The sequence below is a fragment of the Oryx dammah genome, unplaced genomic scaffold, assembly GCF_014754425.2.
Source record: "Oryx dammah isolate SB20612 unplaced genomic scaffold, SCBI_Odam_1.1 HiC_scaffold_6, whole genome shotgun sequence".
NCBI classification, from domain to species: domain Eukaryota; kingdom Metazoa; phylum Chordata; class Mammalia; order Artiodactyla; family Bovidae; genus Oryx; species Oryx dammah.
In genome coordinates, this window is record NW_024070190.1 from 28717350 (window position 1) to 28834334 (window position 116985).

The following is a 116985-nucleotide window of genomic DNA, read 5'->3' on the forward strand; positions in this document are numbered from 1 at the left end:
CATCTAGAGCCAGACATCTTGGAATGTGAAGTCAAGTGGGCCTTAGAAAGCATCACTACCAACAAAGCTAGTGGAGGTGATGGAATTCCAGTTGAGCTGTTTCAAATCCTGAAAGATGATGCTGTGAAAGTGCTGCACTCAATATGCCAGCAAATTTGGAAAACTCAGCAGTGGCCACAGGACTGGAAAAGGTCAGTTTTCATTCCAATCCCAAAGAAAGGCAATGTCAAAGAATGCTCAAACTACCACACAATTGCACTCATCTCTCACGCTAGTAAAGTAATGCTCAAAATTCTCCAAGCCAGGCTTCAGCAATATGTGAACCGTGAACTTCCTGATGTTCAAGCTGGTTTTAGAAAAGGCAGAGGAACCAGAGATCAAATTGCGAACATCCACTGGATCATGGAAAAAGCAAGAGAGTTCCAGAAAAACATCTGTTTCTGCCTTATTGACTATGCCAAAGCCTTTGACTGTGTGGATCACATTAAACTGTGGAAAATTCTGAAAGAGATGGGAATACCAGACCACCTGACCTGCCTCTTGAGAAATCTGTATGCAGGTCAGGAAGCAACAGTTAGAACTGCACATGGAACAACAGACTAGTTCCAAATAGGAAAAGGAGTACGTCAAGGCTGTATATTGTCAGCCTGCTTATTTGACTTATATGCAGAGTGCATCATGAGAAATACTGGACTGGAAGAAACACAAGCTGGAATCAAGAATGCCAGGAGAAATATCAATAACCTCATATATGCAGATGACACCACCCTTATGGCAGAAAGTGAAGAGGAGCTAAAAAGCCTCTTGATGAAAGTGAAAGAGGAGAATGAAAAAGTTGGCTTAAAGCTCAACATTCAGAAAACGAAGATCATGGCATCTGGTCCCATCACTTCATGGGAAATAGATGGGGAAACAGTGGAAACAGTGTCAGACTTTATTTTTTGGGCTCCAAAATCACTGCAGATGGTGACTGCAGCCATGAAATCAAAAGACGCTTACTCCTTGGAAGAAAAGTTATGACCAACCTAGACAGTATATTCAAAAGCAGAGACATTACTTTGCCGACTAAGGTCCATCTAGTCAAGGCTATGGTTTTTCCAGTAGTCATGTACGGATGTGAGAGTTGGACTGTGAAGAAGGCTGAGTGCCGAAGAATTGATGCTTTTGAACTGTGGTGTTGGAGAAGACTTTTGAGAGTCCCTTGGACTGCAAGGAGATCCAACCAGTCCATTCTAAAGGAGATCAACCCTGGGATTTCTTTGGAAGGAATGATGCTAAAGCTGAAGCTCCAGTACTTTGGCCACCTCCTGCGAAGAGTTGACTCATTGGAAAAGACTCTGATGCTGGGAGGGATTGGGGGCAGGAGAAGAAGGGGACAACAGAGGATGAGATGGCTGGATGGCATCACTGACTCGATGGACGCGACTCTGAGTGAACTCTGGGAGTTGGTGATGGACAGGGAGGCCTGGCATGCTGCGATTCATGGGGTCGTAAAGAGTCGGACACGACTGAGCGACTGAACTGATGGTTAATTACACTGATTGATTTTTAAAAACCTTTTATTGGAGTATAGTTGATTTACAGTGTTAGTTTGAAGTTAGAGAAAGACAAACAGTTTGTATGCGGAATCTTAAAAAAGGATACAAATGAACTTACCTACTAAGCAGAAATAGTCACAGATGTAGGAAACAAACTTATGGCTGCTGCTGCTGCTGCTGCTGCTAAGTCGCTTCAGTCGTGTCCGACTCTGTGCGACCCCATAGACAGCAGCCCACCAGGCTTCCCCATCCCTGGGATTCTCTGGGCAAGAATACTGGAGTGGGTTGCCATTCCCTTCTCCAATGCAGGAAAGTGAAAAGTGAAAGTGAAGTCGTTCAGTCATGTCTGACTCTTAGCGACCCCATGGACTGCAGACTACCAGGCTCCTCCATCCATGGGATTTTCCAGGCAAGAGTCCTGGAGTGGGGTGCCATTGAACTTATGGCTACTGGAGGCTAAGGGTGGAGGGAAGGACAAACTGGAAGATTGAGATTGACATATACACACTGCTATATATAAGAGAGAGAACTGGGAGACCTGGGTTTGATCCCTAGGTTGGGAAGATCCCTTGGAGAAGGGAACAGTTACCCACTTCAGTATTCTGGCTTATAGAATTCCATGAACTATCCATCCATGGGGTCACAAAGAGTCAGACATGACTGAGCAACTTTCACTTTCATATATAAGACATATTAACTAATAAGGACCTACTGTATAGCACAGGAAACCCTACTCAATACTCTAATGGTCTATATGGGAAAATAATCTAAAAAAGAGTCGATGTATATATATGTGTATATATATATATATATGATTGATTCACTTTGCTGCACCCCTGAAACTCTTCTTTAAAAGCTCTTGACCCCTGATCAGTAATGGGGTATTGGCCTTTGGACAAAAATCTACCTTCTCCCCAGGTTGCCAGCCTCCTTAAAAAAGCAAACTTTCCTTTCTTATGAACTCTAGTCTCTTGAGTGTTGGCTTTCAAGTGGTGAGCAGTTGAGTTTGGTAACAATTCCATTATGTCCATTTTATGGGCGATAAAACTGAGGCACAGGGAGGTTAGGTAACTTGCCTAAGGTCACCCAGCTACTCAACGATGGAGCCAGGATGTGAACTCAGGCAGTCTGAGTCCTAGAGCTTCAGTGACGACATCAACTGCATTAGGAATTCCGGACACCCTCTGCACTCCCACCGAGTTCTGTCTCATGCTTCCCCTGAACTGAAATACCCACCAAAAAAAACCCTCTTTCTAAAGACTCAGACTGTGTGTGACCTAACCACTTCTCTTTTTGTTCTTTTCTGTTTAAAAAATGGAAGTGGATTGTTGCATCCATTCAGGGGACACCTAGAAATAACTGGAGACTCAGCATTGCCTCCTTTTTTCCAGGGCCCAGGTTCATTGTCTACCTCGGGTGAGGACGCCAGGACACGGCTTACCCCCAGAGGAGCCAAGCTCCCCTTAATCACCCTTGACGACCCTGTCATCCATTAACTTATCTAAACCCTGTCTCTGTGCTTGACCAATCTTCCCATCTACAAAGGAAGCCGCTTTACCTGCATAAGTCGCTTTGAAGCTATCTCACTATGTCAGATATTTTTTTCAAGTCCTCAACATGTCCAGTCTTTGAACTTCTGATACATTGTTTTCCAGTGGTCCTAGAACTGGGGTGGCTTGTTTGTTTTTTCAGTGATTTCACACTAATTCTTTTTTCCCCTAATCAACCTTTGGTGGTGTTAGTCATAAAGAACCTGCCTTCCAATGCAGGTGACATAAGAGACATGGGTTTGATCCCTGGGTCAGGAAGATCCCCTGTAGGAGGAAAGGGGAACCCAGTTCAGTATTCTTGCCTGGAGAATCTCACGAACAGAGGAATCCGCAGGCTACAGCACACAGGCTTGCAAAGAGTCGGACACGACTGAAGCGACTTGGCATGCACGCAAAGTCAGTCTTTACACTGACGAGACTTGCGACCTTTCTATTCTAGAGTCAAGGGTCTCTCTCACGCTGCGTGATGGGTTTTCTGGATTTTGCGTTACTTCCAGTGGATGCCCCTTTCTTGTGTTGACCCACAGGTGCCTCATCACCACCTGAGTTGAGCACTTCAGTCAGCAAGGCTCTTCTCTTCAGAGCCTGGATAGGGCCATAAAGAGTGATCCCTTCAAGGTTGCATCTGGGAAGCTTACATGTTTATAGGAACACAGTTGACAAGATTGTTCAGGAGATGACAATCATGGAAAGAAGTGGAAAATAGATCTAACAAAGAACTTCATTTAGGAAGGCAGAAAAGCAGGCTTCAGTGGGACTGTGGGATTAAAGTGGCCAGACAGACTTCTTGGAGAAGTTGTCAAGGCTAGAATTCTCCCAACTGTAGCTCTCAGCCGATCAGACCCACAGCCTCCTTTTATTATCAGGTTTGCCACGCCTCATTTACTATCCCAGGATGGAGAGCAGAGATAATACAACCAATCCAGCCACATAATTTCAAAAAAATCAAGATATTGACCCAACTGTAATATAAAGGAGAAATCAAAGTAACCTACAATAAAAGAATACATATTTCCATATGTAAATGCTCAGCAACAATCAGGAAGTCAAACACTTACACCTAAACATGAAACCACATGAGGAGATCGCTATCAGTGCCTCTGGCCATGGAGAGGGGTGTGCTGGTGACTGAAGGGCCATGAGTACTGTGCACATGAACAGCAGTTTCTGGAATGGTGACCAACTCTTGGTAAAGTTCAGCACAGAGATTCAGAACAGAAGACAGTTGTCCCCTCAGTTGTCATGAGAGTTCCATTCCCAGAAAATTCAGAGTATATTAAAACCATGCAAAGATATTCTGTGTATATATGTAAAACAAAGCTGGATTTAGACTCACGTCCTTGTAAACAAATTTTTCCACCAGGATCAATGTCACACCTAGGACCAACTGGCAGTTGCACAGGTTGCTCACTACACAATCATTTACTTCATCACACAAGTGAATATAGTTAATCCCCTACATATGAATGAATTCTGTTCCAAGGGCACATTGGTAAGTCTAGTTTGTCTGTAAGTCCAACAAAATTAGCCTAGGTACCCTAACTAACACAATGGTCTATATATTACTATACTAGAAATAGGTTTATGATACTTTTCACACAAATGTTTTTAAAAAGCACAAAAAATAAAAATATGTTTAATCTTACAGTCCAGTATCTGGAAAGGTATGGTAGGAAGGTACAACAGCCGGCATACAGGGGCTAGCATCAAGTGAACAAGCAAGAAGAGCTACCGACTGGAGGAGGGAAATCGGTGGGAGATGGTAGAGCTGAAGGACCATCAACAGCAGGAGACGGAGAAATCTGCAATTTCACTCGTGCCCGACATTAGTGGCACAGGTTCTGGTTCCTTACTGGATCCAATTCTATCTGCCCGCTTGAGAAAATGATCCAGTGATGTCTGGGTAGTTTTTTTTTTTTTTCCTCCCCATTGATGATTCAGTAGCAGTGGACTGCATTCGGAATGCCTGCTGCATTTTCATGTACCATTCCACGTCTGGGTCCTGTGCCTGAAAAACTGATAGTGCCTCCTCAAGTACAGAAAACCCCCTTGCCATTTCCTGCACTGTGAACCTCTTTGGTTCTTCAGTGACTTCTTCCTCCTCTTGTCTCTCTTTGTCCTTTCTCTGGTCCTCCAATTCTATCAGGTCTTCACCAGTAAGCTCCTTGTGATGCACGGCCACGGTACCGTAAAGTACCGAAAGCGCAGCCACTTATAGAGGAGGCACGCCTGTGACCATGTACGCCAGAACTAACTACATGAACTAACTTGCGGAATTGTTCATGCAAATACAGGTTCACGTATTTGAAAGTCCGCAACTTGAAAGTTGGTAAGTTGGGGACTTACGGTAGTGCCCCCTAGGATTGCAGGGTCCACAGGTACTTGCTTGGAATTTTTTCTTTTTTTTTAACAGAAAAATCTGATATTTATTTACTCTAATGATAATGTTTAGTTCTCATGAATTCTCTCTTTTTTAAATTTATTTATTTTAACTGGAGGCTAATTACTTTACAATACTGTACTGGTTTTTGCCATACATTGACATGAATCAGCCATGGGTGTACATGTGTCCCCCATCCTGACCCTTCCTCCCACCTCCCTCCCCATCCCATCCCTCAGGGCCGTCCCAGCGCACCAGCCCTGAGCGCCCTGTCTCATGCATCAAACCTGGACTGGCGATCTATTTCACATGTGGTAATATCCATGATTCAATGCTATTCTCTTAAAACTCATCCCACCCTCGCCTTCTCTCCCATAGTCCAAAAGTCTGTTCTTTATATCTGTGTCTCTTCTGCTGTCTCGTATATAGGGTCATCACTACCATCTTTCTACATTCCATATATATGCATTAATACACTATATTGGTGTTTTTCTTTCTGGCTCACTTCACTCTGTATAACAGGCTCCAGTTTCATCCACCTCATTAGAACTGATTCAGATGTATTCTTTTTAATGGCTGAGTAATACTCCATTGTATATATGTATCACAGCTTTCTTATCCATTCATCTGCTGATGGACATCTAGGTTGTTTCCATGTCCTGGCTATTATAAACAGTGCTGTGATGAACACTGGGGTACACGTGTCTCTTTCAGTTCTGGTTTCCTCGGTGTGTATGCCCAGCAGTGGGATTGCTGGGTCATATGGCAGTTTTTTAAGGAATCTCCACACTGTTCTCCATAGTGGCTGTACTAGTTTGCATTCCCAACAAGAGTGTAAGAGGGTTCCCTTTTCTCCGCATCCTCTCCAGCATTTATTGTTTGTAGACTTTTAGATCACAGCCGTTCTGACTGGTGTGAGATGGTACCTCATTGTGGTTTTGATTTGCATTTCTCTGATAATGAGTGATGTTGAGCATCTTTTCATGTGCTTGTTAGCCATCTGTATGTTTTCTTTGGAGAAACGTCTGTTTAGTTCTTTGGCCCATTTTTTGATTGAGTCGTTTATTCTTCTGGTATTGAGCTGCATGAGTTGCTTATATATTTTTGAGATTAATTCTGTCAGTTGCTTCATTTGCTATTATTTTCTCCCATCCTGAAGGCTGTCTTTTCCCCTTGCTTATAGTTTCCTTTGTTGTGCAAAAGGAATTTTTGAAGTTACATGGGATGAGGGAGAATTCTTCACTGTGTGAGACTGTCCTGCACATTGTGGTATACAGAAAGCACTCCTGGTTCCCTCCCCACATACTAAATGCCAACATTATTATCACAAATAACCCCCACAAATGCCCAAACTAGCCCCTGGGCAGCACTGCCCCACTAAGAACCACTACCTTAGAGGCATCGGTGGCTGCAGACTCTCCCACTGCTGGTGGTTCCCAGGCTCCTCTTGATTTCTCTTTACTGCGTCCTTCCTTCATCCCTTTCTTCCCACTCCTGCCCTAGTCCAGCCTTTATGGCCTCACTTCTGGACCAGCAGAGACATCCGCCTGGGCTCCCTGCTTCTGAGCTCAGCCACTCCAGCTAGGGAACCTGCCCAGCACTACAGTACAAAGTCCCTTCTCTCTCTCGCCCCCCTGCCCTCAGGGTCCAGCCCCAGAGTGACCGTGCTTCTTGCTCTGATTCCATCTTTTCATAGTCATCTTTCCTCTACCGCCTCCCATTCTCCAAGCATTCTCCCCTCCATACTTTGCTCCCACCATTCCCCTTCTTGGGCAACCCCATCCTCCATATCACCTCCTCTCCATCTCTGCCCTTAGGCACCAACTTATTCATTAGCCTTCCCAGAAGTGCCGAATCAGAAGCAATGTGCTCTCACGGTGTTTCATCTGTGACTTTTGCAGACCCATCACACCCTTGTAGAGTGTTTCTCGCCCTCTGTCACAACCAGAATCTCCCCCAGGGCATGGGCTTATCTCTCTTGGGACCTCTAGAGATCCAAGGGACTTGAGGTAGGTTGGGTGTAGGGTAGGGCCAGCCTAGGAGGGACATAGATTTAACCAGCAGGCTGCTGGGGGCCTTTGGTCTCCCAAGTGGCAGCTGACTTGAAGAATGGTGGTTTCAATGAATTTTTCAATGATGAGGTGGGCCACACAGTATTGGGGCAGAGTGAAGACTGCTGTCACTACATCAAGGAAGAATGATGAAAAAAAAAAAATAAAAAAAAGAATGATGGTGTGGTCTCCTGGGAGGAAGAGGAAATGATAGGAGGCCTTGAATTCACTCCATCTAATCCCATGGATGGAGGAGCCTGGTGGGCTGCAGTCCATGGGGTCGCTAAGAGTCAGACACGACTGAGCGACTTCACTTTGACTTTTCACTTTCATGCATTGGAGAAGGAAATGGCAACCCACTCCAGTATTCTTGCCTGGAGAATCCCAGGGATGGGGGAGCCCGGTGGGCTGCCGTCTATGGGGTCACACAGAGTCGGACACGACTGAATTGACTTAGCAGAAGCAGCAGCAGCAGCAGGGTGATTTCAAGGGTGAACTCCATCATTCCCTAGGGTGAAGGAAAGGCATCCATGGGTTTGTATGAGTGAGTGTGTGTGTGGTGAGTGTGTGGTGTGTGCACTCGCTGCTGCTGCTGTTGCTGCTGCTGTGTCTGGCAGGAAAGCAAACATTTAAACCCTCATTGTAGCTTCATCGAACCCTGGGGTGGGGACTTGCCCATGGCATAGGGGTGGAAAGTGGGGGGATTGTACAGGGAGTGCTCTGAGATTTTATTCTGGTCATTTTGAATAAGACCAGATTGCACGGGGCAGGAAAAAGGAGCCCCAACTCCCAGTTAAAGCTGAACAGTGGTCCCCAACAATCCCTGCACAGGACCTGACTCTAATGTCTTCTGATGGGACAAATTGGTGAGCACGACTATTAGCTGGGTGACATCAAAAGGCATTAATCTCTGGTTCCCGAGCAGGACCAGAGCCACATTAGTGCCTCGCACCCAGTCATTATTAAGACTTTAGCCCAAGGGTGTAATAAATGTTTTATGGCATGCAAACCAAGGTAATGGAATGCAAATCCCATAATATAGCCATACATTTATTTTCTAATGGAGCAAATGATGATGTATTTTATCTGAGAAGAGCTGCTGATAGGGTCTGCTTGGGAAATGTAAAGTTACCGACCCAAAGGGTGAGTGGGTGGCCCTGCTGGGGTGGGGGCTCGGGCCGAGCGAGGGTAGGAGCCGTGCTGGGACTTCCCAACAGTGGTCAAGCTTTTGTGCACACAAACCACCTAGACAAGCCCATTGCTCTTACACTTGCACCCCCAGACACCTTCCTTGTGAGGAATACATCAAACATTCTGAGGCTTAATTACCTCCCCTCTGCAGTGAGACCCCCACCTCCCTGGAGCCCCCACCCCCACCCGGAGCTGCATACCAATAAGCTATTCAGCTCATATTGGCTTTCCAAAAATATGGCCGCATTAAGGTGTGAAATGTTCATGGGATCGAGGGGTCTGGGGCTATTTCTCCAGTGGAGTTAGGACTCAGCACTGGTAGTGTGTTTATTAGGAGGCCAACACTATTCAGCTACATCCCTGGGGTTGGTGGGGAGGCCAGGCTGGCTACCCAGGGTAGCTGTGGCCTTGGGCAGGGCTTCAGGCGAGTGAGTCCCCAGGTCTTTCTGACTGCTACTGTTTCAGAAAGAACATTCTGAATAGTCAGCTTGACCAGAAAGAATATAGCATCCCTTCTGCAGTCGGGCAGAGGGCCTCTTCACTCCTAAGAATCTGCTTAGTGTTCTCTCTTGTCCAGTCTGGACGCAAACTGTACACACAGTCCCCACTGGACAAGGGCTCCTGGGCTTAATACTGATAAGTAAGGGCCTGCTCTGTACCTAGATTTATGGGACACCAAGAAGTTTAAGACCTGTCCCTGCCTTCAAGGTACTGATGATCTAACTAGGGAAAAGGAGACACATCTGAAAAGAAATTAGCAGTCAGGATGCATAAGGTTTAAGAGTCCCCTGGGTGACATATGTGAGGGATACAAGTTCCCTTATAAGTTTTCTCAGGAAAAGGAAAAGATACCACCATTAAGAAGGGAAGGGGAGTGAAAACCACTGCCCGAGAGGAGTCCTGATGGAGATTTGCTGTGCGCTATAGGTGGTAATTGATGGACAGGGGAGCCTGGCGGGCTACAGTCCGTGGGGTCAGACACAACTGAGCAACTTCCACTTTCAGAAGTGGTAAGGACCTCTCGAAGTGGAAAAAACAGGACTTGGCTCTTTCCCGCAAAAAAAGCGTGTGTGCGTGCGTGTGTGCACGTGCGTGCGTGTGTGCTTACTCAGTCATGTCTTTGCGACCCCATGGACTATAGGCCAGCAGGCTCCTCTGCACATAGGATTTTTTAGGCAAGAGCACTGGAGCAGGTTGCCATTTCCTATTACAGGGGATCTTCCCAACCCAGGGATCGCACCTGCTTCTCTTAGATCTCCTGCACCAGCAGGGGGGTTCTTTACCACTGTGCCACCTGGGAAGCCCAAAGAGCTCATAGTAGGTGTTCCATTCACATTGCAAGCCCAAAGAGCTCATAGTAGGTGTTCAATTCACATTGCAAGCCCAAAGAGCTCATAGTAGGTGTTCAATTCACATTGGCTTTTGAATGCCCTGAAAACAACAATTGTTCTCATTAGCGCTTCAATTCTTGGCAAGTACTTTTGATCTTCTAATATGCCCTTTGTTTTATAGAAAATATTAACACTAATAACAATTGAGAAATTATATCAGGCCCTGTGCTAAGCACTTAATTATCTCACTGAATCTTAAAATGACTCGAAAAGGGAAGTACCTTTATGATTCCTTTCGAGGAATAATAATGAGGAAGCGAGTCTCAGAGTGGGACTTGCCCGAGGGAGTGAGGGCTGGGATGTAACCAGATCTCTCTGCCTCCATAGCTCATCCTGTACAATCTGCCCCTCCAGATCTAGGAAACAGAGATCCGAGGAATTAGGAGCTATACTGAAGGACACACAGCATTGGTGTGATCAAGGGAGGGCCTCTGGCTTCAGGCCACGCTGCCTTCTGCACCCCAGTGAGCAGCTCTTGGTTTCCGTGTGTGTGTTTTATCCCAGGAATCGTCTCCCCAGGTCTACTGCCCAACCCTCTGTCTACCTCCAATCAGTCTGTGTTCCCTTGGGATGCACTGTCTCATCCTAGGATAAGTCAAATCATGGATGAACATGACAGAATAAAGATAAGAGTAAATCAGGTGTCCATGAGGATCTGAGCCCACCCATGATTTGAAAATTCTCCATCGACTTCTCTGTGCCTGAGCCTCTTCTCAAAGGATGCTATTCCTTTGGCAGGATACTCAGGCTGGGATGAGTCTGCTCTTGGTCCTGTCCTGGTCTGGCCTACCAACGCCCCAGAACAGGCCTTTGTGGAATATTATCCTCCAAGGCCTAGAAAAGGGCCATGCCCACCTCTGGCGGGGGAGGACAGTAGTATTCAGCTCTGAATTCTTCAGGTTGGGTCTCGAGATAGGTGTGGATGCTCAGCAACCTCAACAGGGCCAGGACTAGTGGGGAGATGAGAGGAGTCCAGGGTGCCAAATGAAGGAAGCATTCACTTTCAGAGTCACGGTAGTGCAGGCCTTTTTTTTTTGGCCATGCCACACGGCTGGTGGGATCTCATTTCCCTGACCAAGGATCACACCTGGGCCCTCAGCAGTGACCATGCAGAGTCCTAACCACTGGCCCACCAGGGAATTCCCGAGTGCAGGCCTTTCAAAAAGTGCCCTGTGGTCATCTGCTCCATCTACTCTATTGCCGGGCTTGGCACTGTAGTGCTATCACAAATGCAGACATGGAAAGGAGCCTAGGTCCCCTAACCACTGAGCTGGGGGACAGACAGGCTGACTTCCAATTGGCCCCAGTATCTAAAAAGCCTGGGACTCGAGGACTAAACCAGCAATGGAAATTCTAAGGAAACTGACTTACACAAAATGTAAGCAGAGATAGAAATTCAGCCACTCACAGGCTCACTTAACTGAAAGTTCAAGGGTTAAGCCTTAGATGAGGCTGGATCCAGTTACCCATCAACAATCTTTTTCTTTCTATCTCTCAGCTCTGCTTTCCTTGAATTTCTTCCTGGGCACAATCTAGTTGGAGGCAGATGGAGGGTCACTTGGACCGAGGATAATACACACACATAAGAACTGAAGCTGCTCATGGTGGTGCAGGGGGCAGCATGACCTGAAGCTAAACACACTCCTACAGGAAGGAGTAAAGGGATGGCTTCACTCTGAGGCTCAGGAAGCATCTACTGTGCAAGAGCAAGGTGACAGCTGGCCAACCCAACAGAAAAAAAGAATTTCTCCTTCCTGGTAGTTGCACCAAGAGATTAGCACGGCTCCTGTACCACATCCATAACTGAACTAACCACTGTGGCCAGGGGGTTGATCTTCTCTGACGATCTAGTTCTACTCGTGGGCTGAGCCCAGAGGACCCCAGACATCCAACCCCATTTGAAACCATGGAGACTTAGTAGAAGTGATATGGGTTCCCCAAAGGAGAATCTGGCTGCTCTCAGAGGAGGGATGGATGCTAAGCAGACAGACTTAAGAGCCATCAACTCAAAAGCTGGAGACTCTTCTAAAACCCCGGCCACACCCAGGCCTTCTCTGGGCAGCCCGGAACACCTGCTGCCCAAATCAGTGTCATTTGTGAGTATCTTCTAGAAGCTTTCTTTAGGCATGAAATGCTTCTTGCTCATCTTCGGCCACCTAACCCTCTCCCTGAAGGGACTGGTCAATGACATGTGCATTACAGTCACTCAGTAGGAATGTACTGACGTTATGAAAGAATGAATAAGGAACTGTGCTGGGGCTGGGCCCCAAACTTTTATTAACTGCGAGGTTAAAAGCTATCGAGGGTCAGGGGCACCACAAAGGTGCAGAGGGAGTGAGTCAATTAACACCTGCCTTTTTATTTCCAAATCGAATTGTTGCATGAGGTTTGGGATGATGTAACCACTCGGCAGCGTCAGGGCAGGATTTATGAGCTATGGTATGTGGAGCGATGGTTGGAGCAGGCAGCTGCTGAGAGGCTCTTACCCTGACTGCCCTTTCTTGGAAACCTCCCTAAAATAATGGTTGGAAGGCATGAAGCTACCTTTGCTGTTATAAACCCATGTCCCTGTGCCCAGAGAGGATCTGAGTTGAGTCACTTTTTCCTGGGCTGGTTTAGGAGGGTATCCGGCTCAGGGATGGCTTTGGGCTAGGAGGGGAAAGAAGCGGGAATGTTGAGAAGGGGAGCGGGGTGGGGGTAGAGGGGCAGTAGAGAGGATAGGAGATTGACTCAGGCTCCCTGAAATGAGGACACGACCCCACAGAGCCTTCTTAGGTTGGTATGCATTTGAGTAGGGAGTGGTAGTGGCCAGCTAGCGAGTCCGCGTGTTAATGTCCATTCATCATCTCCTATCTGAGATGAGCTGAGCTGGCCACTGCTGGAAGTTTCTGGGAATGAGGCTGGTGTAGCCAGATTCACTGACCATTCCATGGCCTGCTGCAGGGCTTGGGATGGAAGGAAGAGGGCAGGCTTCCCCTCCAGCCCTTCCCACCAGTGCCTGGGTCCGAATGATGGATTTTCAACTGGGCCATTAAATGCTGATTAAAGTACTGGAGAAAAGAACAGGAAAGAAAAAAAAAAAAAAACAATATCGAGTGTTGTACATACATACACGCTCCCACCCCGGCCCCCCTTCCCTTTTCTCAAGCTGCCTCGAAGTTCGTTCCAACCCTCCATTGGAAATGCTATAAAAGGCCAGGTTAATTAAGTCCTATATATTACCAGTGCAAACACTTCCAACTTTATTCCAGCAGCTCAGTGAGTGAGGAGGAGGCCAGGCAAGGTCCAGGCAGCTCAGGGTAATAAAATAGAAGACTCAATTACCTTGTACATTTGCAGTTTTTATAAAAATCATTTCAAGTTCTCCCAATGAAAAGCACAGTGAGAGGGATCGAAATCTCGAAATCCAGAAGGAGCTCAGGGAACCAGGGATTTTAGAACAGTCAAGGGTAAGTCATCTTGTCCATCCCTCTACTTCTGGGCAGGGAGGCCCTCCTTAAGGAGCAGCTCAAGTAAATTACAGAGGAAGGAGGGAGGGAAGGGGATGCCCCAGTCAGGAACTGAATGGCCACTGGGTCTGGAGGGCAATATTGGTGCTTTATGTAACTCACTCAGGTAGGTATTATCCCCATTTACAGACAAGCAGACTGAGGCATCAAAGTAACCCCTTGGTACCCAAGAGAGGTCCAACACCCAGCCTATGGTGCTCTGATTCCTGACTCTCCCTGTAAGCTACCAGGACTTCTATCTGCACTGCATGGCGCAATGTTAAGAGAACAGTCTCTGCAGTTTGTGGGTCTAGATTCAAATCTCAGTCCAACCACTGCCTAGCTGTGTGTCCTTGGGCAAATCACTTAACTTCCCTGAACCTTAGTAAGGAATTTCCTCATCTGTGAAAACAATTTTAGTACCTTCTTTACAGCATTATTAAGAGTATTAAATGAACAGTGTATAAAATGTTCAACCCAGAGCTTGGAGTATGACACATATTGGTTATTATTGTGATTATCATTATATGAGCTAAGCCCGAACTTGTCTTGACCAGCTCATTATATTTTCCAGAGTGATAGTTAGTGAACTAGTTATACTAGCCACACTCACATGCTAAAGAAAAGGGTTAACGAGCTCTCTTAGCTCCTTCCTTTACATCACAGGGACCAAAAAGATTCTCCTACTTCTGAGTCTCACCAAAGGGCAGGAACCTCTTTCCTATTAAGAAACCACTTGTTTCACAGGGGCCACAAAATAAAAGCTATATATATAAGTAAAAAACAACTTATTATTTTCTTCAGAAAACAGAAACTGTTCAATATGTCTGCTGTTTCAGAAACAGGAGTATAAAATCTCAATTCAACAGCAGTCCCCAGAGGGAGAAATTATTCTCTGGGCTGTAGCCACTGTGACCCAGAGCAACGTTTCCCGGAAGGCTGGAGAAAATTAAGCCCAAAGTTCCCTCCGCTTGATCAAATCCCTTGGGGCCTTACGGGATGCACCTGGGCGGGGGTGGGCTGGGGCTGAACAGCTGGGCAGCCGGGGAGCAGTCGGGGAGGCAATGCCCAGTGTGTGGTGAACAGCATGTGTGTACTGAATGAGTGAAGTTGTAAATCACGCTCACCTCTTAGCTCCTCCTGTGTGGAGACTTTCCTCTTAAGCTGGGCCGGTGAAGCACAGTATATTTTCCCAAAATGGCCATAGTAACATTTCCAGTCCCACCTGCCCTTCTAGAACCTTGACATTCTCTTATCAAGAAGTGGAGTCTATTTCTCCTCCCCTTGAAATTGGGCTGGGCTTCATGGTAACTTAACAAAATGTTGCAGTCATGATATTGTATAACTAGCTAGTCAAAAAAGGCAATATGCTTACACTTGGTTGTCTCATGGGAATCTAGCTACCATAATGTGAGGAAGCCAAAGCTATCTGCAGAGGCCTCATGTAGATATTCTGGCTGAGAGTCTCAGCTAAGGTCCCAGACAACAGCCAGCACCAGCCACCAGACACATGTATGAACAAGCCTTCAGATGACTCCAGCCCCGGTGCCTGAGTCACCTTCGGCCTTTTAAACTCCCACCTGAGGATCCCACATCGCTGAGCAGAGATCAAGCACCCTTGCTGTATGCTATCTGAACTTCTGCTCCACAGAGTCTAAAAGCATAATCAACAGTTGTTTCACACCACTAAGTTTGGAGTAATTTTTAACCTAGCAATAGATAACCAGAATATCCATCTATGGATGGGAGGGACTTGGAACTCTAACCTAGATGTTGAAAGCTGGAGATGGGAGCTGGTATGTGGGGTGGGGATAGGACTTAGTCATGACCTTCCTTTCCCTGAGGAAGGGCAGGCTTGTTCTGGCAGCATGGCAGTCCAGTAGGAAAGGAGGAGACTTTGGAGTCAGATGGCCCCTCACTAACTCTATGGCTTGGACAGGTCACTCCACTTCTCTGAACCTCAGATGAAGATGATAATGTCTCTTTTGCAGTGTGCTAGTGTGGATTAAATAAGATCAATAGAGCTGACTTGCTTGGCACATAGACCCTTAATAAATATTCCCATGAAATGTCCTTTGCTGCTGCTAAGTCGCTTCAGTCATGTTCGACTCTGTGCGACCCCACAAATGGCAGCCCACCAGGCTCCCCCGTCCCTGGGATTCTCCAGGCAAGAACACTGGAGTGGGTTGCCATTTCCTTCTCCAATGCATGAAAGTGAAAAGTGAAAGGGAAGTCACTCAGTTCTGTCCAACTCTTAGTGACCCCATAGACTGCAGCCTACCAGACTCCTCCGTCCATGGGGTTCTCCAGGCAAGGGTACTGGAGTGGGCTGCCATTTCCTTCTCTGCAAAGGATCTTTGGTTGCCCTCAAATCTTCAAATAAATAGGAGGTGCTTATGAAAAATGCTGCAGGAAATTTCTTCTGGGTTGAGTGAGGATTAAAACATAACTCACTTCTCTTGGGGTTTTAATGTATAGAAAATAGGTATAGGAAAGTGAATGTGGATTGAAGTCCCAGCTTTATTAATAGCAGCAAATGCCCAATAATTGCCACAGGAAGGGCTGCAGTTGGAGCCTGGCATTCTCTCTGTGAGGAAATCTTCAATTAAGAATTCAGATTCTTTGCAAAAAAAAGTCCAAAACCAGATGGCTTCACTGGGGAATTCTACCAAACAAACAAATCCTTCCCAAACTCTTCCAAAAGACTGAAGAGGAGAGAATATTCCCAAAGTCATTCTATGAAGCCACCCTCATCCTGTCACCAAAACCAAAGACACTACCAAAAAAGAAAACCACAGACCAATAACTCTGATGAACACAGATGCAAACATTCTCGACAAAATGTTAGCAAACCAAATCTAATGACACATGAAAAAGATCACACACCATAATCAAGCTGGTCTCATCCCAGGATCTCAGGGATGGTTTAACATACACCAATCACTCAATGCAATACATCATACCAACAAGAGAAAAGAAAAGAACACGTGATCATCTCAATAGAAGCATAAAAGGCATTTGATAAAATTCAACATCTGTTCATGATAAAAACTCTTACCAAAGTGGATATAGAGGGAACATCTCTCAACATAATCAATGCTATTTATGACAAACCCACAGCCAATAACGTACTCAACAGTGAAAATTGAATATGATTCAAAGAAATGAAAAGATACTCCATCCTCTTGGATTGGAAGAATTATTACTGTTAAAATGACCACACCACCCAAAGCAATCTGAAGATTTATTGTGACCCCTATCAAATTACCCGTGACATTTTTCATAGGACTAGGACAAATAATAATAAATAATCCTAAATTTTATATGGAACCATAAAAGACCCAGAATTATCAAAGCAATCCTGAGGGAAAAGAACAAAGCTGGAGGCATAACCCTCTCAGCTTCAGATAATACTACAAACCTACAGTAATCAAAACAGTGTGGTAGGTAATTCCCTGATGGCCCAGTGGTTAGGACTCAGAGCTTTCACTGCCATGGCCTGGGGTTCAATGCCTGTTCAGGGAACTAAGATCCCAGAAGCCACAATGCATGGCCAAAACAAATAAAATTTTTTTTTAGAAAAACTAAACAAAAAGCCCAGAATGGTACTGGCACAAAAACAAACACACAGATCAGTGGAACAGAATACAGAGGCCCCCAAATAAATAAACACCTACAGTCAATTTATCTTCAACAAAGGAGGCAAGAATATACAATGGAAAAAAAGACAGTCTCTTCAGCATATGGTGTTGGGAAAGTTGGACAGCAGCATGTAGGACCATGAAATTAGAACATACCCTCACATTGTACAAAAAAATAAACTCAAAATGGCTTAAAGACTTAAATATAAGATGTGACATCATAAAACGCCTAGAAGAAAACACAGGCAAAACATGCTCTGACATAAACGATACTCATCTTTTCTTAGGTTAATCTCCCAAAGCAATATAAATAAAAGCAAAAACAAACAAATGGGACCTAATCAAACGTATAAGCCTTTGCACAATAAGGAAACACACACAAAGACACACAAAAAGACAACCTACAGACTGGGAGCAAATATTTGCAAATGATGCCCTGACGAGGGTTTAATTTCCAAAATATATAAACAGCTCATACAAGTCAACAACAACAACATCAACAACAAACCCAGTCAAAATAAGGGCAGGAGACCTAAACAGACATTTCTCCAAATAAGACACACAAATGGCCAACAGGCACATGAAAAGATGCCCAGTAACACTAATTACTAGAGAAACGCAACTCAAAACTACAACAAGGTACTGCCTCACACCAGTCAGAATTTTAAAAATCTATAAATATCAAATACTGGAGAGGGTGGAGAAAAGGGAACTCTCCTACACTATGGTAGGAATGTAAATTGGTGCAGCACTGTAGAAAAGAGCGGGGGTTCCTTAAAACACTCAGGATAGAGCTACAACATGATCCAGCATTTCCACTCCTGGGCAACCATTCAGCGAAAGCTGTCATTCAGAAAGATGCATGCACCCCAAGCTACAGAGCAGTACTGTGTACAACAGCCAAGACAGGAAAGCAACTAAAGGGCCAACAAAAGATGAATGGATAAAAAAGACAAGGTATATGTGTATACATATAATGGAATATCATTTAGCCATAAGAAAGAATGAAATGATAACATTCGCAACAACATGAGCAAACCTAGAGATTATCATACTAAGTAAGCCAAAAAGAGAAAGACAAATAACATACGATGTCACGTACATACAGAATCCAGAATATGACACAAACGAATCCATTTAGGAAACAGATGCACAGACAGAGAAAACAAACATACGGTTACCAAAGGGGAGAGGAGGTGAGGGAGGGAGTAAATAGGAGTATGGGATTAAGATACACACTGCTATGTATAAAACAGGCCAACAAGGTCCCACTGTAGAGCACGGGGAACTCTATTCAATATCTTGTGATAAAACATACTGGAAAAGCATATGAAAAAGAAAATATATATGTGTGTGTGTGTGTGTGTAACTGAATCATTTTGCTATGTACCAGAAACTAACACATTGCTGCTGCTGCTAAGTCACTTCAGTCGTGTCTGACTCTGTGCGACCCCAGAGACGGCAGCCCACCAGGCTCTGCTGTCCCCGGGATTCTCCAGGCAAGAACACTGGAGTGGGTTGCCATTTCCTTCTCCAACATGTGAAAGTGAAGTCGCTCAGTTGTGTCTGACTCTTTTCGACCCCATGGACTGCAGCCTACCAGGCTCCTCCATCCATGGGATTTTCCAGGCAAGAGTACTGGAGTGGGGTGCCATTGCCTTGTCTGAACTAACACATTGTAATACTGTAAAGCAACTATACTTCAATTTTTTTAAAAGGGTTCATATTATTTAATTTAGTCCTTCTATTGACAGTTTGAGGCTTCCCTGGTGGCTCAGATGGTAAAGAATCTGCTTGCAATCCAGGAGACCTGGGTTTGATCCCCCTGGAGGAGGAAATGGCAACCCACTCCAGTATTCTTGCCTGGAGAATTCCATGGACAGAGGAGCCTGGTGGGCTACAGTCCACGGGGGTTGCAAAGAGTCAGAAACAACTGAGCAACTAACACACAACAACATCGTCAGCTTTGGCCATTTGTGTTTTCCTAGGACTTTGTCCATTTTATCTAAATTTTCAAATGTATTATCAAACAGAAGTTGTTCAGCTGCCTATTTGCATCAGCCACTGAGTCCTCCCTTCTATCAAGCCCTCAGAATTGTGTTGTGGGGTCACTGCATGTGCTCCTGTCCAGGGGTCATGGAGATAGAGTTTTTGCCTCCAGTGTAACAGCCTGTGAGTAAACTTGAGCCACACTTTCCTGGACCTCTCTCACCTCCCCAACTTTCCCCCTCCCCACACCCTACTGCCAGAGTGGTGAAGGCACTCTGAGCATCAACAAGTTAGAACTCCTACCTGTAACCCATCCAGAAAGTTCAAGGGAAAACCACATCCCCTCCCAGCCTAGGCTCCAGAAGACAGCTCAAGTGTGCCCCTGATGGTAAGGGCTTGGGGCTCACCGAGCCACCTCCCCCACCGCCTTCCAGTGCATCACTCCTTCAGCTTCCTCTCTCCTCACTGATGTCCTCAGCTGGGCAGGGACATCAGTGACCTCACCTTGGCAATAGTCACACATGTCCCAACTCCCATCTCAGTTGCTAGTTTATTTCCCCACAGAGGACAAGCAGCAGGTAGCAGGCTGGGGTAAGGGCTGCTTAGAGAGGGGAGGAAAGAGGAGCTTATGGGGCAGCGAGGGGTTATCTGTTTATCCCAGAGTGACCTCATGTGTGCTTCTGCTAAAGTAGGAAATGGACGGGTGTCACCTCAGCCATGGCTTCAGGGAGGTGCCCGTGTGGGAGGGACCCTGTATTCACCTTTCCCAGTGGGGCCCCCTTCCCTCTTGACAGTTTCAGAGAACCCACAAAGGATGGGACTGCTGGGGAGTGCTCCTGAGCCCTTGCTTCCTGGGGATTCCCCAGCTTGCAGCCCCCAGCCTCCATCTGTCCTCTCCGTTAGGTCCTGCCTGCTACCCTGCAGCCCCCTCCCCCAGAAAAACAGCTATTCCTGAGCTATGCCTCCCTCCAAGGGTGCTGCCCTGACGGCCTTGGCAGCATTGTCCTCTGAGCAGAGGAGACGATACAAGCTGGGAGTCTCAGGGTCAAAGGTCCTGCAGACTCACCCAGGAGCTGGCTACTCAGGCCGCACAGGAAGCTGATGCTTTGAGGGATGAGTAGGTGCCCAGCTGGACACTGAAGAGGTTAAAGGAACATGATGGAAGACAGGAGAGTGGGGGCACACGGGGCTGCTGGAGAAAAGCTGGCCCTGTGCGTGGATAATTAGATTTGAACGTCAGTAAACAATGCCTTTTCCCCTCATTAAGGACAAATCTGTATGTATAATGTGCCTATTTTCTCTTTCATTAATTCATAAATGGCCACTACTACAAAGCCGTTTAACCAGAAGCTTTGACTTGCCCATCAGCCCCGGGTCTGATGTGTCTTCTCTCCTACGCAGATGGAGGGGCCCACCTCAGCCCCCAGCTCCCGTGAGGGGAGAGACTGCAGGGGCGCTCCTGTGAGATGCCACAGACGGAGCTACGGCGGCTTCCAGAAGGGAGCAGAGAGAGGCCGTGAGGGCAGACTCTAGGCCACCCCTCGCTGTCCCCTCTGAGGCCTCACTCTCATTCTCTCGATTGATTTGTCTGCCCTTGCGTAGCTTGAGAACACTGACTCTTGGGAGCCCCTGAGAATGGGGCCAATCTTCAAGCACTCCTTAGGATGCTCAACAACAGGCTGGGACCAGAAATCCCAAAGATGAGATATCAATTCTGCCCTCATGAAACTCACAGTGCTATAGACAGAGCAGCCAGCACACATGCATATGTCAAGGAGCGGACGCTGGAAGGAAGGTTCACACAAAATGGAAAGTTAGGGAGACACCCCACATGTATGTCTCCTCCATCAGTCTGGAAAGTTCCCTGGGAATTGATAACATGTCTCCATCAACAGACAAGGTACTTCAGGGTATACTGACCACTCCCCTCCCATCAGGGGAGTAGAAATCCTCTGGAGGCAGAAACGGTCTCTTCCACCAAACAGCAGATCCTAGAATTAGGAACCATTGCCCCATCAGATTAAAAACTCCCATGAGCAACGGATCTGTCCCAGAGCAGGGTATTGTCCCCCTGTCATTCTCATTCTAGCCTCCCAGGACTGTGAATAAATACAGCCTCCTTATATCACTCCCTCCCTCCTGGGACCCCCAAGTGTGTCCTGAACTTATGCCTGGACTTGAGGGGGTGGGGATGGTGCCAAAGTGAGAGATGACACAATCTCTATCCTCAGGAGCACCCACTAGCTTTTCCGTTTGTGTGGACACTAATCCATACAAACGGGTAGACAGGGGAAGGGGACAGAAGTGACCACCTACGGAGCACCCTCATGGTAGGGATGGGGCACACGCGTGTCCTATTCTGTTATCCCACATAAGAGCTCACAAGCCCAGGAGGTGGGCACCATTTTCCCCATCCCACAAATGAAGAACTGAAGACCCAGAAAGGGAAAGGGGTTCACTCAAGGTCACACAGTCCATCAGTGGTAGAACTGGGAATCAAACACACTGTCTCTTTCCACCACAGCCAACATCACAGATGAGTGCAAGCACCTAGATGAGGACAAGAACCTCGTGAGCAGGAGAGGCAAGAGGAGAAGAGGGAGAGCAGCGGGACTGGAGGAGCCAGGCCTGGGGAGAGGAGCTTCTGGTGGACCTCAACTGCAGGAACGGCCTGGAGGCCAAGGCCACTGGGAGAGTCTCTGAGGGTCAACCTGGGGGCAGTCCCATCTCTGAAACTCCTGCCTTCCCTGAAGAGGGCATGTGGAGGAGCCTTAAGCCTGATAAGGAACCTTGCTCATAAGTCCAGTTATTCCTCAAAAATGTCATCTCCTGAGACTATTTTAACGTTAGACTGACCTCTGATGGACATGAGGTGGTTCCGCTGTCGGGACAGTATCACACTCGGCATAATCATCAGTGTGGTTAGTCATTCTAAGGAGCTGGAAAGAACTCAAATATCCAGCCACTAGAGAATGGAAAAATGTCCATGTATGGAACACTCAGCAACAGTTAAAAGGAATGAAGCAGACCCCCCAGATGGGCTTGACATGGCCAAATCTCCAAGACATATATTGTTGAGTGAGAAAAAAAAAAAAACCTCACATGTTGATATATTTAGTGTGAGATCACTGGCATAAAAAGAGAAGTCTCAAACAAGGTGCCTTCAGTGGCTACATACCATACTAAAGGGTCTGTAAAATACACTTCAGGCTGGTAAATTGGTTATCGCGGATTAAGAGGGTGGCTGTAACCAGGAGGGTAGGTGATCTAAGGGGATGCTGGCCTGGGCAGGGGACCGCATGCCCAGATTTGCCCAGAATGACCTGTTTCCTCTATTGCTGGTTTAACTTATAAACAGTGCTTCCTTTCACTCTCAAAGGTGTTCAGTTTGGATGATAAGTTAATTAATCTACTTATCTGTAGGGCTTAATTTTTTCCAAAAAGAATGTACCAAGTAATCACTTATGTCATTTCTAACGGTGCCTCTGGAGAAGGTCAAGTCTTCCTCTCCTTCTCCAGGGCCCCAGCCCTACTCCTCAGAGGTAAATACTATCAACAGTTCTCACATCCTTCTCGAAAGTGTAACTCTATATCTAACCACATAACCTTGGGAGCCAGTGGTAAAGAATCCACCCGCCAATGCAGGAGATTCAAGAGACAAGAGTTTGATTCCTGGGTCGGGAAAATCCCCTAGAGGAGGAAATGGCAACCCACTCTAGTATTCTTGCCTGGAAAATCTTAGGGATGGAGGAGCCTGGTGGGCTAAAATCCACAGGGTTACAAAGAGTCGGACATGACTGAGGCCTCAGGCACAAGCTTAAACCACAGAGAAAAAGACACACAGAATTAAGCAGCACACTCTGTTCTGAAACATGCTTTTTTCACTCAATCATCAGGATATTGGGAAAAACTATCATTAGATCCTCAGGTCCCACCAACAGAGATTCAGGTTCCGTGGGTTGACAGTGATGGTCATGGATGTGTATTTGACAAACATTCTGCACGATTTTGCTGCCAATGGTCCATGGACTCCAGGCTTATCTTTGTCCATGAAACAATCATTCATCCATTTATTCAATAAACAATCATGGAACCTCACTCTGGATTTGGCCCTGGCTGAGCTTGGAATTCAGCAGAGAATGTAACACAGTCCTTGCCCTCCAGGATGCAGCCTCAGGCCTCCTTCCAGTGAGATTAGTCGTCACCAACAGTGGGTTGAACTGGCTATGAACATGGGCCGTGGGGTCAGACAAACCTAATCCTAATACTTCCTCTTTCTGACCATGCGACCTTGGGAAAACTACTTAAGCCACTCTTTGCCCCAGTCATCTGGTCTGTAAAATGGACATCATAATCCCCAAACCACATGACGGGCACTTGATAAGTTGAAGCTACTATCATTCATAATAAATTAATTATACAGAATATATATCTATATCTAATAAAATTCCTACAGCATTCTTGCCAAGAATATTTAAACTAAATTATGAGGAAACAATCTGATAATCTGAACTCAGAAATATTCTAGAAAACTTGCCTATACTCTCCAAAACTGTCAGTGAAAAAAAAAAGAGAGAGTGAGAATCTGTTTTAAAGACGACGAAAGAGACATACAACTAAACGCAAACTGTGATCCATGCTTGGGTTATATACACACATGTGTCTGTAATATCATTGGGATAATTGGAAGATATGAAAACCAACTGTATACTATACAATGATATTGTAGGAGAAGGCAATGGCACCCCACTCCAGTACTCTTGCCTGGAAAATCCCATGGGCGGAGGAGCCTGGTAGGCTGCAGTCCACGGGGTCACTAAGAGTCGGACACGACTGAGCGACTTCACTTTCACTTTTCACTTTCATGCATGGGAGAAGGAAATGGCAACCCACTCCAGTGTTCTTGCCTGGAGAATCCCAGGGACGGGGGAGCCTGGTGGGCTGCCGTCTATGGGGTCACACAGAGTCGGACACGACTGAAGTGACTTAGCAGCAGCAGCAGCAATGTTAAATTTCTGTATTGTGATAATTGCACCATGTAAATGATCTCATTCTCAGGATGTATACTGAAATATGTTGTGCCATCTGCAGATAACTCTCAAATGGTTCAGAAAATCTTATGTGTAGAGATGGGGGAGAAAAAACAAGACACAGAAAGGAAGACAGAGAGAGAAAGTGGAGAATATGTAGCAAAATGTTAACAAACTGGTGTATCTAGATGAGTATATGGGTGATCCTATTCTATTATTCCAACTTACTTTGGAATGTACATTTTACATTTTCCAAAGTAAACAGTTTGGAAAAGTGAAATCTAATGGTTTTAGGAAATGATACTCTGGCTAGTGGCTGACTGGGGAAGGAGGGAGGGGCTAGTTGGGGAGCATGGCTGGGAGCTTCCTGACTTCTGTGAATGTCCTATTTCTTGAACTGAGTGAGTTCACATTTAGAGGATTCATTGGGCTGGGCACCTACGATTTCTCCTCTTTTTTGCGAGTAGGTAACATGCCAATAGATACATGGCATGCCAATTATTTAGAATCATCATCCTAATAGAGCGTCCTTCCCAGCATCCTATCCTCTGATCTGGGTCTGTAAATGCAAGATGGGTCCAGGCTGGAGGGAGGGCTGGGGCGGGGCCATTCTTCCCTGAGAGGAAGGACGTGAGTCCAGTGACAGCCTGAACCCTCGGGGAGGGGGCAGGCTGCTTCCGGAGGTGCCCCAGCCTGCCCCTCTGGGCCATGCCCACTTCTGCTGCCAGCCCCTGCGGCAGGAAGGTGGCCTTGACTCCACACTTCTCAGGCCCCGTGTTCCCCTCTCTCGTCAGCCCTGTGGGCCCAGAAGGATGTGGGCTTAATGAGGCGTCTCATCTTGTGTGAGAAGCGAGTCCAGGGGTCACATTTTCCTCTCCTTGCATTGTTCCCCATGTGCCTGACATGCTCTGCTTCACTAGCTGGAGACGCAAACGTAGTCATGTCTCTGTGCTTTGCAGATTAATTGCTGGAGTCTTCATCGGCCTAAACGAACAGAAACAAGAACAGTGGCTAACACTTTCGTGGAGCTCACTACATGCCGGATCCTGTTCTAAGTACTTTATGTATAGAACTCATTTAATCTTACAACAACTCTCTGATAGGCAGAGTCATTGTTGTTTTCTCTTAATCCATCTTCAGTTCAGTTCAGTCGCTCAGTCGTGTCCGACTCTTTGCGACCCCATGAATCGCAGCTTATAGATGGGGAAATTGTGGCACAGAGCAGACATTTGCCAAGAAGGACTGACTGCATAATTAGCTGCTGCTGCTAAGTCGCCTCAGTCGCGTCCGACTCTGTGCAACCCCAGAGATGGCAGCCCACCAGACTCCCCGCCCCTGGGATTCTCCGGGCAAGAACACTGGAGTGGGTTGCCATTTCCTTCTCCAATGCATGAAAGTGAAAAGTGAAAGGGAAGTCGCTCAGTCGTGTCCGACCCTGAGCGACCCCATGGACTGCAGCCCACCAGGCTCCTCCTCCATGGGATTCTCCAGGCAAGAGTACTGGAGTGGGGTGCCACTGCCCTCTCCTCATAATTAGCAGGGCCAAGTGCAAAATGAAAATGGAGGAGGGTACTTGTTCAAAAATTATTTAATATAAAAAAAGAATGAAACAATGCATAATATGGATGGACCTATACATTATCATCAGAGAAGGCAATGGCAGCTCACTCCAGTGTCCTTGCCTGGAGAATCGCGGGGACAGCGGAGCCTGGTGGGCTGCCGTCTATGGGGTCGCACAGAGTCGGACACGACTGAAGTGACTTAGCAGCAGCAGCAGCAGCATACATTATCATACTAAGGGAAGTAGACCAGATAAAGACAAATATCATATGATATGTGGAATCTTGAAAAAATGATACAAATGAACTTATTTACAAAACAGAAATAGACTCAAAGATACAGAAAAAAAACCTTACATTACTAAAGTAGGGCGAAGTTTGGGATTAACATATACACAGCACTATATATAAAGCAATAGGACCTACTGTATACCGCAAGAAACTATAATCAATATTTTGTAATAATTTACAGGAGAAAAGAACCTAAAAACGAATGTGTATATATAGGAAATAGCAACTCACTCCAGTATTCTTGCCTGGGAAATTCCATGGACAGAGGGACCCAGCAGGTGACAGTCCATGAGATCCCAAAGAGTCAGAAACAACTTAGCAATTAAACAACAACAAATATATATATATATATATGTAACTGAATCACTTTGCTATACATTTGAAACTAACACAACATTGTAAATCAACTATACTTCAGTTTAAAAAAAGAAGCCAAAAACTAAAATACGGTTCATAGATTTTTTAAAATTTATTAAGACATTCAAGACAGCAAGCATTAAGCCCAGCACGGGGCCTGTTTAAGGAAGGCCCCTATGAGACCGTACAGGTCTGCAACCCATGAGGTCAGGCCAGGGAAGTAGCAGAGTAGGAACTCGAACCCAGTCTGACTCCAGAGTCCATCCTCCTAACCACTGTGCTACACTACCCCTCTACCGTTAGGGTCCTTCTCCCCTTACCTTCCACAAGCTGCCCAGGAACTGGAGCCATGCACCAGGATGTGTCCAATGTCTAAAAGCCAGGCTTAGACAGAACCGAACGAAGAAGGCAATGGCACCCCACTCCAGTACTCTTGCCTGGAAAATCCCATAGACGAAGGAGCCTGGTAGGCTGCAGTCCATGGGGTCGCTGAGAGTTGGACATGACTCAGTGACTTTACTTTCACTGTTCACTTTCATGCATTGGAGAAGGAAATGGCAACCCACTCCAGTGTTCTTGCCTGGAGAATCCCAGGGACAGCGGAGCCTGGTGGGCTTCTGTATATGGGGTCGCACAGAGTCGGACACGACTGAAGCGACTTAGCAGCAGCAGCAGCAGCAGACAGAACGGAACAGTCTGACCGGCCTGCTGCCACAAGGGGTCGCTGTTGAAAACTGGTCCCGCGCAGTTTGCCACCTCGACATCCACAGCTCAGTCCTGACCCAACCCTGGACACAGCAGTGCTCCACATTTGAACTTCAGGCTATAGCTCTTTTATTTCACACTCTTAAGTGCATCCACTGCTCCCACAGCACGACCTCTACCAGAATGCCTGGGAGTCTCTGCCTTGTCAGCTGCTGGGTGGGCACCAGCCTCCCTAACAAGCACCTAAGCCTGCTATTAGCTTGGTTCACCTATCCAGATTTTCCATTTCCTGATCCCGAGGTTCTCCTGTGGGACCCCTTCCATCCTTTCTTGCCAAAGGATCTCAGAGAGGCCCAATTCCGTTTGTCAGAAAGGCTCCAGTAATCTTAAACCTCAAAAGGGAAAGGTCAGTCAGGGTCTCGACCTCAGTCCTGCCAAATGCAAATATCCTGCCTCTGTAATCAGCTCAACAAAACCTTCTCAGAATCACATAATTCCTTTCTTCAGCCTTTTCCCAGAGCAATGTGCTTGCCCACTTTACAAAGCACTGCATAACAAGCAAAGAGGCACTACTCGTTTGCCATAAAATCTAGTTTTGTCTTCCTAGGCACTCCACTCCACAGAGTTTAACATGACAGCCCATCGGTGTCACACCCACACACTTTCTTAATAACATAGGTGGCTAAAAACCATTGGAAAATGAGACTTGAAAGGCTGAAGGATAGGAGGAGAGGGCAGAGCAGGTGGCATGTGAGTACTGTAACCTCCCTCATGAACACCGGCTAGTGAGTCCAGGAATGTCTGGATTACTCTGGGTACCATGGGTATCTCTGTAGTTAAGCCTGCACCATCCAGAGTTCCCCTCTGTATTAGAAGCATATTCTGCTACAGGTGACAGAATATCAACCAGTAGTGGACTAAACTGAGATTATTTTCATCTGACAGAAATCTGGAGGTAGGCAAGTTACTGGCACTGGTTATCAGCTCATGGTGGTGTCATAACGCTTCTCTTGATCCTTCCCTCACAGAGGCTGATGGCTGCTGCAGCTCCAGCCTTTAAGTCTGCATTCAAGGCAAAAAAGGAGAAAGGGCAAGAAGGGGCAGCACCAGCAGCATCCGATGCTTTTACCAAGAAAGGGATAGCCTTCCTAAGAGCCCACAGCAGGTTTCAGCTCAATGCCCCATTGATCTGAGTTGTGTCCCATGCCTTTCCTGGCTACAAGGGAGTCTGGGAAAGTGAGCCATTTGTCTGGGGCTCACCTCATGCAAAGAGCTGACTCATTGGAAAAGACTGATGCTGGGAGGGATTGAGGGCAGGAGGAGAAGGGGGCAACAGAGGATGAGATGGCTGGATGGCATCATGGACTCGATGGACGTGAGTCTGAGTGAACTCTGGGACTTGGTGATGGACAGGGAGGCCTGGTGTGCTGCGATTCATGGGGTCGCAAAGAGTCGGACACAACTGAGTGACTGAACTGAACTGAAGCCACTGTCACCATAAGCAAAACTGGAATGTCGAAGCAAAGAGGAATATGCCACACCCTTCCCCCTACAGTCATTCTAGGTGGCACAGGGCTCCACAGCACCTTCTCAAAAGCCCCAAATTCCTACCAAAGGAGCTCCTGCATCCAGGGTCCTCTCAATGCCCCGGGCAAGAAGGGCCCACCCAAGGAGCTGGGATTCTCCTGAGCAGGAGGCCTGCAGACTTCAGCCTTCTCCTTGGTGATTAATGGTGTTCAGCTCAGTGCCAGCAGAGTGGAGAGTGGGGTGGGGGAGGCGGCTAATTAGCTGTAGACTGATTAAGGACAAGGCAGGCAAAGTCCCAGACATGATAAACAGGAACTTTCCATCTTCCTCCCTCCCTTCCTTGTTGCCACCACTATCAATAGCAGAAGCCAGGCCCACGGTACCCCTCATGGCACACCTGGGTGGGAGGCCACCAGATATCCAGCCACTGCTCACACTGCCCAGTGCCAACCAGGCAACACTGGGTCTTTCCTTCAGGCCTCCTGCTCACCTCCAGCTTTTCCCCACCTCCTTGCTCTCAACCAGGTATGGTACCAGGCCGAGGATTTCTAAACCAGCCTCCGTTCTAAAGCATCCACAACTGAGGGCTGTAGAGAGGCAGAAAGGGTGAGTTCACTATGACCTGGAGTCATGGGTCAGGGCTCCATGGAGGGGCTTTGGATAGGTTTTCTGAGTGGAGCCGTGGTCCTGGAGAAAGGGGGGGACACATGCACAGGAGTGGAGGTAAAATGAGCAAAACGCACCCCTGGGGCCGCGAGGAATCTGGAGACAGGCCCGGAGCAGCACAAAGCCAGAGGCAGGAGGGAAACGAGTACAAGGAGAAAGGGAGAGATCAGATACAGTGCAGCCCAGCTCCTCCACAACACGTGATATCCACATGCCTGATGCCCGGGAGGAGGCCCCAGGGGATCTGCATCCCCACCTCTGGTTGTGATCCTGATCCTGGCCTGCATCTCTCACTTCAGAAAGCACCTGCAGGCAACCTTCATGCCACCATGGCCCAGCCAAACCACAGCGGAAAAGCTCTCTGACATGTGAGTCTTCTACCGGATAAGGCTGTGATAAGAACAAAGGATGCATTTCACCAACAGATAACAAGAGAAATTCAGTGAGTGTGATTTCTCAAGTCCCTTCTGTTTCCCCAGGTGGAGACATCCTTCAAGAGGTGGCCAAGGCAAACCCCTATCTTCAGAGGCTTGGGAAGCACCCCACTCCCACCCTACTCTGTCCGGCTCACTCTTACCCATTCTTTGAGTCTCAACTCAAGTTCATTTCTTCCCCTGACCCCTCCAGGATCAGATTCTATGTATTTCCCATCATCAAGTGTAATACAGGATATTAATGCATTTGGGTGACTGTCTTTACTACTATAGATTCAATCAGCAAATATTCACTGAGTCATGAACTGTGCTAAGTTCTGGGGATACGATGAGATACAGACCTGCCCTCGCGGAACTTGTGATCTTGGCGTACGTCTCAGCTGGTACCTAAATCGGGATCCTAACTCCAGAAGTAAGATTCCTCCCAACCCAAATAAGACAAGGCAACAACTCAAGCTCATTCTACTCGTGGCCTCAGGCCCCTCCCATGAGGACCTTCATGTGCGGTTGCTCAGGCTGTCCATGACACAAGGGGGTGGATGCTGGTATGTGAATGTGAAAGTTGCTCAGTCGTGTCCGGCTCTTTGCGACTCCATGGACTATGCAGTCCATGAAATTCTCCAAGCCTGAATACTGCAGTGGGTAGCCTTTCCCTTCTCCAGGGGATCTTCCTAACCCAGGGATCAAACCCAGGTCTCTCTGCAATGTATGCTGCCCATATTCCTCCTTCAGAGCCAAAGCACTCACTCCTCCAGCTGCTGAGAATGTTGCCCAGTAACGGCTGGCAACTGAGCCTCTCTCCAGGATTTGTCCTCAGCCAAAGAGAGACACATCCTTCCCCAGAGTGACATCTGCTCTGCTGTCTGCTCATTTGAAATAACAAAGGCCTGTCCCCTTCCTTGCCTCAATCCAGGAGCTTCCAGTGGGGCTGTAGTTCTTACTAACCAATCCTACTTCCCTCACCACTCACTCAGGGACTGTTCCTGAGACCATGCCTCAGGAAGATGCCTGCATGCAAATCTCAAGTCTCAGAGTCTGTTCCATGGGAATGTGAGAAAGAAACATGTTTGGGCAAAAATCCACCTTCATGTATGACTGCGTCTGGTGGAAAGGACTCCTTTTTTCTCACCTGCACGAAGATGCTCCTGGCATGACTTAGCAGCAGCCCGGCCCAGCCTGAGAGCTGAACCAGGAGTGCAAACCAGTGCCGGAGGGCCTTGGCACAGTCCTGGGGAGGGAATCGGGCCTTGCAGCCAAGTGATTTAGAAGACTCTGGAGAAGAGTATATCTGTGGTAAGAAGCCCACCAGCTCCTGGAGTCTGATTCCAGCTGATTAAGAGGCACCCAGGGCGAGTATTTCTGCAAGACAGCTGGGAAATAAGCTGAGGGAAACTGTTAACCCAGGATTTTCAACAATGTGGAAGATGTCAGACCAGTCCCAAGCACCCTAACTCAGGCCCAGTGTGTGGGAACTCACCCAGGTGGGTGTGGGAGGAGGGCGGGAGAAGCGGGAAGGAATTAGACTTGCACAAACTTCATAATTGAAATCATTAATAGCAGTCAAATAAGTTGTCCACCCTACATGTAATTTGTAGTAATGTTTGGTTACTGAGATTAATTTCTGGTAATGAAATACTAATTAAACCATTTATTGAGTAATGTATTTGCTTGGCGGTGTTTTATGGGTGTTCGCTTATAAATATTTTAATTACTTTTGCTAAGTAATTAGAATTTACTAAATAATTTCCAAACTATTTATTAATTTCTAGCAATTCTCAGCCAACCAACAAATTATTGTTTTACTTTATATCAGTAATTAAAGTCTGGGGTTTTTTCTTTTTTAGGACTTTGAGTGAAGAGAAAGAGTAATAAATACAGTTTGTTCTATCAAGGAAGTTGGGCATATTAAAGCAAGAAAAGGGGGGAGACATAAAAATCACTTATAATCCCACATTACTCAAACACCATTAATAAGATAAGCATATCTTTGCAGACTTTCCTTAGCACACGTTCCGTGCTTTTCAAAATTGAGGCTGTACCAACGACATGATTTTTTTGCCACCAAACTTCACCAATTTTTGTATCCTACTTACTATTCAACTAAAGTACTAAACCATTCTAAAGAGTTAAAGTCTCTAACAATTAAAAAGACTTTTTGAAAATGATATTTACTTTTTCTACCTCTACACACCTGCTATATGTCAGACACTGTGCAAAGTAATTTATACATTACTGGTAGTAATAAACTACTCTGTGGCAGTAGTCAGTGTAAAACTGGGCTACCCACGTGATACAGTCTTAGCATGAAGTCATCCTTAATAAAATAATGGTCTGAGAGGAAAAAAAGAAAAAAACAAAATAAGTGAAACAAGGTCATGGCGAGTGTAGTTCTGGGATCTGCTTTTCTTGCTTGATTATCATAAACAGTTTTCCACTTCAATAAATACGGAGGAGCAGTAATATCTGTTTTCCTAGTTGTATAGTATTCCATGTCCCCAGCTATTATTTAATGCCTAATGGCTGGAAATTTTGGCTATTTTCAGTTTACCACTGTAAAGTGTTAGCCACTTAGTCGTGTCTGACTCTCTGCCACCCATGGACTGTAGCCTGCTTCTGTCCATGGAGTTCTCTAGGCAAGAGTACTGGGGTGGGTAGCCATTCCCTTCTCCAGGGGATCTTCTTGACCCAGGGATTGAACCTGGGTCTCCTGCATTACAGGCAGATTCTTTACCACCTGAGCCACCAGGGAAGACCCAGCATAGATTCACAAACACACAAATCTGTACTTAATAAAATATACTACTTTAAGACTATAGTTAAAAATCACTACACTCGATTCAGTATAACTCAGGTGACCTAGTTTAGTTCAAACTGTGTATATCCTGGGACTCCTGCATTGCAAGCAGATTCTTTACTGTCTGAGCCACCAGGGAAGTCCACTACTATTGTAAGGAAGTTTATAAATGAATGACAATATACACAGATCTGTGTGCACTTGTCAACTATTTCTTTAGAACCATATTCCTAGGAGTGGAATTGATGGGTCAAATTGTAGGAACATCTTTAAGGCTTTTGATTCATGCTGCCCACATGCTTCAAGAAAAACTGAACAATTTATACTCCCATCAGTACAGCTGAAAGACCTTTCCCTGCACTATATGCAATTATTATTATTCTAAATCTCATGTCACTTCTTCTTGCCCTAAGCAGAGAGGTAGCCCAAGAAAGCATTCTGAATCTCAGCACCTCACAAACTACCGTTCCATTGGCTCAGGAGAAACACAGTTGGTTGGCTCACGAAGACCTACACGCTATGTCATCATAGCTTAAGTAGCACCAAAATGTTTAAAATTACTCCCTACCACACCATCCCCCTCTCCCCCAGTCTCGTCCTTTCCACCCAGGACTTCCCTTCCCTGCAGGCATCAGCAGAGGTGGCACAAAGGGCTTGCCGCACTGCTGGCAGATGCTCACAGAATAGGACTTCTCCCTTTATCTCTTGAAAAAATATCTGCCCACCAAAGTCACAGTGCCTAAAACTCTACCATCAGTGGTACACACTAAGCAGCTCCCCAACATTCAGAGGTTATCCTCGGCAGCAATTTATGTTCTGATAAGTTTTCCAGAGGCTCTCCCATCTCTTTTCCAATGCTCCTCTCTCACTTGCTGCCAAGTCACACAGTGCCTCTGGCCATCCCAAGTTCCCATCCTTAACCCTATCTCCCTCCTCAGACAGTACCACCTTGAAAATTTTTTTTTAATATGTGTGAGATGCAACCTCCTTCAAATAAACCCAAAAGTCTTCTTTTGGAGATATTTCAACAACTCTTTGAATAAAGGAGGGAGGCAAATTCAGGAGGGAAAGGTGAGCATGAACTGAGAAAAGAATCGATACAGAGATAAAAGGGGGGGTCACCAACATTGCCCCCCCCAAAACCAAACCACAAAATGGAGCATGCAGTTGGTGCTTGCCGTTTCTCCAGAGTGGAGAGTTCCCATAGGCATATCACCATGGTGCCACTATGACTTATTTCCCTCCATTTTTTGCATCTGTATCCTCTCTCTCCTTAGAACATATTGCGTCCCAGGTACTTCTCCAGGCCCTCAAAAGTTGCTCAAAGGAAGGGAAGCGAAGGTGTGAAGAGCCCCCAGCATTGGCTGAACACTGCAATCACCCAGGACTCTTGCAAAAATACTGATTAATATCTGTATCCCACCTCAAAAATTCTGATGCAATTGGCCTGGTTTGATTTGGGCCTCAGAGTTTTAAATATATCACAGGTCGGGGCTTCCCTGGTGTCTAGTGGTTTAAGATTTCACCTTCCAATACAGAGAATGTGGGTTTACTCTCTGGTCGGGGAGCTAAGATCCCACATGACTCACGGTCAAAAAAACCAAAACATAAAACAGAAACAATATTGTAACAAATTCAATAAAGACTTAAATAAAGGTGAGTTTGGACTTCATCTACTAGCCAGTGGAGCCTATTAAAGATCTGTAAATCACAGCACAGTGGGAAACAACACTGATTGGAAAGAAGACCATGTCAAGTAAAAATAATAAGAGTGAATAACAATAGAGCAGTTTTTGGATCCCAGGCACTTTTCTTAGACATATACTGTATATTTCAAAAGTATATATGATATAAGAAATGCTAAGAAGCTCAGACAGGATAAATAAATAAATAAAACCATACTCACACCTCCAGCATATCAGAGTAAAGCTGCCAAAAGACAAAGGCAAAGAAAAACCTTAAAAAACAGAGGGAAAAAGAAACATTACCTTCAAAGTAGTAATAATAACAATAACTGGCTTCTCTATAGAAACAGTGGAGGCCAGAACAAGAAGGTGGGTAGGAAAGTACACATATGTGTATATAAACTACTTTATATATACTTGTTAAATCATCACAATAACCCTAGAAGGTAGCTACGGTTACTATCACCGTTTTAAGTGATGAGAAAAGTGAGGCTTAAGAAAAGTTAACACCTTGTTCATGATCACAGGACAAGTCAACTGCAGAACTGAGATTTGAATCTCGGAGGTCTGGCTCCAAAATCCATGATCTTTGGTTTGCTTCTGGATATGGTGGATTAGCTTATTCAGACCAACCTCTTCCCCAAAAGCAACTAGGAGAGCAAGTTTGAACAAAAAGAAAATTACCAGGGCACTGAAGACTTGAGAGTCCAAGATAGCAAAGATAAAAGAAGACCAATGCGTGAAACTGAATATTTGGTAACATTTTCCCCTGCAGGCATCTGTAAATTTGTAGACAAATGTTAGGGTCCCGTTAGCTGAGTAGATATTCAGCAGTTGCCTTGGACTAATTTAAAAAATGAATTCTGGGATGCCAAAAATAGGTAACTTAGAAAACATCTCCAGCTTTCAGTTGGGACGCATAACAAGTTATAGCCAAAAAGTAAAAGCTAACTTTACTTCTAGATTACATAAAGAGATAAGCCATCAGAAAAGCTGAAAACCAGATTTAAACTAGCTCAATCCACAAGTGGGCCTTAGGAAGCATTACTGCGAACAGAGTTAGTGGAGCTGATGGAATTCCAGCTGAGTTATTTAAAATCCTAAAAGATAATACTATTAAATAAGGTGCTGCATTCAATATGTCAGCAAATTTGGAAAACTCAGCAGTGGCCACAGGAATGGAAAAGGTCTTTGGGATTCATTCCAATCCCAAAGAAGGGCAATGCCAAAGAATGTTCAAATTAACACACAGTTGTACTCATTTCACATGCTAGTAAGGTTATGCTCAAAATCCTTCAAACTAAGCTTTAGCAGTACATGAACCAAGAACTTCCAGATGTACAAGATGGATTTAGAAAAGGCAGAGGAACCAGAGGTCAAATTGCCAACATCTGTTGGATCATAGAGAAAGCAAGGGAATTCCAGAAAAAGATCTGTTTCATTAACTACACTAAAGCCTTTGATTGTGTGAAGCACAACAAACTGTAGAATATTCTTAAAGAGATGAGAGTACCAGATCACCTGACCTGTCTCCTGAGAAACCTGTATGCAGGTCAAGAAACAACAGTTAGAACTGGACATGGAACAATGGACTGGGTCAAAATTGGGAAGGGAGTACAACAAGGCTGTATATTGTCACCCTGCATATTTAACTTCAGCACAGAGTACATCATGTGAAATGCTGGACTGGATGAATCACAAACTGGAATCAAGATTGCAGGGAGAAATATCAATAACCTCAGATATGCAGATGACAACACTCTAATGGCAGAAAGTGAAGAGGAACTAAAGAGCCTCTTGATGAGAGTGAAAGAGGAGAGTGAAAAAGCTGGCTTAAAACTCAACATTCAAAAACTAAGATCACAGCATCCTATCCCATCACTTCATGGAAGATAGATGGGGGAAAAGTGTAAACAGTGACAGATTTTATTTTCTTGGGCTCCAAAATCACTGCAGACAGTGACTGCAGCTATGAAATTAAAAGATGCTTGCTACTTGGAAGAAAAGCTATGACAAGTTTAGACAGCATATTAAAAAGCAGAGACATCACTTTGCTGACAAAGGTCCGTCTAGTCAAAGCTATGCTTTTTCAAGTAGTCATGTATGGATGTGAGAGCTGGACCATAAAGAAGGTTGTTGTTCAGTCGCTTAGTCATGTCTAACTCTTTGTGACGCCATGGACTCTAGCCCACCAAGCTTCCCTGTCCATTACTATCTCCTAGGGTTCGCTCAAACTCTTGTCCACTAAGTTGGTGATGCCATCCAACCATCTCATCTTCTGTCACCCCCTGCTCCTCCTGCCCTCATTCTTTCCCAGGATCAGGGTCTTTTCCAATGAGTCAGCTCTTTGCATCAGGTGGCCAAAGTACTGGAACATCAGCTTCAGCATCCGTCTTTCTGAAGTAGAAATTGCTAGGCAGTCAGTGTAGGACTCTAAGACCTCAGTGTTGTTTTCAATAAACATCTTGCTCCATTAACCTAAAGCTATACCCTTTGTCCCAAATTTCCGGAATGTGTCCTTGTTCTATTATCAGCACTCAGATCCAGGGAAGGGTAGTAATTAACTTCTGTTTCATACGCCCAAGAGGAAAAAAAATGGTTATCATTAATCTTTAGCTCATACATCTCGTCCATTGTAAAATGGCCAGGGGTCATGAAAAAGGGTGCTCACTTAATCCAAGGAGCAAGAAAAGCCATAAGGATGTTAAGTTAAACATTTTGACCTTTAAACTGATTAGTTAGAAATGACATATTTTAAGGACAGGAGCCAACCAAAAATGTACACATTAATACTGGTAAGGATATAAACTTCTATAAATCCTGCATTTGGGGGACTCTTTACCCCCTCTCAGTGTCTATGCTGAGAGCTTTATACTTTCCTTCTCTTCAATAAATCCTATTCACTTACTACCATGAGTGTCTGTGTGTTTGTGAAGTTCGTTGTTCGGCTCTGCAAACAAGAACTCAGATTCCCATTTCATTTCCAATGATATTCAGGGTTTATTTTCTTTAGGATTGACTGGTTTGATCTCCTTGATTCCAAGGGACTCTCAAGAGTCTTCTCCAGCACCACAATTCAACCATTTAAATACCACCCCCAAAATGAAAGACTGTTATAAATCTAACAAATATGTGCAGGATCTCTGTGTTGAAAACTGCAAAATATTGATGAAAGAAAGCAAAGACCTAGATAAACGAAAAGATAATCTATATTTATGGATTGGAAGAATCAAATTAGTAAGATAACAATACCTTCCATTGATCTATAGATTCAATGCAATCCCAATCAAAATCTCAGTATAGTCTTTTGAATCATGACTGACCAGTTGATTCTAAAATATATATGGCAAAGGCTCTAGAATGACCAAAACAATTTTGAAAAGGAAGAACAATGTTGAAGATATTAAACTACCTAATTTCAAAACTTAAAAAAAAGCTATGTTGTTCAGTCGCTAAGTCATGTCCGATTCTTTGTGATCCCGTGAACTGCAGCATGCCAGGCTTTCCTGTCCTTCAGCATTTCCCTCAGTTTGCTCAAACTCATGCCCATTGAGTCAGTGATGCCATCCAACCATCTCATCCTCTGTTGCCCCCTTCTTCCCTTGCCCTCAATCTTTCCCAGCATCAGGGTCTTTTCCAATGAGTTAGCTGTTCACATCAGGTGGCCAAAGTATTGGAGCTTCAAATTCAGCACCAGTCCTCCCAATGAATATTCAGGGACTCTCAAGAGTTTTCTCCAGCACCACAGTTTGAAGGCATCAATTCTTTGGCACTCAGCCTTTTTTGCTGTCCAGCTCTGGCATCCATACATGACTACTGGAAAAACCATAGCTTTGACTAGACAGACCTTTGTTGGCAAAGTAATGTCTCTGCTTTTTAATATACTGTCTAGGTTTGTCACTGATTTTCTTCCAAGGAGCAAGTGTCTTTTAATTTCATGGCTGCAGTCACAGTCTGCAGTGATTTTGGAGCCCAAGAAAATAAAGTCTCTCACTCTTTCCATTGTTTCCCCATCTATTTTCCATGAAGTGATGGGACCAGGTGCCATGATCTCTGTTTTTTGAATGTTGAGTTTTAAGCCAGCTTTTAAACTCTCCTCCTTCACTTTCATCAAGAGGTTCTTTAGTTTTTCTTCGCTTTCTGCCATAAGGATGGTGTCATCTGCATATCTAAGGTTATTGATATTTCTCCCCACAGTTTTGATTACAGCTTGTGCTTCATCCAGGCTGGCATTTCACATGATGTGGTCTACATATAAGTTAAATAAGCAGGGTGACAACATACAGCCTTGATGTACTCCTTTCCCAATTTTGAACTAGTCTGTTGTTCCATGTCCAGTTCTAACTGTTGCTTCTTGTCCTGCATACAGGTTTCTCAGGAGGCAGGTAAGGTGGTCTGATATTACCATCTCTTTAAGAATATTCCACAGTTTGTTGTGATCCACACAGTCAAAGGCTTTAGCATAATCAATGAAGCTATAGTAATCAAGACAATGTGATATTAGCAAAGAGACGGACATATAGGTCAATAGAACGAAACAATCTAAAGATAGATTCAACTGATTTTTGACAAAGGTCAAAGGCAATTTAATGGAGAAAGTATAGTTATCTCCAAAAGTGGTGCTGGAATAACTATATGTCCTTATGAAAAAAAAGAAAAAGAACCTCAACCCATGTTTCACACCTTATATAAAAATTAACTCAAACACTCTTAAGTATATATGCAAGATAATTGAAGATATGTGTTTACATAAAAATTTCTACATGAATATTCATAGCAGCATTATTCATAATAGCCAAAAACAATCCAATGTTTGCTGAATTATGGATAAATAAATCTATGTATTTATACAATGCAACATTATTCAGCAATAAAAAGGAATGACATACCAATACTTGCCACAAAATGGATAAAACTTGAGAACAATAGGCTAAAGGAAAGAATCTATACAGGCAAAAAGTAGATTAGTAATTGCCTAAGGCTGGGGGAGGGCCAATGGGCAGTAACTGCTGGGGTTTCCTTTTTAAGATAATGAAATGCTCTGGAATTAGATGGTGGTGATGGTTGCATAACCTTGTGAATACACTATAAACCACTGAATTGTACACTTTCAAAGGGTGAATTTTATGGTATGTGAATTGTATCTCAATAAAATAAAATGTTTTTTTAAATTAACTCAAAATGGGTCATAAACCTAAATGCTTAACATGAAACTAAAAAACTTCTAGTATCTAGAAATACATGAGAAAATCAGCATAGTCCTACATTAGGCACTAGAAGCACAGTCCACAAAAGCATGATCCACAAAAAAAATAAATAACTTGAATATTAAAATTAAAGCTCTTGCTTTGTGCAATCTTGAGAAAGAAAAATGGAGCTGGAGAAATCAACCTTCCTGACTCAGACTATACTACAAAGCTACAGTTATCAGACAGTATAGTACTGGGACAAAACCAGAAACACACATCAATGGAACAAGATAGAAAACCCAGAGAAAAACCCACATACCTATGGGCATCTTATCTTTGACAAAAGAGGCAAGAATATACAATGGAGAAAAGACAGCCCTTTCAATAAGTAGTGCTAGGAAAATTGGACAGAATAAAATTAGAACACTTCCTAACACCATACGTGGAAATAAACTCAAAATGGATTAAAGAAATATAAAGCCAGAAACTATAAAACTAAATGTAAACTAAATGTAAAGCCAGAAACTATAAAACTCTCAGAGGAAAATATAGGCAAAACACTCTTTAACATAAATCACAGAAATGTCTTCTCTGACCCACCTCCAAAAGTAATGGAAATTAAAATAAAAATAAACAAGTGGGACCTAATTAAACTTAAATGCTTTGGCATAGCAAAGGAAACTGTAAAAAGATGAAGAGACAGCCCTCAGAATGGGAGAAAATAATTGCCAATGAAACAACTGACAAATGATTAATCTCCAAAATATACAAGCAACTTGTGCAGCTCAAAACTAGAAAAACAACATACCCAATCAAAAAGTGAAAGGAAGATCTAAACAGACATTTCTCCAAAGAAGACATACAAATGTCCAACAAATACATGAAAAGATATTCATCATCACTCATTATTAGAGAAATGTAAATCAAAACTACAATGTGATATTATCTCACACCAGTCAGAATGGCCATCATCAAAAAATCTACAGACAATAAATGCTGGAGAGGGTGTGGAGAAAAGGAAACTCTGTTGCACTACTGGTAGGAAAGTAAATTGGTAGAGCCACTATGAAGAATAGTATTTAGAGTCCTTAAAAAACTAGGAATAAAACTACCATATGACCCAGCAGTTCTACTGCTTGGCATGTACCCTGAGAAAACCATAACTGAAAAAGACACGTGTACCCCAATGTTAATAGCAGCACTATTTACAATAGCTAGGACATGGAAGTAACCTAGATGTTCATCAGCAGATGAATGTACAAAGAAGTACATATATACAATGGTATATTACTCAGTCATTAAAAGGAATGCATTTGAGTCAGTTCTAGTGAGCTAGATGAACCTGGAGTCTGTTATACAGAGTGAAGTAAGTCAGAAAGAGAAAAACAAATATTGTATACTAATACCTATATACGGAATCTGTAAAGATGGTACTGATGAAATTCTCTGCAGGACAGTAATGGAGACACAGACATAGAGAACAGACTTACAGATATGGTGGCGGTGGGGAGGAACAAGAGGGTGGGATGTATGGAGACGGTAACGTGGAAACATACAATAATCATATGTAAAGTAGAGAATTTGCTGTACAACTCAGGGTACTCAAGTTGAAGCTCTGGAACAACCTAGAGGGATGGGATAGGAAGGGAGGTTCAAGAGGGAGGGGACATATTTATACCTATGGCTGATTCATGTTGATATTTGGCAGAAGCCAACACAATACTGTAAAGCAATTATCCTTCAATTAAAAATAAATTAAAAAAAATTTTAAACTAGGACTAAAACTACCATATGACCCAGCAATCCTGCTACTGGGCATATACCCTGAGAAAACCATAACTGAAAACTACAAATGTACCCCAGTGATCATGAATGTGTTAGCAGTCAGTTGTGTCCGACTCTCTGTGACTCCATGGACTGTAACCCACAAGGCTCCTCTGTCCATGGAATTCTCCACGCAACAATACTGGAGTGGATTGCCATTTCCTTCTCCGGGCAATCTTCCCAACCAAGGGATCAAACCTGTGTCTCCTGCATTGAAGGCAGATTCTTTACCATCTGAGCCACCAGGGAAGCCCCAGTAGTGTTCACAGCAGCACTATTTACAAAGCTAGGATATGGAAGCAACCCAGATGTCCATCGGTAGATAAATGGATAAAGAAGCTGTGGTACATATACACAATGGTATATGATTCAGCCATAAAAAGGAACATATTTGAGTCAGTTCTAGTGAGGTAGAAGAAACTGTGCATGTGCACGGGGTTTCCCTGGTGGCTCAGACGATAAAGAATCCACCTGCAATGCGGGAGACCTGGGTGCAATCCCTGGGTGGGAAGATCCCCTGGAGGAGGGCATGGCAACCCACTCCAGTACTCTTGCCTGGAGAATCCCCACGGACAGAGGAGCCTGATGGGCTACAGTGCATGGGGTCACAAAGAGCTGGACACAATTAGGTGAACCTAGAGCCTGTTATACAGAGTGAAATAAGTCAGAAAGAGGAAAACAAATTTTGTACATTAACATATATATGGAATCTAGGAAAAATGGTACTGATAAACCTATTTACAGGGCAGCAACAGAGGCAGAAACATAAAGAACAGACTTTGGACACAGTAGGGGAGGAGAGGGTGGGATGAATTAAGAGACTAGCATTGAAATATTTACACTACCATGTGTAAAATAGATAGCCACTGGGAAGCTGTTGTACGGGCACTGGGAGCTCAACCTGGTGCTTTGTGACAACCCAAAGGGGTGAGATGGGGTGGGGAAGTGAGGGGGAGGTTCAGGCAGGAAGGGACTTCTGTGTACTTATGGCTATGGTTTTTCCTGTGGTCATGTATGGATTTGAGAGTTGGACTGAAGGAGGCTGGGCGCCGAAGAATTGATGCTTTTGAACTGTGGTGTTGGAGAAGACTCTTGAGAGTCCCTTGGACTGCAAGGAGATCCACCCAGTCCATTCTGAAGGAGATCAACCCTGGGATTTCTTTGGAAGGAATGATGCTAAAGCTGAAACTCCAGTACTTTGGCCACCTTATGCAAAGAGTTGACTCATTGGAAAAGACTCTGATGCTGGGAGGGATTGGGGGCAGGAGGAGAAGGGGACGACAGAGGATGAGATGGCTGGATGGCATCACTGACTCGATGGACGTGAATCTGGGTGAACTCCGGGAGTTGGTGATAGACAGGGATGCCTGGCGTGCTGCGATTCATGGGGTCGCGAAGAGTTGGACACGACTGAGTGACTGAACTGAACTGAACTGATGGCTGATTCACACTGTTGTATGGAGAAGCCAACACAATATTGTAAAGCAATTATCCTCCAATTAAAAAAAAACAACACAAAAAACTCTTGCTTTCCAAAAGACACTATTAAGAGAATTCAAAAGCAAGCCATAGGCTCAAAGAAAATATTTGCAAATTATATTTCTGACAAAGAGTTGTATACAGAATATATAAATAACTCAAAAACCCAATAATAAAAAGAAAAAACAAGCAACCTAATAGCTAACTTGCCAGAAGTCCCAAACACACACTTCACCAAAGAAGATATAGGGGTGGCTAACAAGCACATTAACAGATGTTCAGCATAACTAGTCATTAGGGATAACCAAATTAAAACTACCATGAGATACTATTACATACTTATTAGAAAGGCTAAAACTAAAAAGACTGACTGACTTGTTTGAATAATTTGGCAGCCAAATTTGAAAATTTGGCAGTTTCTTAAAAAATTAAACATACACATACCATATGACCAGCTCCTACTCCTAGGTATTTATCCAAGAGAAATAAAAATGTATGCTTATGATAAATGAGTGTTTATACAAGTTTTATTCATAATTATCCCAAACTGGACACAACCCAGATATCTTTTAGCTAGCAAATGGATAAACAAAGTACAGGACAACTATACAATAGAGTACTACTCAGCAATAAAAAGAAACAATTTATTGATTCACACAATAACATGTATGAATCTTAAGTGTATAGTCCTACATGAAAGAAGTCAGACCTGGAAGGCTACATATATCTTCAGGGGTTGGAGTTGGGAACAGAGTTGACCGTAAGGGAATTTAAGGGTGATAAACTGCTCTATACCAAGAGTTTTTGGTGGTGGCTCTGTGCCATTCTGAGAGTCATCAAATGACTCTGTGCATTTGACAAAATCCATAAAACAGTACATAACCAAAAATAAAGTTTACTATATGTAAACGTTTTTAAAAAATCAAGATATGGAGAGAACCCCAAGTGAAAGGCAAACTGCAACAAATGAAAAAATGAATATTGTTTCTACAGAAAAATGATAATATCATGTAAGGTATAAAATATATGTACAGTTGAAACATATGAAAATAAAAGCATAAAAGTTGGAGGTGGAAAATAGAATTAAAGCATTCTAAAGCCTTTGCATGATATGGAAAGTGCTAAAAGTACTATTTTATATTTGACTTTAATAAATCAAAGATGTATGTACAGTGCTCTAAGAAACTATTAAAAATAATAATAAAATAATTTATAAATAGCAAGACAATAGAGGGAAGAAATGGAATAATAAAAATATTTGTTTAATCTAAAGGAAGGCAAGAAATGAGAGAAAAAAGAAATACAGAATATGTGCGATAAATACTGAATAAATAAAATGATAGATGTAAACCCAAATACATTTGTAGTTATATTAAATATAACTAAGCAAGATAGCCCAATTAAAAAGCAAATTTTTCATATTATATTAAATAAAACAATTGCAGATGTTGTTCATTAGAGTTGTTTAGTTGTTAAGTTATGTCCTACTTTTTTGTGACCTCATGAACTACATAGCTCGTGACGCTCCTCAGCAGGGAATTTCCCAGGCAAGAAAACTGGAGTGGGTTGCTGTTTCCTTCTCCAGGGCAGCTTCTTGACTCAGGGGTCAAACTCACGTCTCCTGAATTGCAGATTCTTTACCATGGAGCCACCAGGGAAGCCCCTGTTTATAAGAGAGATCCTTTAAAAATAAAGATATATTTTATTAATAACATATTTCTCATAAGCTGTAGTATATCCATACTATAAAATACTCTCCAGCAACTTAAAATGTTATAGATGAATACTTGCCAAAGTGAAAATATTTTCATAACCATTATGACATGAATTTTAAAAATACTGATGAGCATAAATCATGTAAAATTATGTGTATAAAAAATTTTGGAAGGAAATTCATCCAGATATTATTCATGGTTATTTCTGAGTTGTTGAACTTCATTTTATTAGTATGTTATAATATTTTTATAACAAGCATGTATAAATTTTCAAAAAATTTAATGTCATATTAATAAAGAAAACTTTAAGCTGAGTTCATAAAAAAGTAGAGATTTAGAAAAAATTTTAAGTAAAGGAATAGGAGGGAGTCCTCTGCAAATACTAACAAAAAGAGAGATAATGTCACTACACTAAAATCAGACAAAATAGACTTTAAGGCAAAAAGCATCACAAGATATTAAGAGTGATATTCACAGTGATTAAAAGCACAATCAACCAAGAGGATTGAGTAATTCTAAATGTATATGCATGCAATAACAAAGCCTCAAACTATGTAAAACTGAAATTGACAGACCTAAAAGAAGAAACAGACATTTCTCAATCATAATGGATTATTTTAACATACCTCCCTTAATAATTCACAAAATATATCAAAGAAGACATAGATTTTTTTAAAAGAAGAATATTTTTTAATTACTCTAAGTATCACAGCTGACACATACACAGATGACTAAGAGAGGCCAGTTTTTCTTTAAACTCCTTATTTTTATGAAATACAGAGTGATCCTGCATACCCTTTACCCAGTTTCTCTAAATAGTAACATCTTGCAAAACTGTACCATGATACCATAACCAGGATATTCACAGAGATACAGCCAGGATATAAACCATTTCCATCCCTATGCTACCCATTCATAGTCATACCCACTTCCTTCAAGCTTCTATCCCCACCTTAGCTCCTGGTAATCTCTAATCTGTTCTCCATTCTATAATTTTCTCATTTCAAGTGTAGTACATAGATGCAGTCATTTAGTATAGAACCTTTAGGGCTTGGCTTTTTTTCACTTAGCTCAATTCTCTGAAGATTCATCCAGGTTGTTGTATCAATAGCTTGTTTCTTTTAATCTCTGAGTAGTAGTCCATGGTATTGATGTGTCACAATTTAATCCTTTACCCATTGAAGGACATCTGAGTTCTGTCCTCTAATTACCTATTTTACATAAAGTGCTATAAAACACTTATGTAAGGGTTTCTGTGTACACATAACTTTTCATTTCTCATTAGTAATGAACTGTTTTCTAATCAGCACACCATTTATTTCCCTTTTTTGTTACAGAGAAAACAGAAATATTTAAATGGAGGTCAATCAGCAGAAACAAAAACCAAACCAAGCCAAACAAGCAAGCAAACCAAAATATTTCACACTTTGGAACTCAACCAAAAGCACACAGCTAAGAAAAAATTATTTATTAAAACTATCAAGCTGTGCATAAGAACACCACGAGTCTATGGCTGTTCACACCCCATTCCCCTTCCCTCAGTTCTATCAGTGACCTGACAACCAGTAGCTTCACTACTGATGCCAGAGGGGGCACATTTTATTTATAGCATTGTCAGTTGACGAGATAATCCCAGCAGCAAGCAAACAGGGAGGACCATCATCTCCATTAACCTGAGGTTTTAGCCTTGGTGCAGACAAACAAATGACTGGTGGGCTAGCCAGGAATTTGTCAAGAAGTTTCAGGAGTTAAGATAGCCATAAGGGACTTGATAAGCTTCTCACATATCCTGGGTTGACCAGAGGCTGTGTGCAAGTACAGCAGAGACCAAAGAAGGCCAAAGATACCCATATATCAATGGTCAACAAAGCCTGTGCACACAGGCAGAGATGTGAGGCAATATTAAGGGTGCCAGCAAGTATGTAAAGGTTATCTTAGAAAGTCAAAGGGGTATAAAAAGTAAAGATATAATGGACAAAACCTTTCTAAATATATTAAAAATATTAATTTGCATATCCAAGAAGCTCAATAAATCCTAACCAAGATCAATACAAGAGGTTCAAAGTTGGATCCACATAGTCAAATTGTTAAAAGCCTAAGACAAAGAGAAAAGCTTGAAAGCAGAAGGCAAAAATCAACTCATCACATACAAAAGAATAAGAATACACTTAACAGCTGATTTCTCATCACAAACAATGAAGGTTAGAAAGCAGTGGATCAACATATGCAAAATACTGAAAGAAAAGAAAACTGTTCAATCAAGAATTCTGTATCCTGCTAAAATAATCCTTCAAACATAAAAATAAAATAAAAGCATTTCTAGATAAACATATAGAATATTTGTTGCTACCATGTCTGTCTGCAAGAAATACTAACTAACCAGGATAGAAGAAGGTGACCCCAATTGATAACATAAATCCACAAAATGAAACAAAGACTGCCAAAAATGATAAATGCATAAGTATATATAAGAGAAACTCTGTGTATATTTTTTCTTAATTTCTTTAACAAAATACAAGATTGTAACAATAAATAATAACTCAGTACTGTTTAGTTTATTAACACACATAGATGTAACACATATAACAACCATAGCACAAACAGGAGAATGAAAGATGTGTTAGAAAAAGTTTCTATATTTTACCAGAATTAAGACAGTAATATTCTGAAGTAGACTGAAGTAAGTTAAAATGAATACTATAATCTCTAGAGCAACCACTGAGAAAATAACTTGAAGTAATACAGTAAGAAAACAAGATAGAGAGTAAAATATTTATTGTTTAACTAAATACATAATTATTTAACATAAAATAGGGCAGTAAAGGAGGCTTCCCTGATAGCTCAGCTGGTAAAGAATCCGCCTGCAATGCAGGAGACATGGGTTCAATCCCTGGGTTGGGAAGATTCCCTGGAAAAGGGAAAGGCTACCCACGCCAGTATTCTGGCCTGGAGAATTTCATGGACTGTATAGTCTACAGGGTCGCAAAGAGTCAGACACGACTGAATGACTTTCACTTACTCACTCAAGGGCAGTAAAGGAGGAACAGTAAAACAAAAAAGATATGAAACAAATAGAAAAATGGGAGGTATAAATCCCAGCCATATCAAATATTACATTAAAAGGGAATGAATTAGGAAACCCATTCAAAGGCAGAGATTACCAAACTGGATTAAAAAAAAAAAAGCCAGGCCAAACCAAGTGCAGTAAACAAGACCACAGATTCAAAGACATAAACAGGTTGAAGTTAAAAGATGGGAAAATATATTTCAGGAAAATAATAATCATAAAAGAGGAGTAGTTATATTAATATCAGACAAAATAGACTTTAAGACAAGAACTATCACTAGAGATAAAATGGGGAAATTTTATTATGATGTTAATATGAGAAAGTAATGATTATAAATGTATGTGCCCCTAACAAGAGAGCTCCAAAATACATAAATCAGAAACTGATGGAAGTGAAAGGAGAGACAGATATTTCAATAATAATAAACAGAGATTTTAACATCTCACTCTTAATAACTGATAGAACAACCAGATAAAAGGATATATAATAATTGAATAACACTATCAATCAACTTGACCTAACTGACATTTTATACAACACCCCCACCCAAAGACTACAGAATAAACATTCTTTTCAAGGGCATATGGAATATTCTTCAGCATAAACCATAAGCAGGGCCACAAAACAGTTCTCTATACCTTATGAAAGACTGCAATCATATAAACTATATTCTGTGATCAGAACAAGACTAAATCAGAAACCTAACAGAATAAAATAGGGAAAAATGCGAAAAAAAAAAAAGTATATTAAACAACATCCTTAGAGAAAAAAATCAGTGAAAGAAAAAGTAGAGAAAATCAATGAAGCCAAAAGTTGGTTCTTTGAAAAAGTAAACTAAATTGGCAAACCCCTAGCCAGATTACCTAGAAAGTAAGAGAGAAAACAGAAAATACTCAAATCAAGAAAAAAGAAGGTATATCCTTATGGATACTATAAAAATTAGAAGGTTTATGAGAAAACATGAACAACTTTTATGTCATTAGGCTAGACAATTAAGATAAAATGAACACATTTCTAGAAGTACACAAATTACCAAAACAGACTCAAAAAGAATTGAAAATCTGAATAAAGTTATGATGAAAAATGAAACTGGGAGTAATTAAAAATGTTCCCACAAAGAAAAGTCTATACCCAGATGGAATTATTGGTAATCAAATATTAAATATTTAAAGGAGAAACAAAACCAGTCTTTTACAAATTCAGGAAACAGTGGAGGAGGGAATATTACTTCCTAGTTCATGCTATGAGGCTAGATTTACCCAGAAAGCAAAGCTAAAGATATTACAAAAAAGAAAATTAATACCCCTCATGAACAGAGACAAAAGAATCCTGAACAAAATACTAGCAAACCAAATTCAGCAATGTATCAAAAGGATTAAACACCATTCAGTTCAGTTGCTCAGGCGTGTCTGACTCTGCGACCCCATGAATCGCAGCACGCCAGGCATCCCTGTCCATCACCAACTCCCGGAGTTCACCCAGATTCACGTCCATCAAGTCAGTGATGCCATCCAGCCATCTCATCCTCTGTCGTCCCCTTCTCCTCCTGCCCCCAATCCCTCCCAGCATCAGAGTCTTTTCCAATGAGTCAACTCTTTGCATAAGGTGGCCAAAGTACTGGAGTTTCAGCTTTAGCATCATTCCTTCCAAAGAAATCCCAGGGTTGATCTCCTTCAAATGGATTGTTGGATCTCCTTGCAGTCCAAGGGACTCTCAAGAGTCTTCTCCAACACCACAGTTCAAAAGCATCAATTCTTCAGTGCTCAGCCTTCTTCACAGTCCAACTCTCAAATCCATACGTGACCACAGGAAAAACCATAGCCTTGACTAGACAGACCTTAGTCAGCAAGGTAATGTCTCTGCTTTTGAATATGGTATCTAGGTTGGTCATAACTTTTCTTCCAAGGAGTAAGCGTCTTTTAATTTCATGACTGCAGTCACCATCTGCAGTGATTTTGGAGCCCCAAAAAATAAAGTCTGACACTGTTTCCCCATCTATTTCCCATGAAGTGATGGGACCAGATGCCATGATCTTCGTTTTCTGAATGTTGAGTTTTAAGCCACCTTTTTCACTCTCCTCTTTCACTTTCATCAAGAGGCTTTTTAGTTCCTCTTCACTTTCTGCCATAAGGGTGGTGTCATCTGCATATCTGAAGTTATTGATCTTTCTCCTGGCAATCTTGATTCCAGCTTGTGTTTCTTCCAGTTCAGCGTTTCTCATGATGTACTCTGCATATAAGTTAAATAAGCAGGGTGACAATATACAGCCTTGACGTACTCCTTTTCCTATTTGGAACCAGTCTGTTGTTCCATGTCCAGTTCTAACTGTTACTAAGTGGTATTTATCATGGGACTATAAGGTTGGTTTAATATTTAATATTAAAGACTAATATAGTATATCATATTAAAAGAATAAAGGACAAACCTTATATGATAATTTCAAGGAGAAACAGACAAGTTAATGGTAATAAGTGTAAATTTCAATACCTCACTCAGTAGATGTAGAAAAAGCATTTGATAAAATTCAGGGCTAGTTCAAGATTTTTTTAAGTTATGCTGGGACAACTGGATATCCACATGCAAAACAAATAAACTTAAGACTCTTAGCTCATACCATAGATAAAAATTAACTTCAAATGAATCACAGTCAAAAAGTTAAACACAGAGTTAGCATAGGACCTAGTGATCCTACTTACAATACACATCCAAGAAAACTGAAAACATATGTGCACGCAAAACTGTGTAAAATGTTGATAGCAGCATTATTCATAACTGCCAAAAAGTGGAGACAACCCAAATGTCCATCAGTGAGAAATGAAAAGACAAAATGGTGCAAATCCATGTAAGCGGAATACTGTTTGGTCATAAAAAGGAAAGAAGTTTTCATACATGCTGGAACATGGATGAATCTTTAAAAACATTTTCCTGAGTGGAAGAAACCAGACACAAAAGACCTATCATATGATTCCATTTATATTGAATGTCTATAGTAGGCAAATCCAGAGAGACAAAATGTAGATTAGTAATTTCCAGAGACTAGGGGGAAGGAGGATTGGGGAGTGACTGCTAATGGGTATGTTTTTATTTATTTATTTTTTCAGGTGATGAAATGTTCTGGAATATTAGGCAGTGATGATATTTACACAACTTTGTTAATATATGTAAAAACCACTGAATTTTACCTTTTTAAAGAATGAAATATATGGCATGTGAGTTATGTCTCAAAAGACTTGTAACACATTTTTTAAAATGGATCATGGACCTAAATCTGCCTAGGACTAGAGCTGGAACCCAGTATTGACTGGACATGGCCCAAGAGAATGGATTGGGGAGGGGATGATGGAAATGTTCTAAAACTGGACTGGGATCATAATTGCACAATCCTATTATTAAAGTTTACTAAAAATCATTACATTGTTCACTAATAATGAGTGATTTTATGGTACATAAATTTTATCTCAATAAAGCTGTTCAAAAAACCCCAAACCCACTGAAAACCCACAAAATGTCATAGTAAACAGCAGACAAAAGTTGGGGTGAAAATTACACTTAAAAATTAAACAAAGAAGGGGAACCAGTGGGAGGCAGTGGGTAGGTACTAGAGTACAGCATGTTCTATTTTCTGAGCTCTTTGTGGGTTACAGTTTGTGAAAATTCATTGAGCTATATTCTAATGATATGTGCACTTTTCTGTGTATGTATTATACCACAATAAAAAGGTTTAAAAAATGGGAGAGGTCATGGATGACCCAGTTATCAGAAAAGTTGAGAGGCTCAGCTATACAGCTGTTCTTGGATCCCTAGAAGATTTTTGTATCCTTATTGCCACCTTCTAACACTAATCCCCATTACTAGAGCTAGCCTAAATGAGTTTCTACCTCCTGGGGAAAATCAAGAACACATGGGAACCGGATCTTAAAGGATGAGTAGGAGTTTGCCAGAGAAAGAATGCAAGGAAGTGGGGTAGACAGACATAAACCTAGACAAAAGCAAATTGCTCTGAAAAAGTCTGGCATTCTTGCAGACCTAGAGAAGGCTCAAATGAAGGTTCATATGCAGAAGTGTAGGGTTCAGAGTTGAGGACAGGTGAGAGAAGAGGCGAGAGAGGTAAGCTAGGTGCAGAGGGAAAAGGGTCATATATTCCCAGACAAGGCACTTGAAATAACTCCTGTGGGAGTCACAGCCAAGAGAGAATTCTAAGCAGGGGTCAGACTTGCTTTTCAAATAACTCATTTTGGCTGGAGCAAGATTTCCTCTGAGTTCAGGAGCCATCTCGGTTGGTATCTATATTTCTTTGCATATTTGCATCTATGCCTCTCTGCATTCTTCTCTTCCTTCTCTCTCTCTCCAGGCATTTTCATGTTTCTGCTCCATCTGAGTATTTCTTTCCATTTTTTTCTCAACACACCACCCCTTGAAGATGTCCTTCAACTGTCTCCATCTTATTTGCACCCAGACACCTTTCAGAGTCCATCTGTGGGATGCATTTTCTCCAGAACACCACCCCCTACCCCAGGCTGAGGTCCTTCACAAACAAGTAAGAGAACTATTAGCTCTTCAGGGCCTTCCCAGTGTACTGGCAAGGCATCTGGAAGAAGGAGAAGGGCCTGAGCCACCCTCTACTGGGCCGAGTGGGCAAGCCCCCATCCCTGCATGGAACCAATGATCTGGGATCACTACACTCTCATCTCAGATATTCTGATACTGCTCACGTTGGGGATGGGGCTAATAGCTCCCAACGCCCACCTAGCCTCCATCATGAAAGCCTACTGCCCAGATGCTCAGACCTCTGACCTCCTTCTCTGCAGTGCTTCCTGGTGTCTGCCCACCTTCCTCAGGGGCTGGACCAAGGGGTTAGAGGGGAACAGCCCCTCTCCCAAGCTGAGCCTGGGACTCCTCTCTGGGACAGTCCCCTCCCCTGGGACAAGAGGGTCAAGCTGCTCTTGGAGACATGACCTCAGAGATGTGCAGCAAGGGCCCAGGCCCAATTTATCACCACGGGGCTATAATTAGGTTTGTTAACATACAGTCGAGTGTAGTCTTGTTGACTAGGAACTTAATCAGGTTACTATTGAGTTCCTGTACGCATTGCTCCGGGTGACTGTTTTACTTGTAGAGTTATAGCCAAGCCCAACGGGAGGAAATTAGCTTCGGACACAAGTTTGGAGGGGGGTTCTTTTTCCTCCCGACTTTGTCTCCCTCTCCCCACTTCCATGTGAAAATATTTAGCAAACAGTGACAATGATGAAAAACAGTAGGAAACAAAATGTTCTACATTAGTATAAAACATGAAAAATGCAGCAAGGACCCTTAGCGGTACAACATGTGTTATGCTGGCTGGCAGTCCATTAGCTCTGATAGACATTTCACTTACCTAAGTCAAATATAACAGTCTAGTATTCATTAATATAAGAAGGGGCTGTGGAATCAGAGCTACCATCTGGCTGGGCCGACAGAATAATCTACAACTCATGATTAGGTCTAAGGAGTGGGGTTTCACTTTAATCTTTCTCATTGCTCGAAATTTCCATCTGCGCAGTTCGGCACATCATTTTTCTTCAAGACAAATGTGCTGTTTTTCATGTTCCAAAATTAGATCAGAAGAAAACGATTAATCATGTCACGGCCTGGGAAAGGAAACAAAGCTCCGATATTCAGCTCTCCCCTCACCCCTCCCCACCCGCCGCTCCCCGGGCCCCCGGACGGTTGCAAGTTTCCCTTTTTCCCCCCCAACCTCTGGGTTTTCAGCACAACTTTTGGAGACCCACCGCCAGCGGAGAGGAGAAGGGTGGACAGAAGGGAGAGGGCGCCGCCGGCTGGACTCGCCGGGAGAGTCGGAGGCGCGGGGGCGGGGCCGGGGCCCCTCGGTGGGGTGCTCCTCGGCCCCTCCCGCTGGCCGCGAGGGGAGGGGGGAGTTGTGCGGGTCTGCACCCATCGCCCCGGGAGCCGCAGAGCCCGGCGCTGGGCGCCGCCACGGACCCAGAGTGACAAAAAGGGCTGCGCGGCTGCCTCCCTCCTGCGTCCCCTCCCACGGCCGCCGCGGCCCTGTCTGTCAGCCGGCTCGCAAGTCATAACAAATCCCTGGCGCGGAGCTGAAGCTGAGCATTTGCCGGAGCGTCATGGGGATGATGAATGACCCGCAGGCCTTTGAAGTGCTCTGCCAGTTCAGCTGGGTCCGCGGTGCTGACAGAGAAATATACACAACAGCGTAACCAATAATGAGAACATTAAACATTCCTGCGCCGTGACAGGCTGACAGAAAAACCCAGGCTCCCATCAATCATCGCGCAGATAGAACCTTGACAACTGGCCCCTCACTGACACCCGCGGTCACCTTGGCCTCTCCCCCGCTCGCCCGGGCCCCTCTCCCTTCTTCTCCCTCCGGTTTTCCTCTTTCCTTCCTTCCTGGCTCCCCCACCCCTCTTTTCCAGACTCTCTCGGAGCCTCTCTACCCTCCCTCTCCTTTTCCTCACAGTCCTCTGCCCTCGGGTGACTGCCTTCTGGGCCTCTCAGAGGTCAAGTGAGGTTTGAGTTACTTCCATTTGGTTAGGTCACCCCTGCCTGAAAGCAGGCAGAGATGCCACATCCTGGTGAGAAGTGTGAGATCTTCAAGTTTATATTTACAATCCGTGGCTTTTAGCCACATACAGATAACAAAATAATCACTATAAATAAAACCTCATTTGGAAATATTAAAAGTCTAAAGCAAGATCCTCGAGAAAGTGAGGTGTGAAGCCAGCATGAAGCCCTTACTCCCTCCTTTGCAGGGGGAGGGTCTCTCTGGGTTCTTCCTGTGTGATTTTGGCCAGGAAACCTCTTTGTGCTGGCCTCTGCCTCTTTCCTTTCAACTGGGCCTATCTGACAGGATCTGATTTCTGATCTGTCTGAAAAGTAAAAAAAAAAAAACAGCAGAGAAACACAAAGATCCCTTCCTTTTTCTCTGACAGGAAATGAAATCTACCCAGATAAAGCGTATTGGATGGACCTTCACCCTGCCCCCTGACAGAGCTGCCCAACCTCTCAGCCACTCTCTGAACCCTCCAGGATTCCCAACAGAACTTGGTTTGGGTCACATTTCCTGGGCCGAACCTCTACTCTCTCTGTGCGAAGGCGGGGCATCACCTCAGCCCACACACGCAGATTACTCCTGCCAGGCCCACTCCCCACTGGCCAGCAGGGGCCCATGATGAGAAGCCAGGTTCCCAGTCCCACCATGAGAATATGGACAACGCTCAAATTTTCCCAGACCTCTATTTCTTCATCCAAACATGGGAGAAGTCTCTGCTGCATTGCTCTTTACCTTCTCCAGGTACAAAGTTATTTTCTTCCTTTTATTCTTGGAGGGCTTTTTTGTTTTCATTTTGGCTTTTGGGGAGAGAAGACATTCTTGACCTTCCAAAAAGTCATGAAAAACTCCCTACAACCTCCACACACATATCCAGAGACAGTGAGCAACAGAGGGGATGGGTCACTTCATAGTCAGCCAGGGACCAAGGGTGTTATGAGGAGTCTGGCGGGGATTTGGGGGTGGAGGCAAGAAGGCCTATAACAATTCAAATACATTTGCATATTAAGTCAAGGGGGTCAGTTCAGGTGTGAAGAAGAGAGCATCTGTCGGGGAAATGTCTGCTCCACACTCTAGAGAAGCTTGTCCTTTCTTCTCTGCCCACCTGGAAAGGCCAGCTCTGTTCCCACCACATTTCTGCTTGTTCTGCTTACCTGGCATACAGTGACCTTGCCCTCCTCGACTTCCGATAACCCCTGGCTTAGATGAGCATCTTGTCTGCTCAGCTAGGCTTGAAGCTACTTGAGGGCTAGAATGGTGGTGTCATGCTCTGCTCTTCTCTGGGTCACCTGGGACCAGGATGAGGTCTTGTTCTGAAGTGCCTACTCACCCATAGCGCCCTACTCTAAGGTACCGCTACAACTAGGTCTGCTCAAGAGGAAGACCTTGCAGGCATGTCTGCACCATATAAGCCTACCATCTGCCACAGATGATCATTCCAGTAGTGAATGCTTATCCCTACAACCAATCAGATTCTCTTTTCCTTGAAAATATGAATTCAGGTAGTGTTTGGGGCTGGAGCAACCATGATGAGCCATGAACATGCTGGAGAAGTGGGGGGAAATGCTGATCTTCAAAGTGAAGTAGGAGAATTAGGAGATGGGCAAAAAGAAGCAGATGAGAAATCCCAGGTAGATCCAGAAGATGGCATAGCTTCCATTTTTGACTGGCCCATTCCTGGCCCATGAGTCCTGGTTGCACTGCTTCCTGCCCTTGGATACCTGTGAGATAGCCGACCTCTGGGAAAGACGTGTGATCCAGGCCTAGCCAGTCTGCCTATAAAGATTGGCCCAGGGATAGGCATGAGGCCTATGTCAGGCCAATCAGAGTCCTTCCCTGGGTCTTCATATGTAGATTCTGAAAGAGAGATGTTCTCCATTCCTTTGGATTGAAAATAGTGAGACTAGGATCCCAGAGCTGCAAGCACTAGGCTGCCACTGCCTGGAAGAGGAAACCAGCTGACTGCAGGAGCGAATCAGAGCAGTAAGGCCCAAAAAGACAAGTCTGATGACTTCTTCAGGTCCCTGGATCTAGTTAAGCCTGAAGCCCACTCTACCATGGACCTTCACAGCAGGTAAGTCAACACATTCCCTTTCTTGCTTTTACTAGGTTTAGATATGTTTTTGTCATTTGTAGCCCAGAATTCTCATGCTGGTGTTCAGGGCATGCATCAGTTCAAGAGGATTCACCTAAAATCAATAAATGGTCTTACTCTTTTTTTTTTTTTAACATATTCATCCATGAATAAGAATCTGCTGAGGCCCAGAACAAGGAGGGGCTGCAGTGAGTCTTTTCTGATTTTTTCCTTCCCCAAAGTCCTCCCTCTGACCTCAGCCCTCATGCCAGGCAGACAGCTCATTTTCAGGCTAGGCTCAAGCAACTTGTACTTCTGAGTCCATCAGGAATGGCTCTGCCCTAACGCTGTGGAATGTTGGGCAGTCCATGTCCACCTGCCGGACAGGCATGCCTCCACACTAGCATAGCTTCTGCTTTGTTCTGGACAACACTTCTATCTGACCATGAACAAGAGTGGGCAGGGGGCCAATGCCTGGCCCATCCTAGAATCCCATCTGCTCAGCACGATGATGGCTCCAGAGTTGAGTCCAGGTCCCGAGCCTGGACAACAGGATCCTTCTGAGAAATTTTTAACTAGACCACATTCAGATAGCCTTCATCCTCCAAGGGCACTGATGTGAGGCCACAGCTTTGGCAGCCATGCCCCTGCTAAGAGGAGAAGCTGGGTACAGATGATGACATCACCACAGAGAGCAGCAGGACCAGGGAGGGACCTTGAGGCCTGACTTTGCTGGGGACCCCCATTCCCCTCATTGCTGCCCTGCTCCAGGCTTGGTGGGTTCAGCCTACTCTGGAGAGGCCTCAAGTCAAAAAGCCCAGAAGCTATCACAAGGCCAGACCCTGGTAAGTGGGGGACAGGATGGTAAGAAACAAGAATGAGAGACTGAGAAAGGAAATGGAGACAAACCCAGGGTGGGGAGGAGTAGAAAGTGGGTGGCAGGGTGGTCTGGAGAGAAGGCAGGACAGAGGATGAAGAGCAAGGATGGGAGGGGCAGGGCATGCAGCCAAACTGGTAGATCCATCTGTCCCCCACGATCAGGGGACAGGGGCAGGGGACAGACGGAAAAAGAGAACATCCTGTTCACATGTTCATAGACTGTGGAGACATCACCTGGAGTAGGGAGGGGCATGACATCAGAGAACCAGTCTCCGGGCATCAGGGCCAGGGAGCAGCAGCATGGGAGGCAGCAGGCAGTGGGGCAGCTACCCCACAGACGGTCACCACACAAGGAGAGGACCATGAGCCCCTCCTGCAAGGACCAGAAGCTGGCTGTGCAGAAGGGCATTTCTGAATCGCTTGGGCAGAAGGTAGACTGCATCAAGGGTGCTTGGACTGGAGAACCCTGTGGCCTCTTTGGTGTCCTCCTAGCTGACCCACCCACAGAGTCCAGGCCACACCCCTTCAGCTGGAGCCTCCACACCTGAGAACAGGAGATTCCAGGAACACACCTCATTCCCAGTGGTGGGAGCTTAAGGAATGAAAAGCAAGGTTTGCAGAGCTGCTAGGGGCTGGGAGGCTCCAGCAGAGGAGGCCAGCTCCTAGGAAGGTCAGCTCCCAGGAAGGTGAGGGCAGCCCCCCCGTCTCAGCCCTGGCCCTCTGTACAGGGGCCCTGGCAGCTGGGAGGTGGGTAGAGAGCACTCTTCCCTCCAAGAGAAAGAGAAAATGCAGGGGAAAGAGGGCAGCAACACTGAGGCAGTATTGGGACTTCCTCTGTGTCAAGCCAGTGCCCAGCATTCAATGCGGAGCATTCTTTTCAATCCTCATACATCCTGTGAATGGACACCACTGAGTGCCCTCATCTCAAACAGAAGAAAACCAAGGCACAGAGATACTAAGCAACTTGTCTAGGGTGACAGAGGTGGGAAGAAGTAGCTTTCTGACTGTTTGTCTAGCTCCAGAAATGGTGAAGAAAGAAAGAGTAAGCAGAAGGAATGTCCTCCATACTCTATATGGTTCATAGAGCAATATGTTTTGCACATATATCTACAGCCCTAGCCCACTGTATATATTTGATGGGAACTGCCTTATATTTATGAGCAAAACCTTAAAAAGTTTAATTTTGTAGCTCTAGGCTCTTTATGAAAGTATTTTTATACCTAATCCTATGACTGTGGTAGCACCCAAGAGGCCACCCAATGCAAATGAGGACAAAGAGCTCAAGTCAGGATCCTTCAGAGGCAAAAACAGGCCTAGAACTCAGGTCACTAGACTCTCTCTCTAGTGCTCTCTGCACTTCACTCGGATGCAGAGAAATTAGCAAGAATCTACCATGAGTTACAGCATCATATCTTCCCTTTTCCTGGGTCCTTCCCTGTGGTGTGCTGTTAAATCATCTCTTCAGGAAACAAAGAAACCAACAAAAACTTGACTTGTAGCAATTGCCATTTTCCATACTGCAAACACTCCTACCGTGGTCAATTTCAAGGCTCCAGTGTGATGTCCCTGAATAGCGCTGGGAGGACTCCAGCACAGCACCGTCAAGGAACGATTCCAGAGCATCTGGTGCTAACTGCAAGGACTTTCCAGTCAACCTAACAGTCTTCCTCCAATTTAGCATGAAATCAATGTGTCTGACATCCATGGAGGCTCAGAGTAAGAGGGTTGCTGATGACAGAAGAGGGAAATCTGTCCATAAGGACTTCTAATGCCGAAACAGACTGATGTACCAAAGTCACTAACTAGAAATGAAAATGTCCAGAATGAATTAAGGAAAATACATCGCCGTGGTTTAGGGAATGGAATCTGGAACCAGATGGGTTCTGTTCAGTCCTAACTAGCTGTATGACCTTGGATAGGTAACTGAATCTGTCTGTAAAATTGGGATCGCAACAGGGCCAACCACATAAGGTTGTGAGGATTCAATGCGAAATGTGAACACAAACCCCTCAGCACAGTGCCTGGCACGTAATAAACACTAAACAGATGTTAGTATGTTTATGACTCAAGTCAGCTGCTATTACCATTTACGTCTGGTAGAAAATAAACCACAGTCAATAAGAAGGGATTGATCGTTGGACTAGAAGCTCCATGAGGGCAAGGACCTGGTCCATCGTGCTCTCTGCTGTAACCTCATACATAGAGCAACTCCTGGCCTGTTTACTGAGGACGCACTTAACAAATATTAATTGCATGTTGAGTACAGCATCTAATGGTCCTTAAATATTTCTATTTCTTTAGCTCTGACTTTAATCGCACTGTTTTAAAACAACCACCAGTAACTCGGTTAATGTTTATGTTTAGTTTTCCTAAAAAGTCATTATATTTAAGAGTGGAAATAAGGGCCCACCTTCCCCTCCATTAACCACACCTACAGAAATCGGTTGGTTTGGATTACCATCCAGACGCAAATTCATTTGGTTGCAGGACAACTAAATAAAGGCAAAGGGCTCAGGTGAAACCCTTCCCAGCATCAGCCCTCCACACGCCAGGTCCTGAAGTGACAGACATAGCTAATCCCTGCCTGGGTCCTGACCCTTGCCCCCACCATCCATCTGGCAGGCCCAAGGATGATGGGAGAATGCTCAGGACCTGGGTGGCAGCTGGATGGGTTCTGTCTTTCACTTCTGCTCTGCTCTCTCCCCATGCTCTCCTCCCCCACACCCCCACTCTGTCCCTTCTCCACTCTCCTGAGCAGACCCCAGCCTCCCCCTCCACAGGCCTCTCTCCTCAATACTCTCAGCTCTCTCGCAGGTTGGTTTGTTAGGACATGAAAAATGGCTCTGCGGAATAAAGATGTTTCCCCTCTGATGAGCACATTTGCAGAAGGTATGTCAGAGATCCCGGGGCTGGGGTTGGGCGGCCTCTCAAGAAAGTTGTTTTTCCCCCTCTTCTTTCCCTCCCTCCCCCCTCTCCCTCAGCACCCTCCCCTCTTTGCTTACTTATTGGAAGAGTAATAAATATTGGGCCGACAGGCCCTTCTCACAGTTACAAAGCCTACCTGTAAGCGAGCTCAATAATTAGCAGTCTTGAAGATGATATATGACTTTCATTACCCTTTGGGACTGGAGAGTAAATGAGGACAGAGCTAATTGCCGTGCAAAGCAGTTTGGCATGAATGAGAAAAATGCAGGCCCTGTCTCCTGCCAAAAAAAGGGCCCTATTGCCGCTCTGATCTCAAGGCTGGTTTCTGCCGCAGGAGTTCACTCGGTGTCCATAAATCATGGGCTGCTTACAGCTGGGGCTGCCCTGAGTCGTCAGCGGGCTGTGCGCTGAGTGACAGATCCCAGCCGACTGCATTAGGACTTCAGCTCGCTCCTTTCTTCTCCTCCTCCTCGTCCACTTCCTCCTCCTCTCTGGCCTGACCAGAAAATTAAACCCAGACTCCTCCGCGAAGGGAGGCCTGGGTGAGGGGTGGTGGCTGCTGACTTGGTGAGGGTTCTGGATGCCCAGGCCCAGCTGCCCACTCCCCGCACACCATCTCTCCCTTCTCCTAAGGTGCCCTGGACCCCAGGCCAAAGGAAGATGGCTCTGTCCATCCTCCAGAGGAGGCAGGCCCGTCCTGCAGTGCTCCAGGCTGAGCTTTTGTCCTTGGTTTGTCATGGAGACAAATGTGGCCTCCCTTCTGGCCGCTTGTCTCCCTCTCCCTCCACCACCCTTTCAGGAAACGCTTCCCTTCCCTTGAAGGGGAAGGACGGACACAGCCACACGTGCGGCTGCAGCTGACAGATGTGCACTAGCCACTGAGGGCGGAGCTAGCCGAGCCGGGCCCGCTGTGCCGGGGGGCACACCTCCTAGAAATAGTTTCTACTCCAGCCCTCAGTCCCACCCCTTGGTCACTCCTCAAGGAGCCCTGCTGCTGAGGGTCCAGGTGGGAGACGCTGTGGGCAAAGCACAAGGCCTGTCCCCCTCCATTCACTTTCCTGGGGGACGGGGAGAGGGGAGGGGGGGGTCCCTCCTTTGTGGGCGGACACCGATTTCACAGTCAGAGTCGAGCTCCCTGGCTTTTCTAGGGCAGTCACATAATTAATTCTTAGTGTGGCCAAATTATATTTGACACTTAATTTAAAACTCAGGGTTCCATAATGCAAAATCCTCTCCTGGCGGGAAGGGTGACTGACACAGTGAGTGTGTGCACGAATTGACAGCTGGAGCTGGAGGGGTAGTTCCCTGTAACTCACAGACAGGGCAAAGGCTGACTTTTATTGAACAGCTACTTTACATCCAGGGATTCCAGGATTTCTTTCTTTTCTTCTCATTATTCCATTTATTTCCTCATTCTTTTCACAACAACCCTGTGAGGCAAGTGCTCCCTATTGTCTCCAAAGTACAGACAAGTAAACCGAGATCCAGCAAGGTTAATTCACCGAAGGTCATCCTTTTAGAAGAGAGGCCAGGCTGGGGTTCATGATCTTGAGAAGATTTCACTTCTTTCTGCCATTCATTTCCTCCTTTAAGGATAGGGACCTGCTAAGTCACTCAGTCCTGTCTGACTCTGCAACGCTATGGACTGTAGTCTGCCAGGCTCCTCTGTCCATGGGATTTTACAGGCAAAAATACTGGAGTAGGTTGCCATACCCTCCTCTGGAGGATCTTCCCGACCCAGGGATCAAACCTGTGTCGCTTACGTCTCCTGCACTGGCAGGCAGGTTCTTTACCACTAGTACCACCTGTTTCAGTTCAACTCTGTTCAGTCGCTCAGTCGTGTCCGACTCTTTGAGACCCCATGGACCACAGCACGCCAGGCCCCTCTGTGCATCACCAACTCCCGGAGTTTACCCAAACTCATGTCCGTTGAGTCAGTGATGCCATCTAACCATCTCATCCTCTGTCATCCCCTTCTCCTCCTGCCTTCAATCTTTCCCAACATCAGGGTCTTTTTAAATGAGTCAGCTCTTCGCATGAGGTGGCCAAAATATTGGAGTTTCAACTTCAACATCAGTCCTTCCAATGAACATCCAGGGCTGATTTCCTTTAGGATGGACTGGTTGGAACTCCTTGCAGTCCAAGGGACTCTCAAGAGTCTTCTCCAACACCACAGTTCAAAAGCATCAATTCTTTGGTGCTCAACTTTCTTTATAGTCCAACTCTCACATCCATACATGACTACTGGAAAAACCATAACTTTGACTAGACAGACCTTTGTTGACAAAGTAATGTCTCTGCTTTTTAATATGCTGTCTAGTTTAGTCATAACTTTCCTTCCAAGGAGTAAGCGTCTTTTAATTTCATGGCTGCAATCACCATCTGCAGTGATTTTGGAGCCCAAAAAAATAAAGTCTGACACTGTTTCTACTGTTTCCCTATCTATGTGCCATGAAGTGATGGGACCAGATGCCATGATCTTCGTTTTCTGAATGTTGAGCTTTAAGCCAACTTTTTCACTCTCCTCTTTCACATTCATCAAGAGGCTCTTCTTTTTCACTTTCTGCCATATGGGTGGTGTCATCTTCATATCTAAGGTTATTGATATTTCTGCCAGCAATCTTGATTCCAGCTTGTGCTTCATCCAGCCCAACATTTCTCATGATGTACTCTGCATAGAAGTTAAATAAGCAGGGTGACAATATACAGCCTTGACATACTCCTTTTCCTATTTGGAACCAGTCTGTTGTTCCATGTCCAGTTCTAACTGTTGCTTCCTGACCTGCATATAGGTTTCTCAAGAGGCAGGTCAGGTGGTCTGGTATTCCCATCTCTCAGTTTCCCACAGTTTATTGTGATCCACAGAGTCAAAGGCTTTGGCATAGTCAACAGAGCAGAAATAGATGTTTTTCTGGAACTCTCTTGCTTTTTCAATGATCTAGCAGATGTTGGCAATTTGATCTCTGGTTCCTCTGCCTTTTCTAAAACCAGCTTGAACATCAGGAAGTTCACAGTTCACGTATTGCTGAGGCCTGGCTTGGAGAATTTTGAACATTACTTTACTAGCTTGTGAGATGAGTGCAATTGTGCAGTAGTTTGAGCATTCTTTGGCATTGCCTTTCTTTGGGATTGGAATGAAAACTGACCTTTTCCAGTCCTGTGGCCACTGCTGAGTTTTCCAAATTTGCTGACAAATTGAGTACAGCACTTTCACAGCATCCTCCTTCAGGATTTGAAATAGCTCAACTGGAATTCCATCACCTCCACTAGCTTTGTTTGTAGTGATACTTCCTAAGGCCCACTTGACTTCACATTCCAGGATGTCTGGCTCTAGGTGAGTGATCACACCATCATGATTATCTGGGTTGTGAAGATCTTTTTTGCACAGTTCTTCTGTGTATTCTTGCCACCTATTCTTAATATCTTCTGCTTCTGTTAGGTCCATACCATTTCTGTCCTTTATCGAGCCCATCTTTGCATGAAATGTTCCCTTGGTATCTCTAATTTTCTTAAAGAGATCTCTAGTCTTTCCCATTCTATTGTTTTGCTCTATTTCTTTGCATTGATCACTGAGGAAAGCTTTCTTATCTCTCCTTGCTATTCTTTGGAACTCTGCATTCAAATGGGTATATCTTTCCTTTTCTCCTTTGCTTTTCGCTTCGCTTCTTTTCACAGCTATTTGTAATGCCTCCTCAGACGGCCATTTTGGTTTTTTGCATTTCTTTTTCTTGGGGATGGTCTTGATCCCTGTCTCCTGTACAATGTCATGAACCTCCGTTCATAGTTCATCAGGCATTCTGTCTATCAGATCTGGTCCCTTAAATCTATTTCTCACTTCCACTGTATAATCATAAGGGATTTGATTTAGGTCATACATGAATGGTCTAGTGATTTTCCCCACTTTCTTCAATTTAAGTCTGAATTTGGCAATAAGGAGTTCATGATCTGAGCCACAGTCAGCTCCTGATCTTGTTTTTGCTGACTGTATAGAGCTTCTCCATCTTTGGCTGCAAAGAATATAATCAATCTGATTTTGGTGTTGACCATCTGGTGATGTCCATGTGTAGCGTCTTCTCTTGTGTTGTTGGAAGAGGGTGTTTGCTATGACCAGTTTGGGCTTCCCAAAACTGGAAGCCTCAGCTACTTCACAGGAGTGGAAGTCAAGGCTAGACATTGGAGGCATGACATTGAATGCTGGGCTATAGCAGCTTAAACAAATAGGGTTAATTGTCTCTCATAACAGGAAGGCCAAGGCAGGTCATCCGGGACTGGTGCAGCTCAACAATGACTTCAAGAACCCAGAGACTTTTTCTATCTTCCTGTTCCATCATCCTTGCATTGTATTGATAGCTTCTCACCTCCTGGTTACAAAGTGACTGCTGTACCACAAAGCATCATGTCTTCAGTTCAAGAAGGGTAAAGGGTTAGAGAGAGGGAAAAAGGAATTATCTAGTCAAGCCTTTGTCTGCTCATTTGGGAAGAAGAGCCCTTCCTAGCAGACTTCACCCACAGGAAGGTGGAGATCAGCATGCTGGAGACCAAGGGCACCAAAATGGAAGCCTTATCATCTTATTCATATATGTCACACTCTTGTTTGATATTATCTTTGACAGTCAAATTGATCTAGGCAGATGGGGAAACAGTAGAAACAGTGTCAGACTTTATTTTTGGGGGCTCCAAAATCACTGCAGATGGTGATTTCAGCCATGAAATTAAAAGACGCTTACTCCTTGGAAGAAAAGTTATGACCAACCTAGATAGTATATTCAAAAGCAGAGACATTACTTTGCCGACTAAGGTCCGTCTAGTCAAGGCTATGGTTCTTCCTGTGGTCATGTATGGATGTGAGAGTTGGACTGTGAAGAAGGCTGAGCACCAAAGAATTGATGCTTTTGAACTGTGGTGTTGGAGAAGACTCTTGAGAGTCCCTTGGACTGCAAGGAGATCCAACCAGTCCAATCTGAAGGAGATCAACCCTGGGATTTCTTTGGAAGGAATGATGCTAAAGCTGAAGCTCTAGTACTTTGGCCACCTCATGCGAAGAGTTGACTCATTGGAAAAGACTCTGATGCTGGGAGGGATTGGGGGCAGGAGGAGAAGGGGACGACCGAGGATGAGATGGCTGGATGGCATCACGGACTCGATGGACGTGAGTCTGAGTGAACTCTGGGAGATGGTGATGGACAGGGAGGGCTGGCGTGCTGCGATTCATGGGGTCGCGAAGAGTCGGACACGACTGAGTGACTGAACTGAACAGAACTGATTATATGGGGGTTGTTCCCTTTTCACCTCCACCTGCAGCTGGGGCAGGACAGGGCCTCACCCCCACACTGCCCCAAGTCTGTGGCACCCATGGGAAAATTCTCATCACTATTTCCTTATCCAACTAGGGGCAGATTCACTTGCTGGGAGCTGCCTCTGTCAGGAAGCAGGCAAGAGACAGCACCTAAACCAAGGCCACTGGGGTGGGAGGTGGGGTGGGGTTGCTGCACTCACTGTAACTAGTTCACTGCCCTTCCCACTGGCCTCCAAGGCCATTTCTGGGCTCCTGGCTGCTGCTGTCACTTGAAGATTTCTGATATCTCTCAAACCTTTCTCAAGAGCTCCTCCACATGGATGGGAAGAAAGGTGGGAGGTTTCTGAGTCCTGTGGTCCCATCTCAGGCCCTCCAGGTACAAATCCGGTCATATTTCCCTTTCCTCCAGACCCCAGAGGCTTCTCATGTCCTTGAGAATAAAGCTCGAGCTCTTTACATTGACCTGCAGAAGGGTGACCTGTTATCCCCTCATCATTACTAGTAGCACCCCTTTCGGTCCCCAGTGTGTCCTAGTCTGGATGATAAATTACGTGGTCACCGTATCAAGGAGCAGACTCTGCATGTTCCCTATCTCTGTCCCCAGGCTCCTCTCCTCTGCTCCCTCTGGTTCACATACCTGCCTCCAGCCAGACAGAGGATTCCTTGAAGGGGCCAATGCCTTGGGACCCCACCGGGAACACACTGCTCCGCTCCCTTCCCCTCTCAGTTCTACTCAGCTCTCAGGTCTCATTTCAGTGTCCCTCTTTCAGAGGGGTCTTCCTTTATCTATCCCCCCAGCGACTTTAATTCTATCATACCAGTGCTGTTATTTTTCTTTATTGCTAGAATCACAGATTTGACGACATGCTTGCCTAATATCTGGTTCTCCACTAGACTGTAAGTGGAGACCCTTGTGTCTCCCAAACCTAGCAGAGGCTGTAGGCCCACAGCTGTTGAATGAATGAATGAATGAATACACAATGTTTCTTCCAAATGCATAGCTCCGCCAGATTCACTGTGATCATCTGCAGTGAGAGGTAATTCTGGCACAGTCTGAGCTTCCCAGCAACATAAGACGTCACTCTGAGCTGCTCATCACAGGAGGAATTTAAACAAAGGCCATGGTAGAGTGAGAGAGACCGCACTGTAAGGCTTTCCCTGCACTTGGTATTCCACCTCGGGCAGGATATCAGCCAGACTGCCACCAAACCCACAGCACAACCTACTGTGTTTCTGTGAACATCTCGATGTCCCCTTATGGACCTGTGAGAAAATTTCCCTAGAATATAGATTTCTCAGGTCATCAGGGATATATATATCTACTATACCTAATCCAATTAAGATTGGATTAAATCCCCCCCCCTCTTTTTTTTGGTCTGAACAAGCTCTACAATTTTAGGACTGATTATCCATCTTAATAAGTGGGGCTCTGAACCAATTTTAATTTGACTTTTAAAAAATACACCTTTCTCTAGTGAGCAGTCGTGTTTAAAAACAACTGGACTGTATGCTGATCTTTTACTTTTATCCAGTTTGTTTCACTTTTTTGATTTCAAATTCAGTGCCCCTGTTTCATTTAGTTTATCTTTTCCAATATCTCCATCTCTTTTTTTTTATTTCGATGTCCTTTCTCAAGGCTTTATCAAGCATAATAGAAAAGGTTTTATATGCATATATATAAATAATATATATACTTTAGAAAACTGATGAATTTTTGCCTAATTTAAAAATTTATAACATTTTGATTCCACGTGTTCGACTTAGTGTAAATAGAATGCTAGATTTCTAATTTTAAAAAGTAGACATGCAACAAGAAATAAAGGTTTACTGTACCGCATAGTGAGCTATAGTCAATAGCTTGTAGTAACCTATAATGGAAAATAATTTCAAAAATAACATATGTGTATAGGTATAACTGAACCACCTTCCTGTGCTCCTGAAACACTGTAAGTCAACCATACGTCAATAAAATATATATGTTAACAAAAGGAAAAAAAAAACATACCTTTCTTCTATTCCAAGTGTCATGGGAGTTTTGCTACCTGCTATAGACACAGTTTTATGTACTACTGTCCACCCTAGGATAAAAGGCCACAGAACGAGTGGGATGCTCTGGAGGTGGCCTGGGCAGCATCAGCCCTTGTTTACCTCCTGACATAGGTGGCATGAGCAGAAGAGGAATAGGAGAGAGTCCTGGAAAAGACTGGATCTCCTGAAAGTGTGATGGTACAGGCTCTGCTGGAGGCCCATGGAAAAGTCCAAAGAGCAAAACTTCAGGTCGTGCCCCTCCAAGGCCTGCGCTGGGCTGATAGCAAAAACCAGGCCCATCCTATGCTCAGAGAGCCCAGCACTTGAGCCAGAAACTACAGAAGGTTCAACCTGGGGCCTACTGGGCTGCTGTGGACAGGGAAAGAGAGACAGGGCCCTAAATGAGCCCCAGCTGATTCAAAATAAGAAAACCATTCTACTTCCCAACCACACTACAAAAAGCAACATCTGTTTGCCTCGTCTGCAGCCTGTCCTCAGGCCAGCCCAGGTGTCATGGACTCTGGTGTGGGACATCCAAAAATTTGGCAGAGTGATTGTTTGAGAAGCCTGAAGTTTCACCTGAGCAGACAAAAGGAGGGACTCTGTTCCAGGGGCCAGCCATAGACAGCTTCCCAGACTCCAACAGGATGCATGTCAGATGTGCAGACAGACGTACAGATGGATGTGCAGTTACAGATAACAGAGATGCAACTACAGGCCCAGAGATGCTCATCCTTTCTATAAACTGACCCTTCTTCTGGTCAACCCCATGACCCACCTCAGTCTCCCCCAGAACTGCCAGTCTGATGGCACTATTGCTAAAAGCCAAAGGGTGCTGACACCCTCCTCTTCCAGCCACAAGAAAATAACAAGGACTGGATTTCCCCTCCCACCTGAAACAGCTAAAGCATAGTACAGAGTATACGAGACAAATTTTGTGCCACTGAATATCCAACAACAGAGATGGGAAATCAATGAGGTGAGCCACGCACTTTCCCCAACTTACTGCCTTGAGAGATTTTCCAGGATGCCGCAAAGGGAGGGGGTGCCCCAGGCAAAGCTTAGTTAATGAGTTAAGGAGATAGAGCTACGATGGTCTCTGAGGAAACCAGAGCATCTGGCATTTGCAGGATAGAGTCCTGGAGAGGAGAGGGCTGCACAGAGAGACAACTCCAGGGACAGGTAGCTCTCACTTCGATTCTCAGCAGAGTACTGAGTAGTGAATGGTTTATAAGGATGTATATACCTGAGGCCAGGGGAAGAACTATCAGAAAAGATTAGAAGACCAAGGATATCTTCTGTTTCCAACAGGCATTGGGTCAAACACTTAGAAGGGTCTTGCCTCAGTAGGGAGACAAGATTAACCCTAGATTAATATGATTCTGTTTCTATCTAACAAATCTTAAAAGCAAGACACAAAAGGATCAAATTGTTTCCAAGCATCCAGAACAAAGCCCCAAAAGACTTACAAGAATACAAAGCACCAACAAAGTAACAGTCTAAATGCCTGGCATCCATCAAAAGTCACCAGATATGCAAAAAAAAAAAAAAAAAAAAAAAGTAAAGTACAACCAATAAAAAGGAGAAAAATCAATCAGTAAAAATCTGGAACTGATGTAAATATTAGAATTAGCAGACAAGAACACCAAAATAGTTATTATAACTATATCCATATATTTAAAAGCTAGAAGAAACAGCAAACATGTTAAGGAGAGACATGGAAGACACAAAAAAGACCTGATAAAATTAACTTGTCATCAGCAAAGTGTGGAAAACCTCAAGCAGACTACTGTATATGTGGATATTATATCTCATATATTCCCAAAGAAAAGGAGAGGGGAAAGAAGAAATAATGGCCAAAAATTTTCATCAAACTAGTAAAGTTTACTCAAGAAGAAATAGATATCCTGACTATTCCTGTATCTATTATAGATATTGAATTGGAATTTGTAGCTACAAACTTCCTAGGTCCAGAGACTTCACTGGTGAATTTTATCGAACATTTAAGTAAGAAAGAATATGAATTCTAATTTTACACACTCTTCCAGAAAACTGAAGAGCATAGAATACTTCTGAACTCATTTTATGAAACTAGCATGACTCTGATACCAAAGACTTTATTAAAAAAGAAAACAGTTGACTAATATACCTTATAAAACTTGATACAAAAATTATCAACAAAATTTTAGCAAATTGGATCCACTGGTAAATAAAGAGTAACATATCATGACCAGGAAGGGTTTATACCCCAAGGATGCAAGATTGATTTAACATCCAAAAATCAATTAATGTGATACATCATATTAAAAGAATAAGGGGCTAAAAGCTAATTGATTATCTCAACAGATGCAGAAAAAGAATCTGACAAAATCCAACACCCATTCAAGATGAAAATTTTCAGGCACCATAAATAAAAGGAAACATCTTTGACCTAATAAAGGACACTATCAAAAGTTCACAGCCAGCATCATAATTAATGGTGAGAGACTGAATGGTTTTCCCTTAAGATCAGGAACAAAATAAACATGTTAGATTTTGTCACTCCAACACTGTGCTAGTGGTTCTAGACAATCCAATGAGGCCAAAAAAGCAAACTGTCTTTATTTGTATATGACAAGATGATTTATATAGAAAATCCATTGGAATTTACAAAAACTTGCTAAAACTAATACATTAGTTTAAAAGATTACAGGACACAAGATTAATTTCAAAAACAATTATGCTTCTATACATTTACAAGTTAACAATTGGAAATCAAAATGAAAAAATATATCATTTACAATAGCAAAAATATGAACTACTTGGGGATAAATCTAACAAAAGATGTGTAAGGCCTGTGTACTAGAAACTACAAACCATTCAGTTCAGTCACTCAGTCATGTCTGACTCTTTGCAACCTATGAACCACAGCACAGCAGGCCTCCCTGTCCATCACCAACTCCCAGAGTTTACCCAAACTCATGTCCATTGCTGAGGGAAAAATAAGGCCTAAATAAATAGAGAGATGTATCATGTTCATAAGTCAGGATGTGGTTAGGATATCACTTGTCCAAAAATCGATGTACAGGATCAAAGCCATCCCAATAAAAATCCTAGCAGACTTAAAAAAAATTGACAAGCTGATTCTAAAATCCATATGGAATACAAAAGACTTAGAGTAGCCCAAACAACTTTGAAAAAGAACAAAGCTGGAACTCTATCACTACTTGATTTCAAGACCTATTATAAAACCACAGTGATCAAGATAGTGTGATAGTGACATTGAGATGGACAAATAGATCAATGGAACAGAAAAAGACCTACACATAAACAGATATGAATTAATTTTCAACAATGATGTAATGGCAGTTTAGTGAATAAAAACAGTCTCTTCAACAAATGCCACTGAAACAGCTGAATACATACATGACGTTTAATCTATACCTCATACCATCTAAAAAAATTGGGTTAATTAACACCTATCCTTTTGAAACTATTCCAAAAAATTTCAGAGGAAGGACCCACTTCCAAACTCATGTCATGAAGCCACCATCATCCTGATACCAAAACCAGACAAAAATACCACACACACAAATAGAAAAATACAGGCCAACATCACTGATGAACATAGACACAAAAATCCTCATCAAAATACTAGCAAACTGAATCTGCTAAGTCACTTCAGTCGTGTCCAACTCTGTGCAACCCCATAGACGGCAGCCCACCAGGCTCCCCCATCCCTGGGATCCTCCAGGCAAGAAGACTGGAATGGGTTGCCATTTCCTTCTCCAATGCATGAAAGTGAAAAGTGAAAGTGAAGTCGCTCAATCATGTCTGACTCTTAGTGACCTCATGAACTACCTACCAGGCTCCTCCGCCAATGGGATTTTCCAGGCAAGAGTACTGGAGTGGGGTGCCATCGCCTTCTCCCAGCAAACTGAATCTAATGGTATATTAAAAGGATCATTCACTATGATCAAGTGGGATTTATCCCAGGGATGCAAGGATTTTTTAATATCTGCAAATCAATCAGTATAATATATACCACATTAACAAACTGAAGGATAAAAACCATATGATCATCTCAATAGATGCAGAAAAGGCTTTTGACAAAATTTAACATCCATTTATGATAAAAACCTTCCAGAATGTGGGCATAGAGGGAAGCTACCTCAACATTCAGTTCAGTTCAGTTCAGTCGCTCAGTCGTGTCCGACTCTTTGCGACCCCATGAATCGCAGCACGCCAGGCCTCCCCGTCCATCACCATCTCCCAGAGTTCACTCAGACTCATGTCCATCGAGTCCATGATGCCATCCAGCCATCTCATCCTCGGTCATCACCTTCTCCTCCTGCCCCCAATCCCTCCCAGCATCAGAGTCTTTTCCAATGAGTCAACACTTCACATGAGGTGGCCAAAGTACTAGAGCTTCAGCTTTAGCATCATTCCTTCCAAAGAAAAATCCCAGGGTTGATCTCCTTCAGAATGGACTGGTTGGATCTCCTTGCAGTCCAAGGGACTCTCAAGAGTCTTCTCCAACATCACAGTTCAAAAGCATCAATTCTTTGGTGCTCAGCCTTCTTCACAGTCTAACTCTCACATCCATACATGACCACAGGAAAAACCACAGCCTTGACTAGATGGACCTTAGTCAGCAAAGTAATGTCTCTGCTTTTGAATATACTATCTAGGTTGGTCATAACTTTTCTTCCAAGGAGTAAGCATCTTTTAATTTCATGGCTGCGGTCACCATCTGCAGTGATTTTGGAGCCCCAAAAAATAAAGTCTGACACTGTTTCCACTGTTTCCCCATCTATTTCCCATGAAGTGATGGGACCAGATGCCATGATCTTCATTTTCTGAATGTTGAGCTTTAAGCCAACTTTTTCACTCTCCTCTTTCACTTTGATCGAGAGGCTTTTTAGCTCCTCTTCACTTTCTGCCATAAGGGTGGTGTCATCTACGTATCTGAGGTTATTGATATTTCTCCCAGCAATCTTGATTCCAGCTTGTGTTTCTTCCAGTCCAGCGTTTCTCATGATGTACTGTGCATATAAGTTAAATAAGCAGGGTGACAATATACAGGGTTGACATACTCCTTTTCCTATTTGGAACCAGTCTGTTGTTCCATGTCCAATTCTAACTGTTGCTTCCTGACCTGCATACAGATTTCTCAAGAGGCAGGTTAGGTGGTCTGGTATTCCCATCTCTTTCAGAATTTTCCAGTTTATTGTGATACACACAGTCAAAGGCTTTGGCATAGTCGATACAGGCTATATATGACAAACTCATAGCTAAGATCATGAGTGCTAAGTTGCTTTAGTTGTATCCAACTCTTTGCGATCCCATGGACTGTAGTCCTCCAGGGTCCTCTGTCTGTGGAATTCTCCACTAGAGTGTGTAGCCATGCCCTTCTCCAGGGGATCTTCCCGACCCAAGGATCAAACCTGGGTCTCCTGCATTACAGGCAGATTATTTACTGTCGAGCCACTAGGGAAGCCCCAGCTAAGATTGAACTCAATGGTAAAAACCTGAAGGTATTTCCTCTAAGTTCAGGAATAAGACAAGGACGTTCACTCTCACCACTATCATTCAACATAGTTTTAAAAGTCCTAGCCATAGCAATCAGAGAAGAAATAAAAGGAATACAAATTTAAAAAGAAGTAAAATGTCACTGTTTGCAGATGACATTTGCAGATGACTGTTTGCAGATACATTAAAAATCCTAAAGGTGTTACCAGAAAACTACTAGAGCTCATCAATGAATTTGGTAAACTTGTAGGATACAAAATTAATATACATAAATCTGTTGCATCTCTATATACTAACAATGAAAGGTCAGAAAGAAAAATTAAGGAAACAACCCCATTTACCATTGCATCAAAAATAATAAAACATCTAGGAATAAGCCTACCTAAGGAGGCAAAAGACCAGTACTCCAAAAACTATAAGATGCTAATGAAACAAATCAACAGTGACACAAATAGAAAGATATACCATGTTCTTGTATTGAAAGAATCAATAGTGTCAAAATAATTATACTACCCAAGGCAATCTAAAGATTCAATCCAATTCCTGTCAAATTACCAACTACATTTTTCATAGAACTAGAGCAAAAAAAAAAAAAAGTTTAACCTTGTACAGAAACACAGAAGACTGTGACTAGCCAAAGCAATCTTGAGAAAGAAAGACAGAGCATGAATGAATCAGGCTTCCTGAATTCAGACTATACTACAAAGCTACTGTCATCAAAACAGTATAGTACTGGAACAAAAACAGAAATATAGATCAATGGAACAGCACAGAAAGCCCAGAAACAAACCCATGCACATATAGTAAATTAATCTGAAACAAAAATATACAATGAAAAAAAGGCTTTCTTCAATAAATTATGCTGGGAAAACAGGACAGTTACAGATAAAATAATGAAATTAGAACATTCTCTAACATCATACACAGAAATAAACTCAAATAGATTAAAGGCCTAAATGTAAGACTGGATACTAAAAATTTCCTAGAGGAAAATATGGGCAGAATACTCTTTGACATAAACTTCAGCAAGATTTTTTTGGATCCACTTCCTAGAGTAATGGAAATGAAATCAAAAATAAACAAATGGGACCTAATTAAACTTAAAAGCTTTTGCAGAGCAAAGGAAACCATAAACGAAACAAAAAGACAACCCACAGAATGGGAGAAAATATTTGCAAATAATGCCACTGACAAGAAATTAATCTCCAAAATTACAAACAACTCATAAGCTCAATGTTAAAAAAAAAAAATCAAGAAATAGGCAGAAGATCTAAAGACATCTCTCCAAAGAAAACATGTGAAGTGAAGTCGCTCAGTCGTGTCCAAATCTTTGTGACCCTATGGACTGTAGCCTACTGGCTACTCCGTCCATGGGATTTTCCGGGCAAAGGTACTGGAGTGGGTTGCCATTTTATATATGTGGCCAAAAGGTACATGAAAAAATACTCAACATCACTAATTATAGAGAAATGCAAATCAAAACTACAATGAGGTGCCACCTCACACAGTTCAGAATAGTCATCATCAGGAGGTCTACAAATAATAAATGCTAGAGAGAAAAAAGCAACTCTCCTACACTGTTGGTGGTAATATAAATTGCAGCCTTCATGGAGAATAGTATGGAGGTTTCTTAAACTATACACTTACCATATGAGCCAGCAATCCCACTCCTGGGCTTATAGCTGGAGAAAAACAAATAATTCTAAAAGAAGCACCCTAATGTTTATTGCAGCACTATTTATAACAGCCAAGACACGAAAGCAACCTAAGTGTCCATCGACAGATGAATGGATAAAGAAGATGTGGTACAGATATACAATGGAATATTATTCAGCTACAGAAAGCTTTTTCCAGTAGTCACGTATGGATGTGAGAGTTGGACCACAAAGAAGGCTGAGAACCAAGGAATTGACACTTCTGAACTGTGGTGTTGGAGAAGACTTTTGAGAGTCCCTTGGACTGCAAGGAGATCCAACCAGTCCATCCTAAAGGAAATCAATCCTGAATAGTCATTGGAAGGATGGATGTTGAAGCTGAAGCTCCAATACTTTGGCCACCTGAAGCAAAGGGCTACTCATCAGAAAAGATCCTGATGCTGGGAAAGATTGAAGGCAGGAGGAGAAGGGGACAACAAAGGATGAGATGGTTGGATGGCATCACCGACTCAATGGACATGAGTTTGAGCAAGTTCTGGGAGATAGTGAAGGACAGGGAGGCCTGGTGTGCTGCAGTCCATGCAGTCAAAGAAAGTTGGACACGACTGAGCAACTGAACTGAATAAAAAGAAAATGAAATAATGTCCTTTGCAGCAATATGAATGGACCTAGAGATGATCACACTAAGTAAGCCAGACAGAGAAAGACATATCATATAATATTGCTTACACATGGAATCTAAAAAAAGGATACAAATAAACCTGTTTACGAAACAGAAACAGACTCACAGACATAGAAAACAAACTTATGGTAGTGGTAATGGGAGGGAGGGGACATATGTATGCTTATAGCTGATTGACATTGTCATACAGCAGAATCCAATACAGCACTGTCAAACAATTATCCTCCAATTAAAAATATTTTAAAAAAATAAAAATACAGGAAAAAAAAAAAAACACCAAAAATGAAGGGGCAAGAGGGATAAATTAGAGGAGTTTGGGATTAAAATGATACACACTACTACATATAAAATAGATAACCAACAAGGACCTACTATATAGCACAGGGAACTATACTATCATATAATAACCTATAATGGAAGAGGATATCAAATATATATATATATATATATATATGTAAAAAAATCAAAATAGATCATGACTTACATGCAAAGTCTAAAATTGTAAAAATTTCAGAAATTTTTTTGACCTTGGGTTGGGGAACAGTTTCTCAGATATGACATGGAAAACATAAGACATAAAGGAAAAAATAATAAATTGGACTTCAAAGTTGAATTTTCCTACTCTTTAAAGACACTGTCAGGATAATGAAAAAGACAAGTCATAGACTGTGAAAAATGTTTTCAAATCACATGTCTGATAGAGGTCTTAAATCTAGAATATATAAAGAACTCTGAAAACTCAGTAATAAGAAAACAACCCAATATGGAAAAAAAATCAGCAAAAGATCTGAACAGTTTCGCAAAAAAAAAAAAAATATATATATATATATATATATATATGAGAAACAATGGTCAATAGGAAAATATAAATCAAAACCACAATGAGACACTACTACATACCTATTAGAATAGTTTAAATGAAAAGGATTTATCAAGTGTTGGTGAGGATATGAAGGAACAGGAACTCTTACATATTGCTGCTAGGAATGTAGAATGGTACGACCACTTTGGAAAGCTGTTTGACAGTCTCTTTAGATAGTTAAATATACACCTAGCATTTCCACCCCACTCCCAGATAGCTATCCAAGAGAAATGAAATCATAGGTCCACATAAAGACCTGTAGACAAATATTTATAGCAGCTTTATTTGTAATAGTCAAAACTTGGAAAACGTCAAATATCCATCAACAAATGAATGGACAAACAAGGACTGTGAAAGAACAAAGTACCAAAGAGATATACACCCATGTTCATAGCAGCATTATTCACAACAGCAAAAAAGTCGAAGCAATCCAAATGTCCACTGGTAGATGAATAAAGAAAATGTGGTATGTACATGCAATGGAGTATCATTCAGCCTTTAAAAAGGAAAGAAATTCTGATGCATGCTGAAGCATGGATAAACACCGAGAATATTATCCTAAGTAAAATAAATCAGTAATAAAAATTACTATATGACTCCACTGATATGAGGTACCAAGAGTTGTCGAATTCATAGAGATAGAGTATAGAATGGTAGTTGCGGGGGCTAGAGAGGGGTGACTGGAGAGTTACTGTTTAATGGGAACTGAGCTTCAGTTTTGCAATATAAAGAGATCTGTCAATGCATGGTAGTGATGGCTGCACAACAATGTGGATGTACTAAACACTACTGAACTGTACACTTAAAGATGGCAAATTTTATGTTATATGTACTTTGCCATGATTAAAATTTAATTTTTTTAAGTGCCAGGAAAAGGAAGAGATTCCTTATACCTTGAAAGAACCCTAGACGGCTTCTTGCAGGAAGTGTCATTTGAGTTAGATCCAGGAAGGAGAGTAGGATTTACCTAGAGAACAGGAATTGGCCATCCCAGACAGAGGACAGCTCAAACAAAGGCAGAGGGGCTGGAGTGGGCTAAAGGGTGAGGGATCACAAAGCCAGCCAGCAGCCGGAACCCAGGGTTAGAAGGACAAGGCTGAAAAGTAAGACGGGACCCACCCCATGAGGGCCTCCCAGCCTCTGTTAGAGAAGAGAGACATTTGTAAACATCAGCTCTGAGCCAGCCAGACCCACAGCACTGTGGCTCCATCAAGACGGCCATTCGGAAGGAAAAGACATGGGGTCGGCTCTGGACAGTCGTCGAAAAATAAACAAGTCCCTGGACATTCAGGAAACACTCTGCGAAGCTGTGTCCAGGCGGGGCTGTTTGCTTATTTGTGACTTTCCTGCTTTCCATCACCCTGTCAGCAGCCACCCTACCCCCATCCTGACCCTGACACCAGCTGGCCTGGCCTCAGTCACTGGCTTCGGAAGAAAACAGGTCCCTGGGAGGGAAGGAAGGCCAGAGGAGCAGCAAGAGTGCACATGTAGGGTCAGCAGTGAGTGTGTATATCAGAGTGCATTTGCACACGATTTGGTAGCATTGTGAGTGGCGCAACGTGTGTGTGTGTGTGTTCACGTGTGTCACACCAGAATAGATGGGAAAGCACTGTGGAAACTCTAGGCCCAGACGTGTGTGTGTGTGTGCATGCACGCGTGTGCGTGTGTCCAGTTTTATCCAACTCTCTGAAGTCCCATGGACTATAGCCCGCCAGGCTCCTCTGCCCATGGGATTCTCTAGGCGAGAATACTGGAGGGGGCTGCCATTTCCTCCTCCAGGAGATCTTCCCAACCCAGGGGTCAAACCAAGGTTTCCTGTGTCTCCTGCACTAGCACACAAACTCTTTACCACTAGCGCCACCTGGGAAGCCCTAGGCCAGATGGGCTGGGTTCAAGTCCAACTCACGCAAGTGACTGAGCCTCTTTGTGCCTCAGTTTCGACATCTGTTAAACAGAGAAAATAATATTACCTATCTTATAAGGTTGTGGTAATGACTGAAACAAATTCATGAATGAAAAGCACTTGATCAAATGGTGCCAGTAAAGTAAGATGTATGCTCACTCACTCAGTGGTGTCTGACTCTCTGCGACCCCATGGACTATAGCCCTCCAGGCTTCTCTGTCCACGGGATTCTCCAGGCAAGAATACTGAAGTGGGGAGCCACTCCCTTCTCCAGGAGGTCTTTCCACACCCAGGGATCAAACTCACATTTCCTGCGTGTCCTGCATTGCAGAAGGACTCTTTACCCACTGAGCCACCTGGGAAGCCTAGTACACAGTAAGCTGCTAAAAAGTGCTAGCATAGACGTGTGTGTGTGTGTGTGTGTGTGTGTGAAGCCTAGTACACAGTAAGTGGCTAAAAAGTGCTAGCATAGACCCGTGTGTGTGTGCGTATATGCGCACCTATATACCAGCGTGTGTTGATGTGGGTTTTGAGTATGGATATGTGAGCAGCTTTGCAGTGAGCAGGCATGAGTATTCTCAAGGGTGTACATACCAGGATTCAGGGAAAAGCAGCCACAACCAGTCAGAGGCTGGTGCCCTGGGTACCGCTTCCCCACCTGGCACCCAGCCCTGAAGAGCCCAGAATCAACATCCCCACAGAGGCAAGCAAGGCCTATGGGCACCTCCTTCTCCGCAGACCCCTGCCCTGGGCAGCAGCCCCCACACCGGGCTGCCTTGGGCTGTTCATTCCTCCTTCATCTGTCCATTTCCTCAGGCTGCAGGCATGGGGAGGTTTTTTTTTTTTTTTTTTTTTCCCCCATCAAAGGCAACTGACCTCAAGAAGAAATCAAGCAAGGGTCAGCTACAAAATCAACTTAATCTGGAGGCTATTTTTCCTTGAAAAATGCCAAAGGATCTCAACTTTTCTGCTTTTCAAATCAAGAACAATAAGTGGTGCCAATTCTTAAAAAAAAAAAGTCCTCAACTTTATATTATATGAAACTATTCATAAACTGTAAAGCACTTTACAGATGTGAGGAATTCTTCTCTTCTAGAGGCACAGCACACCCCACCAGGGCAGGGGAGGGACTAACTAGTAAGAGAGGGAAGAGAGAGGGAAGGAAACCCATGATGGTAGAGCTGAGAGCTCATCCAGGATGAGACCTTCTTCAACGATGAGGAAAGTGTGCCACCAGCCACATCTCTCTGTTCTTGAACTGCTTTAACTTTCAAAGCTCTAGAGGTTAACTTCTAGATGGAAACAATGAGCTTTGGAATCAGGCTGGCCTGGATTCAGATCCTAGCTCTGCTGACACCAATAGTGCCACTAGGTTAAACGTCACGTCCCTGGAACTGTGAAACCCAGCGACCCTCTTTACCAGGTTTGTGAGTTGGGCTATAGTGAGATGAAGGGTGACCCCCAAAAGGATATACGTCTGTGTCCTTTCTGAGAACTGGTCTTTCCTTATATGGCAAAAGATGTGAATAAGTTAAGGATCTTTAGAAGAAGAGCATACCCTGTATTATCTAGGTGCGCCCTAAATCCAAGGCCAAGTGTCCTCATGAGAGACAGGTAGAGGGAGATTCGAGACAGACACAAAGAGAAGGTGATGTGAAGGTGGAAGCTGAGATTGGAGGGAGATTAGTGATTAAAAAAAAGAGAGATAGTTCTTTTCTCCAAGAATTTTTTTTGAGGGTTAAATGATGAACATACAGCTAGCTGTGGATCTTGGGGACCCTGCTGTAAGATTTGGGGTGATAATATGAACCCCTCAGTTGTGACCCAGGAGTCACAGAGTGACAAAGATATAGGGTCAGCAACACAGTGAGAACTCTGAGCTTTATGTCTGCCTTAGAGGCCTCAAGGTCTGGTTCACAGTCTTCCTTACCTCCTGACTCCTGGCAACAGTTTAAAGCTACCCAGTTTCCTTGTCTCTCACTGTCTACCAATATCTATTCCCCACCACCTCTTCCTTTTAGTAACAGCAACTGTTGAGTGTCAGCTGGACACACAGCCGTCCAGCTAGAGACTTCATTTCCCAGACTCCCTTTCAGGGAGGCCTGTCCCTCCAGTCTCAACCAACGGGATATGACAAGAATGGTGTGTGTCCTCAGAAGCAAGCTTCTCACCCCTCTTCCTCCACTCCATCCTGAGATCTACAAGGTAGATTGGTGGAGTCCCTTTCATAGCCCGGCAGAGGAGGACAACTTCTAAAGGCACACTGTCCAACACTGGAGCCATTTGTCACATAAGCCTAAATTCATTTAATTCAGGTGAAATAAAATTTAAGACTCAGTTCCTCAGTCACTATAACCATAATAAACACATGTGGCCAGTGGCTACTGTACTGGACAGCAGAGGTAGGGAAGGTCTCCACCATCACCAAAACTTCTGCTGGCCAGTGCTGCCACAGGGGATGGAGAGCAACACGACAGAAGAAACCTGGGTCTTGGACAACCCTGAGGAGCAGAGTCACCCTATAGCCTCCCTTGCCCCACTGCCTATCATTTTTATATTTTTACAAGACAGAAATAAGTCCTCTATCTTTATCTGTCAGCACAGCCAAACCAATATCCTGATATATACTTTAAAAAAAAATCAACCCCTTTTCCATGTACGTTAGCAGAGGTAGTTTCTATTGCTTGCAACTAAGAATAACTGTTAACCAAAATGAGCAAAGCAAGAAATGTAGGGGCTTCCCTGATGGCTCAGTGGTGGAGAATCAGCCTGCCAATGCAGGAGACATGGGTTCAATCCCTGGTCCAGGAAGACCCCACATGCCATAGAGCAACGAAGCTCGTGTGCTACAACTACTGAGCCTGTGGTCTAGAGCCCAGGAGACGCAAATACTGAGCTCATGTGCCGCAACGACTGACACCCACATTCCCTAGAGCCCATGCTCCACAAGGGAAGCCTGCATACTGCAATTAAAGAGTGGCCAGCATAGCAAGGGAGACCCAGCACAGCCACAAATTAAAAAATAAAATTAAAATGTGATATAAAAGAGGGGCTGTGATATGGTCTGGGGGAGCAGCAAAGGCTTTCTTGAGCAAGTGCGGCTTACACTGAGACCTGGCCACGTGCTCTGTCCACAGCAGTGGGACCAGGTTGAGCTCTCTGAGTCACACGGTGCCCAAGCCAAAACAGTACACCAGATATAAGAGCCCCAGAACCTAGGTTTATTCATCCACAGGAAACGGCTGATCCTAACTCTGAGGCAGGGAATGGACAAGAGGAGCCACATCATATCAACTAGCAAGGACCCGTCAAATACCACTAGTGCATTGTGCTAAGTCGCTTCAGTTGTGTCTGACTCTATGTGACCCTATGGATTATAGCCAGCCAGGCTCCTCTGTCCATGAGGTTCTCCAGGCAAGAATACCGGAGTGGGTTGCCATGCCTTCCTCCAGGGGTTCTTCCCAACCCAGGGATCGAACTAGTGTCTCTTATTTCTTCTGCATTGGCAGGAGGGTTCTTTAGCACTAGCACCACCTAGGAAGCACCAAGACCACTAGAGTGGTGCCAAAAGGATTTGGAGGCCAAGTGAAGTGTTCATACCGGACAAAGGTGAGACAAGCAAGGCATCAATAATAAAACTAACTGCAATGGATTGAAATTCACCAATTATGTCTCAATCTCCAGGCTCATAATGATACTAAAAGCAAATAAACTCAAGAGGATGATGGGGAACTAACTCATTCTTTTAAAGACCAGTAGATAAAAGGATAAATCCAGCTTCATCCTGCCTTTCCTAGATGAGCTGTACCACTGGGAAACCAGACAGTAGATGAGAAGCTTCTCTCTGCTAACAAATGCAGAAGGAATAATGACAGCTTTCACAGCCCCTAACAAATTTATGAATACAGACATTGAGCATCACACAAAGAAAGAACCAGACACGATGTGTCTCCCGATGGGACCATACACCCCCACTACTGACATAGCCGCCTAAACCAGAAATAAAAAACAAAATGTGAATCTGATCAGACCTCGACCCTCAATTTACAGAAGATTCAGAGGAGCTTATTAAACATACAATTGGAAAATCCATGCTGTAAGAATCTCTTCCAGTTTCTTCAACAAGCCAATTTCAAGAAAAACAAAAATGGAAGGAGAAACTTGTAGATTAAAAAAGATTCAGATATATCAATTCATCACAATGTGCAGCTTATTTAAATCCTGACTATTTTTTTAAAAATAAGACATTAATGAAAAAAAAAAAAAAAAAGACATTAATGAAGCATTTGGAAATTTGGGTAATGACTGCATATTTGATGATCCTGAAAAATTACTATTTTTTTTACATATGATAATGTTATTTTCAGATGAAATTATGTGATGTGTGGGATTTGCTACACTATAATCTAGAAAGGGCAGAAGTGAATGGGGAAAAAAGTGAATGGGGAGGTGAATGAAAAAAAATGGTCATGAGTTGATAATCGTTGAAGTTGGATGATGGGTACACAGGAATTCATTATACTTCTCTCTTTTTGGATATTTAAAGTGTTCTGATTGACATTTTCTTAAAGAATCCTTTGGTATCTTCATCTGTTTGAAATTTTCTAGAAGTATATATTTAAAAAAACAACAATTTGCTACACACAAAATCTCAGAGCATAAACTAAAACAACTGGACTTCTCTGCCTCACCCAGAGCCACCTTGCCTGCCACCAAACAACCCACCAGGGCCAAGCCTGTCCCACGATGATTTTATCTCAAGGATCTCAATAGCCTTCCCTGCCACTGTGTCTTTTTGTTGTTGCTTTAATAATCACTGTATTGAGATAAAATTCACGTATCCCATGCTGCTGCTGCTGCTAAGTCGCTTCAGTCGTGTCCGACTCTGTGCGACCCCATAGACAGCAGCCCACCAGGCTCCCCCATCCCTGGGATTCTCCAGGCAAGAACACTGGAGTGGGGTGCCATTTCCTTCTCCAATGCATGAAAGTGAAAAGTCAAAGTGAAGTTGCTCAGTCGTGTCTGACTCTTAGTGACCCCATGGACTGCAGCCTACTAGGCTCCTCCGTCCATGGGATTTTCCAGCAAGAGTACTGGAGTGGGATGCCACTGCCTTCTCTGCACATATCCCATGAGTATACTCATTGAAAGTATTCAATTCATTGGTTTGGGGTTGAGTCACAAAAATGTGCAACTATCACCAAGTCATTTCAGAACATTCACAGCATTTAACTTACAGATCCTCGAAGTTCTTAATACCCTCAAGCCTCTGTCCTGACTCTCCCAGAAGGTTTCTGCAACTTTCAGGCCAGTTTTCCTGCCATGATACAAGTTCCCGTATCATTTATCATCTACACACACACACACAGTGCCACCCCATCGCAAAATGGTGATCTTCCAAGCCCAGGCTCAGCAAGAGAAAAGACCTGGAGGCATGAAGCTGTGAGCACCGGTGGTCAACAGGGAACCTTAAGTCATCTGGAGTTGAAAGAGGAAGCGAGAAATCCAGGGGTTGCTGAGGAAACTGGACCTGAGTGGACCCCTAACACTGAAGGGCCTGCCGATGCCCCATCCAGAGGGCATCTCCCTCTGCCCTCCTCCCAGACCGGAAAGTCAGCAGCACCCCCTCCTGTCGTCCTGCCCCTCTCCCGAGGCCTGCAAATCACACGAGCCACTAAGCCCATCCAGTCACACCTTTCAAAGCAGTAGTTTCCTTTATTCGAAGACAAGAGATGTTTCCACTGTGGGCAGACAGGCCAGGAGCCCTTTCTCCTTCCTGTCCTCCCTTCCCAGGGAATCAATCTTCTTAAACTTTATCCTCCCGGAGACCATCTGGATGAAAACTGCTCAGGAAATTCAGTCGGGTACTAAGCCCAGCGCTCTCATCCATCTTGCCCTGTCAGAGCCCAGCACTTCAGCCTTAAAGAATCCTTACAGCTGGGGCTGCCACGGGCCTCCTGGCCACAGGAGCAAGCCCTGCCTGCACTCAGAGCCACACCTTCCAGACATGTGAAACTGCAAACCACTTTGGAGTTGTATCCAGCTCTCACCCTCCCTCTGGACCCTAGGTCTCACTCTGCTGTGTCACCCAATTGTAATATGCAGAGAAGTAATGTGGTACAGTCGGAATAATTCACAGAGGCTGAGGGATGGAACCTTTCTTTGTCTGCTGTGTGACCCTGGCCAAATGGTCTGATCTCTCTGAGTCTCAGTATCCTCATCAGTAAAATTATGGTTAATAACATATGGTTGTCACGCCCTCCTCCAGGAGATCTTCCCAACCCAGGGACCAAACCCATGTCTCTTCTGTGTCCTGCGTTGGCAGACAGGTTCCTTACCACTAGCACCACCTGGAAAGCCTACTTTAATTTTCTTCAAAGTCCTTAAGTCTACCTAACATGTTAGAGAGTAACGTGTTGCCTCTCCTCCCCACTGGGATGTAAGTTCAGTGAGGGCAGGGACCATGTCTGCTTTAGTCTCCACTGTATCTCCAGTGCTGGAACAGTGCCAGGCTCATAAAAATCACTCAATAAACACTGAACCAATGGAGGGATAAACGACTGAGTGCATGAACCAGTGCTCATCTCAGATGCTGGGGAAATAGGAGTTGTTACTGTTGTTATTTGGAGGTGCTGAGAGAGGCGTGAAGGGCCTGAACATTTGGGAAGAGGTGGACCTAAAGGGAAGAGAGCTCAGATGTGACGCAAAGCTACCTGCAGCCTGTCTGGAAGTCACACTCCACACACCATGACATCTGGCCAAGGCAGATATTGGTCCCCAAAGAACTCCTGGGCCTGAGAGGCCCTTGAGCCACACCCACTGCCTCCAGTGTCTTCTGGGAGCTGGGTCAGGGGAGGTAGAGGATTAGGATGGGCCTGGTCCTGAGGATGGACAGCCCCTCCCACCCACACCTGGACAAGGTGGCCAGCTAGCCCTAGTGATATGGTGGAGATGAGGCTCTGTCCCCATAGGCAACCCAAGCAGCAGAAGGGACTGGTCACCAGGACTGAGTGTGTGGTGGGCACCCAGACCAGATGGGGACCAGGCTAGGCCCAGGCAAAGGAACCAGTGGACAGGGTCATGAGTTTGTAGCCCTGAACTGTACCCCCCAGAGTCTGGATTTTCCCAGTTCATAACAGGCTGGGCCTCAAGAGTCATGGGAAAAAACAGCAGATCTGTGTGGAAAGCCCAGCTCCATCCCTTTAACCATGCGACCTCATGTAACCTCTCTGAGCCTCAGTGTCCCCATCTGTCAAGTGGAAATAATAATATCCACCTCAAGATGCTTAATAATAATAATAATAGTTATCAATCATTTGCCAGCACTTTGCTATGTGCTGGGGTGTTATACATAGCCTATGAGCCTCAAAACAGTCCTTTCATTAGGCATTTCTACTCCTACTTTACAGAGGAGGAAACTGAAGTTCAGAGAGGGTAATAAACAGCCCAAAGGCACACAGCTGGGAAGAATCAGAGCTAAACTGCACCCAAATCTGCTGGTTGTAAAGCCCCATTTTAACTACCATCTAGAGCAGTGATCCCCCACCTCCAAGATCTAATGCTTCATGATCTGAGGTGGAGCTGATGTAATAATAATAGAAATAAAGTACACAATAAATGTACTGCACTTGAATCATCCCCAACTATCCCCCACCCCCTATCCATGGAAAAATTGTCCTCCATGAAACCCGTCCCCTGTGCCAAAAACCACTACTCTGGAAGACGCTCTTGAGCCCCCAGCACGTGGCCAGGCACACAGATTCCCAGTCAGTGTGCATTTTCTTCTCCTCCCTTGAGCCTCCGATCTGGAGGCAGGTGAGCCCAGCTGTGGGGGCTGAAGGGGCAGGAAGCCATGTGGCTCTTAGACTGGGCTGAAGCAACAGCAATAGCCCCTACCTCACTCTCAGCCAAGCACAAGAAGCCCATTTGGCTTCCTGCTTCCAGTGGGTTGCAGGAAACCCCTTCCCAACACCTCCTCCCCAGCCCGGGCAGGCTGGGGTCATCCCTACAGAGGAAGTTCAGCCAGGTCAGGCCTGCCCCTTTCCCACAGCCCCAGAGTCACCCTCCATAGCTTTTCCACTCACCTCCAGGCCAAGAATCCCCCAAGGCCCCCACCCATGGGGCCCATGGGGTTATGCTGCCATTGGTGTTGCTCCCTTGATAGGGGACAGCCTAGTTCACATATGACCCACACCAATAAATCAGGGAGGGGTGGGGTGGTAGGGAAATTCATAAATCCATATCAAACAGCCCCCAAATTATGACAGATGACATGGCAGTCATAAAATTGCACAAGCAAAACTCACCAAGTCATTAATTTCATGGCCGTAGAAAATAAACAGACACATTTTTTCGCGGCCCTAATAAATTTTTAAAAACTCAAAGAATGGTCCATCTGCTTCGAATAATTTTTAATTTCCTATTCTGTCTCATTCCCATTAGCTATTCCACTGAGATATTTGCTAAATTCTTTCATTTACCTCCTCCCATCTGTATTCAATTACCCTATTCCCAAATAGAGTGAGTTTTTGTTTCTCCTAAGCGCGGGACAAAATACCCCCGCCTGTACCTTAAAGCAAATGTTATGTGTGTTTTATTATCTGTTAGACCGTATGAGTCATTCTAACTCGATTGCTTGTGCGGAAAGGCTTGGAGAGCAATCTGATTTTGATGTTTTCTGGCTTGGGTGGAAAACACCTGCCCGATTCTCAGAGCTAATCTATTAACGTGGTAAATGCTGTAGCAGATGTTCCTGAGTGAGTGAGGGGCCGCGCTGGGCTGTGACCAGGCCCAGAGTGTCGGGCACACAGTGGAGATCAGAGGCCAGTGACACCACTGGGGGCTGAGCTGTCACAGTTTCCAGCTGGCCCCTGGTCGCCTGGTGTCTCCCCACTGCCTCCCAGGGCTCTCAGAGGCCACTGGAGCTGGAAAGACATTTCAAGGTCATCTGCATCACCTCGACCAGATCCATGTTTTGTATAGAAGACTGAGGCCCAGAGAAGAGGTAAGATTGCTCAAATCACAGAGCATACTGAAAAAGAAGAAAATCCTTAGAGGCTCTAGTGGGTACAGGGAGCTGAGACGAGGAGAGGGGCGGAATTCTGTGAGCACCTTTTCCACCAGTGCCTTCCACCTGGAGAAACATCATTTAGGGGCTTTTCTGTCTATAAGGCTTTGCAAGTCATCTTTCCTCAACCTGAAGGAGCTGGGCCAGGCCTACGATGACAGATGGGAAAACTAGGAAGCAAGCTGAGGGGCCAAAGCTTTGTTGGGGCAGGAGGGAATGGGGGGAGGTTTGGTTTCAACACAGTGATGCAGTGGAACCCACAAGCCCCAGGAACATGGACGTTCAGGCCAAGCTACAGACATGGGGAGGATTTGGACTTAAAACTCAACATAGCAGAAAACTGGAATCATGGCATCTGGTCCCATCACTTCACGGCAGATAGATGGGGCAACAATGGAAACAGTGAGAGACTCTATTTTCTTGGGCTCCAAAATCACTGTGGATAGAGACTGCAGCCATGAGGCTGGTAGGCACTTACTCCTTAGAGGAAAGGCTGTGACAAACCTAGACAGCATATTAAAAAGCAGAGAAATTACTTTGCTGACGGGGTCCATCTAGTCAAAGCTATGTTTTTTCCAGTAGTCACGTATGGATGTGGGATTTGTACCATGAGGAAGGCTCAGCACCGAAGAATTGATGCTTTTGCACTGTGGTGGTGTTGGAGAAGACTCTTGAGAGTCCCTTGAACTGCAAGGAGATCCAACCAGTTTATCCTAAAGGAAATCAGTACTGAATGAAAAATTGGAAGGACTGATGCTGTGCTGAAACTCCAATGCTTTGGCCGACTCACTGGCAAAGACCCCAGTGCTGGGAAAGATTGAGGGCAGGAGGAGAAGGGGACAACAGAGGATGAGATGGTTGGACTCAAGAGACACGAGTTTGAACAAGCTCTGGGAGTTGGTGATGGACAGGGAAGGCTGGAGTGCTGCAGTCCATGGGGTGGCAAAGAGTCGGACATGACTGAGCGACTGGACTGAACTGAAAGCCTCATGGGGCACAATCCAGGTAGATGCTCTGCGAGGGTCCACAATCCCTGCAGGCCTCATTATCTCCACGGATGCTGGTGGCTTCTTACTATGGGCACCTGCAGCACTGCCTGAGACCTTTCTCTGGGCTGGGATCATGGTCAATAGATCCCCAGGACAGGACAAAGGTGGAGGGATTTGACACCTTCAGGAGCAGCCTTAACAATGATGAAGAGGATTTGGTGTGTATCTACCCCAGCTTCCTTCCCTCTTGGATGTGACAATTCTGAAACAAGTCTATACCAGTGATTCTCAACCATACAATTTTGCCTCCCAGAGGACATTTGGCAACATCTTGGTTGGATGGTTGGAGACATTTTGGTTGGATGGTTGCCACTGGTATCTAACAGGTAGAGGCCAGGATGCTGCTGAACATCCAACAATGCCCAGGAAAGCTTCCTATAATCAAGAATTATCCAGCCCAACAGTCTATAAGGTCCCACAGAGTCGGACACGACTGAAGTGACTTAGCATGCATGCACGCACACATCAGTAGTGCTGAAGTTGAGAACCCTTGTTCTCTACCCTCTCATAAAGGTGCCCAGTGGAATTGAGTCCCAGATGCCCACAGCAATGACCGGCTCATTTAGATGCACTCTGCTGACTTCTCTCTCCTCCCTGGACCCTTTCACCACTCCCCTTCCAGGACTTCCTGAGACCACCTCCCACATAACTGCTTTCACTCAAATCCTCACCACAAGGTCTGTGGCTTGGGGCTTAAGATCACCCATTACTGCAGTCCTGAGGACAAGCTTGGAAGGGTCTTGAAGGGGTTTCTATTTCAGTTATTTACACACTCAATACACACATCCAGTCCCAGTGACACCCATGCTGAATGCGACTTCTTGAGGACACACACATGGGGGCACACCAGACCAGCTTGGTCAAGAATGTCCTTTGGTCCTACTCTTGTGTACCAACTGATTGGAGATATGCTCCCCTTGTAAAGAAATGTAAGACTTGAATACTGATTCAGCGCAATCTCTGTCAGAAACCCAGCTGACTTCTTTGTAGAAATTGGCAGGCTGATTCACTGCAGGCAGACACTTTACCGCCTGAGCCACCAGGGAAGGCTTACAAAGAATCGGGGATAGCCAAAACAATCTTGAAAAAGAACAACAAAGTAGGAGGACTCACACTTGCTGAATTCAAAATTTGCTACAAAGCAACAGTAAGATAGTGTGGTACTGCAAGGGCTAGATATATGGATCAAGGAACTAAAATTGAAACTACAGATATACCCATATATCTATGGTCAACTGACTTTTGACAATAGTATAAAGGTCATTCAATGGAAAAAGCATCGTCCTTTCAACAAATGATGCCAGGACAACTGGATATCCACATGCAAAAGAATGAAGTTGAACCCTTACCTCATACCATATACAAAAATTAACCCAAAATGGATCGAAGACCTAAATGTAAGAGCTAAAACTTTAAAACTCTTACAAGATAACATAGGGGCAAACCTCCATGAGATTGGATTTGGCAAAGTATTCTTAGATATGACCCCAAAAGCATGAGCAAAATAAGAAAAAAAAAAGATAGATTGAACTTATTAATAAAATTAAAAAACTTTTGTGCTTCTATGGACACTATCAATAAAGAGAAAATGCAACCCATAGAATGGTAAAAAAATATTTACAAATAATATATCTGGTAAGGGATTTACATTACTTGGTATTCATGAATTTAAAACTATGATTTTCTCCTTGTAAATTTAAATTGCATGCATTGACCCTCTATATCTGAAAAGGTGACTTTTTGCCTCAAAGTCAATTAATATTTTGTCTGATAGTAATGTAACTATGCCAATTTTCTTTTGGTTTTGGTTTCAATTTTTCTAATAGTTTTTCACTCTTTCACTTACAATTTTTTATCTGTCCTCATGTTTTACACATGTCTCTGATTAGTATTTTTCTGATAGTTTTTCACTGTTTTACTTATAATTTTTTATATGTCCTCATGTCTTAGACATGTTTCATGTGAGCAGCATTTGGTTATTCTGTTTGTTAATCTGACAGCACATGAATTTTAACTGGAGAGTTCAGTCTATTTATACTTACGGAGCTTACAAATATATTTGACCTTATTTCTGATCTTGTTTTCTTTTTAATTTGTCCTGCTTCCTAAGAATTCATTTTCATCTTCTTTGTTGCATTATTTTGAATTAATTGAGGTTTTTTTCACTCATTCCATTTTTTCCCCCCTTGTACTGTGTAGAGAATGGGCATTCTACTATTTTCTTATTGGTGACTCAGCATTTTGAAATTATTACCCAACTTAACTTAGTCTAAAGTTAATCAATATCTTGCCCTTCTCTGCAACAATACAAACTGCTTCAAAACCTTTAATTCCTTTTACTTAAAAGTCCAGGCATTTAGCTCCATCTCCTGTTTAACCCCATGGAATAGACACTGTTTTGGACAGTCAGTGTGTTTGTTTATATTTACCCCTATTTTTATTATTTTTTTCCATTCATCATTATTTCTGGTGTCTGAGACTTGTTTCCTCAGATCACTTTTATTCTCAGGTTCATCCTTCAGAAACTCCTTGAATAGGGATCTCTTGTTTATAAACTATCTCAGTTTTAAGTAAACAGGCATACCTTTTATTCAGCTTCACCTTATTGTGCTTCATTATTGTGTCTTTTTGTGTAGTGGGACTTCCCAGGTGGCGCAGCGGTAAAGAATCCACCTGTCAATACAGGAGACGCAAGAGATGTGGGTTCAATCCTTGGGCCAGGAAGATCCCCTGGAGTAGGAAATGGCAACTCATTCCAGTATTCTTTCCTGGAAAATTCCATGGACAGAGGAGCCTGGCAGGCTGCAGTCCATGGGACTGCAAAGAGTCAGACACGACTCAGTGACTGAGCATGCACGCTCACACACACACATGCACACGTGTTTATTAGAAATGGAAGATTTGTAGCAATTCTGCATCGAGCAAGTCCATTAGGACTGTTCTTTCCGACTGCATTTGCTCACTTCATCACTCTGTGTCACATGTTGGTAACTCTCAAAATATTTTAAATATTTTCCACTATTATATTTGCTGTGCTGATCTGTGACAAGGGGTCTTTGATGTTACTACTACAACTCACTGAAGGTTCAGAAGCTGGTTGGCATTTTTTGGAGTGAAAGTTGCTCAGTCATGTGCGACTCTGAGATCCCATGGACTATAGCTTACCAGGCTACTCCATTCATGGAATTTCCCAGGCAAAAGTACTGGAGTGGGTTGCCATTTCCTTCTCCCGGGGATCAAACCCCGGTCTCCCACATTGCAGGCAGACACTTTACCCTCTGAGCCATAAATATTTTTTAATTAAGGTATGTACATTTTTTTGACATAAAGCTAATGCACCCTTAACAGACTACAGTGTAAACAAACAAAACATTTTTTTAGCTGCTCTGTGCTGCTTGTGGGATCTTAGTTCCCTGACCAGGGATGGAGCCCAGGCCTTCCAAAAAAAAGTGCCAAATCCTAACCACTGGACCACCAGGGAATTCCCAAAACATAACTTTTATATGCCCTAGGAAACCAAAAAGTTTGTGTGACTTGCTTTATTAAGATATTTGCTTTATCTTCATGGTCTGAAACTGAACCTGCAACGTCTTCAAGGTATGCCTATAAGTGAAAATGTCCTTATTTCTACCTTTATTACTATTTTTTGGATTTTTGTGATTCATAGGCTATAAAATTCACCCTTTGAAAGGGAACAATTAAGTGGCTTTAGTGTATTTGTAAGGTTTAACAAACCTCACCACTGGGACTTCCCTAGTGGTCCTGTGGTTAAGAATCCATCTTCCAGTGCAAGGGATTCAAGTTCAATCCCTGGTCAGGGAACTAAGATCCCTCATGCCATGGAGCAACTAAACCCAAGGGCTACAACTAGGGAAGCCCACGCATCACACTAAAGAGCACCCACAGCCAAAAAAACAAAACAAACAAGAAATCTAATTCTAGAACATGTCATCACCCAAAAAGAAAAACCATGCTCATCAGCTTTTACTCCATATTCCCTTCCAGCCTCTAGCAACCACAGATCTACCTTCTGTCTCTATGAATTTGCCTATTCTGGACATTTTATATAAGTGAAATCATACAATTAGTGACCTTTTGTGTCTGGCTTCTTTTGCTTAGCATAATGTTTGCAAGCTTCATCCGTGCTATTGCATGGATCAGAATTTCATTCCTTTTTATGGCAAGTAATACCCTATTATATGGATGTATCACATTTTGCTTATCCACTCATGAAAAAATGAAAGTGTTAGTTGCTCAGTTGTGTCTGACTCTTTGTGACCCCATGAACTGTATGTAGCCTGCCAGGCTCCTCTGTCCATAGAATCCTCCAGGCAAGAATACTGGAGTGCGTAGCCATTTGCTTCTCCAGGGGATCTTCCTGATCCAGGGATCAAACCTGAGACTCACGTATTGCAAGCAGATTCTTTACTGTCTGAGCCACCAGGTAAGCCCTTATCCATTCATAAACTGGTGTATATTTAGATTGTTTAGGTTGTTTCTACTTTTTCACTCTTACAAATAACACTGCTATGAACATTTGTGTACAAGTTTTTATATGGACATTTACTTCAATTCTCTTTAGTATATACCTAGGATCTAGATTTATTCTTAAGAGATAAATTATCTTTTAAGAAATTATTTCAGTCTTATTAGAGACTGAGGTATGCAGTCCTTCAGTTCAGTTCAGTTCAGTCACTCAGTCATGTCCGATTCTTTGTGACCCCGTGGATCGCAGCACACCAGGCCTCCCTGTCCATCACCAACTCCCGGAATTCACTTAGACTCACGTCCATCGAGTCAGTGATGCTATCCAGCCATCTCATCCTCTGTCATCCCCTTCTCCTCCTGCCCCCAATCCCTCCCAGCATCAGAGTCTTTTCCAATGAGTCAACTCTTCGCATGAGGTGGCCAAAGTACTGGAGTTTCAGCTTCAGCATCATTCCTTCCAAAGAACACCCAGGGCTGATCTTCAGAATGGACTGGTTGGATCTCTTTGCAGTCCAAGGGACTCTCAAGAGTCTTCTCCACAGTTCAAAAGCATCAATTCTTCGGCACTCAGCTTTCTTCACAGTCCAACTCTCACATCCATACATGACCGCTGGAAAAACCATATCCTTGACCAGATGGACCTTTGTTGGCAAAGTAATGTCTCTGCTAGGTTGGTCATAACTTTTCTTCCAAGGAGTAAGCGTCTTTTAATTTCATGGCTGCAGTCACCATCTGCAGTGATTTTGGAGCCAAAAAAAATAAAGTCTGACACTGTTTCCACTGTTTCCCCATCTATTTCCTATGAAGTGATGGGACCGGATGCCATGATCTTCGTTTTCTGAATGTTGAGCTTTAAGCCGACTTTTTTACTCTCCATTTTCACTTTCATCAAGAGGCTTTTTAGTTCCTCTTCACTTTCTACCATAAGGGTGGTGTCATCTGCATATCTGAGGTTATTGATATTTCTTTCGGCAATCTTGATTCCAGTTTGTGCTTCTTCCAGCCCAGTGTTTCTCATGATGTACTCTGCATATAAGTTAAATAAGCAGGGTGACAATATACAGCTTTGACGTACTCCTTTTCCTATTTGGAACCAGTCTGTTGTTCCATGTCCAATTCTAACTGTTGCTTCCTGACCTGCATATAGGTTTCTCAAGAGGCAGGTCAGGTGGTCTGGTATTCCCATCTCTTTCAGAATTTTCCACAGTTTATTGTGATCCACACAGTCAAAGGCTTTGGCATAGTCAATAAAGAAAAAATAGATCCTTGGTTGGTGTGAATTTTCAAAGTCCTTTAAAGTCATTATTATTCTGTCTTTCATTGTTACTATTTATACTATTTTAACTAATAGACTTTTAGCCTGATTTCTTTTCATTACAAAAGCGATGAATGACACAATTTTTTTTTTCAATCCATTGACCTCTGGGTTTGGGGCCCAGCACATTCCCACTGTACCACTCTCCTTATGGTACAATTTTTTTTTTCTGTTGGATTTTTTTTTTAATTTTTACTTTATTTTACTTTACAATACTGTATTGGTTTTGCCATACATCAACATGAATCCACCACGGGTGTACATGCATTCCCAAACATGAACCCCCCTCCCACCCCCCTCCCCAAAACATCTCTCTGGGTCATCCCCGTGCACCAGCCCCAAGCATCCTGTATCCTGCATTGGATATAGACTGGCGATTCATTCTTACATGATAGTATACATGTTTCAATGCCATTCTCCCAAATCATCCCACCCTCTCCCTCTACCACAGAGTCCAGAAGTCCACTCTACACATCTGTGTCTCTTTTGCTGTCTTGCATACAGGGTCATCATTGCCATCTTTCTAAATTCCATATATATGTGTTAGTATACTGTATTGGTGTTTTTCTTTCTGGCTTACTTCACTCTGTATAATCGGCTCCAGTTTCATCCATCTCATTAGAACTGATTCAAATGTATTCTTTTTAATGGCTGAGTAATACTCCATTGTGTATATGTACCACAGCTTTCTTATCCATTCATCTGCTGATGGACATCTAGGTTGTTTCCATGTCCTGGCTATTATAAACAGTGCTGCGATGAACATTGGGGTACATGTGTCTCTCTCAATTCTGGTTTCCTCGGTGTGTATGCCCAGCAGTGGGATTGCTGGGTCATAAGGCAGTTCTATTTGCAATTTTTTAAGGAATCTCCACACTGTTCTCCATAGTGGCTGTACTAGTTTGCATTCCCACCAACAGTGTAGGAGGGTTCCCTTTTCTCCACACCCTCTCCAGCATTTATTGCTTGCAGACTTTGAGCAATCTACAAATTCAATGCAATCCTTGTCAAGCTACCAGCAATATTTTTCACAGAACTAGAACAAATAATTTCAAGATTTGTATGGAAATACAAAAAACCTCAAATAGCCAAAGCAATCTTGAGAAAGAAGAATGGAACTGGAGGAATCAACTTGCCTGACTTCAGGCTCTACTACAAAGCCACAGTCATCAAGACAGTATGGTACTGGCACAAAGACAGAAATATAGATCAATGGAACAAAATAGAAAGCCCAGAGATAAATCTACACACATATGGACACCTTTACTGTTGGATATTTTTAAGATCTCTACTTGCTTTTGATATCCTTTAATGAGATTATGAGGTATTTGTATATGGACTTCCATTCATTTACCTTGATAGCGCTGGAATTGCTGAATCTGAAGATTCATGCTTTTTAATAATCATAGAAAATTCTCAGCTACGACCTCTTTGAATATCACTTCTCTACCATTATTCCTCTAATCACTTTTTAAAAATCTTATTAGACATATACCTTTTCATTTCATCCTCCATGTCTCTTAACCTTAACCTCTCATTTTTTCTTTCTGCACTACATTATGATCTATCTTCCAGTTAACTAATTCCTTCTCCAGCAGTGTCTATTCTATCTAGCTGTTCCACTGAGTTTTTAATTTCATATGTGATATATTTAAATTCCCAGAATCTTTGTTTGGTTCTTTTTCAACTTTTCCCAGTCATGTTTATCATCCCTTGATTCTTCCTTGTCTTTCTTGTGCCATAGAAGCTCAAGCTTTAGACTGCCAATAAGGTAGATAATTAGTAGAAATTAGATAGAAGTCCTCAAGGTGTCAGCAGTCTTATTTCCCTGGACTGAGGTTTCCAATTTGTTCCTGGCCTCTCAATTCCCTTATTTTCTTAAAGGTTCTTCCATTAACAGAAAAGAATTTCAATTTTCAAAAATATTTTTTCTAGCATCTTTAGATGATTTGTAGCTGATATGTTTTTATATATATATACCTTTCATCATCATATAGACTTTAAGTCCCTTTGTCCCTTTTCCAACATCCATGCTTTCAGAGACTATTAAGCACCTACTATGTGCCAAAAAGTGTGCTGGGGATTCAAGAGAGAGCAAGACAAGGCCCGACCCTGTTCTCAGGATTGCATCTGGTCTATGGAGAAACTAGACACTTAACCAGGCAACTGTAACCCACAGCTAATCAGACCTCTGATGGGGAAGGTGTTAGTAAACAAAGCCATGCTGATAGACGTGGAGGCCAGAAACACTCTAATAATCACATTGATTCTCTTTAAATTAATATTCAACATTTATTTAAGAAGGAGGAATATCTTACAAAGCAAAACTCAAGTTATTTTCCTACATTAGAAGGCATTAAGGTGACCTGCCTGGTGGTCCACTGGCTAAGACTCCAAGCTCCCCATGCAGAGACCCGGGTTCAATCCCTGGTCAGGGAATTAGATTCTGCATGGTGCAACTAACAGTTTGCATGCTGCTACTAAAAAAGATTCTGCATGTCTCAGAAAGCAACAAGGATCAAACATGCTACAACTAAGACTCAGCACAGCCAAGTAAATAAATACTAAAAGGAAAAAAAAATCAACAATTTAACTTAAAAAAAAAAGGCATTAGAGAAGCTGTCTGTTATTATTCAACCACGTGATATTGCTGGAACATCCGTCTTTTGTGAGGAGGATTCAGCACCCCCTGCAAGCTAATTAGAAAACTGATTATCTCAGCCACATACAGTAGCCTCCTAGAGGGATATTCTGGTAAATTACATTTCCACTGATGTTTCAGCTGCTTTCCTAGCCATCCCTTCATTCTCACATTCTGAGTAAATACTGCTACATAATGAATAGGTTCAAAATAGTGGGTTTGGACTTTACTGGTATTCCAGTGGTAAAGAATCTGCCTGTCAATGCAAAGGGACATGAGTTCAATCCCTGGTCTGGGAAGATTTCACATGCTGCCAGGGCAACTAAGCTCATGTACCGCAACTACTGAGCCCTTACTCTGGAGCCTGTGAGTTCCAGCTACTGAACCCACATGCCCTGGAGCCTGTGCTCACCAACAAGAGAAGCCACCGCAATGAGAAGCCGGTACACCGCAGCCAGAGAGCAGCCCCAGCTTGCCAAAACCAGCGAAAGCCCACACACAGCTACAAAGACCCAGCACAGCCACAAATAAATAAATAAACAAATTTTAAAAAAATAATGGCTTAAAATGATAACTCTATGTCATGGTTGAATTATGCCCCCCCCCAAGAGATATATTAAATTCTCAACCTCACTACTTCAGAATGTCATCTTATTTGAGAAACAGAGTCCTTACATATGTAATTAGTCAAGATGAAGTAATACTGGGATACATGGAAAAGTAAAAAAGTTAAAGTGTTAGTCACGCAGTCATGTCTGACTCTTTGCAACCCCACGGACTATAGCCCTCCAGGTTCCTCTTTCCATGGAATTCTCCAGGAAAAAATACTGGGGTGGGTAGCCATTCCCTTCTCAGGGGACCTTCCTGACCCAGGGATGGAACCTGGGTTTCCCACATGGCAGGCAGGTCCTTTATGTCTGTGCCAGGGACCCCTAATCAAATGTGACAGAGACACAGCGAGAACACAATGTGAAGATGGGTGCAGCGGCCAGAGTGAAGCATCCACAGGCCCAGAAAAGTAAGCACTGCCTACAACCACCAGGAGCTAGGAGGAAGGCAGGGATGATTCGCCCTTGGAGCCCTCAGAAGGAACAAGCCAACACCTTGACTTTAGACCCTAGCCTCCAGTTTGTGGTCATTTGTGACCTACGCAGCCGTAGGAACCTCATATATGATCATTTCTTCCACTCATGGATCTGGAGGTTGCCTGGACTGCAGGCAGTTCTCACTCTGGGTCCATCACGCATCACAGGCAGGATGGCTGAGACTGGGGTCATCTCAAAGGCTTCCTCGAGCACATGTCTGACACCGGGGCAAGGGAGACTCAAACAGCTGGGCATGGATGAGTTGGGGGCCTTGAGGCACCTCTCTCAGGCTATGTGGTCTCTGCACACGGCAGCCTCTGTGGAGATGGACTTCTTACAGGGTTCCCAGAGCAAGTTCCCAAGAGAATCTGGGAGATGCTACGTGGCCTTTCCTAACCAGCCTCCAAAGTCAGAGAACATGGCCTCCATCGCATTCTTTTCAAGGAGGGTCACCCAGGCTCAGGGTGAGGGGACCCAGACCCCACTTCTTTATGAGAGGAGGCTCTAAGGACTCACAGACACATTTTGAAGGCTCTGCACCAACTCAGTCAAGGGCACATCCGACCTGAGGGAGACAGCATGGTCTGCTTCCCTGAACCCCCAGGAGCGAGGAGTTAGCCACATGAGCAGGGCGTGAGGCAGGGAGAGGGGCCACTGTCTCCTGCCCAGGCCCTGAGCCCCCAGCTGATGCTACAGCACCACCTCCTTCATCCTCACTCACAGCCTCCAGGCCTGGCAGAGCCCAGGGCTCACTCATTCAGTCAAGGCTCTGCACCAGGTTCTGGAGAACAGACTCTGCCCAGAAAGCAGCAGGGCAAAGGTGACCCCCAGGCTCCTCGCTGCCCATGCCCCCAGGTGCTCTATGTTCCTGACAGAGAACCTTCTTTCACTCCTCAGTCTGAAGCCATTTCTGTCCCTGCTTCCCCACTAATCCGAGGTAGACAGGAGGCCCCTCACAGAGGGCTCCCCCCAACACACACACATCAACCCCCGAGGTCTGAGGGCTCAGTCTCAGGGTCTGGAGCAGTGATTCTTCCCCCAGCTAACCCCAGCAGTGGCTCCCTGATTCCTTGTGTTCTGATGACTCTTTAAATTCTTCCCCCTACCCAACCCCACCTGCTTGTTCAGGAGACAAAGGCATTTCTGGTATTGCTGCTAATGAAGAAGGCTACTTTTCTGTTAAGGGAAATGTCCAGCTTTCTGACTACTTAAAGTACTTAGTCTGAAACGCGCACGCACACACACGCACAAATGCTACCTGCCTTTCTTCAAGAGGCCTCTGCTCTCCAGAAAAGGTGACAGAAAGGTTTACCTAAGGTTGCATCACCCTGCCTCCACCCTCAGAGCACCCTCCAAACCATCAGACTGGTCTGTGTGGGGACAGAAGGGCCCACTGGCCTAGCATCCATTACAGGTCAGTGCTGAGCCATTTGTCCCAGCGAGGGAGGTGTCCCAGGCCACTCCATCACACAGTGACGAGGCTGAAGCTGCTGTGGGGGGTGGGGCGGGGGGATGAACTAGCTTGTGTCTGAGCTGAGGTCCACTGCTATGTTTGTCTCAAAGTTTATCTCTGAAACCTGTCATCCTTCTTTCTTCCTCTCCTCCTCCTCCTCCTCAACGTCTGCCTCTGTCTCCCTCTCCTTCCATACCTCTGTCTATTTCTGTGTCTGAGCTTTCTCCCTTTCACTGTAACCCCACATCCAAGAGACTAGAACTGTTTAGAGGCCAGAATCATCTCCAAAATGGGTTCAGTCTTCCCCTTGTCCTTGGTACCAGAGTCTGGCCACACTCCATTTGGCAAGGACAGTGGCTACCTGCCACCTCCTTTTCCCCACCCCACAAGGGACCTTTCCTGAATCTCTAAGTTGAGATTATCCATCCACCTAGGGTGGATGCTTAGAGAGACTGACCAAAGACCAGAATGGCAAGGGAGATTATTCCCAGTGCCAGACTACAACGGGACACACACAGTGGAGACACGAGTTACGTTTTCATCAATTATCAAAATTCCTCCCAACCTGAAAGCTCCAGCTGCCCTTTGCCAGCTGTGTGGCCTTAGCTATGTCACTTATCTGAGCCAATAATAATAATATAATAAATCTTCTACTTTAGAAGATTGCTGTTATGATTCAATGAGATAGAGACTGTTGATTTGTTTGGAAAACTTTGGGCTGCAAATAAAAGAAAAATTCAACCAGGACTTGCTTGAGCAATAAAGATAATCATTTTACATACTGAGATTCTAGAGGCAGTTTTCAGGTTTTGTGCAATGATTCAGAAATGCCATTGAAAATCAGTTTCTTTCTATATTTCTGCTTCACTATCATTAGCTTTTTTTAAAAAAAATATGTATTTATTTGGCTGCATTGGGTCTTAGTTTCAATATGTGGGATCTTCATTGTGGCACACGGGCTTAGTTGCCCTACAGCATGTGGAATCTTAGTTTCCTGACCAGGGATCAAACCTGCATCCCTTGCACTGCAAGGTGGATTCCTCACCACCGGACCATCAGGGAAGTCCCTCCTTAGCTTATTGTTTACATCTCATGTTGTTTCCTCATGACTGAAAGATAGCTGTTGCAAATACCATATCACATACCATATTCAAAAAAGGGAAGGAGGGAAGAGGAATAATAATAAGCAGTCCTGGGACTTCTCTGGTGGTCCACAGGCTAAGAGTCCATGCTCCTTGGGTTCAGTTCCTGGTTAGGGAACTAGATTCCCACACGCCACAACTAAAGATCCCACATGTCACAACAAAGACCTAGGACAGCCAAATAAATGAATATTTTAAAATAACAATAATAATATACATTCCTTCAGGTAATGGATTAAAGTGATCCAAGATCTCACCTTGAGACAGTCTGCCCTATAGCATCATCACTTAATGTGAAACTCATTCTCATCTCAGATGCTTCTGCCTTTTGAAAAATCCTTCAGAGAAAAGTCCCCAATAATAGGACTCAGTGGTAGTCCCCAGTGGTGGCCATTTTACACCATACCAACCAGTCATCAGCTGAAGTCTGCCCAGGTCATGCTGGGTGGGCTGGCCTTAAGGCTTTCATTTGGCTGAAGACTCGTCTCCAGCAAAGGGGCAGCTGGGAGTCATTAGCACCAACCTCCAGTAGCTGGGGGATGGGGAAACCAATGGGTTAGAACGAAAACAAGCAGGTCTCCTGCCCAGATTCCCGAGCCATCCCCAACATTCTCAGCCACAACACAGTGTGCAGGAACAGATATCCACCCCCACCACAACCTTACTTTCCTGGCTCATAAACTGGGTGTGCAGGACCAAAGGGTCCTTTCCAGCTCTGCATGTCCAAGCTTCTGTGATTCTACTTCCACCTCACCCCACAGTTCCAACCAGGCAGTTCCTGTCCAGTGATGGATTCAGGTGACCCGAGGATCCCACCTTGAGAGAATCTGCCTGCCGCATGGTCATTTACATGAAACTCACTCTCAAGGCTTCCCTGGTGGCCTGGTGGATAAGAATCCGCCTGCTAACTAGAAAAGGAAGAAATGGAGAACCCGAGTTAGTAGAAGGAAATAAATCTTAAAAATTAGGGCAGAAATAAATGCAAAAGAAACAAAAGAAACCATAGCAAAAATCAACAAAGCAAAAAGTTGGTTCTTTGAGAGGATAAATAAAATTGACAAACCATTAGCTAGACTCATCAAGAAACAAAGGGAGAAGAATAAAATCAATAAAATTAGAAATGAAAACGGAGATATCACAACAGACAACACAGAAATACAAAGGATCATAAGAGACTACGATCAGCAACTATATGCCAATAAAATGGACAACATGGAAGAAATGGACAAATTCTTAGAAAAGTACAACTTTCCAAAACTGAACCAGGAAGAAATAGAAAATCTTAACAGACCCATCACAAGCATGGACATTGAAACTGTAATCAGAAATCTTCCAGCAAACAAAAGCCCAGGTCCAGACGGCTTCACAGCTGAATTCTACAAAAAATTTCGAGAAGAGCTAATACGTATCCTACTCAAACTCTTCCAGAAAATTGCAGAGGAAGGTAAACTTCCAAACTCATTCTATGAGGCCACCATCACCCTAATACCCAAACCTGACAAAGACGCCACAAAAAGAAAAGAAAAGAAAACTACAGGCCAATATCACTGATGAACATAGATGCAAAAATCCTCAACAAAATTCTAGCAATCAGAATCCAACAACACATTAAAAAGATCATACACCATGACCAAGTGGGCTTTATCCCAGGGATGCAAGGATTCTTCAATATCCGCAAATCAATCAATGTAATTCACCACATTAACAAATTGAAAAATAAAAGCCATATGATTATCTCTATAGATGCAGAGAAGGCCTTTGACAAAATTCAATATCCATTTATGATAAAAACTCTTCAGAAAGCAGGAATAGAAGGAACATACCTCAACATAATAAAAGCTATATATGACAAACCCACAGCAAACATTATCCTCAATGGTGAAAAATTAAAAGCATTTCCCCTAAAGTCAGGAACAAGACAAGGGTGCCCACTTTCACCGCTACTATTCAACATAGTTCTGGAAGTTTTGGCCACAGCAATCAGAGCAGAAAAAGAAATAAAAGGAATCCAAATTGGAAAAGAAGAAGTAAAACTCTCACTGTTTGCAGATGACATGATCCTCTACATAGAAAATCCTAAAGACTCTACCAGAAAATTACTAGAGCTAATCAATGAATATAGTAAAGTTGCAGGATATAAAATCAACACTCAGAAATCCCTCGCATTCCTGTACACTAATAATGAGAAAGTAGAAAAAGAAATTAAGGAAACAATTCCATTCACCATTGCAACGAAAAAGAATAAAATACTTAGGAATATACCTACCTAAAGAAACTAAAGACCTATATATCGAAAACTATAAAACACTGATGAAAGAAATAAAAGAAGACACTAATAGATGGAAAAATATACCACGTTCATGGATTGGAAGAATCAATATAGTCAAAATGAGTATACTACCCAAAGCAATCTACAGATTCAATGCAATCCCTATCAAGCTACCAGCGATATTTTTCACAGAACTAGAACAAATAATTTCAAGATTTGTATGGAAATACAAAAAACCTCAAATAGCCAAAGCAATCTTGAGAAAGAAGAAAGGAACTGGAGGAATCAACTTGCCTGACTTCAGGCTCTACTACAAAGCCACAGTCATTAAGACAGTATGGTACTGGCACAAAGACAGAAATATAGATCAATGGAACAAAATAGAAAGCCCAGAGATAAATCCACACACCTATGGACACCTTATCTTCGACAAAAGAGGCAAGAATATACAATGGAGTAAAGACAATCTCTTTAACAAGTGGTGCTGGGAAAACTGGTCAACCACTTGTAAAAGAATGAAACTAGATCACTTTCTAACACCACACACAAAAATAAACTCAAAATGGATTAAAGATCTAAACGTAAGACCAGAAACTATAAAACTCCTAGAAGAGAACATAGGAAAAACACTCTCCGACATAAATCACAGCAGGATCCTCTATGATCCACCTCCCAGAATACTGGAAATAAAAGCAAAAATAAACAAATGGGATCTAATTAAAATTAAAAGCTTCTGCACAACAAAGGAAACTATAAGTAAGGTGAAAAGACAGCCTTCTGAATGGGGGAAAACAATAGCAAATGAAGCAACTGACAAACAACTAATCTCAAAAACATACAAGCAACTTATGCAGCTCAACTCCAGAAAAATAAACAACCCAATCAAAAAATGGGCCAAAGAACTAAATAGGCATTTCTCCAAAGAAGACATACGGATGGCTAACAAACACATGAAAAGATGTTCAACATCACTCATTATCAGAGAAATGCAAATCAAAACCACAATGAGGTACCATTTCACACCAGTCAGAATGGGTGCAATCCAAAAGTCTGCAAGCAATAAATGCTGGAGAGGGTGTGGAGAAAAGGGAACCCTCCTACACTGTTGGTGGGAATGCAAACTAGTACAGCCACTATGGAAAACAGTATGGAGATTCCTTAAAAAATTGCAAATAGAGCTGCCGTGTGACCCAGCAATCCCACTGTTGGGCATACACACCAAGGAAACCAGAATTGAAAGAGACACATGTATCCCAATGTTCATCGCAGCACTGTTTATAATAGCCAGGACATGGAAACAACCTAATGTCCATCAGCAGATGAATGGATAAGAAAGCTGTGGTACACATACACAATGGAGTATTACTCAGCCATTAAAAAGAATACATTTGAATCAGTTCTAATGAGATGGATGAAACTGGAGCCGATTATACAGAGCGAAGTAAGCCAGAAAGAAAAACACCAATACAGTATACTGACACATATATACGGAATTTAGAAAGATGGTAATGATGACCCTTTATGCAAGACAGCAAAAGAGACACAAATGTATAGAACGGACTTTTGGACTCTGAGGGAGAGGGAGAGGGTGGGATGATTTAGGAGAATGGCTTTGAAACATGTATACTATCATGTAAGAAATGAAGTGCCAGTCTATGTTCGATACAGGATACAGGATGCTTGGGGCTGGTGCATGAGGATGATCCAGAGAGATGATATGGGGTGGGAGGTGGGAGGGGGATTCAGGATTGGGAGCTTGTATACACCCGTGGTGGATTCATGTCAATGTATGGCAAAACCAATACAGTATTGTAAAGTAAAATAAAGTAAAAATAAAATATTAAAAAAAAAAAAAAGAATCCACCTGCTAGTGCAGGGGGAACGAGTTCAGTCCCTGGTCCAGGAGAATCCCTCATGCTGCAGGACAACTAAGCCTGTGTACCATGACTACTGAGTCTGCACTCTACAGCCCACACTCCACAACAAGAGAAGCACCACAATGAGAAGCCTGTGTACTACAACTAGCCCCCACCCTCCACAATTACAGAAAAGCCCTTGAGCAGCAACAAAGACCCAGTGCAGCCAATAAATAAATAATTACAAAAAAAAAAAAATAAGGAAACTCATTCTCATTGCAAATGCTCTTACATTTTGAAGAAGCCTTCAGAGAAAGTCCTGATGGTAGGACTCCATGGACATGTGGCACTGGCTTCCTGGTGCTTCAGGAAGGTCAGTACCACAGACCTTCAGAGCTAGAAGGAACATGAGAGAGGCTCCCCCAACCCCAGCCATGCAAGCGGGGAAACTGAGGCCCAGGGTGGAGAAGCGATTTCCTCACGGTCACACAGCAGAGCCAGGGCCAAGCATTCTTGGCCCTGAGCCTCTTAGCACTCCAGGAGGAGTCCCCAGAATGGAAGGTTCTTTTTTGTGTATGGTGTTAGAGAGTGTTCTAATCTCATTCTCTTACCCTAACCCCCAAATGGATTAAAGACCTAAATGTAAGGCCAAACACTATAAAACTCTTAGAGGAAAACATAGGCAGGACACTCTTTGAAATAAATTGCAGTTAAGATCTTTTCTGACCCACCACCTAGAGTAATGAGAATAAAACCAAAAATAAATAAATAGGACCTCATTAAACTTAAAAGCTTTGGCACAGCACAGGAAACCATAAACAAGACAAAAAGACAACCCTCATAATGGGAGAAAATATTTGCAAATGAAGCGACTGACAAAGGATTAATCTCCAAAATATACAAACAGCTCATGCAGCTCAAAATCAAAAAACAACCCAATCAAAAAATGGGCGAAAGACCTAAGTAGACACTTCTCCAAAGAAGATATACAGATGGCCAACAAACATACAAAAAAGATGCTCAACATCACTAATTATTAGAGAAATGCAAATCAAAACTAAAATGAGATACCTCACACCAGTCAGAATAGCCATCATCACAAAATCTACAAACAATAAATGCAGGAAAGGGTGTGGAGGAAAGGGAACCCTCCGGTACTGTTGGTGGAAATGTCAATTGATACAGCCTTTATGGAGAACAGTTATGTAGGTTCCTTAGAAAACCAAAAATAGAACTACCATGTGACCCAGCAATCCCACTCATGGGCATATACCCAGAGAAAAGCGTAATTCAAAATGATACATGCACCCCAATATCCATAGCAGCACTATTTACAATAGCCAGGACATGGAAACAAACGTCCATCAACAGAAGAATGGATAACGATATATGCAATGGAATATTGCTATTGCTAAGTCACTTCAGTCCTCAGCCATAAAAAGAAATGAAATTGGGTCACCTGTGGATAGACCTAGTCATCATACAGAGTGGAGTAAGTCAGAAAGAGAAAAACAAGTATCGTATATTAATGCACATGTATGGAATCTGAAAAGAACTGGTATAGACAATCGTATTTACAAAGCAGAAATAGAGACACAGACGTAGAAAACAAACATGGATACCAAGGGGGAGGGCAGGGGTCGGATGATTGGGAGATGGGGATTGACACATATACACCACTGATGTGTGTGTTAGTCACTCAGTTGTGTCTGACTTTTTTGCAACCCCACGAACTGTAGCCCACCAGGCTCCTCTGTCCATGGAGTTCTCCAGGCAAGAATACTGGACTGGGTAGCCATTCCCTTCTCCAATACATTGCTGATACTCTGTACAAAACAGATAACTAATGAGAGCCTCCTATTGTTGTTTAGTTGCTAAGTCATGTCTGACTCTTGGCAACCCTATGGACTTCAGCACACCAGGCCTCCCTGTCCCTCACTACTCTAGAGCTCTGGAAACTCGACTCAGTGCTCTGTGATAACCTAAGTGCAAAGGAAATCCAAAAAAGGGGGGATATGCGTATACGTATAGCTGATTCACTTTTTTGTACAGTGGAAACTAAAACACTGTAAAGCAAACTATACTCTGATAAAAAAAAATTTTTTAAAAAAAGCTAAAAAACAAAAACAAATAAGAAAGGAGGGTTCAGACCCAGAAACGCAACTGTCTCAGGAGGGTTCTGCAGAAGCAGAGCCTGAGTCCGGCATTCCCATTCAGATGATTTACAGCAGTCGGGGGTGTGTAGGGTGGGAGTTGGTGGGGACAGGAAGAGGCTCTGAGGAACAGGGGAGCGAGGGAAGCCGGACAGAGGAGCAGTAAAAGCTAGGCCAGCAGTAAAAGCCAGCCAGAGGAGCAGTAAAAGCTAGGGTCTCAGCTGGGGTTGAGCCACAGCCCGGTCCCTTCAAGGGTTCTGGACCCTTAAAAGCATCAGCGTTCATCCTACCTTGAGGCTCGGGGTGGCCTTTGGCACCACATCAGCCGGTCATGACCACAGTCTGTCGAGGTTGTGCAGGGAGGCCAGGCCTTCTGGGAACGGCTCTTGTTAGGCTGAAGGCCCATCTCCAGGGAAGGGGCAGCTGGGAGTCATTAACAACAACTCTCTACAGCTGAGGGATGGGGAAACCAGAGAGTTAGGAGGGAAAAAAATCAGATCTCCTCCCCAGATTCCTGATCCATTCCCGGCATTCCCAGCCACAGAGCGCAGTGTGCAGGAGCAGAGGCCCGTCCCTGTCATAACCTCACTTTCCCGGTTCATAAGATGGGTGTGCAGAACCAAAGGGTCCTTTCCGGCTCTGCGTGTCCGAGCTTCTGTGATTCCACTTCCACCTCACCCCACAGTTCCAACCAGACAGGCCCCCTGCCCTCCAGACTCCCCACTTGCCCAAGCAGTTGAACAATGAGTGAGACCAAAGTAGGGCATCCACTCAATCAGGCCTGAACCCCACAAGGCAGGTAAAGGCAACAGTTTCTTGACGTGTGTACGTCTCCAGCCCGCAGAGCGGGCCTGGGGAGTCAGTATTTCTTGAAACGTAAGTACCGAGACCACACTGGGTTGTCAGTGAATTCATTATCCCATTACGCAGGCCTGAATTATTCAGCGCTCTTGAGGCTGCCTGAGGAACGTGCCCGAGCACAGTCGATGCAGCATTAGAGGGATGGATGGAGTCAGGCCCAGGGCATGGCTGGTGCCGGGGTGCTGGATCTGCATCCACAGAGGCTGCCAGGGCTTGCAGACACAAAGCTGCTTGGCTGGCAGGACCTGGGCACTGGGTGTTCCTGGGGCCTGGGAAGGGAGTCATGTACATACCCATAGTCCTCCTCACTGCCTAGGAAACTGGCAGAGTGTATCTTCAGAGCCCTACCTGCTCCAAAGGGCCCAGGGACAGAAGATCCAAGCTCCACCTCTTCCCGGCTGTGTTACCTCCAGCAGGTCATTTGCCTCTCTGAGTTTTAGTTTCTCTATCTGTAAACAACACAGTGATGGTGCTGAGTCAATATCCATTCTCTCTTTTAAGTTTAATGATAGAACTGATTTCTCAGTAAACATATTATCCTTAAGTGCTGATCAAAAGGATGCGAGTACAATAGCCTATGAAACTTTGGAGAAGTGTCTTAAAGGAAGGAGATTAGTTCTATTTTGTCCCTTCCTTTTTCCTGAAAACTGGATTGAAGGTGTGATGGCTGGAGTTCAAGCAGTCATCCTGTTCAATGAGAAGACACCACATGAAGAGGATGACGGCAGAGAAGCCTGAGTCCCAGTTGACCCTGGAGCCTCCTTGCCACCTCTAAGTTGCATCTATACAGAACAGAAATCAACTTCTCTTTTAGATTTTTCTGTCTCTCACAGCCAAATCCAACCCTACCTTGTTGGGCAAGTTCAAGGGTGAAATGAGACATTATCGGAAACTTGGCCACCTCAATAGGTATTTGGGCCTCCCTGGTGGCTCAGATGGGGAAGAATCTGCCTGCAGTGTGGAGACCTGGGTTCAGTCTCTGAGTTGGGAAGATCCCCTGGAGGAGGGCATGGCAACACACTCCAATATTCTGCTTGGAGAATCCTCATGGACTGAGGAGCCTGGTGGGCTATATAGTCCATGGGGTTGCAAAATGCCAGACACAGCTGAGTGACTAAGCACAACAGGTATTTTCCTCTAGGATACTTCAGTGGCTAAGAACGATAAGCCCTGAAACCACAGAGCCTGGGTTCAAATCTCAACTCTACCACCTCCAACATGTGCAAATTTGGGAACGTTGCTTAACCTCCCTGTGCTTCATCCTTCTTGTCTGTAAGATGGAGATAAAAATGGTACCTTTCCCCTTACAAAGTTTATGCGAGGATTAAGTGAGTTAATATGAAGTTAGGAGAAGTGACTAGCATACAGTGATTGCTATGAAAGTATCAGCAGTTAGGATCTTTTTTTATACATCCAAGGGGATTCCCTGCATAACTCAGGGACCTGGGTCCCCAAAACATCTCCCAAAGCTTCATCTCAGTGTAGATTTTCCAGTCAAGATGACTGTGTTCTCAGGGAAGCAATGCCAGAAGTATTCTGAGATTCAACCATGATATAAATGGTTTGACCTTAGGCTGGGCAGCAGAGTCTGGGGTCCTGATTTGGAGCCCACAAGAGGAATTGCTCTTTGAAATCCAGATGAAATTCTTATTCAGGAAGAGAGAAAGAAAAACAAAAGCCCATTATGGGCTGTGTGCCCTGCACAGGTGTCTCTCCTCTGTGAGCTTCTGGGGAGTGGATTAAACCAGCATCATGTTCCAGCAGCACAAAGACCAGCGTGGAATAAGGGGGAAGCTCTCTGGATCTGAGGCAGCAGGGAGTGGTGGGGACTGGGGCAAAGGCACAGGGCCCGTGGGGGAGGGGCAGGTGCTACACGGCCACCTGCCCTGCAGCGACACGGGCCCAGGGTTGTCAAGCCTGCTGCTCTTTCAAAAGAAACGGAAATCAAATCTGGATTCTATGTGAAGTTTCTGATTGCTTCATGTTGGCTCCATTCAAAGGAACAAAATACTGATCAAGGCAAACAATATGTCTCCAGGCCAGCTCAGGGGCCACCAGAAGTCGACGAGCACCGAGCGCTCTCCGTGCAGTGCTTGAGTCCCAGGCTCTGTGTCCGGCTGCCTTGCGGGAAGTGGGCATATGCTTGAGCATGGGGGTGGGAGAAAGGGGCTGGTCATCCCCACGGAGGCAGGGGCCCCGACCCCTTGCCCCCTCCCCCTCTGGGTTTAGGATGATGGCAGTGGGGGTGGGCAGAGGCGGGAGGTTGCCCTGTGACCTCAGGTAATACTCTGAGTCCCACGGCTCCAGGTCCCTCCTCTGAGAAACAGACTGGGGAGTCGGAAGCTCAGGCCTGAGGCAGTGACCCTGATCCACCTGCCCCCGCTGAGGTCCTGCCCCATGGGGGTCTCTGCTTTCATGGCTTTGGGGATGCCCGGGGGTCCCTGGGATCTGTGTGTAGCTTGGACTGCTGACCCTGACTCTTCCCTCCCTGACCCATAAGAGCCACACCCTTTGCCATGTGACCTCACAGGGGCTGCCCCATGGAGGGCGTGGAGGACACACACTTGCCCCCCATGAGGAGCACGGCCCAGTGACTTGCTGGGGCCGTGAGAGCATCAGCACAGCTGACTGAGGCAGAGGCTTTCAGAGCACCTGTGCGCTTGGCCGCCTGCACCTATGCTGTCCTCTGGGAAAGAGCATCTTCAGGCAGCTGCTTGTTGCAGAAACAAGTGAAGTGAAGTCACTCAGTCGTGTCTGACTCTTTGCAACCCCATGGACATACAGTCCATGGCATTCTCCAGGCCAGAATACTGGAGTGGGTAGCCTTTCCCTTCTCCAGGGAATCTTCCCAACCCAGGGATGGAACCCAGGTCTCCTGTATTGCAGGCGGATTCTTTACCAGCTGAACCACAAGGGAAGCCCAAGAATTCTGGAATGAGTAGCCTATCCCTTCTCCAGCGGATCTTCCCAACCCAGGAATTGAACCGGGGTCTCTTGCATTGCAGGTGGATTCTTTACCAAGTGAGCTATCAGGGAAGCCCTGTTGCAGAAAGATGTGGACCCAAAACCGGAAGCAGAAGCAGTCCAGATGACTCTCTGACCCAGCAGCTAGAAAAGCAGGTGGTCATTTTGGAAGCTGCTGAGACTCGGGGCTGGTGCACAACCCTGGTGCAGCAGAAACCCGACCACTCTGCTGGGAGGTCGTGGGCTCCCCCAACCCTGAACCCGGCTCTCCCCACCTGATGCTCCACTCTCCTAGAAGCCCCTGCGCCCTGCATGTGTGCCAAGTTGCTCAATCATGTCCGACTCTTGTGACCCCATGGACTGCAGCCCGCCAGGCTCCTCTGTCCGTGGGATTCTCCAGGCAAGAATACTGGAGTGGGCTGCCATTTCCTTCCCCAGGGGAGCTTCCCGACCCAGGGATGGAACCAGCATCCTGTGTCTCCTCCACTGCCAGGTGGGCTCTTTACCATCATCACCACCTGGGACGCGCTGGCACCTGTGGCCGTGACATAAACAAGGAGACCCACTTTGGCATGGGGAGACCCCTGGCCATACAGAACTGGACCCAATCCCCACAGCCTAGGTGTGAGACCCCAGATGGCCCCCGTCTATAGAGGGTGGGTGATCATGCCTACCTCGCTGGGGATTAAGGGTGGATGCCTGGTACTCACACTTGCACTTGTCAGATGAGAGAGGAATGGGGCAATCCCTGTGAAGAAACCCCCCTGAGGAAAACAGGGCCTTACCTTTGAAGAGCATGATTTTGAGTTCAGTGTGGAATCTGTAACTCTATCCTGAAGGGAAAAAAAAAACAAAACGGTTATCTCAGCACCAACTGTCAACCACCCCTGGGCACAGACCATCCTGCTAGAGTGTCTGCATGAGTTAGGAAGACTTTGAGAGTCAAATAAAAGAATATATAGCTAATCATTGCTTAAGCACAAAGGGCTCCATTTTCTCACATAACAAGGAGGCTGGAGGTAAGCAGCTGCTGCTGGTGGTTCAATGTCTGGGCAATGTCTTCAAGGACCATTCAGCAACCTCATTGTTTTTATTTATTTATTTTAATCTTTAACTTTGTTGCCTCATGGCCACAAGACAGCTGCTACAGTTCCCAGCCTCTCATCTTTACACAGCATGGGGCCATTCTCATGAAAACCCCTCTGAGCAGACGCTCCACCACAGCACCCTTGGCAGGAACAGACACCTCCAGCCCCATCACACTCATTGTCACAGCGTCAGTCTCCTTCCAACCACAGACTCACAAGCTCCGTTTGCATGCGAGTCCTGTGCAGTACATTTGATTGTGGGCACCAGGTCCCATGCCTGCAGGGGAGTCTGGGACACGTGTATTTGTCTTAATTTAGGGAAGAAAGGACTTACAACATAGGCCACCGTTTCAAGGTGGAGAGAGAAGAGCCGCAGGGGGACTTTTCTTTGCTGTTTCTCAAAAGGACCGCCCAAAGTCTTCACCACTGGGCGGCTCCTGAGGATCAGCTGAGGCGTCCGGCAAAAGCCGCGAGGCTCAGGAACGGTTGTGACAGTGGCACCCCAGCCAACCCTCAAAGAGAAAGAAGCGGGTAACACCATGAAACACACACCTGTCATCCACTGGGGACTCCCGGAGACGCCCAAATGCCAGGACCTGGGCTGAACCTGTGAAATCATATCACAGGTCAATCCCTGGCACATGGTGGAAGCCTCTCAAGAGAACTCAGTGAACTTCCCAGAAATACATGAGCTCTGGACTTGGGCCAGTGGTGAGATGACAAACCCTTATGTGCAGCTGAGATGGGGACAGCTTCACATCCTGGCTCTGCCCTTTATATGTCACCTGACTTCTAACCCTCAGTTTGCACATCTGGAAAGTGGGGACAATGCTAACTACTTGGGAGGGTGGCTGTGAGAAACATGTCCTGTCCATGCAGGGTGTTTAAATACCTAACACCATGGTTCTCAAGGAAGGAGGGAAGAGAGCTAGGTAGGGGGTTTTCATCGTTACAGCGACTCTGAGAGGCTGGAGGGCGTGCTGAATCTTGCCGCCCTCTCATCTTCTCCACCGCCACCATTACTCTCTCACTCGTCACCTTGAGCGGCAAGGAGGACTTTGCAGATGGAACTAGAGTCGCTAACCAGCTCACCTTGAAATGGAGAGATTAGCCTGGATGAGCTGGATGGACCCCCAGGAATCACGTGAACCCCGCAAAGTAGAAAAGGAAGGCAGAATGAGCTGAAGCACCAGAAGTATTCGAGGAGCCTTTGCTGGCCTTGCGACGGAGGGGTTTTGTGAGAAGGGACTAAATTTGGCCAAGAACTGGAGACCTTGAAGGAGGGCCCAGGGCCCAAGCAGAGCTGCACCCACAGATGCCACCTTGCCTTCCACATGGTGAGACCCCAAGCAGAGGATCAGCCTGGCCTAGCCTGACTCCTGACTTACAGATCCATGAGATTAAAAATGGCGTGCTTTTTTAAAGTCACTCGTGTGATAGTTCATTACACAGCACAGAACACTAAGACAGAAGGGTCATGCCCATTTTTCTAGCTGAGAAACTCTGAGCTCAGACAGACACAGAGTGAGCGGTGGACCAATCAGTGTTTGAACCCAAGTCCCTCTGACTCCAGAGCCCATGCTCTCACTGCCCATTAGGCCTGTCCAGGTGAGGAAACAGGCACACGAAGCCAGGGCACTCCCAGCACTGGCTCCACAGCGTCAAAACACAGAGGAGGTGGGAACGGAATGGCTCTTGGGTGGGTCCCCAGGAATCACGTAAGCCCTGAAAAGCAGAGAAGGAAGGCAGAATGAGCTGCTGTCTGCATCAGCCCACCCCACCCGCCACAGCCCCCAGAGTCCGTGGAGTCACACGGACTCTGGGGGCTTTTGGAGTTACTTTTCGAGTCACTGCCCCTCAAAGTCTTAGGTGAAAAGCTCAGCATCACTCAGCCAGCTGTGGCTGGACTCCAGGCCACCGGCTTCTCTGTGAAGAGGAGGCCTAAAGACAGCCAGCCCCAGACAGAGGCCCACAGGCGCCACCTCTGGGAGACCACAGCTGCTGGGGAAGAGCCCACGAGGGCAGGAAGAGGACTGAAAGCCCACGGGTAGAAGGAGGATTCCTGGGGCGGGGTCGTGGGACTGGGGGCCATCAGCCGGCCAGTGAGGCCTTTGCGGGCCCAGCAGAGTCCACTTCTGTGTCCTCATGTCTCTGATCTGTGTTCCAAATCAGAGGAAACAGTTGTCCTGTGGGCCAGATCAGACACAAAGATCAAAGATGTATTCAGTTTAGCTGACACGGAGCTTCAGAAAAAAAAAAAAAAAAAAAATCTAACCCAAATGTTTCAAATTGTGAAGTTTCGCATTAAAAGCCAGATTTCCAACTTCTTTTGAAAAATCAGAAGCTCCAGCCGCAACGCACACGACTTCCCACATGGCTGTGCTGGCTGGAGCTGAGTGGCCACCACACCTTCCGATGGGGCGTGAGTTCTGGGCCACGGTCCCTACTGCCCCCTGCCAGCCTCCGCTTGCCTGCCTGCCTGCCCCCTGAAGGTACCTGAATTGCCAATCCTTTAGGCCCAACTTGATTCCATGACCTTACTCTTCTGCCGCTGCCCTGCCCAGTCCTGGGGGTCCCTAGGGGAAGGTGCCCAGCCTCTGTGATGTCAGCAGGGCCGGGAGATGTACGAGCGCAGGAGCCTCTTCCAGATCTGTCTTTGTGAACAGCTGTTTCCAGTGACCCAGTCTGGCTAAGAATTTGGCAGGGGTCAACCCCCTTGATTTCCTGGTGTGGACCGACAGCACATATGGGCACCCATCCTCCCTGCCCTCATGAGCCTGTGGGCACCTTGGTGCTTAATGCGGCAGTTGCACTCAGCCTAAAGGGCAACTGAGAGAGGCAGAAAAGACCCTCCCTCTCCCTCACCCCTGGGGGCAGCTGCCCACCTCCATGTGGCCCTCTGGGGAGGCCCAGCTCCCACCACCACCAATGGAGCCACCTCCAAGGAAAGTAATCGAAGCCTACTTTGTCTTTAGCCCCCTGGCCTTCGAGGAAAAGGCACTGTAACAGTTTCAGAGGCGACACTTTGCTCCCCTCATTGTGAGCTGAGATACGGGCACTGTAATGGAAGAGACAAGAAATGAGTAGCGACTAGGGGAGGGAGGTGGAAAAATTAAATTTTGCGTGATCAGCAAGGTTTCAAACAATCGCTCGCCAACTGAAGTGGGTGCCACGTCTATAAGTCATTCTGTTTTATAGACCATTAGGATCTCCAGAGAGAACCTGCATGGAGACCACTGCTTTTTGTTGAAATTAAAATGTCAGAGAAAAAGAAATAGAACAAAACAGGGAATCTGCAATTAATTACCAGGCCATAAAAATTCAATAATCAGGAGGCAGAGCAGCCGCAGGCCCAGAGGTATCAGAGCCAGCGTAACAAGAATGGAATACATTAATCTTTTCAAATTAGTTTTTTAATCTGACGGGGATATATGGTGACATGCCTCCCCTCCCCGGCTTCCCCCCACCTCCACAGGCTCCAGGCTGAAGCCAGGCTCGGAGAGGGAGGCTCTGGTGTGAGCTTGGGGGTTGCCCAAACCCAGACCCCCAGACAGGAAGGAGAGTGAGGATTTGCAGGCCAGGCTGAGCCCAGGGCCCTGGTGCCACCTGGTTTGGTGGAAGGGTCTCAGTGGAGGTGCCAGGAAAGCACTTCTTGGGAGTCTGGTTTCCTCTGGGTCAAAAGAGCTCACTGTGGGACCCCCTCCCACCAGGGGGTCAGAGAGGTTAACAAATCAGGGCTGGGGAAGTAAGTGTGAAGTAGTAGTCTCTCTGAGTTTTGGTTTTCTCCTCCAGAAAATGGGAATAATACTTTGGCCACCTGATGCGAAGAGCTGACTCACCTGAAAAGACCCTGATGCTGGGAAAGATTGAAGGCAGGAGGAGAAGGGGATGACAGAGGATGTGATTGTTGGATGGCATCATTGACTCGATGGACATGGGTTTGGGTGGGCTCCGAGAGTTGGTGATGGACAGGGAGACCTGGCGTGCTGCGGTTCATGGGGTCGCAAAGAGTCCGACACGACTGAGCGACTGAACTGAACTGAACTCACAAGGAGGCTGGATGAGAGTGCCTGATGCTCAGTGAAACGCCCCTCGCTGTTACTATTTGCACCTTCCTGACAGGCAGTTCCGGCAGCCAAGAGCCGGAGGCTTCCCCAGCTCGGTATTCAGAGAGCATCTATTTAGCACTTGCTGTGTGCTCAGCTGGGAGCGGGTGGCGGGGGAGAGAACAGTGGCCTCAGTCCTTACCCTGGAGAATAGTCAGGTCAGAGAAACATTTATGGGGACAAGATGCAAAAGATCAAAAGGCAAGGGGAAACGCACTACCCTTCCCAGCAGGCTGCTTGCCTGGCGACGCGGCACTGAGGGGAACTGGGAGAAACTAGGAGAGCTGACTCGAACCCACCCAGCACCCAGACAACAGGCTCCTCCCGTAACCCCTCCCGGGGGGCCGCGGGCTGACTGGTTAAAGGATCAGCCCACCCTTGGGTCTGCAAGGCGATCCCGCCCTCCACTCCTCGTGGTCTACCCACGTGCCCGGGCTCCCACAGCTCGGGTCAGTCCTGGGCTCCGGGCCTCTTCAGTTCGCCCGGGTCTTCAGCCTCAGCCAAGCCGGCCCCGCCCCAGCCCCCGAGCAAGCCGGTCTCTGAGCCTTGCTGGGCCGAGCCTCGCCTGGGAAGCTCCCGGCAGCGGAGCTTCAGTCTGCCCAGTGCGTTTTCTGAAGGGCTGGTGTCAGGGGACAGCCTTGGAGCAGCGGTGGACTCATTTAAATGTAACACTTATAGCCCCCTAAGTGCCAGGCTCTGTGTGAACCCTTCACCTGGATTTTTTCACTTCCCCCGCCACCCCAGGGAGGTTGGGACTATGAAGAACCTCGTTTTACAGAAGAGGAAATTGTGACGCTGGGATTGCTCACCAGTTCCCTGTGTCCTGTGGTATCTGAGCTCAGCGTCATGAACACAAGCCAGGACAGCTTCGCTCATTCGCCCACCCAGTTCAGCACACAGCCGGTGCTCTCCTCGCTGTTCAGCCGACAGTATCCCTGCATCCCTGCTGAACAGAGCTGCAAGGGGGACTCACCTGCCCTCTGATGCCCCCTCCTCAAGATGTCTTCCCTCCAACCTGTGACCATAACCACAGCTGCCATTTCTGGAGCACCTACTGTGTGCCAGGCTGTGTGATCTAGTGTCAGTAATGTTAAGACGATGGTCCCAGTTTTACACAAAGGAAAAACAGAGGCTCAGAGAGACTGATGGGTCCGAGATCTCACACCCAAGTCCAGCACCCAGGATTCTAGCTAAGGATATTGTCTCAGCACCCCATCAACCAGACCTGCCCCAGCTCCTGAACCCCTCCTATGGTTGTGTCCCCACCAGACACACACTCCTTCAGCCTGACATCCTTGGTGACCTCCCCCAAGAGGCCTCCTTTGATTCTCTCAGTCACTCCCAGGGCTCCTTTAATTTCGCATCATTTTGTACTTGTTACTATCCTATTATACCGACAGTCTACTCACCCACTCACATATGCCCCAAGGGGTTCTCAGAAAAAACGGTAAGGATGAGGAAGAAGCAGAGCCAGAAAGTGAAAGTGAAGTCGCTCAGTCGTGTCCAATTCTTTGAGACCTCATGAA

The 116985-nt window shown here is 44.6% G+C and overlaps 2 long non-coding RNA genes across 8 annotated transcripts; both read right to left on the reverse strand.

Annotated features, from left to right (window-relative positions):
- Window positions 1–10327: 10327 nt before the first annotated feature.
- On the reverse strand, window positions 10328–15674 carry LOC120865263. Of its 2 annotated transcripts, XR_005721349.1 has the most exons (3): window positions 13324–15671; window positions 13025–13151; window positions 10328–10457 (listed from the first exon to the last, which is right to left on the reverse strand). It is a non-coding gene; the product is annotated as an uncharacterized LOC120865263 (long non-coding RNA). The 2 variants fall into 2 exon arrangements; XR_005721350.1 differs by lacking the exon at window positions 10328–10457 and having other exon boundaries at window positions 11859–13151; window positions 13324–15674.
- Window positions 15675–15871: 197 nt separating this feature from the next.
- Window positions 15872–112968, reverse strand: LOC120865266. Of its 6 annotated transcripts, none has more exons than XR_005721351.1 (7): window positions 112446–112968; window positions 111906–111960; window positions 111051–111098; window positions 107650–107750; window positions 106731–106893; window positions 34778–34917; window positions 15872–15962 (listed from the first exon to the last, which is right to left on the reverse strand). It is a non-coding gene; the product is annotated as an uncharacterized LOC120865266 (long non-coding RNA). The 6 variants fall into 6 exon arrangements; XR_005721355.1 differs by lacking the exon at window positions 34778–34917 and adding an exon at window positions 90623–90711; XR_005721352.1 differs by having other exon boundaries at window positions 112385–112968.
- Between the last annotated feature and the right edge of the window lie 4017 nt (window positions 112969–116985).